Source organism: Bufo gargarizans, chromosome 2, assembly GCF_014858855.1.
Source record: "Bufo gargarizans isolate SCDJY-AF-19 chromosome 2, ASM1485885v1, whole genome shotgun sequence".
Taxonomy (NCBI): domain Eukaryota; kingdom Metazoa; phylum Chordata; class Amphibia; order Anura; family Bufonidae; genus Bufo; species Bufo gargarizans.
In genome coordinates this window covers 343,365,880-343,469,219 of record NC_058081.1, presented here as the reverse complement: position 1 = coordinate 343,469,219, position 103,340 = coordinate 343,365,880, and the positions used below count along the sequence as shown (strand labels likewise).

Below are 103,340 nucleotides of genomic sequence, written 5' to 3'. Positions count from 1 at the left end.
AAGGAGTAGTGAACAGTGGTGTTTGAGGAAGCTAAACTATGGAATGGACTTTGGGAAACTCCAAGTATCAAATAAAGTCATGCATTATGCTTGGAAAAAATAAAGGAAGAAAATCCACTTCTAATATTCTGTCCAGGCTGGATTCCAGGATTCTGAGAAGTGATAATGATCCTCTCAGGCTGTCATGAGTCCCAGATAGGGGAGAGATGCTACACTAGTCGATGCTATAGTAACGAAAACGATACGGCCCTACCAGTTTAGTTATTAATAGCATCCCTTACAAAAGGGAGACAAAGAATAAGTTTATTAAACATTTAAGGTCTCCCTCCCGTCTCCATGACGCAGGCAGGTGGTCATGGACTGAAATTCACATATATTATTACTGAGCCTTTTCTTCTTTCTCATGAGCCACAGCTCTCATTAAGGCAGCTTACCTCTCTGCTAGATCAATTGATAGGGTAAGAGCCAAAAACTACCTGACATACCTCTTCCTTCTTGGGTAGTTATACAGAGTCTTCCATTAAAAAGTATTTATGAGTATTTAGAGAGAAATACAAAAAATAATTAAATGGAGTATATTGAAAAAATTTGCAATATCGTCAACCTGTTATCATGCATTACTGTAATTAGTTAATGTATTAATCCCGGGAGGACCTGGTCTATTTTTGTTTCTGCATTTAGATCTTTCCGCCCCACGTTCAGACAGCCATAGCCAGAGGGCTTATTTTTTGCGGGGCAAGATGCTTTTTTTTTTTTTTTTTTTTTAAGGGCACCATTTAATTTACCATGTCTTGTATTGGAAAGCGGGAAAAAAAATATTTGTGGGGGGAAAAAAAACAAAACAAACAATTCGACTAAGGTTTTTTGGGTTTTGATATTACGACGTTCACAGTGTGTTAAAAATGATATGATGTCCTTATTCTGTGAGTCAATATGAGTACGGAGATACCAAATTTGTATAGTTTTTATTTTGTTTTGTAACTTTAAAAAAATAACCTTCAAATAAAAAATAATTCTTTACATCGCCATTTTATGCCAGAACTTTTTTATATTTCCAACTACATGGCAGTAGGAAAGCTTGTTTTTGAAGGACAATATTGTTTTTATTGATACCATTTTTGGAGGTATGTACGACTTTCTGACCACTGTTATTCAATTTTTTGGGGGGACAAGGTGACTAAAAATGGCGAATTGTGTTTTTTATTTTTTGGGCGTTTACTGTGCAGGAAAAATGTGTTAATATTTTAACAGTTCAGACATTTTTGAATGCAGCAAAACCCATTATGTTTATTTTATTATTGCTTATTTGTATATGAAAAATGTTTTTGTACTTTTACTATTATGGCCTATGCGATTTTTATTGCCTGCCTGTGAAGCTTTGCCCTGTGCACAGCTTTACAGGCAGTTTACCATGACAGGCCTTGGAATCTTCAGTAGGCCCCAGGCTGTCATGGTAACCAATCAGAGACCCACAATTTCACCACAGGGGCTTCAATCGGAAGGCAGAGTGAGACCCCTCTCTCTGCCTAACCTTACAGATGCCGCAACCACTATTTGTTGTGGCATCTGAGAGGTTAAATGACCGGTTTCTGAATCATCACCTATGCCAGTCATTATGGCCAGGTGTCTGTTGTATTATACAGTTGTCACCCACCGCGTATGGAGCGGGCTCAGCACAGCAGCGAGCTCCATACACACCCTTCCGCATAATGCCGTACTTTTATGACCTTATGTGTTAAGGGATTAATTACATATAGCGGGACATAGCCTCATCAGGATACAAGTACATACTAATGCCGCTAATATCACATTTTAGGGCATTTTGTAAAGTTGTTTGTTGAATCATGCAGAATTCTCATTTGCCAATCCAGACCACAAGGATGTAAATATAGGGGTCTATAGGTTCCAGTCATATCTTGGCCCTGGTCCTGGGGGGAACAAATGGTCCTTCTGCCCCACAGGAGACCAGTACTATTTAAGACTGGATAGTTGAACAGCCCTATTATAAATTTTGCTTCACTGCGAGATGTTACATCCCTATCATCACCACTACTTGAAATAATTTAAGTATTAAGTAAGTGCAAATGTGACAGAGGCAGGCCCAAAGCTCAAAACTGGATTCCCAAACTGAAAATGTAGCACAAGAGCTTGTGCGCCTGGGCAACACTGATGAGAACATTAGATCTTTTACGTTTGATTTCCTTGGATTATTCCAAGATGTACAAACTGAATGGAATGACGTGGTATAGCAGGAGGTGCTCAAACCCACATGCAGTCGTGCATATATATAGGGGAGCAAATCCTGCACTTGTGGCCCGTTGCTAATGGCAATCCCCAGCAAACATGCATACGGTGGAGGATGCCCGCAGCGAACCACAAGTACCACAATAGACATCCTACACAAGGTAACAATTGTGTGGATGTGATAATCAATATAACAATATAACAAAATAGCAACAGACAGGTGCACTCTGCGGTATTACTAAATCCTCAAACTGGTTTTAAAATTGAGAGATTAGTCAACATGTCCTACGGAGTAGGACATGTCTAAGCCCGGGCACCGCGACAAGGTTTCTCAAGTAGCCCGGGACCTAACACTCTCCTACCTGTGCCAGTGGGCAAATACCAGGAGCCAGTGGGCAAATTACAGGAGCATAAGGCCGACTCGCAAACAACTCACCAGTTACCTCCAGCATATATCCATGCTTGCAATGGGAGGAGGGAGGAGTCTGCAAGTCCCACTCAAGACTGTCTGGTATGGCCCAGGCCTCACAGGTGCACCTAAATGTGGCCTGTAGATGGAAAACAGGCACATTTAAATTGGAGTTTATATACCTCCAGGAATCTCTATATATACAAACTGAATGGAATGACGTGGTATAGCAGGAGGTGCTCAAACCCACATGCAGTCGTGCATATATATAGGGGAGCAAATCCTGCACTTGTGGCCCGTTGCTAATGGCAATCCCCAGCAAACATGCATACGGTGGAGGATGCCCGCAGCGAACCACAAGTACCACAATAGACATCCTACACAAGGTAACAATTGTGTGGATGTGATAATCAATATAACAATATAACAAAATAGCAACAGACAGGTGCACTCTGCGGTATTACTAAATCCTCAAACTGGTTTTAAAATTGAGAGATTAGTCAACATGTCCTACGGAGTAGGACATGTCTAAGCCCGGGCACCGCGACAAGGTTTCTCAAGTAGCCCGGGACCTAACACTCTCCTACCTGTGCCAGTGGGCAAATACCAGGAGCCAGTGGGCAAATTACAGGAGCATAAGGCCGACTCACAAACAACTCACCAGTTACCTCCAGCATATATCCATGCTTGCAATGGGAGGAGGGAGGAGTCTGCAAGTCCCACTCAAGACTGTCTGGTATGGCCCAGGCCTCACAGGTGCACCTAAATGTGGCCTGTAGATGGAAAACAGGCACATTTAAATTGGAGTTTATATACCTCCAGGAATCTCTATATATACAAACTGAATGGAATGACGTGGTATAGCAGGAGGTGCTCAAACCCACATGCAGTCGTGCATATATAGGGGAGCAAATCCTGCACTTGTGGCCCGTTGCTAATGGCAATCCCCAGCAAACATGCATACGGTGGAGGATGCCCGCAGCGAACCACAAGTACCACAATAGACATCCTACACAAGGTAACAATTGTGTGGATGTGATAATCAATATAACAATATAACAAAATAGCAACAGACAGGTGCACTCTGCGGTATTACTAAATCCTCAAACTGGTTTTAAAATTGAGAGATTAGTCAACATGTCCTACGGAGTAGGACATGTCTAAGCCCGGGCACCGCGACAAGGTTTCTCAAGTAGCCCGGGACCTAACACTCTCCTACCTGTGCCAGTGGGCAAATACCAGGAGCCAGTGGGCAAATTACAGGAGCATAAGGCCGACTCACAAACAACTCACCAGTTACCTCCAGCATATATCCATGCTTGCAATGGGAGGAGGGAGGAGTCTGCAAGTCCCACTCAAGACTGTCTGGTATGGCCCAGGCCTCACAGGTGCACCTAAATGTGGCCTGTAGATGGAAAACAGGCACATTTAAATTGGAGTTTATATACCTCCAGGAATCTCTATATATACAAACTGAATGGAATGACGTGGTATAGCAGGAGGTGCTCAAACCCACATGCAGTCGTGCATATATATAGGGGAGCAAATCCTGCACTTGTGGCCCGTTGCTAATGGCAATCCCCAGCAAACATGCATACGGTGGAGGATGCCCGCAGCGAACCACAAGTACCACAATAGACATCCTACACAAGGTAACAATTGTGTGGATGTGATAATCAATATAACAATATAACAAAATAGCAACAGACAGGTGCACTCTGCGGTATTACTAAATCCTCAAACTGGTTTTAAAATTGAGAGATTAGTCAACATGTCCTACGGAGTAGGACATGTCTAAGCCCGGGCACCGCGACAAGGTTTCTCAAGTAGCCCGGGACCTAACACTCTCCTACCTGTGCCAGTGGGCAAATACCAGGAGCCAGTGGGCAAATTACAGGAGCATAAGGCCGACTCACAAACAACTCACCAGTTACCTCCAGCATATATCCATGCTTGCAATGGGAGGAGGGAGGAGTCTGCAAGTCCCACTCAAGACTGTCTGGTATGGCCCAGGCCTCACAGGTGCACCTAAATGTGGCCTGTAGATGGAAAACAGGCACATTTAAATTGGAGTTTATATACCTCCAGGAATCTCTATATATACAAACTGAATGGAATGACGTGGTATAGCAGGAGGTGCTCAAACCCACATGCAGTCGTGCATATATATAGGGGAGCAAATCCTGCACTTGTGGCCCGTTGCTAATGGCAATCCCCAGCAAACATGCATACGGTGGAGGATGCCCGCAGCGAACCACAAGTACCACAATAGACATCCTACACAAGGTAACAATTGTGTGGATGTGATAATCAATATAACAATATAACAAAATAGCAACAGACAGGTGCACTCTGCGGTATTACTAAATCCTCAAACTGGTTTTAAAATTGAGAGATTAGTCAACATGTCCTACGGAGTAGGACATGTCTAAGCCCGGGCACCGCGACAAGGTTTCTCAAGTAGCCCGGGACCTAACACTCTCCTACCTGTGCCAGTGGGCAAATACCAGGAGCCAGTGGGCAAATTACAGGAGCATAAGGCCGACTCACAAACAACTCACCAGTTACCTCCAGCATATATCCATGCTTGCAATGGGAGGAGGGAGGAGTCTGCAAGTCCCACTCAAGACTGTCTGGTATGGCCCAGGCCTCACAGGTGCACCTAAATGTGGCCTGTAGATGGAAAACAGGCACATTTAAATTGGAGTTTATATACCTCCAGGAATCTCTATATATACAAACTGAATGGAATGACGTGGTATAGCAGGAGGTGCTCAAACCCACATGCAGTCGTGCATATATATAGGGGAGCAAATCCTGCACTTGTGGCCCGTTGCTAATGGCAATCCCCAGCAAACATGCATACGGTGGAGGATGCCCGCAGCGAACCACAAGTACCACAATAGACATCCTACACAAGGTAACAATTGTGTGGATGTGATAATCAATATAACAATATAACAAAATAGCAACAGACAGGTGCACTCTGCGGTATTACTAAATCCTCAAACTGGTTTTAAAATTGAGAGATTAGTCAACATGTCCTACGGAGTAGGACATGTCTAAGCCCGGGCACCGCGACAAGGTTTCTCAAGTAGCCCGGGACCTAACACTCTCCTACCTGTGCCAGTGGGCAAATACCAGGAGCCAGTGGGCAAATTACAGGAGCATAAGGCCGACTCACAAACAACTCACCAGTTACCTCCAGCATATATCCATGCTTGCAATGGGAGGAGGGAGGAGTCTGCAAGTCCCACTCAAGACTGTCTGGTATGGCCCAGGCCTCACAGGTGCACCTAAATGTGGCCTGTAGATGGAAAACAGGCACATTTAAATTGGAGTTTATATACCTCCAGGAATCTCTATATATACAAACTGAATGGAATGACGTGGTATAGCAGGAGGTGCTCAAACCCACATGCAGTCGTGCATATATATAGGGGAGCAAATCCTGCACTTGTGGCCCGTTGCTAATGGCAATCCCCAGCAAACATGCATACGGTGGAGGATGCCCGCAGCGAACCACAAGTACCACAATAGACATCCTACACAAGGTAACAATTGTGTGGATGTGATAATCAATATAACAATATAACAAAATAGCAACAGACAGGTGCACTCTGCGGTATTACTAAATCCTCAAACTGGTTTTAAAATTGAGAGATTAGTCAACGGGCCACAAGTGCAGGATTTGCTCCCCTATATATATGCACGACTGCATGTGGGTTTGAGCACCTCCTGCTATACCACGTCATTCCATTCAGTTTGTATATATAGAGATTCCTGGAGGTATATAAACTCCAATTTAAATGTGCCTGTTTTCCATCTACAGGCCACATTTAGGTGCACCTGTGAGGCCTGGGCCATACCAGACAGTCTTGAGTGGGACTTGCAGACTCCTCCCTCCTCCCATTGCAAGCATGGATATATGCTGGAGGTAACTGGTGAGTTGTTTGTGAGTCGGCCTTATGCTCCTGTAATTTGCCCACTGGCTCCTGGTATTTGCCCACTGGCACAGGTAGGAGAGTGTTAGGTCCCGGGCTACTTGAGAAACCTTGTCGCGGTGCCCGGGCTTAGACATGTCCTACTCCGTAGGACATGTTGACTAATCTCTCAATTTTAAAACCAGTTTGAGGATTTAGTAATACCGCAGAGTGCACCTGTCTGTTGCTATTATGTTATATTGTTATTCCAAGATGTGAATTGACTTGTATGGATTGATATAATCTTTGGAGACAAATTCCTCTGAGGTGTTAATTGAATGGAGCAAATTGATAGAACAGTATAAGAGTACACAGGATGGTTGTATTGATGGCTATTCATCATATAAAATATTTATTAATATATCAGTTAACTTTGCTGGCAAAGGGGATACACTTAGAGTGGTATGAAAACTGATTTGTGCGTATTTAAACTGATAAAGACCTAAATGGGCACTGAGAAGTTGGGAATGGGCCCATTGTAAAAAGTCAATCATCAGACGTATACTTAAACTCAAATGAAACTCCCTAATAAACAGTGGCCCACATTAACAAATGTCAAAGCACCTGTTTTGGTGCAAATTGCATCAAATTGTGTTGCAATTTGATGATAGGTTTAGATAAATTATCTATGCCTAGCCCAATAACGAGCATGGCTTACCAGAAAGCAGCATGGCTTTCTGAAAAAGTATGGGTGGCCTATAGAATTGCACTCCAGAATTGTGGAAACATTTTTTACCAAAATTGCTGCACAATTGCTCCACATTTTTTTTATGTAACATCATGCAACAACTCTGATAAATCGGTATAAGAATGGGGAAAGGTTCACTTGTAATATAATGGTTACTGTAATGAGGCAATTTCACACAATTTAATTTAAAGAGGACTTTTCATTACAATAAAAAATCTAAACTAAGTATGCTGACATTGAGAGCGGAGCCCAGGAATCTCCCTGCACTTACTATTATCCCTGGGCGTCGCGGAGAGGTTTTTTTCTCCCAGGCTATGAGCTGAGTGCTGCGATTGGCCAGCCCTACAGCCTAGGAGGAGGAGACGCCCAGGAGAACAAGAGCAGGCTCCTCCCAGTTGAGCCAAAAATCTGAAGATACCGGAGCCTATACCAGGAGAACGGAGCGGCGCCCAGGGATAATAGTAAGTGCAGGGAGATCCCTGGTTGCCGCTCTCCATGTCGGTATACTTAGTTTAGATTTTCTATCGTAATGAAAGGTCCTTTTTAATAGAGAACAGTATCATTAGCAAATTTCTAAACCACATCATTTAATAAATCTGCCTGCATCTACCTGAAAAAAAGCTGTAAAGTCATGGCCACTAGGGGTCTCAATTCCACCTAACTTGCAGTCTACTGCCTATTAGGCTAGATCGATCTCTAGCAACAGAGACACAGAAGATGGTTTACAGGATATGGGGGAGGGTCAGAACTAGCTGAGGTCCAGAGCCTGATAGAAGCACTGCTCCTACACTGCTTCTGAAGACGCTCCTGTGTGTCTGTAGGGGCTAATGCAATGTGTAGTCCCTAATGCACGGGCATCATCTGTGTGGCTGCCCTAGATGGATGCAGACCCATTCAACTTGAATGGGTTCTGTGACGAGTCCAATCTCGCCACATTGCATTGGAGAAGCCTGGTTGCCCGCCTGCTCCCTTTAGACAATGGCCCCATGTTGAAACACTTGATTTTCCCCTGCAAAGACATGAAAGCCGGGTCATTTGGTACTTGCCCTATTTGAACAGTGATACCCCAGATAGCTATTCCATGGAGCCCATTCGCATAACAAAAGACTATGTGAAAGACTTTGGCTCCATGGCGATTCTACTGTATTCGTGTAGTCTGAGTGCCATTCACCTAATATGCACTCAGACCTGAGCTATCTGGGGATATGTTAAATGTCTATGTTTACTGTAATGGTTGTGACATTGTATATTTGAATAGTGATTTCTGTCCTGTTGTCCCCACGTGTACACTGGCAATTTCCCTTTGTCCTGAGATAATTGAATTACTCCTCGGTTGTCTCCAGGGCAGAGAGGAGGAAACCAGGATGCATTGTGGGGATGTATTGTGTCCTGAATTTCTGCTTATCTGTCTTGTGTCACAGTCTTCCATCTGGTCCCTCTAGGGGAGTGTCCACCAGATGGGGACCTGCATAAATACGGGCCGGTAGCCCTCAGTAAAGAGAGATTCTGACCACTGCTTGACCCTCAACACGGCACCTTGTCTCGTTCTTGGGGGGAGTTATTGTATGCTGTTCCAGTTCGACTTCTAGAAGTGTAAACCTTTCATATGGTTTTTCCTATTCGGCTGTATGCAGCATTCATATGGTTTCCAGTTCGGGAGATTGGTGTCTTTAGTAGCTGCCTTTGCATCTGGAAAGGGAATATCTCTTAAACGGCTTTTACCCCCTTTTATGCCTGGGTGCCGTTACAGGTTCATAATCCATCCACACCAAAAAACATAGAACATGTTCTTTTTTTTTTTTGCTGGCAGAGGGATGGACAGAAACCCCACAGAAGCACTCCGTAGTGCTTCCGTGGGGTTCTGTGTCTCCGTTCCGCACCGCACCTTCCGGACTGTGGACCCATTTAAGGGAATGGGTCCGCATCCTTGATGAGGTGCACAAATGGCTGTGCGAACAAGATGTTTACGGGCCACAAGACAGGCACGGCCGGGGAACAGCCCTGTGCATGAGCCCTAAGTCTGATCTCTCGTTCCTTATCAGCTTCTGAGCTCCCTAGAAGAAAAAACTGAGAGCTGGGAAGTGAGGTCTTTGCATACAGTACTGGCAGATTCCATAGAAGGAAGTCACCCACCGCTTTTGAGAGAAATGCATCTAGCTGTGAAGTTAAAACAGGGAATACTATGGCTGAGGAAGACATTAGAGAAGCCTAAAAAAGACCTGTTCATTCACAGTTATGATTCTACAATGTAGCACAGCCATTATGCAATCTGTTTTTAAAACTCAGGTATGCTTTAATATTTTATGCCTTGAGCATGGGGCAAAGCTGGCAGGAGAGATGGGGGGTGGAAGTCACCTGCCATTTTTGGCAGCTGGGTCAGATTAAGCTTGGTGGAGACTCCTGGGTATAACATGTGGTGGGGCCCCCCATTATTTAAATATTTAACGTAGCTGGGCATTCCTGAGCTGCATTCATATCTGCTGGTGCCACACACCTATAACCTTCACATGCCACAGTTGCTCTGTGTTCATTTGGTGGCCAGGCCATAGTCTTGTATAAGACCCTGATCTTCCTCCCAGTCACTTAATAAGAGCATATGAGGCCCTCATGCAGCAACTTCTGGTTGCAGGGATGGACTGTTGCACACTTCCCTCCTCCTCCTCAGGTTTCTTCTGACTTGCCAGCAGCATGGACATTGTGGGATTCACCTCCTTTGACAGTGCTAGCAGTAGGCAACATGGCTATACAATCTATAATAGGAGAGATAATTACAGTTCTCTGAAGATGGCATTGTGTCTCTTTACTCCGGGACAGTGTATAGCACCAGGAGTAAGCAGACTGCAGGTACAGCAGCTGCTCACACCTATTTGGGCCTTAGTTCAGCCTCCTCTAGCATCTGCAGGTTTGAAAGGGGCATCAGTCTGAACCTGAAAATGTGGTGGAGACCCCGCGGTGAGAACCCCAGGTGCTCTCCCCATAATCCGGCTCTGGATTTGTGCCATGCCCAGCAGTTTACTTTTCATAATGGTCAGCCAGACCGGTCATTTTGTAGGCTGGGGTACATTTTTAGCCAAATTTATAATTGTGACTTTTTGTAAAAAGTCACACAAAAGTAGCAAGTGAACTCTAGTTCTCTTGTGTACAAACTGATGGAGCATTTGCAATAAATACAATTAATCTTTACACAGAGATATCACTATGTAATTTGTGTGACAAATTTTACAAATGGCGCAAAACATTTTGGTCATTAGTCACAAAGAAAATGGCTTTAACAGAAACAGATACACACAAAAAAAAGCTGTTGGAAAAGTTGCATATTGATACGTTATCCCCGTTAGACTAGACAGCTTAAAGATGCAAACAAATGTATCACAGTCGCTAATGCAAGATGATAAATATGATGCGCGGATAGGCACGGTCATGTCAGTTTACAGACTTGTTGGTTAGCTTTATTTGTGCTTGAAGTTTTTGGCAAAATATTGGTGCATTTTTGGTGCATGATGTATACCTGCATCTTAAAGGGCTTAGCCAAGATTTTTATATCAATGTCCTATAGTTAAGATAGGTTGTCAATATAAGATAAGTAGAGGTCCAAATCCCTGCTCCCCGAAAATCAGCGGTTGAGGAAGCCGCGGCGCTCACTGGAGCTCTGGGGAGCCCTCACAGCTCACCAAGTAGAGCGCTGTCCATTTGATAATGGTTGTGCTTGGTATCGCATACATTTCGCTTAGTAAACCTCCCCCAATATGCCTGCTGTGTGTGCAGTCTGTATTTAATAGACTAGTGTAGTTATAGGAGAATCATTCAAGTTTCTGTCAGCAGAGATGTATGCATATGGTTCCCTGTGTGGTTACCCCAGAAAGACCTCCTTTGTACGGATTCAGGTAAAACTAAAGACGTGGAACTGGACAGATGGTAAATTGTTCATTCTGTACTACGCTGGGTGTACAGCCAACAAAAGTAGAGAAACAGTTAATTATTATTAGAATATACTGAATACTTCATAATTGGCAGAGGAAACAGCTGTTCCATTATGTCAGCGTTAAAGGCAAAGTAGGATGAAAGCAGCGCTAGAGGAGAATACAATCATATGTCAACAAGAGTCTCATTATCCCACAGCCCATTGTGCTCAGCTCACCTCGGAATAGCTGCATTCATATGGGTCAAACAAATGGTGGAAAATGGATTTGTGATGGGAAAATTCAGACTTCCAGTATCAGAATCAGCCGCAGAGTAGCCTTTCTAACATGGTCAAACTTACAACACGTCACAGCCAACATGCTGCCACCACCGATGGTCAAAACAGTTTTTAGAATTGTACATGTCCTATGCATTTTTTGAAAGTAGACACAATTGCAGACATGGTGCTGTGCCTACAGTGCTTTGCATTTAGGTACAAATTTTAGTTCTGACTTCAAGACAAGCAGATACTTAGGCACAGGCTCAGACTGGCCACAGGGGAAAGGGTGAATCCCCGGTAGGGTCTCAGTCCTTCACCCTCTGCACAAGTGACATAAGGCAGAGTAGATTGACTTTACTACGAATAGACAGGCAGCATACTGCACCTCAGCCAGCCAATGTCCATAAAAGAAACTGGGTGGACTATTTAGCAGCCCAGTTTATTATCACAGAGGCAATGAGTGGCTGAGATGATGTCTAGGTACAGACGTAGACCAGCCAGTATCTTTTTCCCCAGATACCCCCATAATCAATCATCTTGAGTGTCCTGCCACTATGTGAGCAGGTAGCATAGGCATGTAGCTGTATAGTGGGCCCCTAGAATAATTTTTACTGGTGGGTCCTAGGCAGCCCAGTGCTTGGACAGTATCTACCAAGAAGATGCAGAGCCTTGATAGACCTAAAGCTTTATTCACGTCATGCTATGACTATATGTGGAGGTTTTTGGCCTATGTCAGGTGAATGGCGGACTATGTCTAGGAGGTTTCTTGGAGCATATAACAATGGTGTTCACTAAATTTAATGCAAATGCAGCCTAATATGTATAACTTTACAAATTCACAAGGGCTGCATTACTATGACAGACACTGTCTAAGACACAAAGGGGGGGGGGGGGAAATTATTATCCCCCATGCCCTGTGTTTGCAACAGTTTAAAGGCCACCGCGACAAAACTTGGTCGCAAGTGACTTTCCTGAAAAGCGGCTATGTCAAAGGTAAGGAGGGGCTAGGGTTGGACGATATCAGAAATATTCCCACGATAACGATATTAAGAAATTTATTGCGATAACGATATATATATAGCGATAAATGCCCATTTAGAAGAAAAAAAACACTTGCGGCCGCAAGGAGACATTATACTGTATAGGGACAGCCACAAGGAGACGTTACACTGTATGGGGGCAGCCACAAGGAGACGTTATACTGTATGGGGACAGCCACAAGGAGGCGTTATACTGTATAGGGACAGCCACAAGGAGACGTTATACTGTGTGGGGGCAGCCACATGGAGGCGTTATACTGTATAGGGACAGCCACAAGGAGACGTTATACTGTATGGGGGCAGCCACAAGGAGACGTTGTTATGGACTATTGATACAAAATGGATACTTGCTTGTTGAGCTAAGATGGCGGCCAGACATTCTGCCAACACCTATAAACTAGAATCTTACTTTGTGTTTTTATCATGTGTTTCTTTGTGGTTTCTGTTCAGCTCAAGCAAGCAGCTACAAAGAAAGAAGTAACGGTTTCACCCAGGAACAAGGGGGGGAGGGAGAAGGAATTTCCTCTGGCCGTCAAGGTTACAGAAAAGTAGAGAGTTCATAGCCAATAGAAAATATATACTTTATCTTTCACCCCCCCCCTCACTCCCTCCTCTCGTGAAACCCATGTTGTTTTCAGAAATAAACCAGAGATACTGATTAACTCCATGTAGTGAGTTGTCTGTCTGATCTCTCCGTGCACGTATCTTAATTAATTAATTTGGAGCAGTACATCAAATCAAACTGGCAGCTTTGTCAGAACCAGAACAATTTTGGCACCCAACGTGGGGCTCGAGGATTGGACCCTCTGTTCCCGTACCCCCAGAGACCAGACGAGGAGAGGCGCACTAACGGACACCGGGGTCGCAACCCGTGATATGAGGTAGGAAAATTTAGTCATCTTGCCTATAAAGTGTCCCCTGGTGTAGCCTCTTGGTGTTCGTCTGAGGGAGGGGTGCGGAAGCAGTCTGGGACGTCCTCGAGGGCATGAAAGTAAGAACCCCATATGTTTTCTTAAAGTCTTGATGTACTGTGTTGTGCCTATAAGTTGTGAAGACCCTGTTGACAAGTATCATTGACTGAGACACGGAGTTCTCCTGTGTTCCTGTATCGGAGTTCAGCCCGGTGTCTGACTCGAATCTCCATAAAGGGGACGATCACAGATGGGTGGAGAGCGGTTCGCGGTAGCCCAGAGTGTGCTGACCGGAACTCAAAGGTCTTCACGTCCAGTGATTACTCTATGCAGAGGTCTTTAGGCGGCTTCAGTAGGTACGAGAGATAATGGGAAATGAGGAAAGTGTCCCGAAGGGTTACTGTTCACCTGAACAGTACGTGGCGGACAGGAGAGGCAAACGTTTCATAAAAGGATTAAGTAAGTTGGAGAAGAGTTAAAGGTGTCTGTAAAGGAGGCATCCTCATAAAAGGATTAAGTAAGTTGGAGAAGAGTTAAAGGTGTCTGTAAAGGAGGCATCCTATGTAGTGCTACCTGGCAAGTGCTGTTAAACGAGAAGAGAGGGAAGTTAGAAGATGATTAATTGACAGACATGGTCCGTGTGTGGTTGGACTGTAGTAAAGAATTTGAACAGACCGGGGGGGAACTAAATTTTGATGAGAAAAGACAGAGATATTTCTGTAAGCCTGGTGTTGCATTGATACATGACTAGCCACCACCCTATAATGGCGCCGGGAAGAAAGCAGGTGGGTGGACCTGCAAAACATGTGGTCAACAGAATCCCTGCTCCCGTGATACGTGCCTTCCCTGTGGGGTTCCCCACCCACAAAACCACACCTTGGTAACTACTCCCCGGCACGTCCCATCACTTCCCGTGTTAGCTACAGCGCCATCTTGACCCCAGGCAACGCCCATGAACGGACCTTTAATATCATTCGGTCCGGACCCCCCCGTCACTCCTATGTCACCCTTGCCCCTTCCTACTACCTTGTACCCGATGATAAACCCGGACGGTACATTCATGCTACCCCACTCACCTGCCACCCTTACTCCTATAATGGTAGGGGGGCAACCTGATGAAGCAGAACAGGGGGATGCAGACGGTGCTGCAGAATCCACAATGGGCATACAAAATGCACCGGGTAATATGCAGACTCCTTCGCGGGGTACCCCGACAGACTACGGGGATCCGCCAACTTTACCCCTGGCACCACAGTGGACTGTACCCATGACCGTGCGCCCATCACGACGTTCACAAGATCAAATACTGCAGGGTCGGATTACAGAGTTACAAAAGAACTTACAGAAAATTGAGCAGGGAAACCTTGAGACACTGAAAGAAGCCCTAGCACTTAACTGGCCACAGGGACCACCAAAATATGTGTCTTTCACCCCACAACAGTTATTCACCATAGTGAATTTACTGCCTGACCCTGAGACCCATCCCATGCCCTTTTTCAGGAAACTGTCCCAAGTGCATCAAACCTATGGGTGCACATGGTCGGACCTGCAAAGTATAGTGGAAAACAAGACAGGTGAATACTCCTCACTGATAATGGATCAAATCCACATCCCTGAACTTAAAAGGTGCTAACTTTGACCCCCAAGATCATGAGTCTGGAGAATTCTTTATAGAACAACTACAGAAATGGACAAAAGCTAAATTTGCAGATCATTCCAAGCAGATCATTTCACCACACTGCAGGACAGCTGCGGGGGATCAGTTGACCCCCACCTTTTTTTCTTTTCACAGAAATGTTGGTTTCTGCTGTGTTAGTTTAAGCTCCTCTTTCTGATAAGAAACTGTCTTGCTTCTTGGTCTTTGTGGTTTTTACTCAAATTATGTGACACCCACAGATGCCGGATGTCTGACAATAAAATTCTGCACTGATTTATATGAGCAAGGGGATTCGCTGCAAACCATTTTGCACCTCATCCCCAATACTCTCTGGGCCAGAGGACCCCAGGATATTGGATACCTCAATGTCCCACCAGTCACTGTGACCCTGAAGGACCCCAAAGTCCTACCATACAAAGAGACTGGACCCAGTAGCCAGAGAAGCCCCTTCCTGTGTCAGAGCTATCCATGCTGCCAGCTCTCTTCTAAATGTCACATCTGACGTTGTGCTGGGTCATCCCCTCACTATTCTGGCTCCCCTTGACATTTCTGCCATCCTCCAGCAGACTCAACCTAAACACCTCACTGCACAGCGCCACCTCCGGCTTCAGTGTAGTTTGCTTCTGCCAGATAATGTCACGATTCAGAGGTGCCACATCCTCCATCCTGCTGCACTCCTTCCTCTTCCAAGGGGGGAGTATAATGGAGATTCTGAAGATTTTATTGATCTACAGGCACACTCGAGCTGACACCTCTGAAGCCAGAGGAAACGCCCTAGCTGACCAAGCTGCGAAGGAAGCAGCAGTGAAAGAGGAAAGAGTCCAGTCAGACCAGATTATGATAACACAGGAAGACCTGGGACAAGAAGAAATCACATGGGACCTCCTGAAACAAATACAGAAACAGGTACACGCCACAAGAAAAATTGGATTGGCTAAAAGAGTCAGCCCAAGAAGAGAAAGAATCTGGACTGTGGACCCAAGGAAGGAGAGCATCTCTGCCCAAAGCTCTCTATCCTCTGATAGCTTCAATAGCTCATGGGCCCACCCACCAATCTAAGACCATCATGAAAGAACTAATAGACAATGGCCCCAGGGATAACCCCTGTCCTGGTGAGGCATACTCAGTCTTGCCTCATCTGTGCGCAGTGCAACCCGGGAAGACCTGAGCCTACACCAACCAAATGTCTCCCCAAAGCCCAGTACCCGTTCCAACGGATTCAAATTGACCACATCCAGATGCCAATGTGCCAAGGGTTTCAATATGTGCTAGTAGTGATAGACTTGTTCTCTGGGTGGCCAGAAGCCTACCCCGTCCGAAACCAGACAGCAACCACTACTGCAAAAAAACTGATGCAGGAGCTTGTCTGTAGGTTCGGAGTACCTGAGGTCATTGAGAGTGATCAGGGCCCAGCATTCACTGCTAGATTAACCCAAGAAGTCTGGAAGATGGTAGGGTCACACTTAGCCTATCACACACCCTACAGACCCCAAAGCAGCGACAAAGTCAAACGACTGAACGGGGTACTGAAGTCCAAGATGCTGAAAATGACTGGGGAGACAGGGCTCAGTTGGGTACAATGCCTGCCAATAGCACTATTTTCAGTTAGACACACCCCTAGGCCTCCACACCAAATTTTGTTTAGGACACGGCCTAGGATGGGACAGTACTTCCCACAGCAATTGCAAATGCATTATGAATCTGTTGCTAAATATGTGATTGCCCATAGTAAACAATTGTCTAATATATGTGCACAAGTTTTCTCTTCCATTCCAGATCCTGACTCCCTAGAGGGAATACACACTCTCAAACCTGGAGAGTGGGTGGTGGTCAAGAAACACGTCAGAAACGCCCTCGAACCACGATACAAGGGGCCTTACCAGGTGTTGCTGACTACCCCGACCTCTGTGAAACTCGATGGAGGCTTACCTGGATCCACACCTCACATTGTAAAAGAGTAAAGGCTGTCCCGACGACCCTGGAACAATAAGCCATGAGGATTCACATACTGATCATGACTTTGACAGTGGGCATATCTGCAGTGTTCACGCCACTGGGTGATGAATGGGACAATTCACTGACACGGCACCATCAAATTCTAGTCCAGGGGTTGAGACACTCAGATTGTTGGATCTGTACCCACAGTCCCGTGAGTTCAACCAGTATGCCTTATGTTGCAATTCCCTTGGAACTTTCTGAACTGATTGACCTGTCTAATTCTACCATATTTCTCACTAGCATACACCAAGTTAAATCCAGTACAAACAAGGACAAGGAAGTAGCCTTACCTGTTGCAGGGTGGGCAGATGCCCCATGGCTCATGATAAACAGATCAGGACCCTCGGTAGATTATAGCTCTACTCCTTGGCAAGAGGGACACTGGGCTAATGTCACATGTTTTCCTAGCTGGACACACTGTTATTGTCTCCAAGTACAAACCAAAGGTATGACATTTAGTCCACACATACACTCAGGTTGCAATGATTCAAAAACAGACAGCCACGTGCAGTGTATTGGTGTAGATGCTGAGAACGGAAAGGATCTGCCCTGTAACAACCGTACTGTACAGGATCTCCTGACAGGTATATTAGCTAACGACACCGAAAGTCAGTCAAAAGGATATGAGTTGGCGAAAGGGACACAATTAGCCAAACTAATTACCCGATTATTCAATGGCACAGCAGTAGCAGTTCCAGACGACATATACTTAGTTTGTGGACACAAAGCATACAAATGGTTATCCGAGAATGTCACAGGACTGTGCACCATCGCCAGGCTTACTCCTGCCACCTTTATAGTACCACACTCTGAAATTGGCATAAATGCAGTACCTAAACACACCTTGTATCATAGGGCCAAAGATAACACACCCAGACCAAATGGCAAGCCACATGTAGTAGAGATGAGCATTACCAACAAAATTGTTAGTTCCATCTTCATATATCCCATGATAGCGCAGATGTGGGATCATCTGGTAGTAGCAACAGACCTGGATGACCAAATATGGGAAGAGATGAGACTTATGAATACCTCAAACATTGTGCAAAACCAGTTAATCATTGTCACCAACCAACACACATTAGTTCTAGATTATGTTACAGCTAAAGATGGAGGTATGTGCCAGGTTGTGGGACCCTCTTGTTGCCATTACATAGACCCGCAGGGTAATTTGCAAGTTAAGGTGGGTATAGAGAAAATGGCGGATTTAAGAGATAAATGGCTGGACTGCACATAAAGCTGGTAAAGATACATGGTGGTCTGATACCTTCTCTTCCCTTAACCCCAATAACTGGTTCAAAGGTATTGGGGGTTGGCTCATGGGAATTGTCCAGGTAATATTGCAGGTAGCCCTAATAATACTGGTGATATATGTAGTGATTAAGCTCGTTCTTATTTGTGTGACCCGCTTTTCAAAAGAATGAAGAAAACTGATGAACGACCTATTATGCTCCTCTACGATGAGGAAGGACAGAAGGAAACATCGTTCAACACAGCTCCCCCTCCTCACAATGATGCCTGGCTGAGATAGGGTGAGATGAATGCCAGGGTATTACCACAAGTCCGAGCAACCGGGAGCCTACCTATAAGGGGTAGGTTGTCGCCACTGCGGGTGAAGAGGATACGAATGGTATGCCCAGGGGATTCGCTAGGAGAAGGGAAAGTCTACAATCAAGTCTCCAAGGGGGGACTGTTATGGACTATTGATACAAAATGGATACTTGCTTGTTGAGCTAAGATGGCGGCCAGACATTCTGCCAACACCTATAAACTAGAATCTTACTTTGTGTTTTTATCATGTGTTTCTTTGTGGTTTCTGTTCAGCTCAAGCAAGCAGCTACAAAGAAAGAAGTAACGGTTTCACCCAGGAACAAGGGGGGGAGGGAGAAGGAATTTCCTCTGGCCGTCAAGGTTACAGAAAAGTAGAGAGTTCATAGCCAATAGAAAATATATACTTTATCTTTCACCCCCCCCCTCACTCCCTCCTCTCGTGAAACCCATGTTGTTTTCAGAAATAAACCAGAGATACTGATTAACTCCATGTAGTGAGTTGTCTGTCTGATCTCTCCGTGCACGTATCTTAATTAATTAATTTGGAGCAGTACATCAAATCAAACTGGCAGCTTTGTCAGAACCAGAACAACGTTATACTGTATGGGGGCAGCCACAAGGAGACGTTATACTGTATGGGGACAGCCACAAGGAGACGTTATACTGTGTGGGGGCAGCCACATGGAGGCGTTATACTGTATAGGGACAGCCACAAGGAGACGTTAAACTGTATGGGGGCAGCCACAAGGAGACGTTATACTGTATGGGGGCAGCCACAAGGAGACGTTATACTGTATGGGGGCAGCCACAAGGAGACGTTATACTGTATGGGGGCAGCCACAAGGAGACGTTATACTGTATGGGGGCAGCCACAAGGAGACGTTACACTGTATGGGGGCAGCCACAAGGAGACGTTACACTGTATGGGGGCAGCCACAAGGAGAAGTTACACTGTATGGGGGAAGCCACAAGGGGACGTTATACTGTGTGGGGGCAGCCACAAGGAGACGTTACACTGTGTGGGGGAAGCCACAAGGAGGCGTTACACTGTATGGGGACAGCCACAAGGAGGCGTTATACTGTATGGGGACAGCCACAAGGAGGCGTTATACTGTATGGGGGCAGCCACAAGGAGACGTTACACTGTATGGGGGCAGCCACAAGGAGACGTTATACTGTATGGGGGCAGCCACAAGGAGACGTTACACTGTATGGGGGCAGCCACAAGGAGACGTTATACTGTATGGGGGCAGCCACAAGGAGACGTTATACTGTATGGGGGCAGCCACAAGGAGACGTTATACTGTATGGGGGCAGCCACAAGGAGACGTTATACTGTATGGGGGCAGCCACAAGGAGACGTTATACTGTATGGGGGCAGCCACAAGGAGACGTTATACTGTATGGGGGCCACAAGGTGACGTTATACTGTATGGGGGCAGCCACACAGAGACGTTATACTGTATGGGGACAGCCAGGCAGCCACAAGGAGACATTATACTGTATGGGGACAGCCAGGCAGCCACAAGGAGACATTATACTGTATGGGGACAGACAGGCAGCCACAAGGAGACATTATACTGTATGGGGACAGACAGGTAGCCACAAGGAGACGTTAATTGTTATACTTTTATATGTAATTTTTCACCATTTTGGGTATCTGTAACTAGTCGATTGACTTCTAGTAACAACAAAAACATTACAGGGTTAATTCTGTACCAGAACGAGTGGTTTTAATCTTGTGTATCATCTCCTACTAGAGGGTGTATTGCAGGCTGTAAGCATAAGTGTTGGTGGCGCTCCTGTCCTGCGTAGCCTCGCCTGTCATCTGATTCTGACGTCAGTGGGCGGAGACTGCATTATGGGAGCCTGCATGGAGGAGCCGGGGTAGCCGCTGCGGGCAGCAATTGGTATGGAATCATGCTGGGGCGGGCGGGCGGCCGCATATTTTGAAGAGGTCAGCGGACATGACCGCTTCTATGACGTCACAAAATACAGCGGTAATTAGGAAACAGCGATATCGCTATATCGCAGTTTTTTTAAATACCGCGGTATATCGTGATACCGGTATATCACCCAACCTTAGGAGGGGCTGGAGCCAGCGGCCCAGGCATAACTATTAGGGGTGGGCGAATCGAGCTTCGGATCCAAGATCTGAAGTCAATTCTTCAAAAACTTGACTGGGACTCCATGTATGTACACTCTGCATGTGTTGTAATCTTTCCTTGGCCTAAACATTTTATATTTCTAAGGCCTCATGCAAACAGCGGGTTGGCAATATGCAGGGCACCACCCATGTGCTCGCCACATCAAGGATGCAGGCCCATTAATTTTGGTTCGCAATCCAGAGCTGCGGTGCGGAACCCCACTCCGTAGTGCTTCCGTGGTGTTCCTGTCCGTGCCTCTGCACCGCAAAAAAAAAATAGAACAATTTTTGGGCGGTGCAGACAGATCACGGACCCATTCAAGTAGAATGGGTCTTGATCTGTCCCGGCCGCCACATTGACGTTGCCCATAAGGCCTAACAATGCTAAGATCATCAAACTCATTAAATAAAATTCATGCATTCTTAATAAGGCAAAACACAATTAACCCCCTCGTATTGTCTTACCCAGGCTCCATTTATTATTGATTTCCTTACAAACAATTTGTTTAAAATAAGAATACCAACATCACAGGTTCAACAGTAATTATAACAAGACACACAACGCTTCAATAATATATTAAACAACGATTCACAGTTAGATATAAATTAAGTCTTTCAGTATTGTTACCGTATGTAACAAATCCATTTACACCATAAGGCCCCGTGGTCTTCGAAATCAATAGGATGAACATAGTCCATTGAAACAATGCAATTAATGCAACCGACGCTTTAGGAAAGTAACTATTAAGTCAATTTGATCGGTATTTAGCATGTCCAAACATGACATGTATTTTTGGCTTAAAATATACCATTAAAAGGGAACGGTCTCCATAAAAATGCAGTACAATCTTGAGGCAGCATGTTATAGAGCAGGAGCAGCTGAGCAGATTAACATTTGGTTTTGTGGGAAAAGATTCAGTAAAATTGTATTCATTAAAATCTCTGCTCTTTCTGACTTCAGCTGTACACAGGGGCGGTGTTATCAGTGGGTTTAAACCTCTGCCCTTAGGGAGGTCCAATTAGTGACTGACTTACTCCGCATGACTAAGCATATGGGAAGGCTGTGAGTCACTGATAGGACAGATATCGACTCCTAAGCATAGAAATAGGAGGGATTTAAATGAATAAATTACAAGTTTTTCCTATAAAACTACATATCAATCTGCTCATCTCCTCCTGCTCTAGTACAGGTTCTCTTAAGAGTGACTGTTTTGAAGTATTTCATACCATAGTAGGTAGTTGAACTAGGATTTCTTTGGTCCCCCTCTGCAATCAAGTGTAACCACAGATTTTAGGACTCATGTACTCCTCATACAGAGGTGCATCCATGGCTGTTGTCCCTTTCTACAGAAACCGAGCCTGCAGTGTTGGTAACTCAACAGAAATATCCAATGAATTGGCTTTGGACAGCAAAAACTGTATTTTCAAAGCACCATCACAATCATGTCAAAAAGACTCTTAAAGACTGATACTTGTAACAATGTTTCCTGGTGCAGATGTATCCGACCCCTTTACAGCAGAAGACTGAAGTACAGTACGTGAACAACATAATTAAGAACTTTATTTACTGGACAGAAAATAAACTCACAGGAATACGTAGATATGTCATAACTGTATGCTATGTTGTTCTTCCCAACTTTTGTTGGCTCTTTTTTATTGTACAATGTTGTAAAATGTTTAATAAAAAATGATCTGATTAAAAAAAAAAACTGTATGCTATAAGACATGAGGCAAGCAGACGTATCTACCTACACAATGTATATGGAGAGAAGATTAAACAGACTGAAAATATGAAAGACAAGGATTTATTGCAGATTATAAGTAAGAATGTAGTTAAAGGGACATTCCCATCTGAGACATTGGGGGCCTTTTGCTTAGATACGAGCCCCCTAAAGTGAGTGCATCGCACAAGCACAGCCACCCTCCATTCACAGCTATGGGAGTTCTGAAAATAGTAGAGGTGGCCGTACATGTTCAGCACACTCTCCATTAATTTCAGCGGCCCATTCTGGAGATAGTAACAGGTCCCAGAGGTGGGACCCATGTCTGACACTGGTGGCATATCCTAGCGATATCCCATCAATGTCTGAGAAGGGTATAACCCTTTAGGTATGAGAATACCACAACTCCTCTTACAATGGCCATTTGGATACCAACACTAAGGATTTTACCACCATGTATATTCGGACATACAGAGAATGTAGAAGAAACCAATCTGTATATATATATATATATATATATGTATAAACACAAAACAATAATTCCAATTTAGAGGAATCCATACCTGGGGACAGAGAATTTGAGCTGCAAGAAGAATGGCTTTTAGTTACCCTAAAGGCTTCATTCACACTTAACAGTAACTTTCATCAGGCTTTAAGCCAAGATGAGGAGTGGATTTAGAAAAAAGAAATAGTATAAATGCTTTCAGCATATTTTTTTATTTTTCTGTGTTTAAAGGGCTTCTGTCAGCCCACTAAACAGTTTTTTTTTGGGGGGTTAATATTAATCCCTACACTGCGAGCTCCCTGTACATATGCTAAATATTCATTTTGGTTCTGTAGATTTTGTTAAAAAGCAAGTTTTATAATATGTAAATTACCTTGCTACCAGCAAGTAGGGCGGCTACTTGCTGGTAGCAGCCGCATCCTCCGCTGCTAATGACGCCCCCTCCGCTGTGTGATTGACAGGGCCAGGGAATGGGACCGTTCTCTGCTGGCCCTGTTTGAATTCAAAATCTCGCGCCTGCGCCGTACCTGTCTTTAATCGGCGCAGGCGCACTGAGAGGCGGCCGCTCTGTCGGCCGCTCCATCCTCAATGCGCCTGCGCCGATGACGTCACATCTACACCCGGCGCAGGCGCATTGAGGATGGAGCGGCCGAGAGAGCGGCCGCCTCTCAGTGCGCCTGCGCCGATTAAAGACAGGTACGGCGCAGGCGGGATATTTTGAATTCAAACAGGGCCAGCAGAGAACGATCCCGTTCCCTGGCCCTGTCAATCACACAGCGGAGAGGGCGTCATTAGCAGCGGAGGATGCGGCTGCTACCAGCAAGTAGCCGCCCTATTTGCTGGTAGCAAGGTAATTTACATATTATAAAACTTGCTTTTTAACAAAATCTACAGAACCAAAATGAATATTTAGCTTATGTATAGGGAGCTCGCAGTGTAGGGATTATTATTAACCCCCCAAAAAAAAACGGTTTAGTGGGCTGACAGAAGCCCTTTAAGATTCATGCCTATTTTCTGCTAACAAACCACCCCAACCCTACAAAAGAAACCATCATTTTATTTTTTCATTGATGGATGATTTTGACTTTGTTACTTGCATTTTGTTTTTATGGAGTTCAGAGTGCGGTAAAAATGACACGTTTATACGGCGATACCAAATTAAGGCTAGGTTCACCACTGCAGCATTTTCCTGTTCCGATATTGAAATAGAAAAATTAAACAAAAGTAAGTAGATGAGAATCTAGTTTTATGTACTTTTCTTTGTTTCAGTACTTTTGGACAATAACACCGTTTCAACATTTTTTTCTTCTTGTTGTAGATTGATAGGTTGTGTTTGATGGCTTTTAGTTTTCATTGGCACCAACTGGGGTACGTTTAGTTTTAATTAACTAAAAACAGCAGTTCTGGCACTGGTTCATTTATGGTGTTCACTGTGCAGGGTAAATGTTTATCATTCGGGTTGTTACGGATGTGGTAAAACGAAATATGTCTCTTTCCAATAATTAAAGTATTTTTACAGAAGCTTTTATTTTCCTATAAACTGTATTGATTTTTTTATTACTTTTTTCCCCACCAGTCCAACTATAGGACTTGACCTTCCCCTTGCATCCATTTTTGGCGTTAGGGAACAAGCAATTTTTTTCATTTTTTGATCGTTGTCTTCCAAGAGCTATAATTTTTTTATTTTCCTATCAATGCAGCCATATGGGGACCTGTTTTTTTTTTTTTTTTATTGCGAGAAAGGTAGTTTTTTTTTAATGCACCATTTTAAGGTACATATCACTTACTAACTTTTATTAACTCTTTCTAGGGGAGATGGGAAAAACAGCAATACTGCCACTGAGTTTACATCCCAAGAACCATAACTTGTACTTTTCATCTGTATCATTTTTGGGTACATACCACTTTTAGATCGCTATTTATTCGTTTTTTGTGGCGAATAAGCAAAAACAGCAATTCTTAAATTTTCCTACATATAAGATAGAACATGTCCTTTTCTTGTCTATTTTGCAGACAAGAATAGGCATTGTTAAAATGGATCCACAAAAAATAGATACAATAGGGACACCAAAAGGAAGTCATCCGTATTTTGTTTTGTACATCCACATTTTGCGGACTACAAAATACATACAGTGGTGTGAATGCACTCCAATTGTGTAGCGTGGGTCGCTACAGACACGGTAATACCATATGTGTGCAGAGAATTTTATTTTTGCCTTTTTTGTTTTCATTAAAAAGCATATATTTTTTTTCAATGGAAAAGGGTGTATTTTTTAACTTGGATTTTTTAAAATGAAACTCTTAAACTATTTAATAGTCATTCTTCTGATCGCTTCCATAATTCTTTGGACTACTTCTGCACGGCAGAGAATTATATTGTCAATGCTATACTAACAGTCACCAGAAGGCTGCGATAGAGAGGTGCAGCCTGTAAGAATACACTGCAGGCAGGGCTGGTGCCTTCATTAGGCCCCAGGCTTCAGTGTCACAGGCCCCAGGCTTCAGTGTCACAGACATCAGCACCCTGTGATCTTTGCGAATGGGAGATCGAGGGAGTCTGCTCCCTCTGTAACTGCTTAGATGCTGTGGTCACTATTGATTGTGGCATCTAAGGGGTTAAATTGCCTGGACTGGCGTTTCCGCTCATGTGAGAGCCGGGCCGCCAACACTCCATTGCACAGGAGATCCGTGCAGTTCTAGGCCATCATAGAAAGCTGGCAGTCTAGGAATAAAGCCCCTTAATGACCCCCGTAGAATCTCATATTAGCGGTCATTAAGGCTGGGTTCACACCTGAGCGTATTCGATAAGCGCTGTTTACAGGTGTTTTTATTGGGCGTTTTTGAGGCGTATTTTGGAAACACGCGTCGTACGCGCGTTCTTGCCATTGACCACAGAGGCGTACAATGAAAAACAGAGGTGTTACGCACGACAATACGCCCCAAAGAAGCTCCTGTACTTCTTGGGGTGTAGGGCGTTTTACAGCGCGTTCATACGTGCTGTAAAACGCTCAGGTGAGAACCATGCACATAGGAAAACATTGGTTTTTGCGTGTTGAGCGTTTTACAGCACGTAGGAACGTGCTAAGGTGTGAACCTAGCCTAAGGGGTTAAAGGAAATCTGTCACCAGGATCTTGCAATTGTCTGTGGTGACAGACGAGTAGTACTAGAGATAAGGAGTCCAGATCGCTATTTTTTATTTTTCTACTGCCCCCCATTCCCTCACTATGCTGAAGTACATTGTCGGAACTTACACCGTTAGTCCTCTCCATTATGTTAGCATGAACAGCAGTCCAGACTGTGTATTTCAACACAATGGAGGGGCAAGAAGAGAATAAAAAGTAGTGCTCTGGACTCTTTTATATGCAGTACATGAGTAGTACTACAGATACAGTCCAAAATCATGGCAATAGATTCCCTTTAATACCAACGTAGTGTATCACTGCAATGTGCTATTAAAGTGGTGTGCACCATGTGAATTGTGGCCATGAAATAGGAAGTCTCAGGATGGGAAGGGGCTTAAAAACAATTGATAAAAACATGTTGATCAAGTGTGAACGAAGTCTTTTGTGAATTTTAACACTTTGCCTGCTTCAGCCATTATGGTCAAAATAAATATTAAATCTGTACAAAGCAAGTCCCAACTAGTGGAGGCTGCAGGCAACCACTTATTTAAAGGGGTTCTCCACCTACAGATACTGATGACCCATCTATGTTGTCATCAATAGAAGATCAATGTGGGTCTGACAGATGGCACCCCTCCCAATCAGCTCTTTGATGTAGCTGCCAGAGACGGAAGCAGAAGGCAGCTCAGCTCCCATTCACTTGTACAGTCGCAAGGCTGCTACACAGTGGAGATAGCCTTCTTCTTCTGGCTCCGTCCACTCTTCTGTCTGTGGCAAACAACTGATCGATAGTCTGACCACCACCGATCTGATATTGACAAGCCACCTGAAAGATAGATCATCAATATCTAGAAGGTGGACTTTAATGTCATTTTCATTTACCTTTGAGGCTGCCTGACACAAATCACAGGACTTCACAAATGGAAAGATACATTAAAAAAATTGCCATGTCATAGTCAACTGTGATGGGCATGTCAACCACCAACTACAGAAAATATCTTTATCCCCAAGAAATATGCTGCCCATGCTTTTCCATAGATTTATTTTTAAATTGTCATTTATACTACTGTATATCTATTGAGATTTATTTTGCTTACAGTGTATATCTTATCTCTCACGATACCCTATTTGTCAAAGCATTTAGGTAAAAGTGCCAAATGCAATATTAAATAAAACTACATTCAACTGAAAATCACTCTATTTTTACATAAATGAAAATAATAAAAAGAAAATTGTTGCTCAATACAGGTGAAACTCGAAAAATTTGAATATCCTACAAAGTTCATTTATTTCAGTAATCCTACTTAAAAGATGAAACTAACATATGAGAGACTCATTACATGCAAAGCGAGATATTTCAAGCCTTTATTTGGTATAATTTGGATGATTATGGCTTACAGCTTATGAAACCCCAAAGTCACAATCTCAGGTACCCTTTAATCAGGGGGTATGGATTAATTAGCTGACTAGAGTGTGACACTTTGAGCCTAGAATATTGAACCTTTTCACAAAATTGTAATTTTAAGCTGCATTACTGAAATAAATGAACTTTTGCACAATATTCGATTTTTCGAGTTTCACCTGTATATGCCAAGGTTTATAACTCATCAAGCGAGGTAATAAAATATAAAATCTCATCTACTGGTTTCATAGGCGGGGGGGAATGTATTTCTAACGAGTCAATAAATTTGGTGGATTCCTTTGAATGGACTGGCTTGAAGGGGTATTCCTGCATTAAAAAAAAAAAAAAAAAAAAACAATCACCTGCTTAGTGCTCCTCAGTATTTCAGGACAAATAATCTGTCCACCGGTGTGTAAGTATCTGGTTGGGGTCATGTGTGCTGCTGCATCCAATCACTGGCTTCAGCACTGACATGTCCCCAAGTGACATATCACTGTTGGGTCACTTGCCACTCATGGACATGTCACTACTGAGGCCAGTGATTGGCTGCAGGGAGTGTAAAGAGCTGGACTAGTCCCTCTACGCTGGAAGAAAAATGTGGGGAGCAGGTGAGTGCACTTTGTTTCCTTAGTTAAGGCGCAGTTCTGGACATAATAACACTATGGAAAAACCTGGAATACCCCCTTTAAGGCTGGTCAAAGTGCTGCTAAATATTAGGAAATAGTTTCTGTTATTTGCGTGGTTTTTCAGTAGTTTAAATTTAGGCTAGGGTTACAGAGTGTCTTGTGACAGTGTGACATAAGATAGCAATGTCATTCTGCTAAATTCACAACTGACAGTGAATGCTGTCAAACTGAAATCCAGCAGGTTTGGGTTTCTGCAGACTGTTGCATCTCTGTAAGTGTAGGTTGCAATGTGACCCAATTCACTATCATTCATTTTGACGCAGCAGTGCGACACTGCGAGCTTACGTCATACGACCGCAAGTCGCTATGTAGTCTTAATCTTAAAGTGGAAATAGAATTAAAATATTTTCACAAAGGTGTCTACCCTGAGGAAGGAGCAAAGAAACGGTGAATGTTAACCAAAGTAAGCTTCTAACTATTCAAATCCATTACCCTTTATAGTAAAGATATCAGAATAAAATAAGAAGGAAAATATATTTCAATGGAATAGGAAAGTCCTTTGGAACATGATCCTGGTAGATGAATAAGGTGTGAGCTTCATGGACCAACGTTAGCTTATCTCCAAATAATAAACTATGTAGTAAGTTATGGACACCAAAATGAAGAGAAAGTATGTTGGCTAGGAAAATTAGCTCATCACACAGAACCACAGGATCACCACAAGTTAAGGGAAGCGGAGAGCAACAGAACCAAACCTTGTAAGATCAGAATGGCAGTACAGAAGCAAGAGATCCAAACAGGCCAAGCAGGAATAGAAAACAATCTGTAAGAAAATAGTTTTTAACCAAAAAGGTCTTTTAAATCGTTGCTAGCAGAACTGCTACTCTTCATTGTGTTTGCAGGCTGTGTGAGGTTTGGAGGATTGAAAAACGGGTTAGACTGGACTCCAAACACAGACTGTCCCGCCATGCCTGTTTGAGTTACATTGCCACTCGTGGGCTGAGAAGCTTGTGGTGTTCCAAACTGGTTGATCCAGGGGTTTTGTTTTTGCTGAGACATTTGGTTCATACTTACCTTGGGTTTTTGTGGACCAAATAAACTGTCTAAGGATGCGATCTCTGAGGCAGGCTTGCTGAATGAATTCGGCTGCACCATGCCAGGGGGGCTGCTAAGAGTACTGAAGTTCTGCATGGTAGAAGGAGTAGACATTGGTGGCATCTTGTTCATTCCCATGGGGGCTGTTCCGCTAAAGAAATTGTGATTGGGATTCATTGGTCCCATACTGAAGGTAGAAGGCTGGAACCCTGTGTTTGAGTTGAGCCCATTTTGTAGGTTTCTGTTTAAAGCCATGTTGTCAACTGCTGGGAATCCAATGCTTCCTGGCATGCTAGTGACTGAGGATAACCCTGCCATTGCTGGTTTGGGAGCAACGCTTGAGAAACTGTTTAGAGATGACATATTTTCCATTAGTGTCAAAGTCAGATCCTTCGTCTGCAAGAACAAAGAAAGCCACATGATGTACTTGTACTAAGCCAAACATTCAATCCTTGACACACAAATCTAACTGTTGAAGGGAACCTGTCACCATGAAAACACAGTCTGATCTGTCAGGCAGAGCTGAACAGATTGGGATTAATCGACTAGTGGGTGGTCCAATTCAGTGACTGTATGTCAGAAGACTGACGATCACTGAGTAGGACCGCCCACAAGACTCTCAAACATAGACGAGCTCAATCAAAGACAGTTTATACTGAATGTTTTCCCACAATTGTCTATTTCAGTCTGCACAGCTATTCCAGCTCCCTATCCTGTGGATATGGTCTAACGTCAAACTACTAGACCCTTTAAATGTAAACCAGTATCTAATGAAAACGGAAATAAATACCAGTTGCCCTAAAAAAAACATAAAGCCAAGCTCTATAACAGACTCATATAGATGAAGCGCCAGAAGATGCAAATACTCAACACAGACATTTGGGAAAGACTGTACTATACAGATTAATGTAGCTTAGACCCTGATATTGTATCTGAAAGTAATGTAAACTGATGACCCTTCATAATTTTACTAGAAAATCTATGCTTATCTGTTAGGTATGTTAAAATTTAGACGGGGTCTTGGTCCCTCTGAAGAAGTGGTCAGAAAGAGCTCACCTGTTTCACAGGCCCCGCAGCGGTGACTGTGCTAGGTGTCAACGGTTGCTGACTTTTCATCTTTTGTACTTGTTCCTGTTCTTTTGCAAGCCTCTGCTTTTCTTCAAGTGTAAGTGACATCTTCTGACACACAAAAAAATGAAAAACAAGATTCATATTATAATAAAGCAATAAAGAACATATATTACTCAAAAACCTACAGATGAACTACTGACTTCCTAAATAACTTCTCAGATCTATCATTCTGATCTGGTTTGCTGGAGCTGCACAATTTTCAATATTATAATATATAACAGCAAAAAATGAATATTTTTATGCACCCTGACTTAATCTAAACATAACAGGGATTCAGTTTTCCAAATATTCGCCATTATAACATTTAACAGCGGATTCAGTCCCTTTATGCTTTACTATCTTCTCCATACTCAACTTGCTACACACCATTCACACCTCCCTACCTGAGGAGATGAGGTCTAACCAACTTCACTCTTCCACCATTGAAGCCTTGCAATATACCGGATGCCTCACGGGACAAACCCCCTCCTCCTCCCACTCCTTCCTTACCAAGACAATCCATGCTTTCAGGAAGGACACCCATATGGGATGTTTTTATTATGGAGACATGGGCAAAGCTACAGTGAACAACCTACTCACCGTACAATGGATGCATCTCAATTCTGGGCAATTTGCAACAAAATTTGGCATGTGTTTTTTACAATTTGGTACATTCTATTTTAGACATATTTATAAAGCAAATAAGCCAAAAAGAATAATCCACTGCGCCTCTCCTGCATGGCTTAAGATGGGCTTTGCACTAAAATATTGGCACAAAATTATGACAAAAATTAAGCCAACCAGTAGGTGGTATAAATGACTAGCCATAAACCTCCTAGAAAACGCTCATTACAAAATTATATGAAAAGATATATTCCTTTATTAATGAGGAACAGTCTAGAGATTGTTATAATTGTAAAATGTATATTTCACCATACAGTATTTATACGCAATATGATTACAATGTTATAGAAGTATATACTGACACACCTATAATAATGTGATGCTCAGCTAAATTTTGCAAGAATAAAATACACCGGATTAACAAAGTTAGATAAAAGTGTCTAACTGTGCTCTAAACTTATACTGAGCCAGTGTGAGAAATTTGGTGGATGTTTAGACTGTCGAAGAGTATGATGTCTAGAAGAATTGCCCCTGTGCCCTTTTCTGAATCAGAATATTGCACTATGTAATAGCTACTAGCTACAGGTAAATGGTAAAGAAATCTACATGTGTCAGTACATCACAGGACCTTCCTATCCATATTCATATCCCAACAAAGCCGAACCCCTAAAAATAATGAACCAACTAAAATCTTGGTCATTCTGCAGATAGGCAAAAGACGTACCAGGCTTTAGAGGGGAGAGCACGTCACAAGAAGCACTATCAATGTGACACTACAATAACATATTACTTTTTAGTTTATATACTTTCCAACTATAGAAATATTCACGAGCAGAGATCAAGCCGATGTACTGCAATAAGATGGTCCTACCACTGGGATCCCACCAGTTAGTAAACAGTGGTGCTCCGGACCAGCTGCTGTGCAGACTGCCAATGTGCAGGGAAAAACATCCCATACAGCTGTTGTACTTTACAAGTTTTGTGGACCCTGTCTTCCACTGAATGGCAAGATCCCCACTGATCAGAAATTTAAAAGGGTACAGGATTTTACTATTGTACTTCAAAATAGGCCATCGATAAGTGACAGGTGGGGGTGTGCACCATGCCTGTCCCGGAGTTGCACTGGAATTTAGCAACTCATTCAACAACTCTTTCATTGTGCAGCGAACAGAACTGGTTACTTCAGTCCTGCTCCCATTCATTTCGATGGGAGCAGCGCTGCAGTTACCAAGCTCTGCTCACTATACAATGGACAGAGCTGTGCCGTTCTGGCACAGACTTCCAGTGCAGGAGCTACTGCAGAACAGCTGATCGGCGGGGGTGCAGATACTGATGCCCAATCCTGAGGATAGGCCATCAATACTAAAATCCTGGAATACCCCTTTACGGTATATTCTAGCAACATTGTGGAAGACCCTTTAATTTATCAGAAGGATGACTATCAGAAGCTTCATCAGTTAATTCTAAATAAAATATTCAGAGTTAATCTATTTAAAGGGAACCTGTCATGTGGATATTTGATTATAATCTAACTAATTATATACAATCATGAACTACTAAAAAGTGCCTTAGATGTAGTCACTTACTGGTGTGACAGATGGTTATCTCATAATATACACACAAAGATGCCTCATGCCGCATGCTAATGAGCTGATATGAGTCCAGCGTGATGTCATTGAGTCCAGCGTATATTTAATTCAGAGCTATAGCCACTCCCCTGCCCACCTGCTGCTGATTCATATGGAAAATAACTGTCATTCAGCAGCAGGTGGGCGGGGAGAGTCAGGAGCTCATGAATATTCATGACTCATCATTGTCAGCTGGAGCTTTTCAATACAAGATGTTGGCAGATTGACTGGGTCAATTAAAGAAAGTGACCCAGCATTTTGCTAAGAGAATCAGTCACTATGGTGCCCTTAGTTAGGACACCATAAAACTGGTGACAGGTTCCCTTTCAGACTGAATGAATGTCAGTTTAGGCCCAGGATGTGGGCAACTCCTCATCACCTACAATCAGATAATCTCTCATCTCACCTTGCTTTGCTGTTTTTGCACATGTCCATTTTCCTGTTTTTCACTTGATCCGGTCAGAAAATCTTGGTTCATGTCAAATACTTTGTCTGTCTGTAGGAAAAAAACAACAACACTTGTAGGCCTAGGAGCATTTCACGTGCTCCTTACTAACCAGGCACATGGACAACATGAAGTCCCATGGGTTATATGACCATATAAAGTGACTGAAATAACTGCACGTGGAGATGAACTTTTGCTCATACTGTCACACTTAAACACCGCCGAGACATTTAAACCAGCACTTGAGACCAAATTGTTGAATTAAATGAGTAAGGCCCCATGCACACGGCCGTGTGCGGGCCGTGGAACCGCGGCCTGGATCCCTCCTGAGAGCAGGAGCGCACGGCGTCACTGGTTGCTATGACGCCGTGCGCTCCCTGCTGCCGCTGCAATGCAGTAATACACTGGTATGATCTATACCAGTGTATTACTGTACTGTGCCGGCAGCAGGGAGCGCACGGCGTCATAGCAACCAGTGACGCCGTGCGCTCCTGCTCTCAGGAGGGATCCAGGCCGTGGTTCCACGGCCCGCACACGGCTGTGAAACACGGCCGTGTGCATGGGGCCTAATGCTGAGCAGCCCAGCCCACTCAGGCACCCAAAGCTGGAGTCTCTGGATAACCAAAAGCTTAATATAGCGACAAAACGTAAACTCCATCAGAAAGTACAAAAGACACTTGAAAAAATCCACCCGAATGCATAAAACAAGTTAGGCTACTTTTACACTCGCGTTTTGGCTTTCTATTTCTGATATGCATCATTGGCTCTCAGAAGCGGTCCAAAACGGATCAGTTTTGCCCTAATGCAGGGATGCTCAACCTACAGTCCTGCAAAACTACAACTCCCAGCATGCCCCCACAGCCTACCGCTATCAGCCTACAGCAGGGCATGGTGGGAGTTGTAATTTTACAACAGCTGGAGGGCCGCAGGTTGAGCATGCCTGCCCTAATGCATTCTGAATGGAAAAGGATCTGCTCAGAATGCATCAGTTGCATCCGTTCAGTCACCATTCTGGCTCTGGAGAAAGACACCAAAACGCTGCCTGCCAATGACGGATCTGTCAAGAACACTATTGAAAGTCAATGGGGGACGGATCAGTTTTATATCGTGTCAGAGAAAACAGGATCCGTCCCCATTGATTTACATTGTGTGTCAGGACCGATCCATTTTCTCTGACACAATATAAAACGGACCCGTCCCCCATTGACTGTCAATGGCGTTCATGACAGATCCGTCATGGCTATAGAAGCCAAGAAGACATAATACAACCAGATCCATTCATGACGGATGCATGCGGTTGTATTATTGTAACGGAAGCGTTTTTTGCAGATCCATGACGGATCTGCAAAAAATGCTAATGTGAAAGTAGCCTAAACTGCATGCAGATTGTACATTGTGTGCTAAGATGGATCCGTTAGGCAGGCAGCGTTTTGGTGTCCACCTCCAGAGTGGAATGGAGACTAATCGGAGGCAAACTGAGGCATTCTGAGCGGATCCTTTTTTATTCAGAATGCATTAGGGCAAAACTGATCTGTTTTGGACCGGTTGTGAGAGCCCTGAACGGATCTCACAAACGGACAGCAAAATGTGAGTGTGAAAGTAGCCTTATGTGTAAGGACTTTCCTAGATGGGATGATAATTTGGGGCTTTGAAACCAATTACCAGTTTTCCCAAAGGTGGGTTTGCATGGGGGCGAGGAGCAGCAGATTATATGGAAGGAAGCATTCCTTCCCGACAACTGTATGCTCGTTCAGTGGGGGAGAAGGACTGTATTTACATGTAGCGATCACCTCCACAACATGTGAAATAGGGGTCACAATTGCGATTGCTCGTACCCTTACAGAATCATTAGGTTCATGGCAGCAGAGCGCTGTTTAGACAGCATGACCTGCTGCCCAGAAAGACAGTGTCATCTGATGAGAGCGTTTCGTTCATTCATCGGGTGGTCGACTGCACCTTTAGACAAGCAGATTGTCGGGAATGAGCGTACACAGGAAAGTTCGTCCCTGATAGTCTGCCTGACTTACAATGGTTGCCCTGGAACCAATATTGTAACTTGAGGGACCACAGTAAATAGAGCAGAAGATTTTGCTATTAATTAAAGGAAAAACCCCTATTTTGCCCTTTTTATTGTATTACATACTTCTAACATCACATTAATCCAACAAAAACTCCATATCCTTAGGGTCCATTCACACGTTCGCAAATGGGTCCGCATCCGTTCTGCAATATCGGGAACAGGTGCGGACCCATTCATTCTCTATAGGGCCAGAAGAGATGCGGAGAGCACACTATGTACTTCCAGGCCGCGGCTCCACAAAAAAATAGAACATGTCCTATTCTTGTTCGCAATTGCGGACAAGAATATGCAGTTCTATGGGGGGTGTCGGCTGGATGTATTGCGGATCCACAATACACTACGGACATTTGAATGGACCCTTATAGTGATAATATTCTTCGATATCTCCCAATCAGGCAGCTTAGCTATACAATAACCTGTAATGACAGTGTTTTACATGTTGTGTTACCCGATTGCTTCCTTTACTAGGCTGTTCTGCAGACATATTCAGCTGATTTGATATATCCAAGGACCTAGAAGAAGTTGAAAAAGAAAAGTGTCTCAGTTATACAAATTGTGAACAAATTAATCAGATGTACATTCAAAATAAAGAAAAAAAAGCAAGATTACGTTTATTTTGAGCAGGGACATTGAATACGAGCAATCAGAGGTTTGCGCAATACGACGGCTCAGGTTTTCCACATAGTGCTTAGCATATACAAGATAAAGTCCACTTACTTCTGCTGCTCTTGCATAACATGTAGTTGTTCAAGCTTTGTTTTATGCTCCGACTCTAACTTGTTCAGCATGTCCTTAATAACGGCCATGAACGAATTAAACTAAATAAGAGGGAAAGGTAGTCGTATTGTCAAATTTTACAGCACAGAACATGACACCAATAAAACAGCTTAAGATATATGGATACCCAGAGTTAAAGGGTATCTGTCAGCAGTTTCATGGTGCCCTATCTGAGAGCAGCATAAACTTATGACAGAGACCCTGTGCAAAATGCTGGGGCACTTACTTGAACTAATCTAGTCATTTTTGCTAAAATCACTATTGAGCCACTCTGGCACTGGGCTGTTAATATACAGAGAGCCATCTTTAACCCTTAGGAATTCCAAATGGTGTGGAATTGAAAAAAGAAATGCAATTCCTCAACGTCTTAAGTTTTTTTTTTTTACTACGGCGTTCCCTTTGAGGCAAAACTGACCTGTGCCCTTCATTCTATAGGGCAGTACGATTACAACGATACCACAAATGTATAGTTTTTTTTTCATGCGAGAATGGGGGGGGGACTTTTTTTTTTACATCACCATATTCTGACCCCGATAACCTTTTTTTTTTTTAGTTATAAAGGTAGGATCTGTAGTTTTTATTGATACAATTTTGGAGTGTGTGTGACCTTTTTGATCACATTTTGTTGCATTTTGTGGGGGGGGGGGGGGTAAAAAAAGAAATGAAAAAATGTTGAATCGGCCATTTATACCCTTTTTCCTGTTACGCCATTCGCTGTATTGGAAAAAAAAAATTATATTTTAATAGTACGGGCATTTTCGGACGCAGTGATGCTCAAGATATTTATATTTTTTTGTTATTTATGTATTTTTTTTATTGTACATAATAGGGGGCGATTTAAACTTTTATATATTAAACTTTTTTTTTTTTTTTTTTTACTTTTTATATGGTTTTGCAGCTCTGTTTTAACTTTTTTTTTTTTTATTCCTTACAATTATGTTTATTATATATCCATATTGGTACAGAATTGCTCATTTCTTATGTTGGCCAAAATAAGAATTGCAGCTTCAAAACCTGGGTCTCTTCAGAGAGACCCAGTGTATTGAAATCAATTATCGGCATCCTCATTGGCCACAGAGGATGTCGGTAAGAAGCGGGTTATTCACCCTTTAGATGCCGTGATCACGGCATCTAAAGGCTTTAATGACTGCGATCGGCATTATTGCTGGTGGCGATCATTAGTTTTAAAAAGTGGAGACCTGACGGCCATGGCTCCCACTGCACACCCATGCGGGCCACATGTGCATGAACTTTTAAGGGGTTAAAGTCCCAGCCGGTGCCATACTAGTACGGGAAAGGATTAAGCACAGTGGGCACAATCCAGTATTATAAATGATACTGTAGTTGAACAATAGAAAATGGAATTAAAACAAGGACAACCCCCTTTGTATAGGTCACATACAGTACATAGCGTACTCACCTGGTTGAGATTTAGGTTATTGTCAATGCTGAGAGGAATTAGATGTGGCAGCACTTTTCCAGCCAGCTGCTCTTTGGTAACACCAAGCTTCTTATGTGTAAAGGTACATTTGTAAATACCTGTTCATACAAATTAGATATTTCATATAAACAATTATAATAATTATATAGGCATGCAATGAATACTGGGTAATCCAAACTGCACTTAAGAGAAATACCAATACCTAAAATCCCCATTAGAACTGCCGGCTCTCTTGAAGGAATTTGTTGCAAGAAAGGGAGAATTTCATCCAGCACATACCACTTATCCAGGTATTCCAAAATCTTTCCTAAGCACACTAAGGAATTAACCCTCACCTATGAAAAATGAAAAAAATAATGCAGTTACCATAATTTCTCTTTGAATTAGTTTTCCTGCATACTTGGTTCTAGGCTGCCATCCAGCAGTAAGGCAAGAACCCCACCGTAACAGTCAGTCACCCTTAACTGTGACTTCAGTGTTTTCATATAGGGCAGTGATGGTGAAAACTGCTAACCAAAAGACACTTTTTTAATCGCAAACTGCCAACACAGCAATTTAACCTGAATACTGAGGATTTAGTTTAGAAAAAACAACTCGTACATGAGTCGGACTGGGATTTTAAAGCAGCCCTGGCACACAAACATAAAAATGGCTACACATTGATTTGGGCCGCGACAATGACCTAGGTATTATACTGCCCTGTATATGGATTCCATATACATGGCAGTAGAATACATACGTCATAGTCTCCTTACATACATGCTCCATATACAGGGCAGCATAATACATAGCTCTTCACCTCCTTATATTACATAAATATATATACACACACACAGGGTAAATGATTATATATATATATATATATAGATAGATAGATATAGAGAGAGAAGTATAATACATAGCTCATCACCTCCTTACAGAACATACATACACACACATATATATATATATATATATATATATATTTATATATATTTATTACCAGTGAGAGAACAAGTACTTTGCATACTCACAGCTAGTGATGATGTTTGTAGACAAACTGATTTAATTCTTGGTATTAAAGAATTTTTCATGGATGGGTAATCTATTAGGTTTGCAAATGTAGGGATTATGTTTAAGCACAGCTCCTATAGATAAAAAAAAAGAACACTATTTAAGATCAAACATGCAGACTATTAGGTAAGCATGTTTAAGAATTTGTCTTCATCAGCAATGAATGTCTTAAGGATGGAGATAAAATGTTGGCTATGGTTAGAGCATGAGGCAATAGGGTGCTGCAGATTTCATCTGTAAAATACATGCACCCAAAACCTGCAATAATTCACAGTAAAACAAATGCATGTTTTTTTTGACCCACCATCCCATGTAAATACACCTGAACGGGCCCCATTAATTTGTCACACATCTGCCCTGCTCACACAAGCGTCGCTTAGATCATAACAGAAATAATGCAGTGCCAGATTAGCCACACGATGGACACCAACTTATAATTGGGTCCACAGGGTTCTGCCGTTTCAAATGCAGTGCTGTTTCTTCAAGAGTTGTCTGATGCTGTAAAAAAACAAGGTATCAGCCAACTATATATTTCTTACAAGAAACACATTTAACCCCTTAAGGACACAGCCCTATTTCACCTTAAAGACTCGGCCATTTTTTTGCAAATCTGACCAGTGTCACTTTATGTGGTGATAACTTTAAAACGCTTTGACTTATCCAGGCCATTCTGAGATAGTTTTTCCGTCACATATTGTACTTCATGACACTGGTAAAATGAAGTAAAAAAACGAATTTTAATTTATAAAAATTTGTAAAAAAATTTTTGCAAATTTCCAAGTTTCAATTTCTCTACTTCTATAATAGATAGTAATACCTCCAAAAATAGTTATTACTTTACATTCCCCATATGTCTACTTCATGTTTGGATCATTTTGGGAATTATATTTTATTTTTTGGGGATGTTACAAGGCTTAGAAGTTTAGAAGCAAATCTTTAAATTTTTCAGAAATTTTTCAAAACACAATTTTTAGGGACCAGTTCAGGTCTGAAGTCACTTTGCGAGGCTTACATAATAGAAACCACCCAAAAATGACCCCATTCTATAAACTACACCGCTCAAGGTATTCAAAATTTTTTTTTACAAACTTTGTTAACCGTTTAGGTGTTCCACAAGAATTAATGGAAAATAGAGATACAATTTCAAAATTTCACTTTTTGGGCAGATTTTCCATTTTAATCATTTTTTTCCAGTTACAAAGCAAGGGTTAACAGCCAAACCAAACTCAATATTTATGGCCCTGATTCTGTAGTTTACAGAAACACCCCATATGTGGTCGTAAACTGCTGTACGGGCACACGGCAGGGCACAGAAGGAAAGGAATGCCATACGGTTTTTGGAAGGCAGGTTTTGCTGGACTGTTTTTTTTTTACACCATGTCCCATTTGAAGCCCCCCTGATGCACCCCTAGAGTAGAAACTCCAAAAAAGTGGCCCCATTTTAGAAACTACAGGATAGGGTGGCAGTATTGTTGGTACTAGTTTAAGGTACATATGATTTTTGGTTGCTCTATATTACACTTTTTGTGAGGTAAAATAACAAGAAATAGCTGTTTTGGCACCGTTTTAATTTTTTGTCATTTACAACATTCATCTGACAGGTTAGATCATGTGATATTTTTATAGACCAGGTTGTCACGGATGCAGCGATACCCAATATGTATACTTTTTTTTTATTTATGTAAGTTTTACACAATGATTTATTTTCTGAAGCAAAAAAAATAAATCATGTTTTAGTGTTTCCATAGTCTGAAAGCCATAATTTTTTCAGTTTTTGGGCGATTACCTTGGGTAGGGTATGATTTTTGCGGGAAGAGATGACGGTTTTATTGGCACTATTTTGGGGGGTGTGTGACTTTTTTATTGCTTGCTATTTCACTTTTTGTGATGTAAGGTTACAAAAAATGGTTTATTTAGCAGAGTTTTTTTAGCCAAGGTGCCTGCTCAATGATTTGAGCAGGCACCGGGTTCCGATCACTGATTGGAACAACACATGACGTACCGATACGTCATGGGTCCTTAAGGACCCGGGAGCCATGCCGTACAGGTATGTCTCAAGTGCTTAAGGGAGTCTGTCACCTCCATATGGCCATATACAGTGCTTACATAGTCCTATAGCACACCTATACATAAATGTAATGGTACCTTTGTCTTTTTCTTTACACTTGCAGAAGCTGGAAAAATAAAGTTTAATTGATATGCAAATGAGCACATGCAGGTGCCCCGGGGCGGAGTTCTCTGTGTTGGAGCCCAGGAGCCCACTAAGTGCTAATGCTACGTTATAAATGTGAGATTCTTGGCAAATACATTTTGTAAATTATTTGTGCCTTTCTGCCAACAAGGCGATCTTTTTAGGACAGGAACCTACACTAAATGCTACCTCCACCAGTGTCAAAATGGCCTCTATTAATGTTAGGGAAAGCAGATTCCATATGCATGCTGAGCCCAATCTATATTTTACCTCTCCTGGTGCCAAATGGCCTCCAATAAATGCAGGGAGAGCATTTACGGGGTGCTGATGGGAGACGGGGAAATCCACTCCCTCTGTCACCTCTTACATGCGACAGGTGCCACTGCCTGCAGCATGTTAAGAGTTAAACAGCCCAGATCAGCGCTCCTGCCAGTCCGGGCTGTGAACTTATGGTCCGTGTTAGCGGAATCCATAACGCGATTCTTCGATAACCCGAACTTTAGATGCCGAACTTAAAACACAAGTTCGCTCAACACTAATCTTGAGCAGACATTACATTTTTGTATACTATGACCTCCTTATGTTCCCTTGTATATGACAAGAGATACCAGCTCATATACATACTTTCTTTAGAAGGAGGGGGAGATCTGGGAGTTGGGTTTTGTTTGTACTTCCATGTTTTAAATCTTAATAAAGATTATCAGATAAAAATTGACATGCAAAAAACAGGTGTAAAAAACTGTAGGGCAGGTCTATTTTACACAGAAGACACCATAGACAATGAAATATGAATTCATTACCATTATATTGTTTATAATTACCATTAAATGTCATATTCGGTTTGGCCACTAGGGGTCACTTCTTACCTTCAGACTCTCTATGCAATAAGTGAACAATATTCACCAAACAGTACAAAATGTTGCACTGCGACGTGATATTAACGATTTCAGTCACATTTGGATATGGTAAAAGAATTAGGACGTAACCTCACTGAAATGAAATGGTCTTTGCTAGAAAAAGAATGCGATAGAGCTAAATGTACTCCAAGCAATGCTGGTTCTTACTGCTGGGAAGCTCGCCTGCTTTTGAAGCCACTAAGGCTACTTTCACACTCGCGTTCGGAGCGGATCCGTCTGGTTTCTGCACAGACGGATCCGCTCCTATAATGCAAACGCTTAGATCCGTTCAGAACGGATCCGTTTGCATTACCATAAACCAAAAAAAAAAAAAATAATAATAATATTTTTTTTTTTTTGTTCATGATAGTGCAAACGGATCCGTTTTGACTTTACATTGAAAGTCAATGGGGGACGGATCCGTTTGAAAATTGAGCCATATTGTGTCAACTTCAAACGGATCTGTCCCCATTAACTTACATTGTAAGTCTGGACGGATCAGTTTGCCTCCGCACGGCCAGGCGGACACCCGAACGCTGCAAGCAGCGTTCAGGTGTCCGCCTGCTGAGCGGAGGACAAACGGTGCCAGACTGATGCATTCTGAGCGGATCCGTATCCACTCAGAATGCATTAGGGCTGGACGGATCCGTTCGGGGCCGCTTGTGAGAGCCTTCAAACGGAGCTCACAAGCGGAGCCCCGAACGCTAGTGTGAAAGTAGCCTAACCATGACACATAGCTGGGATTTTGGACCCAAACGTGCCCAGTCCTTCCCTGCACTGGGAGATTAGTCCGGCATCAGACGGTACAGTTCACTTTACTGCACTAGGCGTGCACAAAGGGCGTATGCAGAGTGCAGTGAGCGCTTCATCAGTCCAATGCAGATGCCTCTGAAGAGTCCTGGATTCATCTCCTGATATGTTAGGTACTTATTTGCTATACTTTGCAGGAACAGATGGATTTGATATAGGCAGGTTGGTGACCCTAAATCTCTGCTGCATAATGGCATGCTGGTGGTTTACTAGCCCCGAGCCAGATGACAGGTTCCCTTTAAAAATGACTTAGTCACATGCAAGCAGTAAAACAGAACAGCTACCTGAATCTGTATAGACGGTGCCTCCAGGGCCCTGTACACCATGGGTAATACACTGTTCTTGATTTCATCTGGTGGGGTCTTGGTCAGAAGAAGGTCCATTTTTTGCAGAAATATTAAAAGTATCTACAAATGCAAAAAAAAAAAAAAAAAAAAAAGGAAAATCAGTGGTCACATTTTATTTAGAAAAAAAATTAATAAACAACTTTCAGACTTAAGACCAGTTTTATAGATAAACACATCCACTCACCATGTTGCTAGCCTGACGGCATGGAAAATGAGACAATTGAAAAAGTTATTATAGAGAAAAGTTTGGTTTAGAAAAAGACATCAATACAATGATTACAGGACTTCACGAGACAACCATAGAAAGTTATAACGTGTATGCCTTGACAATAGTCAGTAACATGGCAGAAATTTGCTACAGATTTTGCTCTTTGCATTACACTTTAAACTGCATGCCATCAAATAAGTGCCAACTGCACTACACTATAAATAAACTGTGCCTAGGGACTGGAGTTTGAGACGGTGCAATGCTTTAATATACAACTGCCAGCTCTGCTCATGGATAGTGTTCATGGAGCTTGCACCTAGAAGCAAGAGGAAAGTCCTGCAGAAACCTCCTATAAAATAAGTTTTCTGTATACTGGAGACCATTTCCAGAACAAAACATCCAGGTGATGCCAACTTCGCACATAGTGAGAATCAGGCATATATCAGTAAGTTGTACCCTGTTCTAGGGCTGAAATGATTACTCGATTGAATTAAGTAATTCGACACAAAAATTCCCCTACAGGAAAGGTTTAAGTACTGGCGTTGGGGACATGGCTAGGAGGGGAAGATGGCGGCACTCAGGGAGATGGTGGCACTGGGGGGGCAGCTGGTGGCACCTGGTGGCACTGGGGGGGGGGCAGCTGGTGGCACTGGGGGGGGGGGCAGCTGGTGGCCCTGGGGGGGGGGGGGGGGCAGCTGGTGGCCCTGCGGGGAAGCTGATGGCACCGAGGGGGAAGCTGATGGCACGGGGGCGGATGATGGCACGGGGGGGCCGCTCTTTTAATTAGTTTTTAGTTATAAGAGTACTCAAATAATCGTTGGATTAATCAATAGAATACTCGATTACAAAAATAGTCGATAGCTGCAGCCCTACCCTGTGCCAATACTAAACTCCTGAGCGATAGATTAAACTTAACTTTTACTCAAACATGCCAGCACCTCATTCACATATAAGGGAGAGAGGCCACACACAACACACTCATACATAATCAAACTGTTATTCAATTCTCATCTAAAAAATAATACAAATCATGTTAAAAAACCAAAACACACGAAGACCAGGGAAACTAACCTGAATAGGCTCCTGTTGCCGAAAAACTGGGCCAAGGTCTGGCAGAATGAGCTTTGCATATTCCTCCTTGGTGCATTCCTCTGCTATCAGTAAAACATTGGGCAACACAAACGGCACCATGTCTGGGTTTACAAATTCTGAAGTCAGTGCCGGTAATATACGTTGTATAACGACACGCTGTAAAATTAAACAAAAAATTTCACCGAAAACGCTGACATGTATGTTTGATCAAGTAAACTATGCAAAGCTACAACCCATAATTTTTTGCATGTTTCTATCCCAGTCTCAACATTTACCATTGAATTTTGGAATGCTAGTACATAAAACAATGTACTTAAAAGGGGTTCACCGGGAATCAAGAAAATAAAAATACTTAAATATTACTTTATTATAAATATATTCCCAAATACCTTTCATTAGTTATAATGGCTCGTTTGGTCTAGGGAGCAATCATCAGGGGAAATAAAATGGCCGCCGTCCTATTAGTCCACATAAAACCTGTCCTAATCACACAGGAGGACAAGTTACATTACAACACTGATTGAAAGAGCTGCCTCATCCTCCTCTCTGCTCTCCATGTCAGGGATTATGATCCTCATTACAGTTTAATAGGATCTTCAGCTAAATATCTGTAGGAATTGAGATAATTAGGAAACAGCTGAGGTAAAGAGGACGGACAGGACAGACTGTGGTAATGTGGGGCTGTGGTAATGGAGACTACATACAAGTGCTGCAGCCCATTAGGCACACCCCCACCTCCTCTCTGTACTTCATGTCTCCTCATGAACTCCATTCCTACAGAGATTCAGCTAAATATCATATTAAACTGTATTCAGGATCATAATCCCTGACAAACAGAGCAGAGAGGAGGATAAGGCAGCTCTTTAGCTCAGTTCTGTGTGATTAGGACAGGTTTGTGTGCGCGCTAATAGGACAGGCGGCCATTTTATTTCTCCTGTTTGCTCCCTAGACAAAATGAGCCATGATAGCTAATGAAAGGTATTTGGGAATATATTTATAATAAAGTAACTATTTAAGTTAGGGATCGACCGATTATCGGTTTTACCTGATATTATCGGGCCGATATTCAGGATTTTGACCGCTATCGGTATCGGCATCTATTTTGCCGATATTCCGATAGCGTATGGGGAACACAGATCGCGCCGCTGACCGCTCTCTCCGTGTTCCCCTTAGCAGCACAGGGGAGAAGGAAGCAGTGTCTCCTCCCCCTGTGCTGCTGCTGCGACCAATGAAAGGACAGGGGACAAGAGAAGGGGAGGGTCTGTGGCCACTGCGCCACCAATTAAGAGAAATCTCTCATTTATTCATATACAGGAGGCGGGAGCTGCAGAATCACATAACCGGCTCCCAACCTCTATGAGCAATAGCTGCGATCTGCGGTAGTTAAGCCCTCAGGTGCCGCGGATCGCAGCTACCGCTCATAAAGGTCGGGAGCCGGCTATGCGATTCTGCAGCCAGCTCCCGCCTCCTGTATATGAATAAATGAGAGATTTATCTTCATTGGTGGCGCAGTGCGCCCCCCCAAGCCCTGTATTAGACATTGGTGGTGCAGTTCCCCCCCAACCCCAGTATTAGACATTGGTGGTGCAGTGCGCCCCCCCCAAGCCCCTCCAGTATTAAGCATTGGTGGCGCAGTGCGCCCCCCCACCCCAGTATTAAAAACATTGGTGGCGCAGTGCGCCCCCCCCCCACCCAAGTCCCCTCAGGATCCCCTGCTCCTCCGATCGGAGCCCCAGCAGTGTAATGCTGGGGCTCCGATCGGTTACCATGGCAGCCAGGACGCTATTGAAGCCCTGGATGCCATGGTAAGCTCCATGCTGCTGTGTGCACAAAGCACAGAGCAGCAGGGACAGTGAGAGCTCCTATAGAGATCAGGGTGAATAGGAGAAGGGTTCTAGTCCCTAAGGGGGCTAAAAGTTAGTAAAAAAAATTTAAAAAAAAAAAGTTACAAAAATAAAACACCAAAATATTAAGTATAAATGAAAAAGAAAGATTTACAAAAAAAAAATATATATACACATTAACAATAAACATTAATTTTCTGCAGATTTGTGTAGGAATCTTATTTTTTTTTCAAAAATGAAAATTCCCAGAATATCGGTATAAATTATCGGCTATCGGCCTGAAAGTTCACAAATTATCGGTATCGGCCCTAAAAAAATCAATATCGGTCGATCCCTAATTTAAGTATTTTCATTTTCTTATTTCCCTGAGACCCCCTTTAAAGCATACTTACACTTTAAGATGACCTTTCAGATTAAGCTGTTATGTGTGCATGAGGAGTTGCCGTATGTCTGGCTATTATATGACTTGTATCCTACACTTCTCCCGCAGTATGCTCCATTTTTAATTGTCAGTTGCCCCTGAGCTAGTGGGTAGACAATAGCTGCTGTCATGTCTCCTATACAAAGATTCTGGTTCCTAAATCTCTTACTGTGTTAGAAGCAAGATTTAAGACATTACAGAAAAGTACTGAGCAGTAGTGATGTGAATCAAGCACTTGGGGTGAGATATAGCACTATTATATGTTCCAGCCGCCCTGTCAATGCCTCAGTCTCTCTATGTCAGCTTACTTTTCCTCCCCCTCCCCTGACTTCTGTAAGGCAGCTATAATCTGATTCTTCAGTGAGCTGAAAATTAGCTTTGTCTCAAAAGACAGAATCAGATGAGAATGCAGAGTGAATGTTTGTTTAGGTAAGGTGGAGAGCTGCATTTTCCTCCGATAAGATTTATTATGGTTTATTTGCTGATTTATGCAGTTGTGTGAAAAGTTAGACACTATTTAAGCATCTCTCATACAAATACAGTATATTGTGATGCACTGTGGCTTTTGCAACACTTTGAAATGTACTCCATTGATGACTAAGGCATCATTCTTCTTGTTCAGTTAGGGCCCCAGTTATATAAAAGCATTTACACAATGTATCTAGCTGGTGTCCCTCAAGGGTCTTCGATACAAACCTTTGGCAGTTTGGGAAGAACTTTCGGCAAACCTTTGAAAAACTGGGATTTCTGAAGATTGTCTCTTTGAAAAAGGGAATCAAAATATTGTAATGTCACAGCACCAACATCATCAAAAAATGGAATCTGTAAAATTAAGAGCAAAGCATGATTTTAGTATTCAAACTGTTCAATTTGATATTTTAGTTCAGAGTGAGGTTCCCAGTAATTCTAGGGGAGAACTCAGTCTGATATATTGCATGAAGTATGCTGTGATATCCTTTTCATGCGGGTGCCACATGCATTTCCCAACATGATGGCATGCACAGCCCTAATGAAATGCAGGGACACCATGTGAGATCAGTGTGATATGCAGTCCCTTCAAAAAGTATTCGTACCCCTTGAACTTTTCCACATTTTTTCAGGTTAAACCCACAAACTTAAAGGCTATGTACACCTTTGGGGGCATTTTTTTTTAATATTATTATTGCATTGTACTTATTTAGAGCTAAAAATAATTTCTTTCACTTCCTTTTTTATGAACACAGCCGACATGCTCTACTAGCTGCCTGTGGGTTTTCTGTCATCTGGGGAGCAGAAGGACTTCTTATCTCTGCTCTCTCACATTATAAACACTCATTAAAGCGCAAGCCTTATCTTACGGTCAAGAATGTTGCTTAAATAAGTGGTTTATGACCTCTTAGTAGTTTAGAGATAAGGGTTATTAGATGACCTGCACAAAGTGAAAGTACCAGTCACACAGTTAGAAAAACAGTTAACCCTTTGTGACAGGAATGGCTTGATATTTCTAATAAAGGCCAATTGAAAATATGATTTTTAGCCAAAAATGAGTAAAAAGCAATCATAAACACACCTGTCCACCCCACAGTCAGTCAGACGCCAACTACTACCATGGGCAAGACCAAAGAGCTATCAAAAGACACCAGAGACAAAATTGTGCACCTCCACAAGGCTGGAAAGGGCTACGGGGCAATTGCCAAGCAGCTTAGTGAAAATAGATCAACTGTTGGAGCAATTGTTAGAAAATGGAAGAGGCTAAAGACGACTGTCAGTCTCCCTTGGACTGAGGCTCCATGCAAGATCTCACGTTGTGGGGTATCACTGATGATAAGAAAGGTGAGGAATTAGCCCAGAACTACAAGAGAGGAGCTGGTCAATGACATGAAGAGAGCTGGGACCACAGTTTCAAAGGTCACTGTCAGTAGAACACTATGCCGTCATGGTTTCAAATCATGCATTGCACGGAAGGTTCCCCTGCTCAAGTCATCACATGTCCAGGCCCGTCTGAAGTTTGCCAATGACCATCTGGATGATCCAGAGCAGGCATGGGAGAAAGCCATGTGGTAGAACTTTTTGGTCTAAACTTCACTCGTCGTATTTGGAGGAAAAAGAAAAAGGAGTTGCATCCCAAGAACACCATCCCTACTGTGAAGCATGGGGGTGGTAACATCATGCTTTGGGGGTGCTTTTCTGTGAAGGGGACAGGAGGACTGCACTGTATTAAGGAGAGGATGAATAGGGCTATTTATTGTGAGATTTTGAGCAACAACCTTCTTCCCTCAGTTAGAGCATTGAAGATGGGTCGTGGCTCCGTAAGAAGCATATCAAGGTTCTGGAGTGGCCTAGCCACTAGCCAGTCTCCAGACCTAAATCCAATAGAACATCTTTGGGAGGGAGCTGAAACTCTGTGTTGCTCAGCGACAGCACAACAACGTGACAGATCTAGAGGAGATCTGTGTGGAGGAGTGGGCCAAAATCCATGTTGCAGTATGTGCAAACCTGGTCAAGAACTACAGGAAACGTTTGACCTCTGTAATTGCAAACAAAGGCTTCTGTACCAAATATTAACACTGATTTTCTCAGGTGTTCAAATACTTATGTTCAGCAGTGCCAGCCAAATAAATGCTTTAAAAATCATACAATCTAATATTTTTATTTTTTTTGTCTCTGAGTGGGAATGCTCCTATAATGTGAATGTTAGACCCCTCCATGATTTCCAAGTGGGAGAACTTTCAAAATTGCAGGGTGTTCAAATACTTTTATAGCCTTTAAATGTATTTTATTGGGATTTTTTTTTTGTCATAGACCAACACAAATTAGCAAATATGTGTGAAGTGAAAAGAAAATGACACACGGATTTCAAAATTTTTAACAAAAAAAATCTGAAAGGTGTGGCGTGCATTTGTACTCAGCCCCCTGTACTCTGATAACCCTAAATATAATCCAGTGTGAACAATTGCCTTCACAAGTCACCTCGTTAGTAGACAGAGTCCATCTGTGTGTAATTTATTCTCAGTTTAACTACAGCTGTTCTGTAAAGGTTTGTTAGAGATCATTAGCGATCAAACTGCATTATGAAAACCAAGGAACACACCAGACAGGTCAGGGATGAAGTTGTGGAGAAGTGTTAAGCAGGATTAGGTAAAAAAAAAATATTGCAAGCTTTGAATACCTCATGGAGCACTGTTTAATCCATCATCTGAAAGTGGGAGCAGTATGGCACAACTGCAAACCTATGAAGGCATGGATGTCCACCTAAACCGACAGCCCAGGCAAGGAGAGGACTAATTAGAGAAGCAGCCAAGAGGCCCATAGTCACTCCAGAGACGCTGCAGAGACCCACAGCTCAGGTGGGAGAATCTGTTCACAGGACAACTATTAGTGATGTACTCAACAAATCTGGCCTTTATGGAAGAGTGGCAATAAGAAAGACATTTTTTAAAACAAGCCATAAGTCCCATTGCAGTTTGCCACAAGCCACGTAGGGGACAAAGTAAACATGTGAAAGAAGGTGTGCTAGTCAGATGACTGCACCCCAACCCTGAACACACCATTCCTACCATGAAAAATGGTGGTGGCAGCATCATGCTGTGGGGATGCTCTTCTTCAGCAGGAATAGGGAAGCTGGTCAGAGTTGATGGGAAGATGGAGGCAATCCTGGAGGAATACCTGGTAGAGGCTGTAAAAGAATTGAGACTGGGGCAGAGGTTCACCTTCCAGCAGGACAATGACCCTAAATATACAGCCAGAGCTACAATGGAAAGGTTTAGATCAAAGCATATTCATGTGTTAAAATGGCCCCGTCATAGTCCAGACCTTAACCCCATTGGGAATCTGTGGCAAGACTTGAAAATTGCTGTTCACAGATTCAATCTGAATGAGCTTGAGCTATTTTGCAAAGAATGGGCAAACATTTCAGCCTCTAGATGTGCAAAGCTGGAAGAGACATACCGTAAAAGACTTGAAGCTATAATTGCAGTGAAAGGTGGTCCTACAAAGTATTGACTTAGGGGGCTGAATACAAATGCACACCACATTTTACAGATTTTTTATTAAATTATCAAAAAATTTGAAAACCATGCATGCATTTGAAAACCAACACAGTAGCAACTATCGCATAAAATCCCAATAAAATACATTTAAGTTTGTGGGTGTAACGTGTTTTTTTTTTTTTTTTTAAAGTTCAATGGGTATGAATACTTTTTCACTGTAAATCCTATATACGCTTATATACATATTTTTCTTAAGACGTAAAGCAGAATGAAAACCAACTAAGGGTACTTTCACACTTGCAGCAGAGGATTCCGGCAGGCAGTTCCGCGGCCAGAACTGCAGGCCGGATCCATCAAAACGTATGCCAACTGATGGCATTTGTAAGACTGATCAGGATCCTGATCCGTCTTACAAATGCATTGAAAGGCCAGATCCGTCTTTCCGTCTATTTTTAGTCAGAGATAAAACTGTAGTATGCTGCGGTATTATCTCCGTCCTAAACAGTGAAAAAGACTGAACTGAAGACATCCTGATGCATCCTGAACAGATTGCTCTCCATTCAGAATGCATAGGGATATAACTGTTCAGTTCTTTTCCGGTATAGAGCCCGTAGGACGGAACTCTATGCCGTAAAAGAAAAACGCTAGTGTGAAAGTACCCTAAATTTGGTATTGCCATAATCGTGAAACAAAGGTTGACTATGATGTTTTAAAAGGCATGTTATAAGTAGCTAGTGAAAGTGGACACAACAAAGTTAACAGCTTCTAGTCAAGCTCCCCCTACCTTTGTTATCTGATCTGCATCTGGTCTGACTGCTGGAGTAACATTGAGAAGGAGTTTTATATGTTCCCGGACTTCTTCTGGGATATTTACAAGGATATTAGGGTTTAAATGACTTAGCTGTGTAAAATAAAATAAAAAAGAAATGATTGAACAGAGCAAAAGTGTATAAATTCTATATAATATGCCACACAAACCTAACCAATATACACATTCTCTGGAAAAAGGGATTAAATAGAAAAGCCTTATGTGTGGAATTCATAGGACAGTGATTTGGCAAGATACAATGGCCTCAGGATACAATATTTTCAACATACAATGGTCTTTTCTGGGCCAGCGTAAGTAGAGATTAGACTTTAACATACACTGCCTCAGATTCAATCCAACCAATAAACAGTCATTTCACTGGTAAAACACCTTTGTATGATGTCTAGCAGCTCTCCTCTGTGGTACTAAAGGTTCAGTACTGCCCCCTGTCTGTGCCAAGATGAGCTGCCCATTTGGACAACACTTAAGCAGCGACTCTATTTTATTTTTCTGGTACATGTATGTACTATGTAAGGCCACTTTCACACTAGCGTTAATATTTTCCGGTATTGAGTCATAGGGACTCAATACCGGAAAAAAAACACCTCCGTTTTGTCCCCATTTATTGTCAATGGGGACAAAACGTAACTGAACAGAACGGAATGCTCCAAAATGCATTACATACCGTTTAGTTGCGTTCCCAGACCGGAGAGCAAACCGTCCTGGAATGCGGAGCAAGACAGATCTGTCATGACCCACAATGCAAGTCAATGGGGACGGATCCATTTTCTCTGACACAATAGAAAACGGATCCTTCCCCCATTGACTTTCAATGGAGTTCATGATGGATCAGTCTTGGGTATGTTACAGGTAATACAACCGGATCCGTTCATAACGGATGCAGATGGTTGTATTATCAGTAACGGAAGCGTTTTTGCTGAACCCTGCCGGATCCAGCAAAAACGCTAGTGTGAAAGTAGCCCAATTCTGTTGTATTAAGGACTTGCTTTATGTGTCTTGGTTATCTGATTATTTTTTTTAAAACTTACTACTGTACTGCATATGGTAACTGTGGTCTTTTAGTATGTGCCAAGAATCTCACAATTATTTAATGAGCATAGCATTAGCACTAGTATATTTTGTAAGGCACCATTTTGTAATTTTTTTAATTTGTGTTTGCAAAGTGCTGTTCCATTGTGTTTGTGCCTTCAGCCATAGCTACATGTAGGGCTGCAGCTATCGACTATTTTTGTAATCGATCAATCCAAAGATTAGTCGAGTACTCTAATAACAAAAATCGAATTAAAGGAACATTTTTCTTTATAAAAACTCATCGCCCCCCCCCATGCCATCAGCTGCCCCCAAGTGCTACCAGCTGCTCCCCAGTGCCACGAGCTTGCCCCCCCGTGCCACCATCTCCCCCTCCTAGCCATGTCCCCCACGCCTGTACTTACCTTTCCTGTAGAGGTGCAGATCCAAAGCTCCTCCTTCTTCTCCGCGCGGTGCACTGTAGTCCTAACGTCACACAGCGTCGGATCATAGTGTGCGCTATCATGCACTATGACCTGACGATGTGTCAGGATACAGTACAGTGCAGCGCGGTGAGGGTGACCACGGAGCAGTGAGTAATAGCAAGCACTTCAATCCCGCTCCCCATGACACAAACAAATCCTCGATGCAAAAAATTAGCATCGAGGATTTTTGTGTCTAATTACTCGATTCAGTAAAACTTGTGATTTATACATTTGTAGCTCAGTTTTTTTTCCCCCAACTCCTATTAATACCCATAAGTACAGGAGGGAGGAGTTATCAGTGATTGATAGCATTAGGCCTCATGCACACAACAGTTTTGTTTTTTTGCGGTCCGCAAAACACAGAAGCCAACCGTGTGCTTTCCGCAATTAACGGAACGGAAGGGCCATTGTAGAAATGCCTATTCTTGTCCGCAAAACGGACAAGAATAGGACATGTTATATTTTTTTTGCGGGTCTACGGAACGGAGCACACAGAGTGCTGTCCGCATCTTTTGTGGACCCATTGAAGTGAATGGGTCCGCACCCGAGCCGCAAAAACTGCGGTTCGTATTCGGACCAGAACAACGGTCATGTGCATGAGGCCTTATGTGTATAAATGTACACAGAGAGATAGCTGTCTGTCACTGGTAATTCCCCCTCCCTGTACCAATAGTTTTTCACAGGACTGAATCTTTTCCTACAAAAATATTATATATCAATCTGCTCGACTTCTCATGCTGCTTTCAGATTGCCTTGCATTCTGTAGTTACAAGTCCTCTTTAAAGTACCCATATATCTTCAATAGCTGTTGTTCGAACAACTATTCTTTCCGATACCCATATACGCAAAAGCTCCTGGGTCTGCAGAGCATGCATATGTTTCCAAGGGTGTGTGCGAAATCACTCTAAATGTGGAGAGCATACCTGGTCTAGTTGTCTGCTAAAGCTTTTGTAAATGTCCTGTTTGTTGACTTCAAAGATGGTCTTTCCTTTGTTGTACACTGCATGTATGATAACACCAAGCGAGTACATGTCACTGGCAGTGTCACAGCTTACTGACAATATATACTCTGGTGCCAGGTATTCTGGATTAGGCAGACACAGCGAGGGCAAGTTAGGATCCCATTCTTTACATACATACTTTGTCTGCAGAAAGAAGACAAAATGTAATCAGCATTAGCACATATAACTTAGATGACAGTTCTAGATAAAAGTTATTAAAAGAGGTTGTCAAACAGCAAAATATTATTTTTATTTTTTTTTTTAAACCGGCACTTAGATCTCAATATTTTTGTGATTACATGGAATTTAAACTTTAGTACTTGAGCTATTCATCGAAATCTATCTGTATGGCGCCACCTGCTGGTTTCTCTACTTCTAAATTCTCTGTCCTGCTAACTGGGATGGAAGCACATGCTCAGTTCCATCCTTCAAATGCAACCAGCTGCAGATAAAAGGACGCTCCCCCTGTGCTGCCAGATTGAAGTAAATCCAGCAGACTAATTGGCACAATGATCGGGGATTATTTCTGGATCCATGTGAGGTACAGGGCTGGTTCTACATTTGTTAGAAAGGGAATGTCATGTACGATATTGGATTTTCATTTTTTACATTAAATCATGGGACAACCCCTTTAAGCTGGCCAGGCCAGTAAGGGTTGTTTTACGCTTGCAGATTTCCTGCCCGTAACAAGCACTAATTAATTATATAGAAATTAGGTGAGTATTTTCCAGTTCACATGGCGCAATGATCAGGAATAAAACTTTTTGGCCCAAGTAAAAGGGCCTTAAAGGGGGTTCACCAGGATCTTTATATTCTTGGTCTATCTTTAGGATAGGTCCTGAATATCAGATTAGAGGGGTTTGGTTTTTCTCCCCACAACGGAAGCAATGCTGTATTGGTGGACAGAGCTGTTCTGGTGCCGTAGCTACAGCAGAATAGAACAGAACCTCTTTAAAGGAAACCTGTCACCTCCAAAACACATTTCAAACCAACATCATTACCTTACAGTAGCCCCCAGTGTGTTCCTAATCATGTCAGCAGCGGCCTCCTTCCTTCAAGTCAAGCTAAGCGCGCCCCTCACCCGTCCTCCCTTCACTGTGATTGACATCCTGCTGAGGATGGGATTGTGCAAGTCTCGCGCATGCGCGGTGTGCTCCTCCTCCGCCTGGCGCGCGAGCACGATGGAAAAGCCCGGCGCATGCGCAGAGAGAGGAAATTGACAGAATGAGTGCGAGAGACGGAGACAGGATAGTGCAGTTACATGGAGCGCACCACGCATGCGCGAGACTTGCACGATCCCAGCCTCACAGCAGGATGTCAATCACAGTGAAGGGAGGACGGGTAAGGGGCACACTTGGCTTGACTTGAAGCAAGGAGGCCGCTGCCCCCTTGACTTTAAGCTGACTCTGAGGATAGCGAAAACATAGATTAAAACAGCGTTTTTATAAAATATACAACAACCAGTGGAGGAATAAAGAACAAGATAAGGAACACACTAGAGGCTACTGTAAGGTAATGATGTCTGTTTAAAATGTGTTTTGGAGTTGACAGATTCCCTTTAAATTAGAAACAATAAAAAAATGGTATTCTTTCAATACACAACAATGTCCAATTAAAGGTATACTTCAAGCAAGATCAAGCTTCTCATTTGTAGGTCTTGACAGTAATGGCGGCCTCTGGCAGCGGTTCTAATGTCCCGTCCTCAAGAAACCCTCAAAAGGTCATGGATTCAAAGATATGCCAAAGAACGACAACTTACGGCAATTTCTGAAGCACTAACAATAGCCATATCTATATCATCTGTGTACCTGACAAAGGTATTATCACAACCTTTCTCAAACTGTGTATCAAAGAAAGAACATAGTGACAGTATGAAAGGACAAACAGTTAATTACATTACAGCTTGTATGGAGTTAGATATAAAGCAAGCTGTCCTCTTACTGCCTGAAAAACACAGCACAGAAAGACTGTAGAAACACCAGTGGTAAAAGTTACATAGTTACATAGTTAATATGGTTGAAAAAAGACATAATAAGCTCATTAAGTTCAACCAAGGAATAGATGGGGACGTGAATCCCAGAAGGAAGCGAGACTCGGGATTTCTACACGTTTTCATAAGCATTAATGTCATTTACTTTTAAGAATTCGTCTAAACCCTTTTTGAAACTGTCCACTGTTCCTGCTGTGAAAACGTCCTGAGGACGTCTATTCCACAGATTCACAGTTCTTACAGTAAAGAAGCTTTGACGTTTCTGGAGACTGAACTTTTTCCTCTCCAATCGGAGGCAGAGACCCCTTGTCTTTTGAGCACATTTTACATGGAACAGTTTTTCACCGTATTTTTTGTATGGCTTCTGATATATTTCTATAGGTTAATCATGTCCCCCCTTAGACGTCTCTTCTCAAGACTAAATAAATTCAATAATTTTAATCTTTCTTCTTAACTAAGACCCTCCATGCCCCTTATCAGTTTAGTCGCTCTCCTCTGTACTTTTTTCAGCTGCAGAGCATCCTTTTCTTTGGACTGGTGCCCAGAAATGAACTGCATATTCCTGGTGAGGCCGCACCAACGCTTTGTAAAGTGGTAATATTACATCCCTGCCCCGCGAGTCCGTGCCTCGTTTAATGCCTCACAGCTGATTGACATTGTATGCTGTAATTTAATCTACCATCCACAAGGACACCCAAATCCTTCTCTATAAGTGACTCTGCCAGTGTTACATCCCCTAGGACAGTGGTGGCGAACCTATGGCATGGGTGCCAGAGGTGGCACTCAGAGCCCGCCCTGTGGGCACCCGCACCCTGGAAAGAGTCTATGGTGTACCAATATGCCATAGACTTTTCCTGCCATTCATCAGCGCAGGGCGCACTATGAACAGCGCACTGAATGTAGGCAGGGTATTATAGCTAAATGATAAAGTACATGGAAGATATACTATACTGGACTGCAGTATTCAGGGTGAATTACTGTGTCGGCACTTTGCGATAAATAAGTGGGTTTTGGGCTGCAGTTTGGGCACTTGGTCTCTAAAAGGTTCACCATCACTGCCCTAGGACATATGAAGCACAGAGATTATTACTACCAAGATGCATAACTTTACACTTGTCCACATTGAACCTCATTTGCCAAGTTGATGCCCAATCACTCAGAGTGTTGACGTCAGCTTGTAGTTTATGGACATCTTCCATAGACTGTACAGTACTACATAGCTTAGTGTCCTCTGCAAAAAATAGAAATGGTGCTATTAATCCTGTCCTCAATATCATTAATAAGTAAATTAAATAATGGAGAGCCAGCACTGAACCTTGGGGTACACCACTTATAACCCCGGACCATTTTAAATAGGAATCATTGACCACAACTATCTGGACATGGTCCTTCAGGCAGTTTTCAATCTAATTAAAAACTATACTTTCCAAGCCTATAGACCTTACTGTACCTATTAAATATATATGAGGCACAGTATCAAAAGCCTTTGCAAAATCCAGAAACACTACATCCACAGCCGGCCCTCTGTCCAGGCTACTACTCTCCTCATAAAAACAAATCAGGTTAGTCTGACAACTTCTGTCCTTGGTAAACCCATGCTGGTTATAATATTATTTACAGTCACATACTCCTGTATATAGTCCCAGTGGGTGGTCTTATCAGTGAATGATGTATCTCTATGTACACACTTACACAGAGAATGCTATAAATTACTGATACCTCCCCTGTGTACAACTATCAGTGACTGACAGCTATCTATGTATACACACTTACACAGAGAATGCTATCAATCACTGATAACACTGTGTACAACTATCAGTGACTGACAGCTATATATGTATACACACTTACACATAGAATGCTATCAATCACTGAAAACACCTCCCTCATGTACAACTATCAGTAACTGACAGCTATCTATGTATACACACTTACACATAGAATGCCATCAATCACTGATAACACCTCCCCCGTGTACAACTATCAGTAACTGACAGCTATCTATGTATACACACTTACACAGGGAATGGTATCACTGATAACACCTGCTCCATGTACAACTACCAGTGACTGACGGCTATCTATGTATACAGACTTAGGGTCCATTCACACGTCCACAAAATGGGTCCTCATCCGTTCCGCAATTTTGCGGAACGGGTTCAGACCCATTCATTTTCAATAGGGCCAAAATGTGCTGTCCGCATCTGCATTTGCGGATCCGCACTTCCACATCCGTGCTTCCGCTTAAAAACAGAACATGTCCAATTCTTGTCCGCAATAGCGGACAAGATTAGGCATTTTCTATTATAGTGCCGGCGAGGTGCGGTCCGCAAACTGCGGAATGCACATTGCCAGTGTCCGTGTTTTGCGGATCCGCAGAACACTTACCGACGTGTGATTGGCCATTTACACAGGGAATACCATCAATCACTGAAAACACCTCCCCTGTGTACAACTATCAGTGACTGATAGCTATCTCCGTATACACACTTACACAGGGAATGGTATCAATCACTAATAAGATCACTCGCATGGCTACAGAGCTCATGAAGATCAGAGAGTTAAATTAATAAATAAAAGGTTTTGGGGAATCTTTTTCCATAAAACTATATCTCAATCTGCTCAGCTCCTAAAACATACAAACTGTAGATTGCACTGCATTTTCATGGTGACAGGTTCCCTTTAAATGCACTGTCAAGAACATACAGAGGCCTGAGAAGACCAATAACCTGCTGTGTTAATGCAAACATTGATGTAATCTTTTGATTGCCTACTGAAAATTCACAAGTATTTGTGTCTCACAGTAAACTAAGATTCCCAGCCCTCTGAATAATTATGTCAGAATTGTAATTAAAGGAAACTAAAATGATGGCTAAAACTGCTGAGGATGTAGTACTCACCTCACGGATAACCTGCCCATCCAATTCAAACACTGCCTGGCCCATTGCTGTTCTGATTCCTGGTCCTGGGATGATGTTCTGATACTGGGGCATGTGACTACTGCAGCCAATCTCATGCTCAGGTATCAGCTCCGGTGGTGATTTACCAAGCGAGTACTGTTTTTTTTATGTTTGAACACCACCCCCAGAAGTGAATAATATGATTAACATCGCCTACAGCATTTTAGGATAACATCTAGTGTATATCTATAGCTTTGGGATTATTTCATCTGTTGTAGAAATCTATTTGGCCTTATTCTTTCCTATTTTTCCAGGATTGCTAATACAAAAGTCACTTGCTCCTGTAAAACTGAAGACAGTATTCAATACTGAACATCACACAAAAAACTAATTGCTACTCCTGGCAGTCATGTGTCCCCATGGAATTACCTCTTGTTCTGATGGGTTTACCGATGGATTGCAGAAGTCAAAACCCATAATTTTCCAAGCACCACTTTTGTTTAAAATTATATTTTCTGGTGTGAGATTTGCATGGATCATCTTGACGCTGCTATGTAAAAATGACAAGCCTTCAGAAACCTACAAAGAGACAAAACTTGTTATTAGCAAATCTGTGCTTAAAATGTCAGACAATCCCTTCCTCAGCAGATTACACATGGAAACTGAAAAACGGCCAGTGACAATCCCACAGGTACAACATAGAAAACCCATAACAGCCATAGATAAAGTAGAAGATATAAGGCTAGCTTCACACAGTGTTTGAGTCAGCGTATGCGTAGAAATTTTATCTATCATGAAATAGAAATATGCCAAAAGATTTTGAATCGCATACTGCCCTAAGGCTCAATCAGACAACCGTATCTGTTTTGCGGATGCCCTATAATAGAAATGCCTATTCTTGTCCGCAATTGCAAACAAGAATTGGACATATTCTATCTTAATTGCGATGCCACGTAACAGAATAACGAATGCGGACAGCACAATGTGCTGTCCGCATCTTATGTGGGCCCACTGAAATTAAAGGGTACACATTCTGTAAAATTGTGGAACGGATGCGGACACAACTATACGGTCATCTGAATGAGCCCTTTATCATATAATAAACATTGTTGCTTAAAGTTCACGTGTCTGCAGGCATCTCAAAAGCAAAAAAAAGCTAATCTGAAGAGAGATTCCTTAAAGGTTATGTACACTTTTGGGGGCAATTTTTTTTTTATTATAGCATTGCAATTATTTTGAGATAAAAAAATTAAATTGGTCTTTATTAAAAATATGGAATCCTTTTTTTTTTTTTTTTTTTTTTGTGTGTGTACAGAGCTGAGATGCTCTACTAGCTGCCTGTGGATTTTTTTTTAATCTTTTCCGTCATCTGGGGAGCAGACGAGTTCCTTATCTCTGCTCTCTGACATTATAAACACTCAATCTTATTGATATGAATGTGGCTTAAATACGTGTTTATGACCTCTTATTAGTTTAGAGATGAGGGTTATTAGATGACCACACAAAGTGAAAGTACCAGTCACACAGCTAGAAAAACTGTTAACCCTTTGTGACAGAACGGCTCAATATTTTTAATAAAGGCCAATTGAAAATTAGATTTTCAGCCAAAAATTAGTGAAATGCAATCATAAAAAATGCCTTCAAAAGGTGAACATAGCCTTTAAAAAAATAATGATTTATATTATCATTTATATATTCACATATACTGTATATTTCTCATATTTATTGATATGGCATGTGGTATTTATTCATATGTGCTGTCCTCTACAGCAGCGGTCCCCAAACGCTGGGCCGCGGCAATACAGAGGAGCGGAGACGCCAGGCGCATGCACGCCCGACGCGCACAGCAGGCGACCGTACAGCGGGAGGAAAGGAGAGCGTTCCTTCCTTCCAACTGCGATGCCGGCCAGCCACTGGCACCAATGAGGAGAGGGTGGGCGAAGGAGGGGAGGGACTGTGGCAACTGTGCCACCAATAATAATTAAAATAAAAGAAAGGGTATCCCACGGCGCAAAACCACCCAGTAGTTGGAGTAATAAAGGTTCTTGTTTATTTGGGCAAGTAGTACAACGCGTTTCGGGGTTTAACCCCTTCAGGTACAAATGTCTTTGTACCTGAAGGGGGTTAAACCCCGAAACGCGTTGTACTACTTGCCCAAATAAACAAGAACCTTTATTACTCCAACTACTGGGTGGTTTTGCGCCGTGGGATACCCTTTCTTTTATTTGAACTACTGGCTTTCTGCAGGATTCCAGGCATCCCTGAACAGAAGTATCCATCCCGGGCTGCACACCATCCGTTGTGAGGAGTTTATGGCAATTCGATACATGTCCACATTACAGTTGTGCCTAAACTAGCACAACTCTATCAGGTGAGCCTCCCCAGTGGAGATACCCATTTTATTTATCTTTAACGTTATTACCCTATGGTGCGCCATTCTTTTTTGTTCTATAGTGGAACGACGCCTGTTTCTGATACCAATAATAATTAACCAGAGGACCTTTCATAGGTCCGGACTTTATTAACTAAGTAGCAGGACATGTAGAGCAGCACCCAGTGATCTCCCTGCACTTACTATTATTCCTGGGCGCCGCGCCGCTCCGTTCACCCACTGTGGCCCCTGTTACTGTCTCCCGCACTGTATGCTAATTACTACTATGGGAACACCAGGGTGGAGACATCAGCTTCTCTCCCTGGGCGTTCCTTCTCCCTGGCTGTAGCGCTGTCCAATCACTGCGCAGAGCGTCACAGCCAGGGAGACAGCTTTACATCTCCTGCTACTTAGTTAGTAAAAGGTCCTCTTACAGATACAGGAGGCGGGTGCGGCACCTGAGGGGTAACTGCCGCTGAATGCAGCTCCCTGTCAGAGGTCGGGTGCCGGCTATGTGATTCTGCCGCATCCAACTCCTGTATCTGTATTAAAGGGTAATTATCATTGGTGGTGCAGTGCACCCCCCCAGTATTAAATACATTGGTGGCGCAGGGCACCCCCCACCAGTATTAAAATCACTGGTGGCAGTGGCCACAGGGTCCCCTCTCCCCTCCTCCTCATTGGTGGCCCCAGCAGTGTAATCCTGGGGCTCCGATCGGTTACCATGGCAGCCAGAACGCTACTTAAGCCCTGGCTGCCATGGTAATCTCCCTGCTCTACAGGGTTGTACAGTGGACTATGTTTTTTTCACTTCAAAAAATGTTTTTAAAAAATTAATTAAAAACAAATGCAAATATCCAGTACTATTTTCATAGATAAAAATCACTTCTTACCTGAAGCAGGCCATATTTTGTTTCTACATCATATAATTTATGATCCTTAATATCTGCAGGGAGTGGAGATGGGAGATTGTCCCAGCTTCCAAGAACATTAGCTAAGCTGGCAAATACAGGTTCTGTGCAAAAGGCAAGACAATCCCTGCATGAAGTAAAAGAAGAAAAAATAACTGTACTTCCTACATTACCGCATGTGCACTTTTCTGTAAAGGCCATCATCTAGAATTCTATACATCAGGGCTGCCCTGAGCATTCGGCTGGATGCCACTGGAAATAGATAAAACGCTTGCCATCAGATCCACATCCCTGGGAAAGTTAGCTTCTCTGGCAGAAGTTTATTGTACGCTATTTGTGAAGATGACACTTTCCAGAATACAAATCACCAGAGCAAACACTCTAGAATCAGCACAGTGTGTGACCTGTGACTGCACGGTTCTGATAAATGAATATCTTTTTTGAGTAGCTAAAGTTAGATTAGATCAAAAATGCATTAGTGAAGAACCAGCATATAATACTGCAATTCTGCAGAACTATGAGTACAGCTCTGGGACAGAACACAGACTATAATTCAGGATCACGACCGGTTAAGAAATAGAATGCATTTAAAACCAAGGTTTGCATGCAGATTACCTTAGATGTAAACCAAAATTGTGCTCTAAGATGGGCATATTCTTTAAAGGGGTTTTCCTGTAAGAACATTTATCATCTAACCAGTGTGTTGGGTTCTTACTACTGGTACCCCCCACCGATCATGAGAAGGGAGGTCCTCGAGACCAGCCTTAAGCAAATCGACCTTTGGATCATAGATCTGAAGTAGATTTGATCAAATACTTTGATTTTAATGCTATTTCTGTACAGGATTAAAATGCATTGGCTATGTTGAGACAAAGTTCGTCTCGCCTACTGTATTCAAATCTGCGTATTTAAAAACAATTTAAAATAGGAATATGAAATGGGCTTTGGTACTGGCTGGTACCTCGGTAGCAAAGCCCAGTTCGGATTGCCGTTTTTAAATACCTAGATATGAATACAGTAGGAATTCACCGAAGTCTTGGACGACTTCAGGCGAGACGAACTTTGGCTCCACGGAGCCAATACATTTTAATGCTGTACAGAAACAGCACTAAAATCAATGTATTTGAACAAATCAACTTCGGATCTATGATCCGAAGGTCGATTCGCTCAAGCCTACTCAAGATCCGGGCAGTGCGCATGTGTGACTACTTCGACAATCAGAAACATGTGTATGCATTATACTAGCAAGTCTTGTCATAAGCTGCAGTTTACTGCAGTGCGAATGCTGGTAACACATCCATCCGTGATTACACAGGCCAAAGCAAACTAAATGTGGGAGGAACGATTGCCCGCAGCACATCCCCGATTACACATGGAAATGTGCTGCCGATATTTGGGCATCTTCCTGATGAAAGATCCCCATCAGCTGACAAATGATCAATTATAAGGGTCAATTATCACCAATGAGCCTTCCTATGAACACATGTTCCCAATAATTGGCCCTAAAATCGTGCAGTCTTATAGGGCCCCTAGGTGTAGCACACTTAAAAATTAATTCTGCTCAATGTGAATCCGTAATAAGCAGTCTTACCTCGACTCTTCAAGAGGATGCTGCACAGTAAGTAACCGTGGGTGACGGAGCCTTGTTAACTGCTGAACTCCCCGCTTCAGGGAATCTATAATTTGGTCCTTCTCATACTTTTGATATTTATCAATCAACTTCTTGTCAAACACGAAAACAGCAACTTCCTGGTAAAACAGGAAAAAAAAAAATACATTATGACATTGCTCTAAGGGCAATTTTATTTGGAGGGACATTTACACTAATAGGTAAGGAACACTGCTTGCTTAATTTTTTTCAGCACAGCTAACCAATTTGGCTAAATTTAATAAAAAAAAAAAATAAAAAAAAAATTGTTAAAAAAATAATCCAGTATTCCGATTCATAAAAGTGGTACAGCCCGGCCAAAATGCTACTCTTGGGAAGTATGGGAGTGATTTTTTTTATTTTTCTGCTGATCATCTTATGCAGAAGCTAGTTTTTTGCAGAAAGAGTTGACGTTTTTATTGGTAGCATTTTTGGGTACATATGATTTTTTGATCATTCATTATTACACTTGGCAAGGTGACCAAAAAATTTGTAATGTTGGCACAGTTTTTATTTATTTATTTTTACAGCGTTCACCTGAGGGGTTATGTCATGTGATATTTTTATAGAGCCAGCCTTTTTTTCACAATTTTATTTGTGTTTTATTTTGGGAAATTGTATTCATTTATTTTTTACTGGTGACTGTTTTATTGGAAAAAAAACAAAACAAGGTAAGGCTACTTTCACACCTGCGTTAGGTACGGATCCGTCTGGTATCTGCACAGACGAATCTGCACCTATAATGCAAACGCTTGTATCCGTTCAGAACGGATCCGTTTGCATTATTCTTTACAAAAAAAGTCTAAGTCAAAACAGATCTGTCCTGACTTACATGGAAAGTCAATGAGAGACGGATCCGTTTTCAATTGCACCATATTGTGTCAGTGAAAACTGATCCGTCCCCATTGACTTACATTGTAAGTCAGGACGGATCAGTTTGGCTCCGCATCGCCAGGCGGACACAAACTGCAAGCAGCGTTTTGGTGTCCGCATCCAGAGCGGAATGGAGGCGGAACGGAGCCAAGCTCATGCATTCTGAACGTATCCTTATCCTTTCAGAATGCATTGGGGCTGAACTGATCCGTTTCATGGATCTCATAAACGGTTCAAAAACGGATCTCACAAACGGAATTCAAAACGCCAGTGTGAAGGTAGCCTTATAATGCACTTAATAAAATAGATGCAAGCATTATATATGGAGAAAGTCCTCACTCTGATATGATAAAATCTGAGACACTTAGCCAATATATTTTGATCAAAACACATCTGAGCCCGCCTACCAAGCGCCAAGGTGGTCTCAGGTCAGGCGGGTCCTACTCTAAACCTACCTAAGCCATTGGGCTTCTATGTTCAGGAGCGCAGACCCCGCACATATGGTGTGCTGCTCCTAGTCACCTCCATGTGCATCAAGCAACCAATGTGTGGAGGAGCAAGCACAGCCATATGTACCACCTAATCAAGGCGCTGTATGAGATTTGATCAAAATATATTGACTAAGTGTCTCAGATATTATCATATCAGAGTGAGGACTTTGTCCATATATAATGCTTGCATCTATTTTATTAAGTGCATTATTACCTTATTTCTGTGATTTTTTTCATGAATATGGCCAGGGACATCCGCACATTTATTTATCATACCGTGCAGGATGTTTTTATTTTTGATGTGATCTTTTTGACTGTTTTATTGGTAACATTTTGGAGGACATACGCCTTTTTAATCGCTTGGTGTTGCACTTTTTGTGATTTAAGGTGACAAAAATGGCTTTTTTTGACACCGGATTATATTTATATGGTGTTTATTGAGGGGGTGGATCATGTGATATATTTATAGAGCCGGTTGTTACGGATGCGGCGATACCCAATATGTGTGTTTAAAAAAAAAAAAAAAAAAAAAAATATATATATATATATATATATATATATATATATATATATATATATATATATATATATATTTTTTTTTTATTTATTTTTTTATTATAAAATACAGCAGGGGCCCAGCTATCAGTGACTGCCGGGCCCCTGCAGTGATCACGTGTGCACCGCTCAGGCGCCTGCCCGATCACCATGACGTGCTATAACATCAAGATGCAGGAAGAGGTTAAAGGCCACAAAGTCACAATTTTTTTGTGTTGTGCTGAAGTTTGCTACTGTTCCATAATGACATTAGTAACCATTCTCCAAGTAGTCGCACCTTAAATGGTCACTGTACTTTCACACAGCATTTCCTAAATCAATAGTACAGGTGAATATAAGAAACTTTGTAATATATCTTAGAGAAAAGGCTTTGTTCTAAAATTATCCGTTTTGATTTCCTCCGCCCCCATATCTAATCTTTTGCTTTGAACTCTTGTAAGCAATCAGTCTTGTCAGACCAACAGGGATTGCCTGCCCACTGAAGGACCAGATTGCATCATCCCATAGTGATGTCTGAGATGGGAATAATCCTTTAAGGCCCTTTTACACAGGCCGATGATCAGGCGAAGAATTGTTCCTGCCAGGTGTAAACATGTCTGACGATCAGAACAGCTTGCTTGTCAGGTGATCACATGTTTTATGCAGGTATAAAAGTGCTAGTTTCTCAGCCGCACACCTTATGTAAGCAGATGATGTGCTGCCGACAACTGCAAACTGGATGGCAGAGAACAATCAATTTGTGCCTACACACTTTGCATGCACAATGACTGCTCTGCTTAAACGAGGGCAGACTGACCGGCTGCACACATTACTGGAAGAAACAAGCCCATGTAAAGCATCCTTAGGTTGTACCCACATCTGTCAGGCATCTGTGGATCCAGAAACCTCCAATATGCCAGCTGTAGTGAAACTACAACTCCAAGCATGCTCAATTCACTTCCATGGAAGTTCTGACAACAGTCGAGCAAGTGTGCATGCTGGGAGTTGTAGTTTCACAACAGTCAGAGTACTGGAGGTTGCTTAACCCTGCTAGGTACAATGGCTTCCTAGTACATGTCCAGCCCTTGCTACTATGATGTGACAAATACGCACCTGTTTCGTGGACTTTTTTGTCCCATTGAAGATTTTCCAAGCAAGTCCATTGCCTCCACTGGCTATGTGTTTCCCCACATCAAATTCCCTTGTGACAGGGTTTCCCATGACAGCGCTGGTAACATCAGCGGTCACCTTTGTGACTGTGCTTTTCAGCTTGTTCAGCATGGACTCCATTTTGGTTTTCTTCCTTGACCTTGCACATATTAAAGAAAAGGAAAAAAGTCAAAGTCTGCATGGAGGATTTCAGATGAGATCGAAAATAGATGTTACCAAGCGTTCGAGAACAAGGCTGTCATTTTCTAACACCGTTTTAATTAACAATGAATAACTTACATAGGGCAGACTGAAAACTCCCAGCTCTGTACATCTTAGGCTACTTTCACACTAGCGTTTTTTTGCGGATTCGTCATGGGTCTGAAAAAACGCTTCCATTACAATAATACAACCACATGCATCCATCATGAACGGATGTGGTAGTATTATGTCTTATATAGCCAAGACGGATCCGTCCACACCATTGAAAGTCAATGGGGGACGGATCCGTTTTCGATGGTGTCAGAGAAAACTGATCCGTCCCCATTGACTTACGTTGTGTGTCAAGACGGATATGTTTGGCTCAGTTTCGTCAGACGGACAGCATAATGCTGCAGGCAGTGTTTTGGTGTCCGCCTCCAGAGCAGAATGGTGACTGAACTGATGCAAACTGATGCATTCTCAGCGGATCCTTATCCATTCAGAATGCATTAGGGCAAAACTGATCCGTTTTGGACCGCTTGTGAGATCCCTGAACGGATCTCAGAAACGGTAAGCCAAAATGCGAGTGTGAAAGTAGCCTTAGAGCGTACCTGTACTCTGAAAAAACTTTTAACCCTCAGACAACTTTTTTCAAACTTCGGTGACCCTTTAAGTTAGGACGCAAAACTTAAGTGCATATCTGTGCCTGCACGAGTAAAGAAAATTCCATCACTTGTCTAATAGTATGTACTGTTCAATCGAGTGTGACTAGAAGCAATAGATCCCCGACCATGTCTGTCCTACAGACTCTTAGCTGGGTGACAATACATATGGCCGCCATTACAGCTGTTAGCTTACCTAGACTCCTGAATGCTACATCTGCTTAGGTATACAGTAATGTACAATCTGAATACTTCTGGGCTAAGGCCTCATGCACACAGCCATTTCTGTGGTCCGCATCCAAGCTGCATAAGATGTGGACAGCACTCCGTGTGCTGTCCGCATCCGTTGCTCCGTTCCGTAGCCCCCCCCCAAAAAATATAACATGTTCTATTATCTGTATTGCGGACAAGAATAGGCATTTCTCTAATAGGCCCGTTCTGTAAATTGTAGAAGGCACACGGGCGGCTTCCGTTTTTTGTGGATACTCGATTTGCGGACTGCAAAAAAACGGCACGGTCGTGTGCATGTAGCCTAACTCAGCACAAATAAAAGAGAAGTAAAGCAATGCGTTTCCAAACTCAGTGCCAAATAGCATGATACACATGGATGGTGTCACGTAGGGCTGCACGATATGGGAATTTTGTGCGATTGCGATTAGGGCCCTAAAAATTGCGATAACGGTATGCGATGCGATATTTTAAGGGAATTGTGCTAGAGGTCTATTTGCTTGGATTTTCAAGGCAAAAGCACACACAAATTACTGATAATGCAGAAATGTAGTTATGCTCATTTCAGTTTTTGAGTTACACAGTGTTTTTCAAAATAAAACATATTTTACTAAATTAAATAACATATTTGCATTACTGCAAAAGTACAAAATACAAAACTTGCCATTTTCTTAATAGCACTGCACAGATAAATAAAATAGAATAAATAAAAGAACATTTGTTCATTAAAATAACGACTTGCCTCCAGCCCCTCCTCCATCCCCGTACTGTAACTGATGTATCGCCAGCCACGCTGTGCAGCATAGCGGCCGGCGATACACCAGTGTCAACCACGTAAAAAGTCAACCATCGCTTTATAAGGCGCACTGCCATTTCCCCCCACTTTTGGGGGGGGGGGGGGGGAGTTTGTCTTATAAAGCGAAAAATATGGTAATATAATTGCAGCATTTTTGGGTCGGCCAATTGGCGACTGCGATATGGCGATTAATTGCAATTGATATTGCTTTGGCGATATATTGTGCAGGCCTACTGTCACGTATCCTTGTCATAAACCACACGTGTAAGGCTACTAGTCGATAGCTGCAGCCCTACATGTAGCTATGGCTGAAGGCACAAACACAATGGAACAGCACTTTGCAAACACAAATAAATAAAAATTTACAAAATGGTGCCTTACAAAATATACTAGTGCTAATGCTATGCTCCTTAAATAATTGTGAGATTCTTGGCACATACTAAAAGACCACAGTTACCATATGCAGTACAGTAGTAAGTTTTAAGAAAAATAATCAGATAACCAAGACACATAAAGCAAGTCCTTAATACAACAGAATTGGGCTACTTTCACACTAGCGTTTTTGCTGGATCCTGCAGGGTTCAGCAAAAACACTTCAGTTACTGATAATACAACCATCTGCATCTGTTATGAATGGATCCGGTTGTATTATCTTTAACAGTGCCAAGACGGATGCATCATGAACTCCATTGAAAGTCAATGGGGGGATGGATCCGTTTTCTATTGTGTCAGAGAAAACGTTTTGTCCCCATTGCCTTACATTGTGGGTCATCACGGATCCGTCTTGCTCCGCATCCCAGGACAGAAAGCAAACCGCAGCATACTGCAGTTTGCTCTCCGGTATGAGGACGGAACGGAATGCATTTTGGAGCACTCCATTCTGTTCAGTTACATTTTGTCCCCATTGACAATAAATGGGGACAAAACGGAAGCGTTTTTTTCCCGGTATTGAGACTCTATGACGGATCTCAATACCGGAAAATAATAACGCTAGTGTGAAAGTGGCCTAAGTCTAAGATGAGGATTCTGCCATGGCTGAGGATGTCACTCTGCAGGATCTTCTGCATGTTCCTTCTGATGTTTTCCATTTTCAGGCTGAGGGAACACGTATTAGAAAATGGGTGGGGCTTAATTGCTGGGCTGGACAGAGGAAGGAGGCTCCTGTTGCAGCCAGTTGTTGTACAGCCAGACACATGAGGTCTGGTAAGGAGCAAACTTCACTGTGAAAATCTGCTGCTTTTCCACAACATACTGATCATGCTGCAGAACTGAAAAGCTGAGATTATTTCCACTATGTGTGGATGGGGTTTTATGCTGTAAATTGCTGCAGATCTGCTATAGCAAAGCAAGTGACAACCCATTTTATAGCATTGTCACATCAGTAAGAAAACATGATGCTAATATGCCTATGTCCTGGTGAGTAAATGCATGTAAAATGACATGGACTTTTTCTGCAATGCATTACTGCATAATAAAAGTAAAAATGACATGCAATTTCATCATACAGTCTCATGCTGTGACAAATCACAAAACTCCCACAGAATTTAAAAGGATTGAGTCATGTACATGCACAGCTGACTTGTCACTTAAAGGGGTTGTGTCACTTCAGCAAATGTCATTTATCATGTAGAGAAAGTTAATACAAGCCACTTACTAATGTATTGTTATTACCCATATTGCCTCCTTTGCTGGCTGGATTAATTTTTCCATCACATTATACACTGCTCGTTTCCATGGTTACAGACCACCCTGCAATCCATCAGTGGTGGTCGTGATTACACACTATAGACAAAAGCGTCCAGCTTCTCTGGTGGCCGGGACCGTGGGAGCTTATATAGGCTGGTGCCTTTTCATATAGTGTGTAAGCACGGCCACCACTAATGGATTGCATGGTCTGTAACCATGGAAACGAGCAGTGTATAATGAGATGGAAAAATAAATCCAGCCAGCAAAGGAAGCAATATGGACAATCACAATACATTAGTAACTTCCTTGTATTAACTAGGGGATATCACTAGGATATGTCATCAATATTACTATATCCAGAAAGGTGTCCCCAAAGTGAATGGAGAACAGTCACCCTCCGTCCACCGCCTAGCTATTCTCATAGTGATGCATGAAGAGCAGTGCACCAGGCAAGCGCAGCCACCACCCCATTCACCACTATGGAACTGCCAGAGATAACAAGATTTCTACTTCAATTTTTTTATGGTCTTACCCATTTTTAGTATTTAGTTATAGAGAGTTTCCCCTTAAAGGAATACTAAACTTAGAAATGAATGACGAAAAAAAAAATGCAATTTTTGCGGCTTTTCCTGTGTTCCTGAAATAAATCTGGAACAAACTCCTTGATAGCGGATTCGCCCCAGATTTCGCCCTTTGCAAAGCGCACAAAGGATAGGTTCACAAACAGTTTTCAGGCAAAGCCGAACATGGATTAGAAAGGAATCTGAAATATAAAGGCAGAACTTATACTTCTCCCTCCAATTCTGGCTGTGGCCGACAAACCTGCCGGAAAATCTGCCTCAAAACCGCCTCCAAAATGTTCTGTGTGAACCTACCCAAAGAACTGACATATTGTGGATTTCTAAATCCGCACTGCAGGCCAATATACTCCACAACGTAGAGATGAAGGGGCACATTTATTAAGACCCATGTTTTAGATGCCGGCCTTAATAAAGCCCTATAACTGGAGGAGGATCCACCCAAGTTATGAAGCGGCGCCTGCCTCTCCATAACTTCAGCGCATCCAGTGCCAGCTTCATAGCGGTCTGACATTTAGACCATTTTCTATGCCCGATACAGTCGTAGAAAATGGTAAATTAGGCGGCCCGTCCCCTTATCCACCCACAATTTTAGAACTGGCGTGAGCAGGGAACCGTTGCGCCGCCATCTGCATCTGAAATACGTCAAATTTAGGTGAATTTCAGCTTAGTAAAGGATGCCTGAAGTCTTTAAAATCTCATCTACTTTGCAGGTACTGTATTAGGCCACATGCTCACGACCGGGTGCCCCCGTGGCCGTACTGTGGCCCGCATACAGCGGGTCGGCAATCCACGGCCGTTGGCCGTGTGCACCACGCATGCGGACCCGTTCACTTGAACAGGTCCGCAATTCTGGAGATGTGGAACGGAGTCACGAAACATCGGAAGCACTACGGAGTGCTTCCGTGGTGTTTCTTTCCGTTGTTCCGCACCGCAAATAACAAAAAATTTGCAGTGAGGAAAGACCACGGACCCGGCATGCTGGACGGATGTTGGCCTGCATTGGGGACCGCAATTGCGGTCCCAATGCACAGAACGGCTGCACAACGCCTGTGTGCATGAGGCCTTACACTGGGGATTTGGCGCACACATATATGCAGGGGCGGACTGGGCCGGGGGGCAGGGGGGCAATTGCCCCCCGGGCCTCTCTGTCAGCTCATTGTCCCAGCCGACTGGGCCGGAATGATATGTGACTGCAGCCTGCGGAGGGAGACGGGGAGCGGGGGAGGCGTGCGGCCGGCAGCCTATCAGAGAGGCCGCCGGACCGGCGCAGGCAACGCGATGACGTCATCGCGCGGCCGTAAAGTAAAGACATCGACAGCAGCGCTGGAGGCGGGACGGGAGTATTTCAGTGAAGGTGCTGGAGGTAAGTATAAGTCCGCTTTTTTTCCTTCTTATTTCTGTCACTGATAGGGGGGCCTATCTGGCTACTGGCTACTGGCACATTATAGGGGGGGGGCCCTATCTGGCTACTTGCACATTATAGGGGGGCCCTATCTGGCTACTGGCACATTATAGGGGGGCCCTCTCTGGCTACTGGAACATTATAGTAGGGGGCCTATGGGCTACTGCCACATTATAGGGGGGCCCTCTCTGGCTACTGGCACATTATAGTGGGGGGCCTATGGGCTACTGGCACATTATAGGGGGCCCTATATGGCTACTGGCACATTATAGGGGGCCCTATATGGCTACTGGCACATTATAGGGGGGTCTCTATATGGCTACTGGCACATTATAGGGGGGCCCTATCTGGCTACTGGCACATTATAGGGGGGCCCTATCTGGCTACTGGCACATTATAGGGGGGCTATGGCTACTGGCACATTATAGGGGGGGGGCTATGACTACTGGCACATTATAGAGGGGCCCTATATGGCTACTGGCACATTATAGGGGGCCCTATCTGGCTACTGGCACATTATAGGGGGGCTATGGCTACTGGCACATTATGGGGGGGTATGGCTACTGGCACATTATATAGGGGGGCTATGGGTACTGGCACATTATAGGGGGGCCTATGGCTACTGGCACATTATAGGGCGGCCTATGGCTACTGGCACATTATAGGGCGGCCTATTGGCTACTGGCACATTATAGGGCGGCCTATTGGCTACTGGCACATTATAGGGGGCACTATGGGGACATTAGCTCAACTGGGGACATTACAAGGGTGTATTTTTGGCACTGTCTATTATAAGGAGAATTATTACTACTGGGGGGCATTATGGTGGGCTTTATTACTCCCCCATGGTATGACCTCCTAGTAGCAGCACCAGCCTCTCCCTGCTCTGCTATCCCTCTGCCCCTTCTCCAAATCCTTATTATGATATTTTTCTCATTAGGATAAAACACATCAGCTCCGCTGAGCCCCCGGCCAAAGTGTGGAGGTGTCCGAGATCCCCAAGGGCCAAGTAACTGTAAGTTTTCATATGAAATATGTTTATGTTATACACACATAGCATATACCGTGCCCCACAATATACAGTTTCTTCTGCAAAAGTCATCAGGTGTCATTGGGGGGGGGGGGGGAAGACACAGAGCAGCGCCCAGCGGGGAGGAGAGAATACAGGGATGCAACACTGTATCAGCCAGAAAATGACACTTTCGGCATTATACCAAAAATGCCATTTTCGGCTGATATATCGGAGCATCCTTAGTTTATTTTGTTTCCCTGTGTTGTAATTTACATGACTGACGAAAGTGTTAAGGGGGGGGGGGGGGGGGGTCAGGAGGAGGCAGGGGAAATGGGTAAGCAGGAGGGGGGCTCAGTGGGCCTCTGCGTGTTACTTGCCCCCTGGGCCAAAAGTTGCCAGTCAGCCCCTGCATATATGTGTGGCTAATCAGCATGTAATACACAACATGTCAATGTGGCCTAAAGCGTTGTCAAAACCACTTGCATGGATTACTGCCTACCACTGGGCATCCCTCCAGTCACCTGACCTCAACACCATCAAATAAGTACGAAGAGATATATACTAGACTGTGGGGGAGATTTATCATAACTGGTGTAAAGGAAAACTGGTTTAGTCACCCACAACAATCAGATTCCACCGCTGCAAAATGAAAGGTGGAATCTGATTGGTTGCAATGGGTGACTAATTTTTTTTCCTTGATAAATCTCCCTGTGTGCTTATTTTTTTATATGGAAAGGTATGATGTAGTAGTCCATAAAAATACTCCCAAAAGGGAGCACTTTGATGAAACCCCCAGCAATCAGGGGGAGCTTTTACTAGATGTATATTTCTCCTACAGGACAGGACCACCGAAGACAGAGCTGCTTTTTGTCATGATGTCCTTTTGTCCTAACAGAGCATAAGGAGCTCAATGTGGAGGGCTGCGGGGGTCTGAGCCCCCTCTCACCCTCCTTCTAGGCAGGAACTGATCCCATGGGTGTCAGTTGTGCCCTTTTTTTTTAGCACACAAGGGTCTGATATACTCCCTGTATGTTCTATAGTGCTAAGTGTCTCTTGTCAGGCTCTACACGTAGCCATAGATGGAGGATTCTTCTTGAAGCATGGGAGTACTCCTAAGCTTAGCCTTATCTCTATCACCCTGAGCACATGTAACTGGTGCATGATTAAATATGACAGAATGGAGAAACAGGCAGCAGTGTAAAGCAAGACCGCACGCACACACGGCAGTTGGCCACCCACTGTCTATGACAAGTTCCTGTGACAAGTCACTGGGCTACTGACAGCAGATAGTAAAGCCTCTCTCCTCCGTACAGGCCCCATACCTGTCCCCAGCTCTGAGTACACAGGAGGCGGCGAGCTGTGATCAGGACATACGGCTACGTGCTCCTCCCGTCAGGCCGCTTCACTTCTTTCCTCGTTCAGGTGGCAGCTGCCTCCACATCTGCCGTCAGCTGACCACCATGCTCCAATCACTAGAGCTCGAAACACCCCGTCCACTCATGGGCAAGACTATGCGGCCATTTTCCTGAACGTCGCTATGATTCCACACTATACTAGAGGCTACAACAAAATGGCGCCTCACTACAAGCCGCCCCGTAGTGTATAGCTCGTGCTCTAGTTCTAAACCTGTCCGGAAAACAAACAAGCTGTTTTGTTCCCTTCTTGCGACTAATGATGTATAACGAGGGCTAATTTCTCAGGCTGAAAATATATAAAACGCTCGCTTTTGCCCCTCCCTGCCGATTTACGTGCCGCTAGGTAGTCGTATAGCTGCACTTATTGAAGCGTTTTATATTTTCAGAAAAAAAAACTATGTATGTAATAATTAGTGATACTCGTAATAAACACTAGTACACTAAAAAGTACAAAGCGTGACAGCTCGGAGGCTAGAACCAGCTTACGTTATTCTAGCCAGAATTAAAGATGGCTGCTGCGGAGCCGCTTACGTCTAGATGACGTCACCCCCTCGGCCACGCCCCACAGAGCGCTCCGCTTGGACGGTCGGCGTCATGTGATGCCAGCCGGCGGCAGGTGACCTCAGCAGGTGGGATGGCGGCAGATTTGACTCCCAGGTTTCGGAGGATCCGCAGTGTGGGAGATCTCAGAGCTCGTAGGAGAGGTAACAAAGCGCCGCCATAGATGGAGCCACATGCGTTAGATAAAAAAAGAAGACGTTTCAAAAACCAGTTTAAATTGGATTTGAATGCTTGTCATAGGGTAATGGGGTCCTGGTACTGGATGCCAGCGATCTCACAAGGCCCCTCAAGCAGCAGCAGTGCCCGGCTACAATGGCACCATCTGTAGCTGTCCAACCCCGAACTCAAAATGTGTTTACAATAAAGAGAAAGGTAGCTACTGCCCTCTTCCAAAAAGACCTGGTAGTCCTGCCCCCTTTGCACTGGCAGTATGAGGTCTGTGGTCATGTAGAACACTGCAACCGATCACCGGTCTCAGTGGGGACATGTCCTCAGAAGCATGTGACAACAGACCGGATGTCAGGCTTTTGGTTCACTGGAAGAAGCGGAGCTGGGACAGTAAGTCAGTGCCTTTTTTCCTTTTGTTTTGGGGGTTAGACAACCTCTTAAACCTTGACTTAGATATTGATGACGTCCTCAGGATAGGTCATCAATATGAGCTAAGCAGGGGTCCGACACCTGGTATATCCTTCAATCAGTTGATCAAAGGGGGTGCCAGCTTTTGGATCCCCCACTGATCTGATTATAACGGCCTATCCTGAGGATAGCTCAAGAAAATCTAAGGTGCTGGAAACCATAAGCTGAAGTCCACTGCGTAGTGTCCAGTGTAATACAGCGCAGCTCCTATTCATTTGAATGCAGTACCCTGGCACAGCCGCTGCACCTTGTGCTTCCCGTTCTGTCCACTCTATAGTTGCCGGCAGCTCATTGGTGTCTGTTATGAATCGGCACAATCTGATATTGATGACCTATCCCGAGGATCGGCCATTAATATCTAAGTAGCAAAAACCTTGTTATTTTTTTCAGTCTCACTAGGGGCTGTCACAATGCGATTGATGCATTATAGCTATCACTGTTACGGGCTGTTTATTAAAGGGATTATGTCGTCGTTAGTGTAAAAAATGAAAATCAGACATAATGTGATACTTGGGAATCTGTTTAACACTAGAACCAGCCCTGTAGAGGTACATGGGCCCAAAAATCTCACCATTCTTTGCCTTAGTTACTATTCTGGCAGCTCAGGGGGCATGTTCTGTGACTCTGGGCCTCTAACACGATGCAGCTGGTGGCAGTTGAAGGATGGAACTAAGCATGTGCGACCACCTTAGTGATGTTACTGAGGTGGACAGAAAAATAAGGTTAAAGAACAGACAGCAGGTGGCGCTATACAGATACATTTTATTGAATTGCTCAGTGGCTATAATACATTTTTAATTACATGTAATTACAAAAGTCATCAGATCCAGGTGCTGGTTTGAAAAATGTAGATTCTTTTTTTTAATTATTTATATTGTTTTTTGTAGGACAACTCTTTTAAGCTGTACCTGTGGTATATTTTGATAGGCATACAGTCATGGCAGGCCTGGGGGCCTTTTGTTATGCCCAGGGCTTCCATGGCTGCACACTGTGATTACGTTGATTGGGGCGCCCCTTCTCTGTCTGACTGCCTAGATCAGGGCTGGGCAAACCGTTGCTCTCCAGCTGTTGTAAAACTACAAATCCCATCATGCCCTGCTGATGGCTGTTGGCAGACTGGGCATACTGACTGGGATGACGGTTTATAGAATTTTGCATTGCTCTGATAATTCTTGCTTGTCTTATTATCTTGATATTGTAGGCTACAAAGGGCCCTTCCGGGCAACACACTTGTGGAACAGTATTATCCAGACACTGAAAACTCAAGTAGAAGTGAAGAACAGACGGCAACACCTGCGAACATACCCCAGCTGCTTCACAGGCTCGGATGCTGTGGACGTTGTCCTTTGCCATCTGATGCAGAATATGTATTTAAGCAGCTATGATATTTCACGTACTAAAGGGGTGCAGCTGTGCCAGGCCCTCATGGACCACAAAGTCTTCGACCCTGTTGGCTCAAAGCTTTTTAAGATTGAAGCTGAACTTGTCTTTGAGGATAGTAATAGCCATTTCTATAGGTTTTTAGAACCTAGACGAGGTCCTCCTGAATGTTCCCCAAGTGAGCAGATCTTTGGTAAAGAGAAGAGGCGCTCAAGGTTAGCATTTGTTTCTTATTTCTCTTCATATTTGCCATTAGCAGAAAAGGAGCGTGGCCTGAGATACGACCATTATGGCACGTAATGCTGGTGCAAAGTAAGCCAGTAGGTGAGCTAAAGCTGGCCAAATATATTTTACGGCTGTTGGGCGAACGATTGTTCAGCCAACAGCCATCTCTCCCTCCCAGCTTCTCCATACACACATGGCTTGGTGTAACATGTGTAGGCTGTGAGGAGAGTGGATAAAGCCGCTGCCAGACACTTCTGGTGGTGGCTTTTTTCTCAGGAGAACAAAAGGACTGGGTGAAAATATTCATTCATTTCACCTGATCCTTGGTGATGATTCAATATCACCGGTTGGGGAAGAGTCAGGAGCTCCTCCATACACGTTAGTGTGTCGGCTGAAACTGCTGTTCTCGGTGAGTTTGGCCTACAAAAGTATAATGGGGGAGATTTATCAAACTGGTGTAAAGTAGAACTGGCTTAGTTGCCCATAGCAACCAATCAGCTTCCACCTTTAACTTTCCAAAGGACCTGTAAAAAAATGAAAGGTGAGATCTAAGCCAGTTCTACTTTACACCAGTTTGATAAATCTCCCCCAATGTGCATGGCCAGCTTTAGACTAGATGGTCTAAAGATGCACTAAGTTTATCGCACAGCACCAGTCTCTATGATCTTTTAGACTGCCTGTCTAAAGGTGACCATACACATTAGTCTAAAGTTGATCAAAATGGATGATTTTAACCAAAATGATTGTTCATCAGGTGAAATTTAATAACAAACGATCATTTTAGCATTATCGTCTGAAAAGTTGGCACCGGTTTTGAAATTTCCATCCCGTAGTCAGACTAATTAACTGTTGTCAAAGAGAAGATTATTTGTGGACAAGACAATATTCTTTAGAAGAACATTCCCAGAATTTCGTCCATCATGCAGTTTCATTGAACATGTATGGCCAGCCAATATGGACTAAAATGTGAAATGAACCTTCACTAGATGTTTGTTCCTTCAATTGCTGATCCCCCAACTTCCCTCTGTGTATGGCCACCTTTAGTTTACAATGTCTGAATATTAGAATTAGTAACTCTGACCCATCCACGTATGTAACTGCAATATATTGGTCCTAGCGGTTGTCCTAAAACAGTAATGCTTAGGTCATTATGGAGACCAAGAGGAATTTACTCTTCTATCTGCTCCATTTTAGCATAGGAGTAAATGTTGTTTTCGGCAGCAATAAAGCGTCTATATTATCTTTTTAGGGTTAGGGCCACCTTATACGATCTGCTGTGCCAGTAACGGGCAACAAATGTCAACCATCAAGTCAATCGGGTCTCTTGTTTAAAGGGCCTATCGCATGGCCCAATGCAAAATGAATAGGGGAGAATGATTGTTATTATTCAGCCATATTGTCAGAAGCAGATCCTTGTTCCCATGGGGCGTTGTGCTGGCTCCAAATCATTTTAGGTGCCGTATGAAAGTTGCAATCTCCTGACATACACAGGTTTTTGCTCATTTGGCGGGTTGATCAGATACATGAACGTTCATTCCCAATGACTGGCCCTGACACCATTTTGTGGACTGCAAAGCTCAGAGCGTTCGATGCATTGTAGTCACATGCTTTTTAAATGTCACCATTGTAGGACTGGCCACGTTGTAACAATCTGTAATCCATCAGCTCTGGACACTGCAAATGAGAAGTTAAACCACCTCCTTCACTGTATCTGTGACTTTCCTAATGCACATCTAAGCCAAGACCCTAGTAAGCCGTCCAGCGCCCTCTCTCCTAAAGGTAATACGCCTGCACTGTGATGTGTAGATTTCCTCTTCACATACAAATAATCTTTAATGTAGATATTCCACTACAGAATCCCCTTGTCTCTGTTGTTCTAGATGTGGACAATGTGTGGAAACAGCAGGTGATGGTGCGGCTTCTCCAGCTAGTTCACATTCCTGTCTTGGAGGGTATCCTGGACCCCCCAGTTAAGGCAGATTACAAGAAGCATTTTGCTGATTTCATTGTTTCCAACACATTTCTGGACAGAGAAATTCTACAAACGCTAAACCTGCCCAAGTAAGTATTTTAGAATATCCAATTGTATTTGTGAAGGGTTATTCCAGGATTTTAATATTGATGGCCTAGCCGCAGGATGGGCCATCGATATCCGATTGGATGAGGTCCGACCAGTGTGCGCCATACCTGCACAGCTCCGTCCACTGTGTAGCTCCAGAGCTACTCTGAAACAGCTGGTCAATGGAGGCTTGAGCGGTGAGCTCTGATATTGATGGTCTGTCCTGGGGATAGGTCAGCAATATTAAAATCCTTCAACCCCTTAAGGACGCTGCTAATTTCCTCATTACTGCATTTCGAGAGATCTTACAATTTTGGCATAACTGGAGCGCATGTTCTTGCATTTAGTTTTCACAGCATTCACCATGAGGTCTAAATAATATGTTAGTTTTAGTCTTATAATGAATCTTATTTCACAATTACAAAATGTTTATATTTACTTTTTTTAATTTTTACTATTTTTCCACAGTAAAGCATTTTTAAAAATGTTGTTTCTATGTTGCCAAATACTGAGAGCCATAATTTTTTTTCTTTTATTTTTTTTTCTTAACCATCAACAGATTTCCCCTTTGAGGGAAGAAAATATGTTCTGCAGAGCTATTGTTTTTTGTTCCAGGAGGAGACTGACCTCGTTGGCACTTGCAAAGCGCAGTTCTCAGTGGGAAGAGCCCCCCCAGAGATCAACTGCGCATGCCGCGAAAAAGTCTCAACAGTGCAAGTGTGAGATTTTAAGGCTAGGCATCCAAACAGTGAGGATGCCTGGCCCTGTTAATAGGTGTCAAGGAGGAGGAAATGCTCCGAGGGGATAGGCCAGCCAGATTGCAGCAATAGAGGGTTCATTTAATTTACCATAAGCAACCCTACCGGGCAATGTACTTGGTTTTATAGATCATGGTGACAGATGCTCTTTCAAGGTGCTATCCTGACTACAGAACAGGAAGGGTATTTAGCATTGTGGTTTTTATTTTCAGGTTGGATGGCTGGCTGGCTGCTGCAGTTGAGTGTCTGGAGTATTTTCCTGATGAACAGATTGTGATGCTGAGCCAGCAGTTATCGCAGACTCATGGAAATGGTGAAAATCTGGACTTGTGCAAGAAGATGCTTTTTGACGTTATTACTAAATATTACTCCCAGGAAAGAGATCCATTTTTGGATTGTAGGATGGTTCATATTCTTTTGGGAATTGTTGAACTTCTAGGTGAGAACCACAGATCTTTTGTTTTTGTTTTAATTACCTGCCATTTTATCTATTGCAACTGCCATCAGTTTTTTATTTTTTTATTTAATATTTTCTAATGAAGTGGGGGTTTTTGTTCCAGAAAATGAAAAGCAAAGCCAAGCTCTGGAAGCTGTCCAGCTTTTTCTAAGATTGCTCTTGCCACAAGCAAGAGAGGAGTTCCGTCGCTTAATCACTTTCATGGCAGCAGCCTCTCAAACTGATGCCTACCGTCTCCAGAAGCAGGTATGGAGAACATTGTGGCCTCGATAGCTACTGTCAATGATATATGTAGATACCCTCAGCCTTTTGCTATGTTTTGGCTCCTAGGAGAACCGTAAAGATAGAGGTTGTCTTCCAGGTACACCCTAAAAAAATAAAGAAAATAGTTTGCTAGAATACAGGACACATTGTGAACCACTCATAGCACTGTGTATCTAATACAGCATATTTCATTTTCCAGAAAATGATTACCGAGTAAGCCTATGTAGAGAAGTAAGAGAAAAGTCATCTCCTTACCAGGTTACTGGTCTGCTCATGACTACCGTCGCTAAGAGCCTGAACAGATAGCCATGGTGAAGGAGAGCATAGATCTCCATTATGGCATGGACTAGCCATAAACATTACATAAATGTAGGCCCAACCGTGTAATGTGTATGTGGTGTCTTGATTCTTCCCTGACGGCAGGGAAGGGAGAGTTTAGGCATGTTAGATTTCTACAAGCTCAAACCTTTTTCTCAAGGTAGATGAGATGCTGCCAGACACCTCTGGTAGGGACTTACTCCCCAATTTCTTATTCTTCTCTCCCTTTATTTCTTATTTATTTTTGATAGAGCTTTCTTATTCTGCAGCACTGTACTGTAACCCACAATATCTAATTTCCAAGTTAACTATATGTTTGTTTTTGGAGTGAGGAAACTGGAATACCCCAAGATAACCAATGCAAGCAGGGATAACGTACAAACTGTAATCAGTTGTTGCTCTTGGTAGAATTTGAATCCACGACCCCAGCACTGCAGATGTACAGCCGTTTATAAAGAATGGTTGTGACCATAATGATACTTATGTTTTTCTTCCAGTTTGATAACAAACCGATGGTGGTGAAAACATTCACAAAAGTCATTGTTCACAACCCCACAGTATCAAGAGGACAAAGTGAACAATTTACTGCATTTCTATTGGATTATTCAAGTGACCTCTTCAAGGTAAATCTGATTTATTTTTTTATTTTTTCTTGAGTTCAGAGTTGTGTCTTTTAAGACCTTCAGGACCTTGGACGAGTGCTCATCCTAACTTGCAGGTACTTCAGGCACTAGGACGAGCATTCTCGTTCTGCAGTTAAACTGTCACCGTGAGTAAACACACAGTGTCAGGATAGTGACAATAGCTGTTACAGACAGCCGGTTGGTCACAACACCTATGACAGAGACAGTCACAGCTGTCCTCGTCTGATGATCGCTGTGATTGGTCAGTCTGGATTGACTTCCCAATCGCAGCTAAAGGCGCCTATTTCAACTCCGATCTCCTCCGTTTTGTCATTACTGTGACAGTGCTGAGGAGATCGAGAGTGTGTGCTATAAATCCTCAGCAGTACACTCCTAATTCCTGAGGAGATTGCAGCCTGACATCCCCCACTAGCCCCCCACTAGCAGGAGCTGTCTCCAGTGCTGAGCACATCGGAGCTGCTTGTAATTCTCCATCTCCAGTGCTGAGGAGATCGGAGCTGTGGATAAGCCTGAACTTCCCCCTCAGCTGCGGAGTTACCCCTTCAGTCCCCCTCACACATCTATAGTCCTTCATTAGAGCTCCCTAATGTTTGGGGAGCTGTGTGACCAGTGAGCTGTGCCTGCCCTTCCCCCTTAGCTGCAGTTACCCCATCAGCTGCACTTAGTCCCCCTCAGACACACATCCCTAGCGCTGTGTGACCTGTGACTAAAAGGCAGGAAGCTGTAAGTGTATTACACTGGTAATATAATTACAGCCAATGCATTACAATACAGAAGTATTGTAATGCATTGTAAAGGGGATCAGACCCCCCAAAGTTGAAGTCCCAGAGTCGGACAAAAAATTAAGTTTTCCCAAAAAAGTAAACGTAGAAAATAAAAAAGTATACATATTAGATATCGCCGCATCCGTATCGACCGGCTCTATAAAAATACCACATGACCTAAACTCAGGTGAACACCGTAAAAACAATAAACTAAAAACTGTGTCAAAAAAGCCTTTTTTTTTTTTGTCACCTTACATCACAAAAAGTGTAATAGCAAGCCATCAAAAAAGTAATATGCACCCCAAAATAGTGCCATTCAAACCATCATCTCATCCCATAAAAAAATGAGATCCTACCTAAGACAATCGCCCCAAATTTTTTAAAAAAACTATGGCTCTCACACTATGGAGACACTAAAACATTCTTTTTTTTTTTTTTTTTTTTTAAAGCTGTTATTATGTAAAACTTAAAGGGGTTGTCCAAGTTATATTTATTGATGACCTATCCTCAGGATAGGTCATCAATATCAGATCGGAGGGGGTCCGACACCCAGCACCCCCTCCGATCAGCTATTTGAAGAGAAGGTGTGCGCGGTGTCAGCGCTGCCTCCTCTTCACTTGTTTACCTTCTAGCCGTTGCATCTGCAGTGGTGAGCAGGTGTAATTACACCTAACCGTCCCATTCATTTCAATAGGAAGGCTTGGGTGTAATTACACCTGCTCACCACTGCAGATGCAACGGCTAGAAGGTAAACGATGAAGAGGAGGCAGCGCTGACACCGTGCACGCCTTCTCTTCAAACAGCTGATCGGAGGGGGTTGCTGGGTGTCGGACCCCCTTCCGATCTGATATTGATGACCTATCCTGAGGATAGGTCATCAATAAATATAACTTGGACAACCCCTTTAAGTAAATAATAAAAAAAAGTATACATATTAGGTATCGCCGCATCCGTAAGAACCTGCTGTATAAAAATATCACATGACCTAACCCCTCAGGTGAATACAATAAAAACATTAAATGAAATACCATTAGAGGAGGAATACAGGGCACCAGCGTGTATCGATACTCGCTACGCTCCACTTGTAGAAGAAGCAAAGGCATCTATAGCCGTGGTGTAGTTGAAGTGCAACAGTCCAAGATGTGTATTCATTCCCCACGGCAGTGGATCAGTTGTGGAAGGGGCAATGTTGCAACTATCCCACCAATGAAAGGTGACAATGCTTATGGCAAGCACTGCACTCAGTGGTAGTGTAATACTCCACCATGAAGGGTGACAATGCAGTAATGCATCTAGCAGGAACTGAATCCAAGTAGAGAGAATACGCCTCTTACAGAAAGGGCAAGGCATAAGGAGTGTCCCGTATCAATACCCCACCTCTGTAAGGGGATAAAACATACAGTAAACACTGAACCAGGGATAATGCCATAGCACCACCCACGGAAGAAGGCTAATGCCTACTGCCGGCACTGAAACAGTTGCGGTTAGACCCCAATAGAGGGAGGTAATATCCAAGGGAGTACTGCATCCAGTAGTAGTGCAAATACTCTGCCTAAGGAAGGGGGTAATGCATACGACAAGTACTGTTGTCTACCTCGGACGCCATCTTGGAAGATCGCACCGGATCACGGCAGAGACCGAAACACTGATTCTCCCCCCCTCCCCACGGAGGGGGGTGCATCTGCGAGTGACCCTAGGGAGAAAGGGTGGGGGTGTGGAGGAGACCAAGGAGGAAATATATCATGCTCTGGCTTGCTGTGTACAGTCTCACCTCTCAGAATCTTGCCCATGGCAGACACAGGCTCGCTGGTGGGAGTTATCATCCAACCTACCCAGGGGTGGAATGGGAACTTCGAATCTAGAGGTTCACTCACCGGATTGCGCAGGCGGTGCTTTATCAACCAAACAACCCCGGAGGGTGATTGGGAAGGTCCAGAGGTCCACCATTGGATTGCGCAGGCAGCATTTAATCAACCAAACGACCCCGGAGGGTGATTAGGAAGGTCCGGATGCACACAAGTGGATTGCGCTGGTGGTGCTTATCAGCCAAACGACCCCGGAGGGTGGTTGGGTAGGTCCGGATGTACACAATTGGATTGCGCAGGCAGTGCTTGGCAACCAAACGGCCCCAGAGGGTGAATGGAAAGATAGAGAGATTTACCATTGGATTGCACAGGCATCACTTTATTACCAAACCGACCCCAGAGGGTGAATGGAAAACTGAAGGGTCCTCCTTTGACCGTGATAGGACCCTGGCCAGTCTGACACAGACAGGGGTGTCCTGCATTGATGAGGACTGAGGGGGGGGGACCCAAATGTACTTTATTTTTTAATTTAAAGCTGGGATGCCCACCTCAATTGCAAGAGGCTTGCGCACACATGTTGAAAAAAATGGCGTGGGCGGAGTGAAGGCAGAGCCTAATTTCGGCGCCCCGGACCCAGTACCGGCGCTAGCCTCATGGAGCGGCACGCTCCTAGGCGCCCTCATCCAGGGGTGGATTATCGCAGGGAAGCGGAGAAAGGGGAGAACAGAGTTAGTCTGTAAGTACTCCATCTATGCATTCGGATAAAGCGGTGTGCACAGCCACCTGCTGTGTTTAGCAGCGCCAGCGGCGGACATGGCCATTAACCCCCTATGTGCCTGTGTACCTTCGGCACAGAGGGGTAGGGAAAAGGCTGTTAAAACTGAGATAGTGAAACTGGCTTGGTACATAAAGCCTGTGTCTGGCCAAGGAGTGATAAGGGAGAGAGCTGGCAATGAAGCCCATCTGCTTTGTCAAATAGGAAGGATAGGGGATGGGGGGGGGAAGGGGGTTAACATACTAGCCTAGTCCCGTGTACTCACCTAATCTTCTTCCTCTTCACTTCACCCTCCCTAAGTGGGCCCATAAGGTACCTTTTCCAGCAGGGTCACCTCCTCAGCAGCTGGCACTGGAGTGGCAGGAGACTGGTATGACGGGAGGGTCTTCTCTTTGGCGGACCTAGGTGACCCCTTGGCTGGCGGGATGCAGGGGAGCGAGGCTGCCCTGGTCCACCTTGTCTTCTGTGGGGGAGGCAGCAGTGCGGATGACCGGCACTGGCGCAACTAGACCCCGGGAGAACAGGGAGGTGAGGCGACCACTGTTGTCCCATCTGAAAAAGAAGGAAGAAAATCAAAAAATCTTCAGGAGATCCCTGCAGAGCAGGGAGGTCTTGCCTCCTATTGACATTAGAAAAAAACTGAAGCTCTCTCTCCAGGCTGGAGGGGGTATAGCTGCCAGGGGAGGAGTTAACGGCTTTATCTAGTGTCAATGCCTCCTAGAGGACATAGCTATACCACGGTCTCTGTGTCCCCCAATGAATATGTGCGATAAAGTGGGTTTTGGAAATTTTCTGAAAATTTTCAAGATTTGCTTCTAAGCATTTTAATGTCCCAAATAAAGAAATTGTTATTTACAAAATGATCCAAACATGAAGTAGACATATGGGAAATGCAAAGTAATACATATTTTAGGAGGTATCACTATCTGTTTTAAAAGCAGAGAAATAGAAATTTTAAGAAATTGCACATTTTTTATTTTTTTTCTAAATAAAAATGAAATATTTTGACTCAAATTTACCACTGTCATGAAGTACAATATGTGACGAGAAAACGGTCTCAGAATGGTTCGGATAAGTAAAAGCATTTTTAAGTTATTACCACATAAAGTGACTATGTCAGATTTGCAAAAAATGGCCTGGTCCGTAAGGTAAAAAAATGGCAGGGTCCTTGAGGGGTTAAGCCCCTTTTAGATAAATGTTTACAAACCCATCCGTGCTCCTGCTACAGATGAGATTTAAAAAGGATCGCCCCATGGATGGAGTCTGTATGTGGCACGTTTTTAATTTTATTGAATAAGTTTTGCTAGAAAAATAGAAGCTGCTTAGATTTTTTGCCTGTGTGAACCAATGGTTTGTGCAGAAAATCACCAATGTGAACCCATTCAAATGTTCAGTCCTTGTGCTATCCATTCTAAATTCGGACCGCACCCAGACTGAACAGTCGCATGTGAACACGGCATTACACTTTATTTCAGGGCTCTCCTACTAAAGCACCAACAGTCTTTACCTCTCAAAAGCATATGTATGTAACAGTACGTCCTGATTGCATGTCAGTTATGTCCGAAATAACACCCCACACTGTGACATAAGAAAGTCGGGGACAGAGGAGACGCTGGAGAAGCCGGCAAGAGACCTATCAGACTGGCTCCATACTAGCCATCACTCCTGACTGGTTAGTCTGTAAAGAGCATACTTTGCTTAAAAATGTAGGCTTAGAGGGGTTGTTCCACGACAAAAATATTCTGCAGTTTTCAAACGAGCACCTGAATCTGAATACTTTTTTCGTAATTGCATGTAATTAAAAATTTTGCATAGCCTCTGAGTTAATTATAGAACCAAACAGTTGATAGAAAAAGTATGTGAACCCTTTGGAATGATATGGATTTCTGCACAAATTGGTCATAAAATATGATCTGATATTCATCTAAGTACAACAATAGACAATCACAGTCTGCTTAAACTAATAACACACAAAGAATTAAATGTTACCATGTTTTTATTGAACACACCATGTAAACATTCACAGTGCAGGTGGAAAAAGTATGTGAACCCCTAGACTAATGACATCTCCAAGAGCTAATTATAGTGAGGTGTCAGCCAACTGGAGTCCAATCAATGAGATGAGATTGGAGGTGTTGGTTACAGCTGCCCTGCCCTATAAAAACACACACAAGTTTTGGGTTTGCTTTTCACAAGAAGCATTGCCTAATGTGAATGATGCCTCGCACAAAAGAGCTCTCAGAAGACCTACGATTAAGAATTGTTGACTTGCATAAAGCTGGAAATGGTTATATAAGTATCTCCAAAAGCCTTGCTGTTCATCAGTCTACAGTAAGACAAATTGTCTATAAGTGGAGAAAGTTTAGAACTGCTGCTACTCTCCCTAGGAGTGGCCGTCCTGTAAAGATGACTGCAAGAGCACAGCGCAGACTGCTCAAGGAGGTGAAGAAGAATCCTAGAGTGTCAGCTAAAGACTTACAAAAGTCTCTGGCATATGCTAACATCCCTGTTAGCGAATCTACGATACGTAAAACACTAAACAAGAATGGATTTCATGGGAGGATACCACAGAGGAAGCCACTGCTGTCCAAAAAAAACATTGCTGCACGTGTACAGTTTGCACAAGAGCACCTGGATGTTCCACAGCAGTACTGGCAAAATATTCTGTGGACAGATGAAACCAAAGTTGAGTTGTTTGGAAGAAACACACAACACTATGTGTGGAGAAAAAGAGGCACAGCACATCAACATCAAAACCTCATCCCAACTGTGAAGTATGGTGGTGGGGGCATCATGGTTTGGGGCTGCTTTGCTGCGTCAGGGCCTGGACGGATTGCTATCATCGAAGGAAAAATGAATTCCCAAGTTTATCAAGACATTTTGCAGGAGAACTTAAGGCCATCTGTCCAGCAGCTGAAGCTCAACAGAAGATGGGTGTTGCAACAGGACAACGACCCAAAGCATAGAAGTAAATCAACAACAGAATGGCTTAAACAGAAGAAAATACGCTTTCTGGAGTGGCCAAGTCAGAGTTCTGACCTTAACCTGATTGAGATGCTGTGGCATGACCTCAAGAAAGCGATTCGCACCAGACAGTCCAAGAATATTGCTGAACTGAAACAGTTCTGTAAAGAGGAATGGTCAAGAATTACTCCTGACCGTTGTGCACGTCTGATCTGCAACTACAGGAAACGTTTGGTTGAAGTTATTGCTGTTATTAAATCGGTTCAACCAGTTATTAAATCCAAGGGTTCACATACTTTTTCTACCTGCACTGGGAATGTTTACATGGTGTGTGCAATAAAACATGGTAACATTTAATTCTTTGTGTGTTATTAGTTTAAGCAGACTGTGATTGTCTATTGTTGTGACTTAGATGATGATCAGATCACATTTTATGACCAATTTGTGCAAAAATCCATATCATTCCAAAGGGTTCACATACTTTTTCTTGCAACTGTAACCATAGATTTAGTAAAAAAAAATGGTGGTACTACCTGGTTGGGATTAAATCGTGTTGTACTCCTGGATAAGTGGGGCTGTATACAAACAATTTGGTGGTGCTCTGTAGAGATGAGTGAAGCAACTTCAGATGCCACATCCCAAGTCGCTTCAATAAAAAATTGGTTATAATACTGTATGGAGATTCGTCTCCATACGGTATTAGAATGTATGGGCTCCGATGAGCCAAAGTCAGTTATTCACAAAGTTGTCTTTGTTGAATAACTTTGGTAATAGATTCTTTTTTTACAGTGAAAAGTTTAAAGTGGTTTTTCACTGTAATAATCAATTACCGAAGTTATTCAACGAAGTCTCGTGCGACTTTGTGAATAACTTGCTTTGGCTCATTGGAGCCCATACATTGTAATACTGTATGGAGACGAATCTCCATACAGTATTATAACACATTTTTTAGCGAAGCGGCTTTGGATGCAGCATCCGAAGCTAGCTTCGCTCATCTCTAGTGCTCAGCATAAAGGCATATAGTCTGTGTCTCCAAGGATGGAGGAATCGACTGCAGCACTCACCACTGTAAAAACTTCCACTTCTTTATTGATCTATTAAAATCAGACACATGGCGATGTAAGAGATGGGGTACAATCAATAACAGTTTCTCAACTACACGCTTCTACAGGCCAATAAACTCAGGATTCTTAAACTACACCCTCCTCTCTGATGTCAATCATTAATTAAAGCAACACAAGTGTGAAAATGTATCGCTATAGAAAAACACTTAGATCGTTTTTGGCATTTAACCCCCATGCTCCCTAGAGCATTGGAATAAATAATCCAACCAGATTCGGCTTCTCTTTGAATCAGCAACTTATGGCAATCACCTCCTCGACGCCAAGTCTGAACACTCTCTATCCCTGCAAACCGTAATACTGCAGGGTTACTCCCATGTGCTCAATCAGGAGGGGTGAACCTTTCCGTGTCCTGTGTAAATTCAAATGCTCCCTTATGCGCTTAAACACCTAATTGTAAAAGCAACCACGTGGGCAGTTTATTATGTATACAACAAACTGGGGCCACAATTACTAAACGGTCACAACTTATGCCGTACACCTCCAATGTTTAAGTTGTTTGTACATAAATAAGGCTACTTTCACATTAGCGTTTTTTGCGGATCCGTCATGGATCTGAAAAAAAAAGCTTCCGTTACCATAATATAACCGTATGCATCTGTTATGAACGGGTCTGGTTGGATTATGTCTTCTATAGCCATGAAGGATCCGTCATGAACACCATTCAAAGTCAATGGGGGACGGATCCATTTTCTATTGTGTCAGAGAAAACTGATCCGTCCCCATTGACTTACATTGTGTGTCAGGACAGGTTCTGTTTTGCTCTGCACTTGCAGTGTTTTTCTGTCCTCCATGGGAGAGCAACCAAACGGAACAGAATGCATTTTGGTGCAATCTGTTTAATTCAGTTCAGTTTTGTCCCCATTGACAATGAATGGGGACAAAACTGAAGTATTTTCTTTCGCTATTGAGAGCCTATGTCAGATCTCAATAGCTGAATTGAAAACGCTAATGTGAAAGTAGCCTTAAAAGGGCAGAACAATTTCCGCAGCTATAATTTCTTTTAGTAATTGTAGATGAAAGCAAATCTTTTTTTTACTTTCCTCATGGCTGCCCCTCACTAAGGTGTCTCTTAAAGGGAAACTGTCACCTCCAAAAACCATCCCAAGCGCCAGCAGTACCTGACAGTAGCCAGCAGCGTGTTTCCGACGATAATTTTCTTCCTGAAGGCCAATGCGACTAAAGCTCAGAAAATGTTCTTTTATTCCCTGCCAGCGCGCTTCTGTGGTCATGCTTGAAGTCAAGGGGGCAGCGGCCTCCTTGCTTCAAGATAACCACGCCCCCTTCGTTGTGACTGACAGCGCTTATGCAGAGAGTTCGGTAAAGCCAGCCGAACTACCAATCCACCGCATGTAAAGAGCTGACAGTGGGAGCGAACTCCCTCTGTCTCCCATCGGCACCCCGCAAATACGATTGTGGTGTGCCGATGTGTGTGTGTGTGTGTGTGAACGCTGGCTTGGGTCTCATGTAGGCCCCAGACCAGCCTCGAGTAATTTCCAGCAGGCTGCGTCTTACAGAATTGCTCATTTATTCTTAGTTGCCACCCAAAAAAAGTTAACAAGCGATCAAAAAGCATAATTTACTCCAAAATGATACCAATGAAAAATACAAGTCGTTCTGCAAAATCAAGCCCTTACACAACTCCATAAAAAGAAAAAAGTTATGGGTCTTGGGAAGCGGCAATGCATAAACAAACATTTTTTTTTTCCTTTAAAAAAAAAAAAAGGGGGGGGGGGTTTATTGCAAAAAAAAAAAAAAAAAAAGTAAAACGTTAAAAAAAAATAAAAAATTATTTGGCCTGTCATTGGCTCCCAGAATTTTCACGAAGGTAGTGGCAGAGATAACCAGTCATCTCCATCTTCAGGGCATTCTTATTGTCCCGTACTTAGATGAATTTGTAATAGCAGCAGAATCAGAAAATCGGCCTCTAGTACATCTAAACCTTGTTCAAAAGACCTTCACAGACCTGGGATGGATCATAAATATCAGAAAATCCAACCTCGTTCCGGCTCAGCAAAGAGTCTTTTTAGGTGTTCTTCTCGACTCTCGTTTACTAGTGTCCTTCCTCCCAGAAGAGAAGCAGTTGTCCCTTCAACTGAAGGTAAATCAGTTTTGCAGTCTAAGATCTTCTACTATCAGAAACGTCATGACAATCCTGGGAATTCTGACATCTTCAATCCCTGCTGTCAGATGGGCACAAAGCCACGCCAGAATTCTGCAGGCCTTTCTTCTGGCATCTTCAGATGGCAACAGAAACTCGCTGGACAAGAAGATTTCCATTCCAGCATATGTAAAACGCTCCCTGGCTTGGTGGAAAATAAAAATAAATCTGCAGAGAGGTGTCTTCTAGCGTCAAGAGAATCTTCTAGTGGTGGCTACAGATGCCAGCTGGGGAGGCCATACAGGGGACCTTATGGTTCAGGGAGTCTGGGACGATTCCATGTTAAGTGCGTCATCAAACCTAAGAGAGCTCAGAGCCGTTTACAAAGTTTTTCTAGCCCTACGCTCATAAACCTCTCGATCATATCAAAGTTCTGTCAGACAATACGACCACAGTTGCTTACTTAAACAGACAAGGAGGTACCCGAAGCAGATCTCTGGCAGCAACATCGAGAGATTTTTTATTTTTTTTTGCAGAGAAACACCTATCCTTCCTAACGGCTGTGCATCTAAAAGGAAGCAGCAATATGATGGCCGACTTCCTCAGCCGTCAAACTCTGAAAGAGGGAGAATGAACTCTACATATCAACATTTTTCTTCAGATTACCAAGAAGTGGGGTGTTCCTGTTCTGGATTTATTCGGAGATCGGATAACAGAAGAGTAAAGAGGTTTTGTTCCCTGTCCCCCCTGGACGGTCCAGAGATAGTGTCCACTATCTTGCCCTTGGCCAAAGGGTCTGTTATATGCATTCCACCCCATTCAGCCTCATTCCGAAAACCCTGATGAAGAAGGCGCACAGGTCATCATGATTGCTCCCTGTTGGCCCAGGACCTGGTTTCCCCTCTTACTCAGACTATCGCAAGGAATACCTTTTGACTCTTCCAGTGTTTCCAGCCCCTCTTCAACAAGGGGCCAGTACACCATCCGGGGGTCTCTCGGTTAAATTTGACGGCATGGAGATTGAACCCAAAAAAAATCTGAAGAAGAAAGGTCTCTGACCCTGTAATCTCCACCTTGCTAAAGAGTAGAAAGATCATAACCTCCAAGATCTTTCTCAGAACGTGGAAGGATTCCCCCAGATTACACTCTACCATCCTACCTTGGGACTTGAACTTAGACCTTACAGTACTGGACTCCCCGTTTTGAGCCTATTGAAGACATTTCTCTTCAACTAGTGACCTTAAAGACCACCTTCCTTCTGGCCATAACAATGGCAAGAAGAGTGGGTGAAATACAGGCCTTCTCTTGCTGTCTTCCTTATCTCAGGATCCTAGACGACAGGGTAATTTTAAGGCATTGTCCATCCTTTCCCCCGAAGGTGGTATCCAGCTTTCACTGTAATCAGGAGATTGTCTTACCATCGTTCTGCCATCACCTTCGACAGATCTAGAAAAGCGCTTTCATAACCTGGATGTGAGACGTTGTGTGCTTGCCTACTTAAAGATCTGGGGAGAGGATAGAAAATCGGACCACCTCCTCCTTCAGTTTCAGGGGCCTAACAAAGGTCAGGCAGCCAGTAAAGCCACCATTGCAAGATTGATAAAGCAGACAATTTCTCTTTGTTATACTCAGAAGAACCTAGATCCTCCGAAGGGGCTCAAGGCCCATTAAACACTGGCTGTATCGACCTCTTGGGCAAAAAATGCGGCCATCTCTAAACAAATCTGTAGCAGCTGTGTAGGTGACTCCAATGACCTTTTCAACTATTATAAATTAAATGTCATGCATAATCTGGAATTATCTTTTGGCCGCAGAATTCTTTCTGCCGTGATCCCACCGTAAGTTAAACGCCTCCGTTATTCCTTTTGTCAGTGCTGTTGGGGAGGCGCTGGGGAAAAGGGTTAATTACTCTTACCGGTAATTGGATTTTCCAATAGCCTCCCCACTGGGGGTTTTCCCTCCCTTAATTATGTTTTTTTCCTTTAATTTCTAATGTCATGTTCAATCTTGTATTCCAGTTGGATTAATATAATTTTGTTCTTGCATTACTACCATGTACTTTGTTATTTACTGATTAGGTAAGGGGAGGAGGCCCTTTTAAAATTTGATTCCATGTTTCCTGTCCTGGGGGCGAGGAGCACCCTCCTGTCCGTTGGGGAGGCTATTGGAAAATCCAATTACCGGTAAGAGTAATTAACCCTTTTCCCATCTCCCTCCCAGAAAGAGTTAATAAAAGTTAATCAGAAAGTTGTGTACCCCAAAATGGCGCCATTAAAAACTACAAGCCCTCATACAGCTATATAGACGGAAAAACAAAAAAGTTATAGCTCTTTGAATGCGACAATGAAAAAAGGAAATACAGTGTTATACAGTATGCTAGTCACTACACATGGGATGGTTGGTTCCCTTCTCCTGGCCATTACCTAGGACCCTCTTCTCCCCCAGGGGTTGGCTGTTTTTTTTCTGGCATAGGGTGTTTCTCTTTTCCCACCTGCCTTGCAGTGGAAGGAGGCTTACTCCCTTCCCATGGTGAGTCGTTGCTAGTCTTTCTCTAAACCAGGCATGTCCAAACTGCGGCCCTCCAGCTGTTGCAAAACTACAACTCCCAGCATGCCTGGATAGCTTACAGCTATTAGGGCATGCTGGGAGTTGTAGTTTTGCAACAGCTGGAGGGCCGCATATTGGACATGCCTGCTCTAAACCGTTCAGCCTCCAGTGCTTCCTTGTTTCCTCTCTACCCTGGCCTTCACATGGTGTTTGCCACGGACAGGTCATGTTTTTGGTCTGAGACAATTTAGATTTTTTTTTTCTTGCCGGGTCCTCTTACTGGTCGGGTTCCTTTGCTTCCAGGCCTTATGGAATCGCCTTCCTTTTGCCGAGAGGTGGTCCACAGGGTCTTCCTTTAGCTTGTCTCCAGGAAGTTTGTTCCTTGGTTGAGGACTGCTCCTGTCCTTTTTCCTAGGCATTTTCTCTCTTGCCAGGTTCCCTTATAGTCTAATTTTTCTTGTTGGGTCTGTCCTCTTATAGATCCTCCTCCTGGAGCATCCTTCTATATGCAGAGAGGTTGTGCTGCTCTCCTGTTTCTTCAGGGGGAGCCCTGGTTTTTTCAGATCCTTCCTCGGGCTCTCTAGTGCGCACTTGTTCAACTCTTGGTTCTTGCGCAGAAAATCTTGCCATGCTTCCTATACTCTAGCTTCTTATTTTTCCCACCTTGGGTGGAGCTGGTTGTTTCCCTTTGTTCCTTTCTTGCATATGGCCTTTTTTTCCCCAGGCACTTGTCCTTGGGATCCTGGCGGTCTCCCATAATTTTCCTGGTCCTGGAGCCTCTCGGCTCACTTCCTTAGTTTTTCTATCTACCATTTCATGCTATGGCCTCTCCTGGTCCTTCTGCACCTGTGCGCCCAACTTTTTGCATGAGATTTCCTTCCCACCCTTGGGGACTGCTTTGGGACATCCCATGGTGCTGTGTCCCCCAATGACATTAAGGAGAAAATTAGATTTTTGTACTTACTATGTAAAATCCCTTTCTCGTTCAATTTCTCTTTCTGTCACCAGGCTGCTGTTCTTCTTTCCTTCACCGGTCCAGGACATGTTGGTTATTTGCTTTTGTTTCTCTCTCCTACTGCTATTGGTAGAAACTGATTAGCCTAGTGGAGAGGGTACAGCCCGTCTGGGCAGAGCCAACCTTTTTAATATCTAGTGTCGCCTCCTAGTGGTAGCTGGGCGTATACCCATGGTGCTGTGTCCCAAAATGAATTGAACGAGAAAAGGATTTTACGGTAAGTACAAAAATCCAATTATTATTACACTCCAGAAATACATCCAGGCCCCTCTTGAACTCTTTTTGTGAACTCGCCATCCCACCTTCTCAGGCAGAGAGTTCCATAGTCTCACTGCTCTTACAGTAAAGAATCCTCTTCTATGTTTGTGTACAAATCTTTCCTCCAGACGCAGAGGATATCCCCTCGTCACAGTCCTGGGTATAATAGATGATGGGAGAGATCTCTGTACTGACCCCTGATATATTTATACATAGTTATTAGATCTCCCCTCAGTTGTCTTTTTTTCTAAACTAAATAACCCTAATGTTGATAATCTTTCAGGATACTGTAGTTGCCCCATTCCAGTTATTACTTTAGTTGCCCTCCTCTGTACTATTTTCAGCTCTGCTATGTCTGCCTTGTTCACAGGAGCCCAGAACTGTACACAGTACTCCATGTGTGTCAATAAAATGTATCTGTATAGCACAACTTGCTGTTTTTTTTTTTTCTCTTATTTCTTTGACATGGTCACTGAGATGGCCGCACATGCTCAGTTTCATCCTTCAGCTGCCTCCTGAGCTATGATAGGGAGAGCGGAGGCACGCCCCTTGAGCTGTCAGCTTGATATAAATCTAGCAGAGCAATGAATGAGATCTCTGGATCCATGTGAGGTACAGGGCTGATCATAGCTTTGTTAGAAAGAGATTGTCATTTACTATATGATGTCTGATTTTCATTTTTTACGTTAATCATGGGCTAATTCTTATAAGCAGATTTTTTATGACAATGAAATTGTGTGTTTTGTTATTTTGCAGACACCCATGGAGCTACTTGATCTTGTTAGTACAAAGTTAAGGAGCTTGCAGAGTGGAGGAGACCCAGATGACTTTTCAGGTATTTAAGCATTTGCTACTTGCAAAACATTTAAGGGATGAAGTTAAAGTATTCCTATCTTGGACATATCGCTAGGATATGCCCCCAACATCTGATAGGTGCAGGTCTCACCTCTGGGACACACACCTATACTTAGAATGGAGCCTGCAAAGTGCTGGAGGGCACAACTGCCCTCCATTCATTTTTATACTGCTGGCTTGGCTATTTCTGTAAGCCCCATAGAAGTGAATTGAGTAGTGGCCACGCGTGCTTCCCATCCATTTCAATGGGACTTCCGAAAATAGCTGAGTATGCCAACATTATGGGATGATCAAAACAAAAGTTCTGCAGGATGTAGGAAGCGCACTACTTTTTTCAGTGGCACAAAGTCTGCATCAGATGACCCAGGTGATAATATTTTGCCTCTAGCTGAACCTCCCCTTAGGGATGTGTGTGATAAGAACCCTTAAGCGTAAAATAAATAAATGGAGCTGGGTTGACTTACCATCCCCCGCTGCCCCTATTACTGAAGATACCATAAAACACATGCCAATTACCCGTACAGCATAATATTAGAATGTATGCTTCTTCAATAGCTTAAAAGCTGCAAACTAATGTCTAACATTGATGGTTTTGGTGCCGGAATTGATCATATTAAATGTAAAGTGTCCGAATTTTCGGTGGCACATAATGACTTGGTGGATGCTAACAATTTACTGGAAGACGAGGTGAAATTGCTAAAATTTAAGGCCGCTGATGCTGAAGATCACTCTAGGCATAATAACATAAACGTATCCAAGCCAAAAGCAACTCCTGATAAAGTCCTAATTAATGTTCTGGTGCGTGGTTAATTTTATTTAGTTAAAGAGAAGATTATGTTTGAGGCCTGAAGACTGGGTTCTATTGTTGCAGACCAGATGCCAGTTTGTTCCATTTATTCAGTTCCTTAGGAATCATAGGGTTATACAGAAGTGGGTGTTCCCCATGGAATTGCTGGTGACCAGGAATGGTGCTACTATGATTCATACGGTGGAAGAAGGCATAATTTTTCTTAAAGGATAACTGTCACACTTAGACCCTAATTTCAATTTTCATATATGTAGTTACTAATAACATGATATTCCAGAATCAGTTACTATTAGACTGACTTACCCCATATTTAATAAGATTCAGCCCTTAGCAACCAGTCTGCATAAAACTGCAATTTCACTATTCAGTTAAGATGGCCGCCACTGCCCTCACCCTGAGGCTAATCCCGCCTGCCCTCACTAGCCAGTAACAATAGCCCCCCAAAAGTGTCAGTAACCAGAGCCCTCCCCCTAAAGGGTTAATCTCCTGCAGCACAAAGGGGTCCTCTTACCACATGTTGCTTTCATTTATACACTGAGCAGACGGCAGATCTCCCTTCCCTGGTCTGCGCTGCTTCAACTCTGCATTCTCCTGCTCTGATGAGTGAGGGAGCGTCTGCCAAGCGCAGGGACAGGGAGAAGTGCACACAGCCCAGGCACTGTCATCAGCTGCTGGGGAGGGCCTGGCTTTAATCATTTACTTACAGTCCCTGGCTGTCAGTAATCTGACCTTGCGCGCTGCCTGCTTCTGCGTCCTCCGTCCTTCAACACATAGACTGATCCGCCTAGCAACCTGATTTTAAGCACAGGTAAAAGTAGGCAGTACAGGGAACAAAACTGTGGAATTAAGGGGTAATTGAATACACAGTGAAAAGTTGAAATAGGGCCACCAAGGAGATATTAATCACCACAATCCAATACTCCCAAAAAAAAAAAAGATTAAAGTTATACTTTAAGAAGTGCAAATCTATTGGATTTGTCATGACCTTCCTCTTCATGCGTCTTTGCCAAAGCAGATTTCTGAGGAATGGCTTACTGTTGTCTCTCCGGGGGGATTGAAGATCAGTGATGGTAAGTTCGCAGTGTTCGCCAGCGAACACATGTGGGCTACCATCTTGACTCGCCCGTCCGGCGATGCACAGGTAAGCCCTTGCCTGTGACGGGAGCTGGTCTGAAATCAAATGCGGTCACCGGGAGCAGGCAGTTCCGAGAACAGCCGCCCAGGGACCTTCATTGGGCTGTTCTCGGAACTGCCTGCTCCCGGTGACCGCATTTGATTTCAGACCGGCTCGCGGCACAGGTAAGGGCTTACCTGTGCATCGCCGGACGGGCGAGTCAAGATGGCAGCCCGCATGTGTTCGCTGGCGAACACTGCGAACTGACCATCACTGTTGAAGATGTTCATCTCTTTGTATAAACTCTGACCACCAGGAAAAACTCCATTCTGGTTTGTGAAATTTCGATGTCCACTTGGTTTTACTCTCTTGGGTGTACCTACAAGGCCTATATGTGGGGCCTTCTTATTTAGTTATAAATAAGAGAAGAGATACAGGATACTTAAAAGGAAATATAATTCCTGGAGACCTTCCTTCCTTTCTTTACCTACTATTAGGCTACCTTCACATCTCCAGTGAATGTGTCCAGCAGGCTGCTCTAGCAGAGAACAACCTGGTGGGGTTTACTGGATCTGGTATTGCTCAATTCAACAGATCCCCGCTGGATTTCTACTGACTATTATGGGATCTGGCAGTGATCTGGCCACTTTTTGGCGGGTTTCAGATGGACAAATGCGACTGCATGCAGCCGTTTTTGGTCCAGCCAACTTCTGGCATTTGTGCTGGAGCAGGCAGCCGGATCTGATTGACAGAGATGTGAATGAAGCCAAAAAAAGTCCAAAATATGTTATCCATGTGCTGTATCCGCATCTGTATGTACCTTCCGAAAATTATAGAATATTCTCTATTCTTGTCTGCACTGCGGATCAGCATAGCCATTTCTATTAATGGAACAGAGAGAAAATGCGGAAAGTGTCTGTATTTTGCGGGACAAAATACGGATACAGGCGTATGCATGAGGCCTTTAGATATTCTCTTACAGGTGTTTTGAATAGGGCAGTGGTGGGCATTTCTTTTCCCCGAGGATATATTAGCAGCTACTATTGTCACAATTCCTAGGCCAAGGAAGAACACCACCATACCAGATAACTTCTGTCATATAGTTACTGAATACCGCTATAAAAGTGTATTCTAAAATCATTTGTAATCTTTTTTTTTTTTTTTACTTTGTCCCTGAAATAATTGACACTGATGAAGTTGGGTTTGTGGCACTTTATTAATCTGATCTGAGACAGTGAAGCACACCCGAACATTTTCTTTGCTCCAGGCTTTGACAGTAGCAAAGAAAAAGTGTTTGAAAGAGTACAGTGGTCCCTTCTTATGTGGAGAAGCTTTATGAAATCCACTATATTAGTGCTGTATTCTTACTCCTCAGCTACAGTTATGGCATCTGGGTTTTGTCTGATTCCTTAGAGATCAGCAATGACCGCAGTAAAGGTTGTCCCCATAAGCTGTTAGCTTGTGTTTGGAAGGGCTCACGTCGTTCGTGCGAGCGCTGTCTCTGCACGCCATCTCCCTTGTAGCATAGGTGCAAAGTAACTACATCTGCTTGTCCCATTCACGTGCTTGGGATGAGCAGTAGTAATTTCACTGCCTCACTGCTACAAGGCAGATGGCGTGCAGCTCAATTTTGAAGAGGAAGCAGCGTTTGCACAAATACCGCGACTCCTTCAAACAACTGATCGGTGGGGAGCCAGGAGTTGCTCCGGTCTGATATTGATGAGTTATCCTGCACCACCCATTTAATTTTTTTAATATATTTTATTAGGAAATATGTAATAAAATATAAAAACTGCCCCGTAGCAACAATCTGAGCGTTGCAAAGGAGAATTCACCTTTAGTGATCTGTTAAATGCTGAATGTGGCTTACTGTAAGATGCAGAGGCTGGCTTCCCTTCTGTTAGAGCTATAAATTCCCTTTCCCAGTAGGACATAAAAATATTAGCAAAACTGGGGGTGAATTTTGCCCTCATCGCCCTCAACTAACTGTAAATAAAATACATAGTTGTGTAAGTGACAAAAATCAATACATTTCAGAATGAACTTTCACTGTACCTCACTAACAGAGGAATCTTGTGACATATAACAATCTACAGGTGAAACTCGAAAAATGAGAATATCGTGCAAAGTTCATGTATTTCAGTAATGCAACTTAAAAGGTGAAACTAACATATGAGAGAGACTCATTACATGCACAGCGAGATATTTCAAGCCTTTATTTGGTATAATTTGGATGATTATGGCTTATAGCTTATGAAACCCCAAAGTCACAATCTCAGGTCCCCTTTGCTCAGGGGGTATGGATTATTAGCTGACTAGTGTGTGACACTTTGAGCCTAGAATATTGAAGCTTTTCACAAAACTCTAATTTTAAGCTGCATTACTGAAATAAACGAACTTTTGCACAATATTCAAATTTTTCGAGTTTCACCTGTAATTGTGTATAGCAAGGCTACATCCCATGTATCTAAAAACATATTAGTGACCTCAGAAAATCTCCTAAGCACCTCAGTCTTGTCCCCCCAATGTCCTTCAAATAAGATGGTGCCTATTTTTACATATTTTTGTTAAAAAAATAAATAAAAAGTATGTTTTCTGTTAGCCAACTGGTCAATGAGAAGATCCCCGAAACAACAATGGCAAATAATATATATATATAACTGGTATGATCAGAAACTTTACATTAAGATATTCCTACTCTTTTGGTTCAATATATAAAGTTTTAAGCCTTCTCTCAATAAACATTCCAACTTCTTAAACTGTACTGTGGGGTCAAACTTCAAAACACTATAGGTAGTGCATGTCGATCTAGGAGAACACCCCCCACCATATCTGCGGGTTTAATAACCAACTGACTGTTTAAAAGGGGTTCTACAGTTCTTTTAAACTGATGAACTATCCTCTGGCTGATCATCAGCCTCTGATCGATGCAGGTCTGACACCCGGGACCCCCGCTGATCAGCTGTTTGAGAAGGCAGCGGCGCTGGCAGTAGCGCCGTGGCCTTCTCGCTGTTTACTGCAGGCCCAGTGACGTTACGACTAGTATCACTGGCCTGGGCGCGGCTAGACGTCATTCAAGTGAAGAGAGCTTAGCCGCACCCAGGCAAGTGATACTAGTCGTGACGTCAGTGGGCCGGCAGTAAACAGTGAGAAGGCCGCGGTGCTTCTGTAGTGCTGCTGCCTTCTCAAACAGCTGGTCGGCAAGGGTCCCGGGTGTCAGACCCCTGCCGATCAGATGCTGATGATCTATCCAGAGAATAGATCATCAGTTTAAACAAAGTGCAGAACCCCTTTTAAAGCTTGACTTTTTCACTTTTATGAGGTGTTATCTAATATACAGGTACAGGTGCTTATGGAGTGATTGTGGTTTTATTTTTTTTCGGAACAATAGGTATACTTTAAATATAGTTTAACTGTATGGATATCCTTAAAATGTCTGTCTCCATGTTTTCATGTGACAGGCTTTACATTTTGCCAACGGTTAACCATCAAAGAATATGAAGCACAGAGGTATAATTGCACAAGAAGTGAAATACAGCGGTTAATAAAGCTGGTGGACTTGAGTTCTATTCCTGAAAAGAAAAAGAAGAAATTAATGAAAGATGTCCAGAAGTATCACCCTTCGACCTTCAGCGACTAAGTATCCTCATGTGTTCTGCTTTGATCAAATGGTCTTTTGCACTATCGGCAGGTGGGAATGTGCCCACTCCTGTGGTTAGGGTTCCTCAGACTGCATAAACGGAATGTGGATGTGACGTATTCAGAAGTGTTTGCCATGTTTCTGATATGCATCTTTCTTCTGAATTATTGCAATACATGATCAATACCTTTTCCTGTGGGCACTTCCCCAGTCATTACTATTATTTTCAGATTTCAATTTGCACCAGAACTAGATTGGAAATTGCATTGATTAGAACATATTAAGCTCTTTAGTACAGACTGACCAAATGTTTTTGAATAGCAAGAACGGTGTTCTGATTTTGGGATTTTTTTTTTTTTTGGGGGGGGTTGTATTTTTACTTTGTACTATGTGAAACTACTGATTCTTAAAGGGAACTCATCACTTTTATACAGTGTAGGAGCAGACTTTGGATCCTTGAAGATGGACCAATGCAAGGCCATAATGATCATAACGTTGATCAGCAGTCGAATAAAGAGCCTTTACTCCAATCAGTGGAAGCTGCATTGGATTACATTATGTTGGCAGAAGATCCCGTTTACATAGGGAGGTGTACTGCCAATGAGCGCGCACAGGGGCATAGCTAAAGGCTCAGTTTTGTGGTATGGGCAGGGAATCACATAGCCTTCGTGCTGCCTGAGGCAAAAATTGAAACTGCACCCCACCCCCAGCCAGAGGTGTAACTTGACCTGCATGCACTTTCTATATTACCAGTGTCGTCCTATGAGGCACAAGGGTCTTTGGGCCCAGTAGCAACTGCTGCCTCTGCACCCCCTACGCCCCTGAGCGCGCATATCTATGCCTACACAAAAGGTCTAGTCAGTGGACAAGCTTTTGCTGGTTTGTCATCTGATGGCTGCCTGTTTACATTGGGCATACAAGAACCAGTATGAACTTTCGTCTGCCTGATTATTGGCCTTTGTAGAGCATAGCTTATCAATTCACAAAAAAGAGACATCACTGAGTACTTTCACCTTATTAGTGTCAGCAGTTATTGGGCTGATGTGTTAAGGCTACAAGCTGACTGTACATTTTCAATAAGGGCTGTATATGATATTTAATATATTAAATGTGAAATACTGGAGGTTATATATTTCATTAAAGGAGTTGTATGCTTTAGAAAATATATTTTTGTTAGTTATCTTCATTGATAAGCTGATCAGAGGATCTCCCATGCTTTGGACCACCACCAGTCAGTTGTAATCTGGGGGGAAACCTGGCAATTTCCCTGCAGGGCACCCACAGTTGCCATTGTAATGCACTAACAAGTTGGGTCCTCCAAAATAAGACTTTCTTTGTAGCCCTTCACCTCTCTGGATAAAATATGTGGGTTCTGAGTGTGGGACCCCAGTCTTTTGGGTCAGAATTTTTTAATATTGAATTTGAAAATGCTTTTTTCGAAACCATACACTCCCTTTAAGGTATGTATACCTCCATGCATAATCTAGTGTATATTATAAATGCAGAAAAATAATAGAACAATATGGCTTCCCCTCCCCCAACACCTGTGCTTGGGCCCCACCTTTTTAATGCACCTCCGCTCTATTGAAGTCAATGGGGTTCAGCTGAATTAGCACAGGTGTGGCACTGTTTTTGGAAGAAAGCAGCCACGTTTTTCTAATCGCAGAAAGTCCTTTTTGCATTTACACAATGATGCTAATTATAACTTGAAGACTGATATTTAAAGGGGTATACCCATTTTAGACCTTTATGGTATATCCTGTGGAAATAACCCTTTAACAAAACAGATGGGGGTTGTATAGCAAGATAATTTCTCTGCATTTATCATGTATTCATAGATGTAATGACACTTTAACCATAAACACTAATTTATTCTAGCTGTAG

The 103,340-nt window shown here is 43.1% G+C and overlaps 2 protein-coding genes across 5 annotated transcripts; one reads left to right on the top strand and one right to left on the bottom strand.

Annotated features, from left to right (window-relative positions):
- Nucleotides 1-28,315: 28,315 nt before the first annotated feature.
- Nucleotides 28,316-74,418, bottom strand: SCYL2 (SCY1 like pseudokinase 2). 4 transcript variants are annotated; one of them, XM_044280633.1, is made up of 18 exons: nt 74,295-74,418; nt 66,369-66,564; nt 63,301-63,458; nt 61,692-61,836; nt 58,857-59,006; nt 53,460-53,681; nt 50,999-51,115; nt 46,943-47,068; nt 43,961-44,137; nt 42,619-42,741; nt 38,398-38,511; nt 37,587-37,719; nt 37,364-37,482; nt 35,884-35,984; nt 35,603-35,678; nt 33,048-33,137; nt 30,336-30,458; nt 28,316-29,675 (listed from the first exon to the last, which is right to left on the bottom strand). In XM_044280633.1, the coding sequence occupies exons 2-18, from the start codon at nt 66,543-66,545 to the stop codon at nt 29,025-29,027; spliced, it is 2,802 nt and encodes a 933-aa protein (XP_044136568.1). In that variant the 5' UTR covers nt 66,546-66,564; nt 74,295-74,418; the 3' UTR covers nt 28,316-29,024. The 4 variants fall into 4 exon arrangements, with proteins under 4 accessions (XP_044136568.1, XP_044136569.1, XP_044136570.1 ...); XM_044280634.1 differs by having other exon boundaries at nt 30,336-30,455; XM_044280635.1 differs by having other exon boundaries at nt 35,615-35,678.
- Nucleotides 74,419-74,970: 552 nt separating this feature from the next.
- On the top strand, nt 74,971-101,688 carry DEPDC4 (DEP domain containing 4). Its single transcript, XM_044277377.1, has 9 exons — nt 74,971-75,091; nt 76,786-77,179; nt 78,820-78,968; nt 79,070-79,250; nt 80,219-80,445; nt 80,567-80,709; nt 81,543-81,668; nt 95,796-95,874; nt 101,278-101,688. Exons 1-9 carry the CDS (start codon nt 75,022-75,024, stop codon nt 101,454-101,456), a joined length of 1,548 nt encoding a protein of 515 aa, XP_044133312.1. The 5' UTR covers nt 74,971-75,021; the 3' UTR covers nt 101,457-101,688.
- The last annotated feature ends 1,652 nt before the right edge of the window (nt 101,689-103,340 follow it).

Bases quoted from the DNA above. Each gene is read 5' to 3' on its own strand.
- SCYL2 (XM_044280633.1), bottom strand. From the start codon at position 66,545: ATGGAGTCCATGCTGAACAAGCTGAAAAGCACAGTCACAAAGGTGACC. The intron at 59,007-61,691 runs GTAAGAAGTGAT...GTCTCTTTGTAG, and splicing joins CAAAATATGGCCTGCTTCAG to GTTTCTGAAGGCTTGTCATT. The intron at 38,512-42,618 runs GTAGCTGTTCTG...TTTTATCTATAG, and splicing joins CACCGTCTATACAGATTCAG to GAGCTGTGCTTAAACATAAT.
- DEPDC4 (XM_044277377.1), top strand. From the start codon at position 75,022: ATGGCGGCAGATTTGACTCCCAGGTTTCGGAGGATCCGCAGTGTGGGA. The intron at 77,180-78,819 runs GTTAGCATTTGT...TCACCATTGTAG, and splicing joins AAAGAGAAGAGGCGCTCAAG to GACTGGCCACGTTGTAACAA. The intron at 78,969-79,069 runs GTAATACGCCTG...CTGTTGTTCTAG, and splicing joins CAGCGCCCTCTCTCCTAAAG to ATGTGGACAATGTGTGGAAA.